This window comes from Ovis canadensis, chromosome 16 (assembly GCF_042477335.2).
Source record: "Ovis canadensis isolate MfBH-ARS-UI-01 breed Bighorn chromosome 16, ARS-UI_OviCan_v2, whole genome shotgun sequence".
NCBI classification, from domain to species: domain Eukaryota; kingdom Metazoa; phylum Chordata; class Mammalia; order Artiodactyla; family Bovidae; genus Ovis; species Ovis canadensis.
Genome location: NC_091260.1, coordinates 24,360,120 through 24,504,298, shown reverse-complemented (window position 1 = coordinate 24,504,298; position 144,179 = coordinate 24,360,120). Strand labels below are relative to the sequence as shown.

General features: G+C 42.1%; 1 protein-coding gene across 6 annotated transcripts; it reads left to right on the top strand.

The window, feature by feature from the left end:
- Positions 1-38,919: 38,919 nt before the first annotated feature.
- PIK3R1 (phosphoinositide-3-kinase regulatory subunit 1) lies at positions 38,920-136,918 on the top strand. 6 transcript variants are annotated; one of them, XM_069556225.1, is made up of 17 exons: positions 48,946-50,620; positions 51,704-51,839; positions 51,933-52,644; positions 108,518-108,610; positions 109,049-109,123; positions 115,259-115,390; positions 116,152-116,353; positions 116,583-116,662; positions 128,184-128,286; positions 128,815-128,913; positions 129,032-129,212; positions 129,482-129,607; positions 130,325-130,467; positions 130,674-130,850; positions 130,949-131,017; positions 131,718-131,888; positions 132,761-136,918. In XM_069556225.1, the coding sequence occupies exons 3-17, from the start codon at positions 52,311-52,313 to the stop codon at positions 132,948-132,950; spliced, it is 2,175 nt and encodes a 724-aa protein (XP_069412326.1). In that variant the 5' UTR covers positions 48,946-50,620; positions 51,704-51,839; positions 51,933-52,310; the 3' UTR covers positions 132,951-136,918. The 6 variants fall into 6 exon arrangements, with proteins under 6 accessions (XP_069412324.1, XP_069412326.1, XP_069412328.1 ...); XM_069556226.1 differs by lacking the exon at positions 51,704-51,839 and having other exon boundaries at positions 49,355-50,350; positions 50,454-50,620; XM_069556223.1 differs by lacking the exons at positions 48,946-50,620; positions 51,704-51,839 and adding an exon at positions 38,920-39,845.
- The last annotated feature ends 7,261 nt before the right edge of the window (positions 136,919-144,179 follow it).

Genomic DNA, 144,179 nt, shown 5'->3' with positions numbered 1-144,179 from the left:
CTTCATTATGTATTCCAAGGCCAAATTTGCCTGTTACTTCAAGTATTTCTTGTCTTTCTACTTTTGCATTCCAGTCGCCTATAATGAAAATGACATCTTTTTTTGGGTGTTAGTTCTAAAAGGTCTTGTAGGTCTTCATAGAACCATTCAACTTCAGCTTCTTCAGTGTTACTGGTTGGGGCACAGACTTGGATTATTGTGATATTGAATGGTTTGCCTTGAAAACAAACAGATCATTCTGTCCTTTTTGAGATTGCATCCAAGTACTGCATTTCAGACTCTTTTGTTGACTATGATGGCTACTCCTTTTCTTCTAAGGGATTCCTGCCCACAGTAGTAGGTATAATGGTCATCTGAGTTAAATTCACCCACTCCAATCCATGTTAGTTCACTGATTCCTAAAATGTCAATGCTCACTCTTGCTGTCTCCTGTTTGACCACTTCCAATTTGCCTTGATTCATGGATCTAACATTCCAGGTTCCTATGCAACATTGCTCTTTATATCATTGGACTTTACTTCCATCACCAGTCCTATCCACAGTTGGGTGTTGTTGCTTTGGCTCCATCTCTTCAACCAAAATGGGGAGATCATCTTTCAACGTCCTATTTGCCTTTTCATACTGTCCATGGGTTTCTCAAGGCAAGAATACTGAAGTGGTTTGCCATTCTCTTTTCCAGTGGACCGCATTTTGCAGAACTCTCCACCATGACCCATCTGTCTTGGGTGGCCCTACACAGCCTGGCTCATAGTTTCATTGAGTTGGAGAAGACTGTGGTCCATATGATCAAATTGATTAGTTTTCTGTGATTGTGGTTTTCATTCTGTCTGCCCTCTGATGGAGAAGGATAAGAGGCTTACAGGAGCTTCCTGATGGGAGAGACTGACTGAGGGGGAAACTGGGTCTTGTTCCCCAGTCTAATGTAAGTTCTGGCAGCTCTGTTTTGAGGTTAATGGTGACCTCCTCCAAGAGGGCTTATGCCACACCCACGTCTGCTGCACCCAGAGCCCCTGCCCCTGCGACAGGCCCCTGCTGACCCATACCTCCGCAGGAGACACTCAAAGACAGGTCTGGCTCAGTCTCTTCGGGGTCTCCTGGTATGCACATGGTTTTGTTTCATCCCTTGGAACATCTCTGGTGGGTACGGGGTTTAATTCTAAATGCAATTTCGCCCCTCCTACCATCTTGCTGGACGGGGGGTATTTTTTTCCAGTGGGATCCAACATTCTCCTGTCAACGGTTGTTCAGTACTGAGTTGTAATTTTGGAGTTCTCGCAGGAGAAGACGAGCACAAGTCCTTCTACCCGGCCATTTTGTCCTTGTTAATTGATATTAAATAGTTAAAAAATATTATTAAGTATCATAATGGTCTCATGGATTTATAAAAAGAATCTTTATATTTTAGGAATATATATATAGAGACATATTTACTAATAAAATCATACAGTATCTTGAAAAAATAAAGATAGTAAAATTTGATTTTCTGAAAAGTTTTAAGATATTTGGAAATAGTCATGTGTGTACACATAAATGTGTACATATAGAAAACTATACGACTGATTTTTAGTAACTGACTTCGAGTAACTTCTGTGTTTTTCTCTTTTGCTTATCCTACTCTTTTATATTAGGGATGTTCAAGTACTTATTAATTAAAGGGATTTCAGTTTTAAGCAGCAGAATCTAACTCTACTTAATTCAGGGGAGTTAAAAGGGGAAGCTAGAAGCCTGGTTATCCAGTAGCAGTAGCTAGTCACTAAAGGTAGCCCCCGATGAACTACACTTCCCAGACTCTGCAGCCTTACATAGGTCCACACTGAATTTCAGTTGGCACTTTCACTCTTCCATTGTGGTTTCTTTGTATTCTTTTGTCCAGTTTTATTGAGATTTAGTTGACATTTAACATTGTATGTTTAAGATGTACAAAATAATGATGTATGTATTTGTGCAAATGATTACTACAATAAGATTAGTTAAAAGCCCATAACCTTACGTAGTTACAAATTTTTTCCTTGTGATGTAAACTTTTCAGATCTATTCTTTTATCAACTTTCAACTATATAATACAGTATTGTTAAACATACTCACCAGGCTGTACCTTACATCCCCAGAATGTATTTATTCCATACCTGGAAATTTGTACATTTTTACTACCTTCAACTAATGTCCCCAATACCCTCAACCCTTTCTCTGGCAAGCAGCAACCTGTTCTCTGTTTCTATGAGTTTTGTTTTTGTTAAAATCCACATATAAATGAAATCATATAGCATTTATCTTTCTCTGTCAAACATATTTCACTTAGCATAATGCTGTCAAGTTTTATCTATACTGTTGAAAATGACAAGATGTCCTTCCTTTTATGGCTGAATATTATTTCATTTTTTCCTATGTAAAAAAATTTGAGATATAATTGACATCTAACATTACATGGGTTTAGCATTTATAAATGTAAAGATTTGGTATATGTTTATATCATAATATGATCGCCACAATAAGTCTAGTTAATATCCATCAACACACACAATTACACTTTTTTCTTGTGATGAAAACTTTAAAGATCAGCTCTCTTTGCAACTTTCAGATATGCAATATAGTACTATTAATTACAGTCATCATGATCCATGTTACATGCCCAGGGCTTATTTCCTTTATGATTGGAAGTTTATACCTTTTGGCTACCTTCACACATTCTGCCCACCCTAGTCCCTTGTTTCTGGCAACCATCAATCTGTTTTGTATCTGTGATTTGGGGTTTTGCTTGTTTGTTTGTTTGCTTGTTTTTAGATTCCAGGTATAAGTGGAATCGATCACATGCCATTTGTCTCTTTCCATCTGACTTATTTCACTTAACATATGCCCTCAGTGTCTACCCATGTTGTCACAAATAACAAGATTTCCTTTTCTTGTGGCTGAAATATATACATATCACATTTTCATTATTCATTCATTCTTCAATGGACACAAGTCGCTTCTATATCTTAGCTATTGTTAATAATGCTGCAATGAACGTGGGGGTACATATACTTTTGGAGTTAATATTTTCATTCCTTTTGGTAATATTTATTCCCAGAAGTGAAATTGCTATATTAAATGGTGTTTCAATATTTAATTTTTTGAAGAACTTCCAGACAGTTTTCCATAGTGGCTACACCAAGTTACATTCTCACCGAAAGTAGTGTGGGAATGTGTTTCCTTTGCTCCACATTCTTCCCAACATTTGTTAATTCTTGTCATTTTTCTAATAGCCATCCTAACAGGTGTGGCTTTTGATTTACATTTCCCTGATGATTATTGATATTCAGCATCTTTTCAGGTACCTGTTGGCCATCTGCATGTCATCTCTGGAGAAACGCCTATTTAGCTCCTCTACCCATTTTTAAATCAAATTTCTTGTGTTTTTTTTTCTCAGTTGACTTGCATGAATTTTTATGTATTTTGAATACTAACCCCTCATCAGATATATGATTTACAACTATTTTTTCCCATTCTGTTTTCATTTTGTTGATAGTTTCCTTTGCTGTGCAGAAACTGTTTAGTTTGGTATCGTCATATTTGTTTATTTTTGCTTTTATTGCCTTTGCTTTTAGTCAAATCCAAAAAAAATCATTGCCAAAAGCAATGTTATGGAACCTGTTTTCTTTTAGGAATTTTATGATTTCAGGTCTCATGTTTAAGCCATTGATCCTTTTTGAGTTGAGTTTTAAGTATGGTGTTGAATAGTGTCCACTTTTAGCCTTTTGCATGTGGCTGTGCAGCTTTACCAGCACCATTTGTTGAAGGGACTGTCTTTCCCAGTTATGTGTTCTTGACTCCCTTGTTGTAAACTAACTGACTCTATACTCTTCATTTCTGGACTCTCTTTTCTGTTCCATTTATCTATGGGTCTGTTTTTTATGTCAGTACTATACTGGTTTGATTACTGTAGTTTTGAAACATAGTTTGAAATCAAGAAATGTGTTGCCTCCTGCTTTGTCCTTTTTTCTCAAGATTGTTTTGGCTATTTAGAGTCTTTTCTGATTCCATACAGATTTTAGGATTGTTTGTTCTCTTTCTATGAAAATGTCCTTTCAATTTAGATAGGGATTGTATTAACTCTGTAGATTGATTAGGGTAGTATGGACATTTTAAAATATTAACTTTGCTAACCATGAGCATAGACGATCTTCATCTACTGTGCCTTCTTCAGTTTCTTTCATCAATATCTTATGGTTTTAAATATACAGGTCTCTTATGTCCTTGGTTAAATTTACCCCTAAGTATTCTGTTCCTTTTTATGCAATTGTAAATAGGATTATTTTCTTAATTTCTCTTTCTGATACTTAGTTATTAGCTGTAGAAATGCAACTGATTTTTTTATTGATTTTATATATTCAAATTTAACTGAATTTTTTATTAGTTCCAATAGTTTTTTGGTGGAGTCTTTAGGGCATTCAATACATGATAGGATGCCATCTGCTAATAGTAACAGTTTACTTCTTTCTGATTTGGATGCCTTTTATTTCTTTTTCTTGCCTAGTTGCTCTGGCTTGGATTTCCAATACTATATGAAATAAAAGTAGCAAGAGTGGAAACCCTTGTCTTGTTTCTTACCTTAGAGGAAAAGCTTTCACCTTTCCACTGTTAATAATGATGTAATTTTGGAGCTTGTCACATATGAGCATTATTATGATAAGATATGTTCCCTCTGTATCTATGTTGTTGAGAGTTCTCATAACAAATGAGCTGAATTTTACCAAAAGCTTTTTCTACATCTCTTGAGATGATTGTGTGACTTTTATCTTTCAATTTGTTAATATGACATATTACATTGATTGATTTGCAATGTTGAATCATCCTTACATTGTTGGAATAAATCCTAATTGATCATGGTGTATGATCCCTTTAATATGCTGTTGGATGTAGTTTACTAATAATCAGTTAAAGATTCTTTGTGTCTATATTTATCAGGAATATTGACATGTAATTTTCTTTTCTGTGATGTCTTTTTCTGGTTTTAGTGTTAGGATAATACTAGCTTTTTAAAATAAGGTTGGAAGTGTTCCCTTTTCTTTTTTCTGGAAGAGTTTGAGAAAAATTGATGTTAGTTCTTCTTTAAAAGATTGGTAGAATTCACCAATGAAACCATCGGGTCGTAAAGTTTTGTTTGTTGGGAGGTTTTTTATTACTGATTTGATCTCCTTACTAGTAATCAGCCTATTCAGATTTTCTATTTCTTCATGATCGTCTTGGTAGGCTATGTGTTTCCACGAATTTATACGCTCTTCCAGTTTGTACAGTTTTTTAGTGTTCATCAGTTCAATTCAGTTCAGTCACTCAGTCGTGTCCGACTCTTTGCAACCCCATGAATCGCAGCACACCAGGCCTCCGTGTCCATCACCAACTCCCAGAGTTCACTCAGACTCACATCCATCGAGTCAGTGATGCCATCCAGCCATCTCATCCTCTGTCGTCCCCTTCTCCTCCTGCCCCCAATCCCTCCCAGCATCAAAGTCTTTTCCAATGAGTCAACTTTTTGCATGAGGTGGCCAAAGTACTGGAGTTTCAGCTTTAGCATCATTCCTTCTAAAGAAATCCCAGGGCTGATCTCCTTCAGAATGGACTGGTTGGATCTCCTTGCAGTCCAAGGGACCCTCAAGGGTCTTCTCCAACACCACAGTTCCAAAGCATCAATTCAAGACAACCTTCTGAATGGGAGAAAATAATAGCAAATGAAGCAACTGACAAACAACTAATCTCAAAAATATACAAGCAACTTATGCAGCTCAATTCCAGAAAAATAAACGACCCAATCAAAAAATGGGCCAAAGAACTAAACAGACATTTCTCCAAAGAAAACATATGGATGGCTAACAAACACATGAAAAGATGTTCAACATCACTCATTATCAGAGAAACACGAATCAAGACCACAATGAGGTACCATTTCACACCAGTCAGAATGGCTGCGATCCAGAAGTCTGCAAGCAATAAATTCTGGAGAGGGTGTGGAGAAAAGGGAACCCTCTTACACTGTTGAAGGGAATGCAAACTAGTACAGCCACTATGGAGAACAGTGTGGAGATTCCTTAAAAAACTGTAAATAGAACTGCCTTATGACCCAGCAATCCCACTGCTGGGCATACACACCGAGGAAACCAGAATTGAAAGAGACACATGTACCCCAATGTTCATGGCAGCACTGTTTATAATAGCCAGGACATGGAGGCAATCTAGATGTCCATCAGCAGATGAATGCATAAGAAAGCTGTGGTACATATACACAATGGAGTGTTACTCAGCCATTAAAAAGAATACATTTGAATCAGTTCTAATGAGGTGGATGAAACTGGAGCCGATTATACAGATTGAAGTAAGCCAGAAAGAAAAACACCAATACAATATACTAACACATATATACGGAATTTAGAAAGATGGTAATGATAACCCTGTATGTGAGACAGCAAAAGAGACACAGATGTATAGAATGGACTTTTGGACTGTGAGGGAGAGGGAGTGGGTGGGATGATTTGGGAGAATGGCATTGAAACATATACTATCATGTAAGAAATGAATCACCAGTCTATGTTCGATATAGGATACAGGATGCTTGGGGCTGGTGCACGGGGATGATCCAGAGAGATGATATGGGGTGGGAGGTGGGAGGGGGTTTCAGGATTGGGAACTCATGTACACCCGTGGTGGATTCATGTCAATGTATGGCAAAAACAATACAGTATTGTAAAGTAAAATAAAGTAAAAATAAAATTTTTTTTAAAAAGCATCAATTCTTCGGTGCTTAGCCTCCTTCAGAGTCCAACTCTCACATCCATACACGACCAATGGAAAAACCATAACCTTGACTAGATGGACCTTTGTTGGCAATGTCTCTGCTTTTGAATATGCTATCTAGGTTGGTCATAACTTTTCTTCCAAGGAGTAAGCATCTTTTAATTTCATGGCTGCAGCCACCATCTGCAGTGATTTTGGAGCCCCCAAAAATAAAGTCTGACACTGTTTCCACTGTTTCCCCATCTATTTCCATGAAGTGATGGGACTGGATGCCATGATCTTTGTTTTCTGAATGTTGAGCTTTAAGCCAACTTTTTCACTCTCCTCTTTCACTTTCATCAAGAGGCTTTTTAGTTGCTCTTCACTTTCTGCCATAAGGGTGGTGTCATCTGCATATCTGAGGTTATTGTGATTTCTCCCGGCAATCTTGATTCCAGCTTGTGTTTCATAGTGTTCAAAGGTGTCTCTGATTATCCTTTGTACTACTCTGGTACCAGTTGTAATGTCTCCTCTTTCATTTATGATTTTGCATCCTCTATTTTTTTTTCTCGGTGAATCTAGCTAAAAGTTTATCTATTTTGTGTGCTCAGTCGCTTCAATCATCTCTGACTTTTTGCGACCTAATCGACTCTAGCCCTCCAGACTCCTCTGTCCACAGGATTCTCCAGGCAGAAATATGGGACTGCATTGCCATTTCCTTCTCAGAGTATCTTTCCAACCCAGGGTTCCATCTCCTGCATTGCAGGCAGATTCTTCACTGGTTGAGCCATTAAGGAAGCCCTATCTATTTATTTTATTTAAAAAAAGAAAACAGCTCTTGGCTTCATTGATCTTTCTGTTGTCTTTTTAGTCTCTATTTCACTTATTTTCATTCTGATCTTTGTTGTTTCCTTCCTTCTACTAACTTTGGACTTGGTTGTTTGTTTGGTTTGCTTTTTGTTGTTGTTCTTGTTTCTATTTATTGAGGTGTAAAGCTAGATGGTTTATTTGAGATCTTTTTTGTTTCTTAGTAAGCATCTATCATTATGAACTTTCCTCTTAGAAAGTTCTCTGCTCTCTTGCTACAAACCACAAGTTTTAGTATGTTGTATTTCCATTTTCATTTGCTTCAAGATACTTTCTGATTTCTTTGTTGACCCAATGATTGTTTAGTTGCAGGCTGTTTAAACACCACATATTTGTGAATTTTCCAATTTTCCTTGAATTGATTTCCAGTGTCAAATCATCACAGTTAGAAAAGATGCATGCTATGATTTTAATCTCATTAACTTTATTAAGATTTGTTTTGTGGCCTAACATTTGATCTATCCTGGAGTAAGTTTTGTGTGAGCTTAAGAAGAGTGTATTTTCTGTTGTTTGGTCATGGAATGTTCTGTATATGTCTGTGCATGTATGCGCTCAGTCACTCAGTTGTATCCAACTCTTTGTGACCAGTCTTCTCTGTCCCTGAGATTTTTCAGGCAAGAATACTGGAGTGGGTTGCCATTTCCTACTCCAAGGGATCTTCCCCACCAAGGAACTGAACCTGAGTCTCCTGTGCCTTCTGCATTGCCATGCAGATTCTTTACTGCTGCATCACCTGTTAAGTCCACCCAATTTAATAAGTGATTTAAGGCTAATTTTCCTTATTGAATTTCTGACTGGATGATGTTAATATTGACAGGTATTAAAGTCCCCTACTATTACTGGATTTCTATCTATTTCTTCCTTCAGGTCTTTTCATATTTGCTTTACACATTTTGGTATTCTTATGTTGGGTGGACAGATATTTACAATTATTATATACCCTTGATGGATTGACCCCTTTATAATGACTTCTGTGTCTCTTATTACAGCTTTTGTTTTAAAGGCTGTTTTGTCTGATATAAGTATAGCTACTTCACTTTACTTTCGGTTCCCATTTGTGTGAAGTTATCTCTTGCATTCCTTTATTTTCAGTCTGTGTGTATTCTTACATCTGAAGCAAGTCTCTTTTAGGCAGCATATAGATGGGTCGTGTTTTTTTTTTAATCCATTCAGCACCTTGTTGTCTTCTGATAGACAAATTTTGTCTTTTTACATTAAAGTAACTATGAAAGGTATGGACTTGTTGCCATTTTGTTAATTATTTTCTGGCAGATCTGTAATGCCTTTTTTCTTTATTCTTCTTTTGCTCTCTTCCTTTGTGATTCATTGATTTTCTATAGATTTTTTTTTTCTGTGACTGTTTTCAATTAACAGAATGAAACAGACGTGATGTTGTAACAGCATGGGCTCTAAATCTTAAGAAGGTATTTTCATTCACGGAGTCCTGACCACCACGTACTCACGTGCTGTCAGAGCCTCACCTGAAGCTTACATCCTGTTGGACCAAATGGACTTAACATACATATATATAATAGGTAGCAAATTTCTTTTATACTTAAACCTTTATATTTTGTATTTTCTATTAGTTATATCTGAAATGATCTTTGTATAAGGGCCATTACCAAACAAGAGAGAGGTTTTATAAGCTAGGCAAATACCTCAGGGGAGGGGTTTGGGGAAGAAGATACATGGATATGTATGGCTGAGTCCCTTCGCTGTTCACCTGAAACTACCACAACGCTGTTAATCGGCTATACCCCAATACAAAATACAAAGTTTAAAATTCAAAGGGAAAAGGGAATGTAACTCATTTTCATTTAGATCAAGAGCTATCTTGTAAGCACAGAAATCTGGGACAATAGAGGAGGATATGAGGTCAGATGGCTTCCTATTGCCATTACAACTGTTCATGTCATCTGTTGCGAAAGGAGAATGATGGGAAAGTAATTGAAACCTACTGAGCCCCTACTATGTGCTAGGCACTGGCCTTGGGTCTTTATGTATCTTACTGAATCTTCACAAAACCCTTTTGAGTAGGTACTGTTAACACTGCAGATGTAGAAGCTGCAGCTTTGAGAGGGTAGCTGGTGAACATTGTGTTCTGTCAGGCAGGTCTTCCATCTGGCTGCACAGCTCCTTCTCTTCTCCTCTCTCCTTTGGTCAATCCGAGAAGCACCCTTTTATATCAGTTCTGTTACCTCCACCATTAAGCATAATTAAACAATGCCCAGTTGTGGATGTGACTGGTGATAGAAGCAAGGTCCGATGATGTAAAGAGCAATATTGCATACGAACCTGGAATGTTAGGTCCATGTTCAGTTCAGTTCAATCGCTCAGTTGTGTCCGACTCTTTGTGACCCCATGAATCGCAGCAAGCCAGGCCTCCCTGTCCATCACCAACTTCCGGAGTTAACTCAAACTCACGTCCATCAAGTCAGTGATGCCATCCAGCCATCTTATCCTCTGTTGTCCCCTTCTCCTCCTGCCCCCAATCCCTCCCAGCATCAAAGTCTTTTCCAATGAGTCAGCTCTTCACATGAGGTGGCCAAAGCACTGGAGTTTCAGCTTTAGCATCATTCCTTCCAAAGAAATCCCAGGGCTGATCTCCTTCAGAATGGACTGGTTGGATCTCCTTGCAGTCCAAGGGACTCTCAAGAGTCTTCTCCAACACCACAGTTCAAAAGCATCAATTCTTTGGTGCTCAGCCTTCTTCACAGTCCAACTCTCACATCCATACATGCCCACTGGAAAAACGATAACCTTGACTAGATGGACCTTTGTTGGCAATGTCTCTGCTTTTGAATATGCTATCTAGGTTGGTCATAACTTTCCTTCAAACAAGTAAGCGTCTTTTAATTTCATGGCTGCAATCACCATCTGCAGTGATTTTGGAGCCCCCAAACAAGAAAGTCTGACACTGTTTCCACTGTTTTCCCACCTATTTCCCATGAAGTGATGGGACCAGATGCCGTGATCTTCGTTTTCTGAATGTTGAGCTTTAAGCCAGCTTTTTCACTCTCCTCTTTCACTTTCATCAGGAGGCTCTTTATTCCTCTTCACTTACTGCCATAAGGGTGGTGTCATCTGCATATCTGAGGTGATTGATAATTCTCCCGGCAATCTTGATTCCAGCTTGTGCTTCTTCCAGCCCAGTGTTTCTCATGATGTACTCTGCATATAAGTTAAATAAACAGGGTGACAATATACAGCCTTGACATACTCCTTTCTCTATTTGGAACCAGTCTGTTGTTCCATGTCCAGTTCTAAACTGTTGCTTCCTGACCCGCATATAGGTTTCTCAAGAGGCAGGTCAGATGGTCTGGTATTCCCATCTCTTTCAGGATTTTCCACAGATTACTGTGATCCACACAGTCAAAGGCTTTGGCATAGTCAATAAAGTAGAAATAGATGTTTTTCTGGAACTTTCTTGCTTTTTCCATGATTCAGCAGATGTTGGCAGTTTGATCTCTGGTTCCTCTGCCTTTTCTAAAACCAGCTTGAACATCAGGGAGTTCACGGTTCACGTATTGCTGAAGCCTGGCTTGGAGAATTTTGACCATGACTTTACTATCATGTGAGATGAGTGCAATTGTGTGGTAGTTTGAGCATTCTTTGGCATTGCCTTTCTTTGGGATTGGAATGAAAACTGACCTTTTCCAGTCCTGTGGCCACTGCTGAGTTTTCCAAATTTGCTGGCATATTGAGTGTAGCACTTTCACAGCATCATCTTTCAGGATTTGAAATAGCTCAACTGGCATTCCATTACCTCCACTAGCTTTGTTCATAGTGATGCTTTCTAAGACCCACTTGACTTCACATTCCAGGATGTCTGGCTCTAGATGAGTGATCATACCATCGTGATTATCCAGGTCGTGAAGATCTTTTTTGTATAGTATAGTGTTATTTCGGAGTTCCAATTTTGGAAACACACTACCTGGGTTCAGTGCTCAGCCCTATCATTTCCTGAGTGGGTTAGGCAAGTAATTTCCCCACCTGTTAAGTGGAGAAAATAACATCACCTCTCTCTTGGATGTAAAGCACACAAAACGGTATCTAGAACACAGTGAGAGCTGTGTCTCTTACCACTGACCAGCTTACAACTCATGGTCTCAGTGACGTTGATACTTCTCCGTTCTGGCCCTGTCTTGAGCACCGCCCAGGAATTTTGTTATACTCTGGTAACCTTCAGTGTGAACTGAATTACAGTCTTTCTGCATCTGCCTATATCTGCTCTAAAAAAGAATTTTTGATCCATGTGCTATGAAGTAAGGGAGACAATAAGACAAGACTCCTAATTTGGGTCCTAATATCTCTAACCTTTAGTTTTCCCTTTTTGCTTTTCCCACCTGTTGGTGGCAATAGAAGGAGCGGGGCTCAGAGTTTTCCTCATCCCACCCTCTCAATTTTGAAAGCTGCCACTAGGAAAGGATCTGATAAGCTAATTCTTGGGTAATTTATTGATACTGCCTAACCAACAACCTCTCCTTTTAGGGACATTTTGAAGTTTTACAACAGGTTAAAGCCTAAACCAAAAGATCGCTAATGTTAGGGTTTTGGTATGAGTTAGGAGAAGGATTGGAGAAGGCAATGGCCACCCACTCCAGGACTCTTGCCTGGAAAATCCCATGGACGGAGGAGCCTGGTAGGCTGCAGTCCATGGGGTCGCACAGAGTTGGACACAACTCAAGTGACTTAGCAGCTTAGCGGTAGCAGCAGGAGAAGAATAGGTTTGCATTTTGGTTTTGTGTTGCTGCTATGGGACTGCAGAGAAGGAAAGGGAGGAACCCATGTCTTTCCAATGAACCCAGTTTCTATCCTCCAGGCTGGGAGTGAGCTAACCATTTGGGCAGTTGGGGAGAAGTACTGGATTTTTTCCCAGAATTTCTTGAGGCAACTCAACTAGGACAGAAAATCAGAATTTCTTTCAGGGGAACCAAAGAGTGGGGTTAGACGGCGACTCCACCAAAAAATAGAATGTTTACTGAGAACAAAAACATATCTAAGCCAGAATAGGATAGAGTGACCCACAAGTAATGCCAGGAATGAGTCTGAGCCCTGACCTTACACTCTTTTTTAATTTGAGCTGGCTTTGTGTGCTATGAGGCAGTGACAGGTTCAAGGTCCCAAAACATGTTCACTTGTTGCTGCCCTTTCTTGCTGTTCTCAGGGCTGGTACACCTTTTAAAGAGCTGTGGATGGAGAGAGCCATTGACTATTGTGACCAAGAGTTACTTGGACTTCTGGAAAAGCGAAATTCCAGCCAGGCCCATCCATCAGCCCACACAGAGTTCCCTCTGCACTTCTTTCAAATAAAGTTCTTTGGAAATGTGAGGAGGAAATGGATCTACAGAAACTAGAAGCCCAGATGTAGCAGTTCATCTGCTAGAGGAGAAGAGCTAGATCAGGAGCCTAGCGATGGGCATGGGAGTAGGGTGGGCAGCAGCAGCAGCAGCAGAAATGCATGCTTTCCTGATTGTGGGTCATTACAGGCCTTTATGCAGCAAACACTAGCTACAGACTTCATAGATATGTTTTCACACATTAGATAACATGTTTTCACATATGTATGTCACTGGTTTTTCAAACACATTTGGAAGCTATAGTGTAGTAACATGGTTAATGCTGCTGCTGCTAAGTCACTTCAGTCATGTCTGACTCTGTGTGATCCCAAAGACGGCAGCCCACTAGGCTCCACTGTCCCTGGGATTCTCCAGGCAAGAATACTGGAGTGGGTTGCCAGTTCCTTCTCCAACATGATTAATATCATCTCTAATTTATATTTCATTGTCAATGAATGCATAGTAAAATTCAATGACCCTTATACAGGGTTCCACGAACTAACTTTGACTTGCAAGAGAGAGTCTTGCTCTTGTAAAGGTTAGAAACACTGGGCTATATATATGTCTTTTTATTTCCACTGCCAGGTACTCTGTGACAACCTAGAGGGGTGGGATGGGTTGCCAGACATGAAGGGGATTCAGGAGGCAGCAGACATATGTATACCTATGGCTGATTCATACTGATGTACAAAAGAGGCCAACTCAGTATTGATGTTCTTGATCACTGCCTCCTGCACAACATCACAAACATAGTTCTTCAGACACTCTGTCTATCAGATCTAATCTGTTTGTCACTTCCACTGTATAATCGTAAGGGATTTGCTTTAGGTCATACCTATGTTAGCAGACAGATTCTTAACCGCTAGACTACCAGGGAAGTCCTATTTTATTTTCTTTTATTAAAACTCAACAGTTAATTCTTTTATTAAAACTCATCCAAACCAATGCTTATGTATATAACATTGAAGAAGTGATGCTTCTTCAAATTTATATCCTCCTTCATCACCTTTGTACTTCTCCTCATCAGCATCAAAGAATCAGCTACCGTTTGTGTTTTGTTGGGAAACCCATGTTCACAGTATCTGTTCGCACATTTAGTAAGTAGACTGTTTCCTTGAGTTGAGACACCACCTCGGTGACCTGACATTTATTTTAGGAGCCAGAATGACGCTGGTCCCTACAATAAATCTCAGGACACTCAACAAATTTCTGAATATCCTATGATGATTGCGGGGCTTCCCTGGTGGCTCAGTGGTAAACACCTGCCTGCCAATACAGGAGACACAAGTTCAATCCCTGGGTCAGGAAGATCCCCTGGAGAAGGAAATGGCAACCCAGTTCAGTATTCTTGCCTGGAAAATCACTTGGACAAAGGAACCTGTTGAGTAATAATCCAGTCCATGGGGTCGCAAGAATCAGTCACAACTTAGTGACTACACCACCACTACCATGATGATTGCTTCCTTGCTTTCAGGGAATATTAAATATGAAATTCTTTCAAAACATGTATATATTTCTGCTTCCTCTATCAGATAACTCAATCATAAAAGGGCTAATATACTTTATACTCTCTGAACTCTGAAGGTCTCTGATTTGAGAGCAGTAATTTGGAGAGTAGGAGCAGAGATGTAGAGATTCATTAACAAGTGGTATCAAATCAGGCTAAACAAGAAGTCACTTTGTGTGATGGAGGAAAATTAATAAAACAATTTTTAAAAGTCAATGAGCACCCCACTTAAGTGTGGGCTATGCATAGCGAGTTTGGAGGAACGTAGTATGGGAGGTGGGGGTGGGGAGAGGTAACCTTCCAGTGGGGAAATCTGATAAAGATTACCTCAGCCATGTGATCAAGGTCAACATCAACAGTCACAGGTCATGTTGATAGTACATACTGTTGATATGGTGTGATGAAAATGGCACCTTACATCTGAGGTCCTCTGCCAAAACCCGTTACCTTAGTCTAAGCGCAAGAAAAGCCTGAGACTTGTCCCCAGAGGGGCACATTCCCTTACCTCTTACAAAATCACTGCTGCTGCTGCTGCTAAGTTGCTTCAGCCGTGTCTGACTCTGTGCGACCCCATAGACGGCAGCCCACCAGGCTCCCCATCCCTGGGATTCTCCAGGCAGGAACACTGGAGTGGGTTGCCATTTCTTTCTCCAATGCAGGAAAGTGAAAAGTGAAAGTGAAGTCGCTCAGTCGTGTCCGACCCTCAGCGACCCCATGGACTGCAGCCCACCAGGCTCCTCCATCCATGGGATTTTCCAGGCAAGAGTACTGGAGTGGGGTGCCATTGCCTTCTCTACTAGTATACCTCAAAACTGGCAAGGTCATCAAAAGCACTGAAAGCTTGAGAAACTCTCACAGCCAAGAGGAGCCTAAGAAGATACAGCAACTAAATGCAATGTGGTGTCCTAGATGGAATCCTGACATCGGAAAAGGACACTGGGTAAACACCAAGGAAATCTGAATAAACGATGGACTTTAGTTAATACTATTTTGATATTAGTTCATTGATTATAACAAAGGTGCATCAGTAGATGTTAATAATAGTGGAAACTGGGTCTAGGGTATAGAGAACTCTGTACTATTCAGTTTCTTCCACAAATGTTAATTGTTCTAAAAACTAACAGCTATTTTTTAATTTAAAAATTTAGGAACAGTTATTTAAAATAAGAACAATGACAATTTTTTTTAACAAGCTCACTGAGCCCATACTTGGGGCGGGTGGGTAAAAGCTCTTATTATTAAGAAGGGACCTTTCTGCCTAATGATTCGACTTCATCTGACTTTTCCTGGAATTCTCTGTAATGAAAAGAATATATAAACTATTGATTTACTCTGTACTCCCATGGCCAACTCACATTTTCTAGGCCACAGCCACCTGGAAACTTCAAGTTAAAATTTATAAGCATAAGCTATGTTTTTCCCCAGAAAGAGTAGAAGTTATTTTATAGTCGTACCAGGATTGGATTTCTGGCTGTACCATTTATAAGCTGTGTAACAATATTGAACATATCACTTAACCTTTCTGAAACTCAGTTTTCTCCTTTCTTTAAAAAAAATAAAAGAAAGAAAAACAAAAGACATTGCCAGATTATGACAAGCAAGAAAACATGCAGCCCTTGAGTCAGTATCCAGCACATTAAAGTTCCCAGTAAGTGATAGTTAATAATAAACAGGGTCGTCAATCCACAACAAAATGAGATCATCGCTTGGGTTGCACCAAAATATAACTTAGAGCTCTTCCCTTCCAGTCCTCTTTCCCACTCCAGCAGGTCACACAGCATCAAGCATCTAGAAGGCTTTCTGCCAAAACGGTACTGGTTTGTTATCTAAGTGAGTCTTGTTCATTTAGCAAAGTCAGGGGCTTTGTTATTGTTTTCATCACCACTAGCTGAGCAGAGAAAGACCAAGCCACAGGGTACATCTCTGCCTGCCAAAGTCCTGTGTGTTCCTGAAACAAAACTGCAATAAAAATGGCAGTTCATGGCAGACACTGAGCCCAGGCTTGGGAGCCCGTGGGGAGGGGCTGCTCCTCTCCTCTTCCTCAGCACCTGTCACTGAGACGGGGTGGCCCAGCCCGGGGGCAGCTCCAGCCCCGGGGCTCCCAGCAACGCCGCCCAGCCCACTCAGCGACTAGAAAGCGCCCATTGAGGGCTTGCAGCTGCCGGGGCCGCTTGCCCAAATACTGCATAAAGCCTCAACTTCAGCTCCAGTGAAGAAGTCACTACTGTGTTCTTCCTGAGCCCCAGTCACGGCTATCAAACATTCAAAGCAAACTGGCGATGGTTAAACACTGCATGTGTTTACACCCCGAATCTTGAATCACAATGGGGAGGCTTGAGCTGCCAAGGCCCGGCTTTATTCTGGACACTGAAGTCTGTTCTCTGACCCACCGGACAGGAGTAGCGTTGAGTAAATACCAGATCGCTTTGCTTTTCATAGATGTTTGCTCTCAGGGACTTCAGTGGGGTTCGTCTCCAGGCGGGGCTTGAAGGGCACACACTTGCAGAGTCAAGATGCTCTCTCCCGTGAGTGGGCGTTCAGAAGCTTTAAGGCTTTGGAAGCCATCGCTAAAGAGAAAACCCAACAGTATAAAATAAAATATATCCAAGCAGATGAAAGGATAACTGGGATCCTTAAAAAAAAAAAAAAAAAACTGCTATGAAAAAAAGTGAGGAGGAAAAAGAAGAAAGGCAGTGTGGTTAGTGGGGAGAGCTGAGGGCTGGATGTTTAGGGCCTCCTAACACTGTTCTCCACCCTTGAGAATTTAAACACGATTCATTTTTAAAAATACTATAATAAGAAAGACCCTTTGCCTCGCCCCTTTATCTAGGATAAAGTACAAAACCTAGATTTTCTTTTAAATGTCCCAGTCTGTTCTATGCTGCTAACTCTTTCAGGGTTTTTATCCTTTACATTGCATGTCAGGATTTTGTTTTTTTTTTCTGACTATAGAAAAGTACATCATCATTGTGACAAATTGAGAAATGCGGGAAAGAAACATAAAGAAGAAACTGTAAGTACTATATCTTCGAATTAGAGCTTGTGTTTTTACACACTTCCTTGCCCCCTTTGTACACAGAGAGAAAGAAAGAGAAAAAAGTTATTTTAAACATACTTAAATAGAATCCAATTTTGTTCAGCTTTATACTATGTGTTGTTTTTCTTTTTTTTTTTTTTTTTAACTTCTCATGACCATTCCCCATACCACTAGATATTCCTAAAAGAATGACTCATAATGGCTTTGGAATATTTTCACCCCATGTTTTTCAATGCCAAAAAGGTTCAAAACAGAGTTTTACTTATACCATGCCATACTTTTAAAAAATAGAACAAGCTTTTTCTAGCTAGAGAGTATAAGGAAATTTATTTTGCACTAGATATATACCACTTTCTCCAGAATAATTTAAGAATTGCAGCTGGATTCAGCATAGTATTTGGCAAGTACAAATATAGTAGTAAGATGAAGTTTTCTTACCTTCAGATGTGCTCCAAAAGGGAAATGAGACAAAGGAATGGAAATTGAGCACAAGGGTGGGTTGTAGATGTGAGGAGCGAAGCCAGAAATGGGAGATGGTGACTCAGTTCTCACACACAATCACACACACACACACACACACACACACACTCACTCACACCCCGACTTCTGCAGTCTGTGCACCAGCTGACAGGACCTCTCTCTTTCAAGAACTTTGAAATCAAAACTCAAAAGGATCCAGTGAAAATCATAAAGATTAAGAGGAAAAGACATACTACATATTAGACATGCAGGATAATTGAAGGGATGACAGGCAGATTGAGGGACAAGCCCTCCAGCATTGTCTGGGCACTTGCCTCACCTACAGCCATACATCGGATATGAAGGCGAAAGAATAAGCTACAGTGTTTGGCCCTGAGGAGCTCCCAGACTAATGGAGAAGACAGGATGTAAGCAAGTCATTTCAGCTCAACATGAGACTTGAGAATGGAAGGCAGCCCTTAGCCAGCCTGGGAGCGGAAGGATGAGGATTCATGTGGCATCAGAAGGTCTCAGAGAGGATGTAGCCTAGGAGCCAAGCTGAGAAGAATGAGACTTCACAAACATAGGAGGAAAGGGAAAATCACGAGGGGAACACTGAGTTAGCAAAGAAAGAGAAACAACTAACTCTATTTTAAAACATCTTTTTATCATGGGCTTGAGACCCAATGTTATTTGATATAGACTTGTCCTTTTTTCCTGTAATTTACATACAGAATATATAATATTCTGAAGCACCCCTGAAAACTTTGATAATTTTAAGCATATTCCAAATAAACGAAGGGACAGTCATTTAAAGAAACCCTATTTAATTTGTTGGGATTCCCTGGTGATTAGATAGTAAAGAATCTGCCTGCAATGCAGGAGACCAGGGTTGGATCCCTGGGTCAGGAAGATTCCCCTGGAGAAAGGTAATTTGTTTATCTAGATAATCCCTTATTCCATTATTTTTTTAAAATAAAAGGATTATACATAACTGCAGTTAGTGCAATGGTGAAAATAGATGTCTCCCTACTTGTTGCATTTGTTAGTTCAAAACCCAGAAGGACATTGAATGAATTTTATGTTTATTTTCTGATGCCCTGTCTCTCACTCACACATACCCACTTACTTAGTCAACTTATATAGTGAATATTAAAATTCAGATGGCAAAGGCAGGCAACAGTACAGACAGATGTGGCCAGTTGTTGTTCAGTCCCTAAGTCCAGTCTGACTCTGTGATCTCCAAAGACTGCAGCACACCAGACTTCCCTGTCCTTCACTATCTCCTGGAGTTTGCTCAAACTCATGTCCACTGAGTCGGTGATGCTATATGACCATCTCATCATCTGTCATCCCCTTCTCGTCCTGCCCTGTCTTTCCCAGCAGCAGGGTCTTTTCCAATGAGTCAGCTCTTCATATTAGGTGGCCAAAGTATTGGAGCTCCAGCTTAAGCATCAGTCCTTCCAAAGAATATTCAGGATTAATTACCTTTAGGATTGACTGGTTTGATTTCCTTGCAGTCTAAGGGACTCTCAAGAGTCTTCTTTAGCACCACAATTTGAAGGCATTGATTCTTCAGCATTCAGCCTTCTTTATGGTCCAACTCTCACATCTGTACCTGACTATTGAAAAAAACCAGAGCTTTGACTATACGAATCTTTGCCAGCAGAGATGTCTCTGCTTTTTAATATGCTGTCTAGGTTTGCCATAGCCTTCCTTCCAAGTAGCATCTTTTAATTTCATGGCTGCAGTCACCATCTGCAGTGATTTTGGAGCCCAAGAAAATAAAATCTGTCACTGTTTCTACTTTTTCCCCTTGTCTGTGGACCATTAAAAATATGGCAAGTATGAATGCAAATTTTACAGATTAATCTCTTTTTTAAAAAAGCAAGTTGAGTTGATTTTGAAAACTATCACATTTGCAAAGCTGACTTGGCATTTATAATTCTCAGGATTTTTTTTCAGTCAGTTTGCAGGCTCCCGCAACCTACACAGTGACAGTTAAGGTAGGTCAGGACTATAATTACCACTTAGCAAACAGAGAAACCAAAATGAAAAGGCAAGGTTGGCTTTTAGGGGCTCTCCCAGGTAGACCTTTAGATTGTCAGCTGTAAATAGAGAGGTTTTCTGAAGTGACTAGAGGCTGCATCTCAGATGAGTTCTAGGTCCACTGAGTTACAACACAGCCTTTTTCAGGAGGTGAATCATGCCCTCTACTTCAATTTAATTAGAACTCTCAAATCTTGATGATATTGAAAGTATCTATGAATCTGTGGTGGGATGGTCAAGTGCCCCATAAATTAGCTGAAGGGACAGGAGGCAGGAGATTATTCTTATCTCCCTATATTATTGCTTTGATCCCCAGGCCAGAATGTGTTTCACTGTAGTTAGAGTAAATACAGACTGAGAATGACTTTTTTTTTTCAAACAGAACAAATTTCATTTTTCATTTGTCCAAAAGAGCAGTGATAACACACAAGAAGACAAGTGTAGTTGTTATTTAATGAGTCATCTTGGTTTCATTTCTCTTGAATTTTTATTATTCAGAATGTAATGTTCCATGGATATGTTTCTAGTTTGAAGGAACTTAAATTACTTCACAAGGTTATACTTAAAAAAAAAATAAGATAGTGTAGAACATGGCATGATTGTTTATATGGGTTTTAGGTCACTTATACCACTGTTATCTTTCTCTCCTAGAGTGTGGACTAGATACTTACTGGAAAATTTTCTTGAAATAGAAATATCTCTGTGTTAACTTTGATTCTGGAATAATCAAGGATCATTTCAGTGCCCATGTTGTTCTGGTAACTATTGTTGCGTTACACCTTACCCTGAAATCAGTAGCGTAAAACTGACCATTTTATTTTGGTCACAGTTTGTGGGCTGGGAATTCAGGAAGAGCTCAGCCTGGGCAGGTCTTGCTGGGGATTTTTCAGGCTGTTGCCATCAGTTGTTGGCTGGGGCTCCTACCATCAAAGGCTCCACTGTGTTCTCTCCTGAGTGTGTGGTTGAGGAATTGCTATGGGAGCTTGGCATGGTTAGTTAACAGAGCACCTACACCAGCATGGAGGTCTTGGGGTGCTCAGACTTCCCAGATGCCACATGACTTCACCCAAGCCATCAGTCCCAAGAGCAGCAGGCAGTAGCCTTTGCCAACCTAACCTCCAACATCACACAGCATCACTGTCACAGACTCAACGGGTTACAAACGAGTCACTAAGATTGACCCCCCTCTTATAGGGAGAAATATCAAAGACACATTTTTAATCTGCCAGATATGTCTGTGTTTGTGTGTTAAGTAACAACTTAGAGTGTATTATCTTAAACGAGCAACCTGGATCCTGCACAAGTCTGTGAGTTCATTTTGTACTTACAGTACCTAGCATAGGCACTGTGTTGTATCGAATGATCCAGGGCGTCCCTGGTGGCTCAGACTATAAAGAGTCTGCCTTCAATGCAGGAGACCTGGGTTCGATCACTGGGTCAGAAAGATACCCTGAAGAAAGGAATGGCTACCCACTCCAGTATTCTTGCCTGGAGAATCCCATGTACAGAGAACCCTGGTGGGCTGCAGTCCATGGGGTCGCAAAGAATCAGACTCGACTGAGCAACTGAAACACACACATGTTAAACTAAGCAGAGATCTGACAAGCTAAGGACACTGCAATCCAAATGAAGAAGGGACTTTGTGACTGCCGAATGTTTACCTTTTGTGAGCTGGAAGGATGATTGTGCTGATAAAACCACTCTATATAGTAACAACAGAAAAGCTTGGGGTTTAAAGGTAAAAGGAATCTCAGAAATCCTGTGGCCCTACCATTCCTTACAGCCTTCCTCGTTGTAGCCCAAGGGCCTCGCTGGTGGCTCAGAGGGTAAAGTGTCTGTCTGCAATTGTGGAAGACCCGGGTTCGATCCCTGGGTTTGGAAGATCCCCTGGAGAAGGAAATGGCAACCCGTTCCAGTACTGTTGCCTGGAAAATCCCATGGAAGGAGGAGCCTGGTAGGCTGCAGTCCATGGGGTTGCAAAGAGTTGAACACGACTGAGCGACTTCACTTTCACTTTCATTGCACCTTAGTTTTTCCAGCTGAAGCCCAGAGAAAGTAAGTGACATAACTAAGTGACAAAGATCAAGTCTCCAGTCATAAATTCCAGTCACTGCTTTTGGTACATTATAAAACTTTTTGTCAGCCACTGTTTGAGGTTATGACTTGATCAAATTGCAGGGGCTTCCCTGGTAGCTCAGACGGTAAAGCATCTGCCTGCAGTGTGGGAGACCTGAGTTCAATCCCCGGGTCGGGAAGATCCCCTGGAGAAAGGAGATAGCAACCCACTCCAGCACTCAGGCCTGGAAAATTCCATGGATGGAGGAGCCTAGTAGGCTGTAGTCCATGGGATCACAAAGAGCTGGACACAACTGAGCAACTTCACTGTGTTCACTGGTTCACTGTGGTTTAGATCTTTTTCATATATAAGGGTGAATGAGGTTGAGACTCTGCCAACCTGTTGACTCAGCATGAGTCCTTTTATTACTGGACTTTTCTATCCATTCCATCAGGCAGATAAAAGTCCTAGAAATGTCTCACTGGGAGGCCCCAGGAGTGGCTCTCTTCCGTCTCGGGGCAGAAAACCTAACTTCCTAACACTTTCCTCCTGTCTTGCAAAACAATCTTGTAGCTTCTACGACTGGGCAGTGTGGAATCTGGAAGGCTTCCTGCAATTTACAAAAAGCAGTTAGGTAATGAAGGTATCCCTAAGAGGGCCTAAAACCTGTCACAAGGATCCACTGTATTTCTAGGTAGTGACCACCCAGCCTACTATGACAACGTGAGAGGCTGTCCTAGCTGTTTGGAGTCTTGGAAGCAGAAAGATAGCTCAGTCCCCTATTTTGCACTACACTGATGCAGTTTTGTCTGGAAGAATAGGATTTTTAAAGTGACCACCCAGTTAATTACTATAAGGAAAGAAGTCACACCTTCTCCTTTGAAGTTTCTGTAGCTCCCTTTAGTAAGGGAAGGCTCCTGCCATAGCCTGTGTCAGGGCCATGTTTGAGGCTTGTTCCATTTAGTAAATTGCATAGTTTTGCAGAAAGACAAGTGATAGAACTGGTGCCTCGGACTTGTTCTTAAACTAATGTCTTAGCTCTGTAAATATGCCTTTAATTCATTAAATTGATGTTTGTGAAAGTGACTGGCTCATAGCATGAACTCAGTACACATCAGCTCCCCTTTTCCAGCCCCTCAGAACTATATAATGAGCAACTCATGTCCACAATGCTAGTGTTTCTCTGAAATCTTCTGACTCTTCGTTAGCAATGAAATGTTGTTAATATTTTCTTTCCTGACCTTATTAAGGCAGAAAAATCTTCTGGAGCTCTTTGTATTAGGGTTCCCCAGAAACCTAATAGAAAAAAAAAAAATATATATATATATGTATAGAAAGTGAAAGCAGCTCAGTCGTGTCTGACTCTTTGTGACCCTATGGACTGTAGCCTGCCAGGCTCCTCTGTCCATGGAATTCTCCAGGCCAGAATACTGGAGTGGGTGGCTGTTCCCTTCTCCAGGGGATCTTTCCAACCCAGGGATCGAACCCAGGTCTCCCACATTGCAGGTGGATTCTTTATCGTCTGAGCCAGCAGGGAATCCCAGCATTCCAGAGCATGTGAATAAATGTGATGTTCCCCTATCTTTGTCCCTGGGAATGCATTTGCAAGGATAAGGCAGGGCCAGAGGCAGGAGGATGTCCTATGTAGAAGGTTGCCTAGGTCACTGTCCTAGGAAGGGGTGCTGGTGCAAGCCCTCCATCCTCCCTTCAGAAGGTGAAGGACTTGCCTTCAGAGGTATCACAAGACATAGAGAGTATAGTACACTTCACAGATGTTTACAGGCAGCAATGGCATTTTAGTGCCCGTAGTCAGAAGGTAAATCATCTGCACAATCATGATTGATCCAAAATTCAGAAATTGTAAATGGGCTGCACTTTGGTCTTATTTAGAAACCAAATATTGCTTCTCATACAGTAGCAACAATATTCTTGCCTGGGAAATCCCATGGACAGAGAAGCCTGGCAGGCTACAGTCCATGGGGTTGCAAGAGTTGGATGCAACTTAGCGACTAAACCACGACAGCAGCAGGTTTGCACCTTAGCAGTTGGGGGTGTCGACTGCAGTGGTTCAGAGCATGCAACTATTAGGGCTGCTACTGCTGCCAACACAGAAGCGAAAATGGGGAATCTTGTAGAGTTTCAGAGTAGGAAAAAAGGTTATAAAAACAATGGCTGAAGAAGCCTTGTGTTAGCTAGAATTTGTGCTTGTGTTAGCTAGAATCCATTATCTTTATAATGAATCGCTGAAGAGATTGTATCTATATAATGTCGTACACCCATTGCGCTGTTATCTTGCTCATGATACAGTCTGAAAACAGAAACAGAACATAACGAACTTGTCCTCAGTTCACGCAGCAAGTAAGTACCAGAGCTCCCTGCAGGGGTTTGAAAAGAGAGTCTGGCTCCATGTCTAGTCACCAAACTAGATGCCCCATCTAGAGAAGTGGGCCCTTTCTCTGCAACTCAAACAAAACCACAGTCTCCCCCAGGAACCCCATAGGGTTGCTGCCTTGTCCTGCCAAGGCCCAGGGGGATTACTGAGCAAAGGTTCTCCTTTTGTGTTTTCAAGCCGTGCTACTGAAGCCATAGGTAGACGTTTATGGGGGTGAAATGAAGACCAGCCTTGGTGGAGTCAGAGCCTCTCCTCTGGACCCTTCACCTAACTTGAGCTGAACTTGCTCCATCCACCATCAACTACAAGCCCCTTAAAGTTTTTTATTGCCCATTCCACTCAAGACTTGAATTTCCCTTTGAAGTTTTTGTTAGTTTTATAACAAATATCTTGGCACTGAATTTTAATTTCCATAGCAGTAGGGCTGCCCTCGGGAAATATTTCCGTCTCCTCCCTTGGTCCTCATCACAAAGAAAGAGGGCTGCCTCTTCTTCCTTTGTGAGGAAAGCTGCGGACTGGAGATGCAGCGATGAACAAAGCAAACAGGGCCCCTGCTCACAGAGTGTATAGTTTAATGGGGAACACAAACATGATTCAGAGACTTACACATAAATATAAAGCTTACTGTGGCAAGTGCTATAAGGGAAAGGTGCAGAGTTCAGTGGGCCAGAATGGGAGTTGACCTACTGAGGAAGGTCCAGGAAGCCTTCCCTAAGGAGGTGACACAGAGTGAAGATCTGGAGAGAAAGAGTGTGTCACAGGAAAAAGCTGCTCAGAGGCCGTGGACCCAGGCAGGAAGGAGTATGGGGATTTTGAGGAACCAAGAGAAGACCAGCGTAGCTGGAGAACAGTGGATGGGGATGTGGCAGATAATGAGGGAAGAGAAGGAAGCAGAGGCAAGACCATATCCAGCCCGCATGAAGCGGGGCTTATATACCTAGAGCAGTTCTTGCAACTTTAACTTTTCATCAGAATCACCTAGGGAGTGCTTTAGAAATACTGGTCAGAAGATCCCACTCCGGAACAATTCAATCCAGGCTTCTGGAAGTAAGACCCAGGCCTGAGTTTCGTTTGTGTGTTTGCTTGTTGTAAGGCCTCCAGATGACTTTATTGTGAAGTTTGGAATGAGAATCATTGCCCTGCAGCAAAAAGGAAACAGTATAACATTTAAAAGATGTTTATTGTATGTGTTTGGGGGGAGATGGATGTCATCATCAGATTTACACTTCAAAAAGCATCCTTTAGCTTGAACCGTGGAGTAAGAAATGCTAGGAATTAAAGGTTTCAGAAAGGAGACCAACCGAGTGACAAGTAAATGGTGCAACAATTTTGGATTAGGGTAGCAGCAATGGAGGGCTTCCCGGGTGGTGCTAGTGGTAAAGAATCCAGTGAAAATGAAAAGAAATGGGTAAAGATGAGAGACTTCTCTTTGAACAGCTGGGACTGGTGGAATGGTGAAATGATGGACTTGGTACAGGAGAAAAGAGAGATGATGACTACTGGGGTTCTGCTTATACAGCAGACTAGATAATTGCCCTCTTTATTGAGACAGGGACAGAAGCTAGCCGCAGACATGGTTAGAGGGTCTAACCATGTGGGTCTTCAGTTTTGGCCTGTGGTGTATGGTTTCATTGCGTGCTTTACTTCTCTTTTCTCCAGGTGATCAGTATGTCACTCACCAGTCCTTGCTATTTATTGTCCATTAAAACAAACAACAGCTACAACAACAAGATTATTGATCACTTACTAAGTTCAAGTCACTTGCCTTATTAATCTGCTTTCAATTTACTCGAAGAAGCTTACTTATGAGTGGATAAGCTTTCTTAGTAAATATACCTATTTCCCTAGCACAGTTCTATTTCATCTTCTCCTTAAGAATTTTTAATACTGTGTATTTATTAAGACATTGAATACCAAGTGACAGAAGCCCCACTCCAATAAACTTAAACAGAAAAAACATTTTGTTGTAATGATATAAAAGTATCTCATGGATACAAATTTGAATCTGTAGGAAAAGCTGAAATCAGGAACTCAGGACTCCATGGTAGCTCTCCTCAGTTCCTCCTCTCTGCAAAGGTGCTTTGTTCTTCTTTCTCCTCACAAACCAGCTTCCATGACATTTCATGTCAGCATGAAAGAAAATAGGGTAACAGACAGTTTGGGACCTTTAAATGTTAGAGCTCAGACTGACTGACTCATCACAAAATCCAAAATCCTGAGAAAGGAACTCATTGGCTCAGTCGAGCCACATGTCCTCCTTTGGACCAATCAGCTGTGGCCAGGAAGTATGAGCTGAGGAAAAGGGGATGGTCCTCTCACACTGATTCAGAAATCCCACTGCACTCTGGCTGAAATGGATGCTCCTATGATAACCCCTGGGTATTGCATCAGTACCAGGCTTGCAAATCCTGGAGAAGCAGAGGTTAGGCAAATAGTGCAAGTTTTCCAATTCATCCCAACTGAGTAAATTCACATATGTGAGCCATCAGCTCCATCTGAGAAGAGTTTCAAAAAGGTTGATAATTTACAAAATATTTTATCTCTCTGTACTAGTGCTATCATGACATCTGAAGTTTCCAAAATTTCTAGAATGTCATATTAGATAGTGATTACACCAGTATGTTTGTATTTGAATGTATATGATTTGGACTGGGCTTCTCTGGTGGCTCAGATGATAAAGAATCTGCCTACAATGCAGGAGACCTGGGTTCAATCCCTGAGTCAGGAAGATCCCCTGTATAGGGAATGGCTACCCATTCCGGTATTCTTGCCTGAGAACTCCATAGACCAGGGTAGCTTGGCAGGCTAAAGTCCATGGGGTTGCAAAGAGTCGGACATGACTGATCAACTCACACTTTTCATGATCTAGACTACAAGGTTTTGAATGGATTCAACAAAGCAATGGGAATGCACTAAGTGTAAAATTATGCTGATTTGAAATATCATTTGCATTTCTGTAGATGGAAAATTATATAACAATTTCTAGCTCTTTTGATTCTCATTAATATTTGATTAACACTGACTCCCCAAAGCCCTAAAAGAAGGAGCAGGGGTTGCAATTTCAATTGCATTTGGGAAAATATGTGCTTTGTTCCCTTGGAAATGAAGGAGAACATGTTAAATGACAAGTCACGAAGAAGCTGGTTTTGACTGTTTTCTTTTGAAGCTCTAAGATAAAATGAGGACTTTGCATATGATGGGTGATGAAAATGATCAGAAATAAAGATTTTGGCTGGGCTTTTCTTATGGATGGGCCTTGAAAAACATTAGGAAATGATCAGGTCGATATTTACATTCTAACTTCTCAGGGTGGGGCCCTCTTTGCAGACCATAGTCATGTATTCGTGACCTTTGGAATGTCCCTCAAGGCATTTACCATCCGGTTAGAATTAAATGGATGCGTGGCTAATAACATTTGTAAAACTTCTACTTCTGAGAGTCCAGTAGACAGTCTACATTAGTTTTAGAGAGAAGTCAAGGGATGGGAATCCAGGCAGGCATGAGCGGCCTTGCGCTGCTGGCCTGACAAAACTGTGAAATAACTGCCTCCAGACACTTTCATCGGGCTTCCCTGGTGGCTCAATTGGTAAAGAATCCACCTGCAATGAGGGAGACCTGGGTCCGATCCCTGGGTTGGGAAGATCCCCTGGAGAAGGGAAAGGCTAGTGACTCCAGTATTCTGGCCTAGAGAATTCCATGAACTATACTCATGGGGTCACACATTTATCAGCACAGACTGGGTTTTCTCCCTGTTGGCCTCTCTTTACTTACCTTTAACTTCCTTCTCCATCTTCTGGAGGGCCTCTCTGATTCATTTCAGTCTTGCTCTCAACTCATCTTTAACTCTTTCCTGCTAAGGCGCTAACTGAAAACTGAGGTGTTGTCTCAAACACAGCAGGGCAGCGGATTGAGGGTTTAGATTCTGGATTTGTGTCTGCTGTTATCAGTGTCTTCTGGGGGTCAGTTTCTCTCCTGTCCCGAGACCTCAGTTTCCTCACCTTTAAGACAAATGGGAAAGAAGTAGATACTAAACTCTCTCCCCGGTATTGCATGTTAGTCTATGTAATAATAGCTTTCAGATGAGTTTGTATTCTAAAAGATATGAGGAGGACAGTCCCTCTCCCTCCCCAGTATAATTCAGAGGAAGGGTCAGCAAACTCTTTCTGTAAAGAGCTAGTAACAATTTTAGGCTTTGTGAGGCATACAGTCCCTGTTGCAACTATAAACTCTGCCAGGCGAGCATAAAAGCTGCAGAGAAAAGGGGAGTTATTTATGAAAATAGGTGGTAGGCTGGAGTTAACCTGCAAGATAGAGTTTATAAACCCCTGGTTTAGAAGATGCTGTATGAGACCAAGTTGCTTGAGTTGAATTTAAAACTCAGCTCTACCAGTTCCCTGATCTTTTTGTGCCAGTTTCTTTATCTGCAAAGTGGGAGAGATGGCACAGTGGATAAATTAATTCTTATGTGTAGACCAGTGCTTGATTCATAGGAAGTGTGGTTAGCGGTTATTCTCCTCCCTCTTTTCAAATTCATGTTATGTTTCTGCACACTGTCTTTCTGTTGATGAGCTTAGCCCAACAAGCTATTCTGCAGGGAGGTGTTACTAAGGCAAGGGCCACTGGCCTGCCAGGTGAAGAAAGACCTATCCCTGGACAGAAACTCATCTCTTTTGAGTTTTCTACTGGTGGACAGTCACAGCTCTCTCCAAAGCTTCTTACTAGAGCAAAAGCATATGAGCTTGGCCTGCCTCAGATGAATGGCTCTTATGCCCTCTTGTAGGATATCACCTGAATCTAAGACAAATGGTCTTCTCCCTTCTGCAGGGTAGCCTTATTGTTAAGCCAAGAAGTTTCTGAATCCCTCGCTAAGAGAGGATGAATAAGGAAAAGCTTGACAAAGCCACCTCTGTCAAAGTACTGAGCCTCCCTTGGTGGTCCAGCAGTTTAGACTCTGTGTGTCCAATGCAGGGGTTGCAGGTTTGATCCCTGGTCTGGGAAATGAGATCCCATGTGCCATGAACTATGGCCAGTAAAAAAAGGTACTGAGTCTCATGATGTGTAGAATAATAGATTTCTGGTATTATACCAAGGATTGGTGAGGGAATGCCTCCTGCATGAGGGGAATGTCAAGACACAGTTTTAATGTGGTCCAACATGGTCTGCCGAAGGGACACGGTGGTGTTGCTGGGTGTAGAGAGGGTATGTGCCATCATTTTTGGCCAAGTAAATGGTTTGGGAAATGGGTACATATTCTTTTTTTCCTTTTGAATTGAGTGACTGAAAATACAGCAGGAATTGCCATCTCTTTGCCACAGAATTGTGTGGTAGAGTCTTTTATAGCATTTCACATTTAAAGAAGCTTTGTCCTTAGATTGCATCATCAGCCTGCATGGTTCCTCCTATTTTTTCCTGTGGCTCCGTGCCTGAATTATGTACAAGATTATTAACCTTTTACAAGGCCGTTGTTGACAGACCTGTAGTCATGTATACAAGTCATAAATCTTGTCTTCCATAAGTCAACAGTGCCTGTTACATTTGGCAAGTGCTTGCCAGGCACCAGCTAAACCAGAATCATACCGGTGAGGCCATGGGCCAGACCAGTAAGGCCCACACCTGGTTTAGGAGATGTAGGTTCTTGTCATGATTCTGTCACTAATTGGCTGTGTGACTTGGAGCATCACCTAACTCAGTATCATGGAGACAGTTATCTACCCTCTCTGAGACTCAGTTTCCTTCTCTGAAATATAAGAGAGTTAAACTATTAGGTTGGTACAAAAGTAATTGTGGTTTTGAATTGTTGAAGTTTGTTGTTTGACATTGGAATACATTCTTAAATGTGGTTATGTTATATATCATTTTAATGTGCATTTCTCGCTTTATGTTTTTTGGTAATGACTTATTAAGTGAAAGTGAAGTTGCTCAGTCGTGTCTGACTCTTTGCGACCCCATGAACTGTAACCTACCAGGCTCCTCCATCCATGGGATTCTCCAGGCAAGAATACTGGAGTGGGTTGCCATTTCCTTCTCCAGGGGATCTTCCCGACCCAGGGATTGAACCCGGGTCTTCCACCTTGCAGGTAGACGCTTTAACCTCTGAGCCACCAGGGAAGTCCCAATGACTTATTACTTGCTGTTTCTATTTATTTTAGACTAGGAAAATGATGTTAGACAAAAAGCAAATTCAAGTGATTTTTTTAAATTGAGTTCAAAATGGGTTGGAAAGCAGCAGAGACAACTCACAACATCAACAACCCATTTGGCCCAGGAACTGCTAACGAACATACAGTGCAGTGGTGGTTCAAGAAGTTTTGCAAAGGGGACAAGAGCTTTGAAGATGAGGAGCATCATGGCCAGCCATTGGAAGTTGACAGTGATCAACTGAGAGCATCATCGAAGTTGATCCTTTTACAGCTAAACGAGAAGTTACCCAAGAATTCAACGTTGACTATTCTATGGTCATTTGGCATTTGGAGCAAACTGGAAAGGTGAAAAAGCTCAACGAGTGGGTGCCTTGTGAGCCGATTGGAAATTTTAAAAAAAAAATCATTGTTTTGAAGTGTTATCTTCTTATTGTATGCAACAACAAACCATTTCTCAGGTTGTAACGTGCAAGGGTGAAAACTGGATTTTAAATGACAACCGGTGATGACCAGCTCAGTGGTTGGACCAAGAAGAAGCTCTCAAGCACTGCCCAAAGCTAAACTTGCACCAAAAGAGGTCACGGTCACTGTTTGGTGGTCTGCTGCCCATCTGATCCACCTGATCCACTAAAGCTTTTTCAATCCTGGCAAAACCATTATATCTGAGCAGTATGCTCAGCAAATCGATGAGATACACCAAAAACTGCAGCAGGCATTGGTCAAAAGAATGGGCCAAATTCTTCTCCACGACAACGCCTGACCACACGTCACACAACGAACATTTCAAAAGTTGAACAAATTGGGCTACAGAGTTTCGCCTTACCTGCCATATGCGCCTGACTTCTTAGCAGCCCAACCACCACTTCTTCAAGCATCTTGACAACATTTTGCCAAGAAAGTTCTTCCACAACCAGCAGAATGCAGAAAATGCTTTCCAAGAGTTTGTCAAATCCTGAAACATGGATTTTTACAATATAGGCTTAAACAAGTTTATTTCTTATTGGCAAAAATGTGTTGATTGTAATGGTTCCTATTTTGGTTAATAAAGATGTGTTTGACATAGTTATAATGATTTAAAATTCACAGTCCAAAACCACAATTATGTTTGCACCAACCTAATAGATGCAGCAGGTACTTGCCAACTCTGTGATTCAGGATTACCCAAGGAGGGAGATAAGGTGTTCCCAGAGGTGTGAAGCTCTCTGATCAGCCTAGATCCTGAGGGAACTTCCCTGGTGGTCCCGTGGTTTAAACTTTGCCTTTCAAGGCTGTGAGTTCAATCCCTTGTCAGGGAGCTAAGATCCCTCAAGCCTCATGGCTAAAAGACATAAAACAGAAGCAAAATTTCTCCTGGATTTGTAGTGATGATAGATCAGCTGATAATTGCAATGGTTAGATTGAAAGTTGCCTAGAAGTGACTTAGCACAGATTGAGGATAAGGAGCACATTAACCGAAAGGGAGGCATCACTGAACAGCAAGGCAGCCCATGCTGCAGTCCTAGAGTTAAAAAGCCCCAGCGGAGATTTTATTCTGCTGCTCTCCATCTGTGAGACCTGGGTCAAATCACACAGCCTTCCCAAGTTGTCTTCTTCATCTGTAAAATGGAAATCATGATGCATGCTCTGCCTACAATGTAAAGCAGATGCATCAATTGAAAGAATTCATGACCAAGCCCTCTTGAATCGTTACAATCCAATGCAAAAGCTGTCATAAGCATGGCTCCCTTTTACAACAGAAAGCATAAGATGTTTTTTTCAAACATATCCATGCTTAAAGAAGCTCGTGTCCCCCCAAACCATCCTAAATGAGGAGTCGTCATTCCTTCACAATGCATTTTGCTTAAAACTGTTAACATTGTGATACAGTCACCCAACAAAAGATTTTAACTTCTTGTAGAAAATTGGTACTGTCGGAATATAGCCTTACCTGATCGAAAGCGTTTTCTTTGCACACCCAGCTTGGCAAGACCTAGAGGAAAGGCAGTGGGGTGGAGACTAGACTGGAGAGGCTGATGGTAATGGGTTTCCTTTATTCTGTGAGGCTGTCTGAATCCTTGGGGCTCGCACTGACAGTTCTGGATCCCCTCCAGTGGAGGGAACAAAGGCTGGGATTTCTTTTGAAAAATTCTTTCTGAGCACTGAGATTGTCCAGCACAGTTTCCTTGATAAAGGGCTCATTATCTATCAGTGTGACTTTGCCCTTAATTTTTATGCTGGCAGTGCCAACATGAGCATATTTAAGCCAATCCTTTTACCCAGACAGCTGTAACAGCACCCTAACAATTTGTGCCAGTGCTCAAAGCTTGGGTGTAGAATATAATCAACTATGGGTGAAATTTCCAATTAGTTGAATCACCAAGAAATACAATTTATCAGCTTGCTTTTCCTCGTATTTACACTTCTTGTCATTTTCCAAATGCAAGCCCATTTTAAATTTAAAAAACATAGAACATTTCAGAATTGCTTCCTTAGCTCAACCGACTCATGTTTATAATCTAAAGAGGTTGCTTTTGTTGGAGAAAGGTGGCTCCAAACTTCGGAAAAGGGGACCCTCTGAAAAAGAAATCCATATTAACAATGAACATATGAGCAACCAGCCCGAGAGGGAGAGTCTGTTGATGGTGATGGAGAAAATCTTATATATCACCAAGTCTAAACAAGGTGACTGCATTTTAGTCTCTAAAACTGGAAGGACTGGAATATGATGTTAGCTCAGAAAGCTGAAAGCTAACTGAGCATACTGTAAGCTTTGTAAACGATTTTTAATCAAAATGACAAAGCTTCAAGGAGCCTACACAAAAGGGAATCAAAGAGTACAAGTGAAATAGTACCAAGGGAAGGCGTGCGAGGTGGGGTATATAAACAACACTGCTCACTGATTGGGGAGGGGTGCTCCCCATCAGGTGCCTGGGACACTTTGGTAAGGTTTTCCAAAGGCAGGATGAAACATCCCTCAAGCTTCCCCACCCCGTGTAGTATGGATGTTTTCAGGGTTTAACCCACGTTGTAGCATGCGTCAGAACTTCATTCCCTTTTTTGCAGCCAAATGATGTTCCATTGCACATCAGTATACTTTGTTTAGCCTTTCATCTGTTCATGAACATTTGCGTAGTTTTCAGCTTTTGGTTATTATGAACAGCACTGTTATCAACACTGCATACAAGTTATCTATTTGAATCCCTTCTTATTGTTGTTTTTATTTGCATTTCCCCAATAACTAAAGATGCTGAGCTTCTGTACACTTTATTCTTGGGTAAAGTGTTCAAATCTTTTGTCCATTTTTAAAAACGTTTTGTTTACTTAAAAAAAAAATGTGATTGTGTTGTGAGAGTTCCTGACCTATTCTAAACACAAGTCCTATGTCGGATATATGTTTTGACAATATCTTCTCCAAGATGTGGCTCTTTAGTTTCATGAATGGTTTTTGAGAAACAAATGTTTGTGATGAAACCCAATTTATTGATTTTCTTCTCTTGATAGTTCATGCTTTTTGTGTCCTAATACTTAAGAACTCTTTCCTAAACCTTTGTTCTCTTTTAAAAGTTCCATTTTTAAGTGTAGATCTATGATCCATTTTCACTCAATACCCCATATTCAGTGGGGTACTAACATCAAGGTTCATTTTTCCTTGCATGTAGCTTTCCAGTTGCTCCAGGCCTGGTGATGTTTTAGCACCACTCCAACAAAGGTCCGTCTAGTCGAGGCTATGGTTTTTCCAGTGGTCATGTATGGATGTGAGAGTTGGACTGTGAAGAAGGCTGAGCGCCAAAGAATTGATGCTTTTGAACTGTGGTGTTGGAGAAGACTCTTGAGCGTCCCTTGGACTGCAAGGAGATCCAACCAGTCCATTCTGAAGGAGATCAGTCCTGAGTGTTCATTGGAAGGACTGATGCTGAAGCTGAAACTCCAATATTTTGGCCACCTCATGCAAAGAGTTGACTCATTGGAAAAGACCCTAATGCTGGGAGGGATTGGGGGCAGGAGGAGAAGAGGACGACAGAGGATGAGATGGCTGGATGGCATCACCGACTAGAAGGAAATGAGTTTGAGTGAACTCCGGGAGTTGGTGATGGACGGGGAGGCCTGGCGTGCCGCGATTCATGGGGTTGCAAAGAGTCGGACATGACTGAGCGACTGAACTGAACTGAACTGAACTGACAAGTAGCATTAATGGCCCTGTTGCTCTGTCCTCATATCTGGTTCTGACTTACTCAGACCTTCAGAGATTCTGTCTGAACAACCTTTGCATTCTATTGCTTTAACAGTAACACATATTAAGAATTTCCAGTTCATTTAAACTTCCAGACCTTTCTCCGTTACTGAATGTCCACAGTGTACCGGGAAGTCTATTATTTGCTAGAGTCATACAAAAATACAAGTGGTTCCTGGCATTCAAAAAAATAGCTACAAAATTTTGTTTGCATGTTTCATATTTTATCAACTCAAATTAGATTATTGCATTACTTTTTTTTAATCCAGCTTCTTATTACAGGGGATTTTGAGAGCAGATACAGAATAGAATTAACTGAAAGTTATTACTAAGGTGGCTCATTTACTTCCATTGCATACTGGTTGATTTATTTCGTTTCCTTCCCAAAGTGTGAGGACTAAAGAGCTGAAAGAGACAAGAAATGCCCAGACCACAGATTATGACCAAAGAAGTTTGAGTACAGATGATAATGATCTGACATGTTCACTGAGGGTAGTCAGGAAGTTGCCTCTCCTTCTGATCCTTCAACATGGTTATCAGCATGTACAAGCTCAGAAACAGCAGAATGAGAATTCTCAATCTGTTGGCCTTCTGAATTCTCCCTCTGTTAGAAAGTACTATTCCAGCCAATAATTTTTTATGCGCCTCATAATAATATGTGTTTAACCTGGGTAGCTCACAAAGAGTGGAAAATTTTAAGCTAAATAATACAAAGATTGATTTTTCTCCCATTTTAGTTATCGGGGCAGAAGATAGGGCAAATAAAAATATTGGGCAAAATGTCAGAGTATTTTGCCCCAAGGTTGCTAGCACTGGTATCTCACCCATTACCGATTCTCAGCCATTGAATTCCTGCAAATGTTTGGTGTTGTAGAGAACAGAAGTTTCGAAATACATGAGCCTTGAGATTAACAGTTTGACCTCAAGTTCATTATCTTCTTGGGCGTCCTTTCTTTTTTTATTCTTTTTTTAGGCCCACTTAATTTTATGTCATAGAGCATCATAAAACTATAAACTGGTGGTCATAATTCTTATGTGGCCTAAACCCAGGGTTCAAAAAATGTTGAATGAATTGCCAGCATTTAATAATTGGGAAATCGCCCATAAAAAAAAAAATCTGGATTTCCAACTTCTCTCTGAAAGGCCTGGCAAATCTGGGCTCACATTCCTGCGTGGCCACAGTCAGCTAAACTCTAGTACCAGCTGCTTCCTTTAAGACCAGCCATTTAGGCTCCAGTTTCTCCCCAGTTGGCTTTCCTATGGCACTTGTCCCACCTGGGTCCTTTAAGACAGTGGTTCTTAAACCTGGCTTCAAATACTGGAATCATATGAAGAACTTTAAAAGATATTGATGACTCTGTTCCAACCCCCAAAGATTTTGATATAATCAGTTGTGTAATCCAGGCATTGGGATTTTTATAAGCTCCCCAGGCAATTCCAAAATTGAGGATCTGTCTAAAAGCATCTCAGAGTTGAACTTGCAAAACACCTGGGGACCTTGTTAAAATGCAGGTTGTGATTCAGCAGGTCTTGGATTCTGCATATCTAGCAAGTGCCTACATAGTGCCCGAGCTGCCGGCTATAAGACAAAGGCTTGAAGGCATTTGTTCTTGTTTAATTTTGATTTTGACCCTGAATGACAGACTTAGGTTTCAAGTCTAAAGGAAGTTTATTCTTTTTGTTTGAAGTTGTTTATTTATTTATTTCTGGCTCTTTGCTGCTGCGTGTGAGCTTTCTCTAGTTCAGCGAGTGGGGGCTACTCTCTAGCTGCGGTGCACGTGCTTCTCGTTGCACTGGCTTCTCTTGTTGCCGAGTATAAGCCCAGTAGTTGTGAGGCCCAGGCTTACATGTGCAATCTTCCTGCACCAGGGATTGACTCAGGGCCCCCTGTATTGGCAGGAAGACTCTCAGCCACTGAACCACCAGGGAAGTCCTAACAGAAGCTTGTTCTAGCACTCCTGTCATTGAAGTAGCTGCAGTGATGGTGACAAATGAGAATATCCTACTGGTCCTCTTTGAGGAGGGTACTTCTCAGCTTGCTGTGGGCTCTGAAAGCCTTTCAGTGTTGGGGGTCCTTGACCCCTGTAGGTCTGCCTTCTGAGCCACCTTCGCTGTCACCAACCATAATATCATGTCACCACACGATAAATCCTCTCTCCCTTTGGAGAACTGTACCTCCTTTGACATTTTGAGCTCTTTGATGGTGGCACTGCTGCCAGCCACCAGTTCGGCTGTTACTGATTGAACAGTAGTGTTTGTGCATTTATTTGAGCATTTTATTGCAGTGGTTTCAGTTTGCGTCTCCAGATGCCTTAGGCCTGGAGCAATGGTTCTCACACCCTAGCATGCCACTTGGAAGGCATATTAAAACAGATTCACAGGCTCTACCCCCAGTATGTCTATTTCACTGAGGAGGGAATTTGTATTTCCAACAAATTCCCAAGATGTAATGCCATGGCAGATCCAAAGACCTAGAGATGCTCCTGGTCTCACCACATGGCTTCTCATAACAGTTACATTTTGGGAGTCCAGATAAGATTAGATTAAAGGCAAAAGTTATTTTTTAAAAATCTGAATACTGCTGTTCTGGTGACTTTCGCTTTTATTATTCAAGTTAGTAGAAAATGAATAAATATTTGAATATTGGTGAAATGGTGAAGAGGTATCAATTTAATAGAGATGAAACAAAGACTGCTGCTGCTGCTGCTGCTGCTGCTAAGTCGCTTCAGTCGTGTCCGACTCTGTGTGACCCCACAGACGGCAGCCCACCAGGCTCCCCGTCCCTGGGATTCTCCAGGCAAGAACACTGGAGCGGGTTGCCATTTCCTTCTCCATTGCATGAAAGTGAAAAGTGAAAGTGAAGTCGCTCAGTAAGTGTCCGACTCTTCGTGACCCCATGGACTGCAGCCTACCAGGCTCCTCTGTCTATGGGATTTTCCAGGCAAGAGAACTGGAGTGGGTTGCCATTGCCTTCTCTGGAAACAAAGACTAAAATTATTCAATTTATGGAAAGAGAGACATATTGTCCTTCCAGGCAACACTCTATGGACTTACGTTGTGTGTTCAAATATGATAGAAAAATATATATATACTGGAAATAAGTGGCTGAAGTCTAGAAAAAGCAGCTTGATCAAGGAGTTCATGCTATTTTTAGTTTAGGGAGAATAGAACCCCACTAGAGCAGTATGTAAGTGTCTTTCCAGGAACTCATTATGTAGGAAAGGAGACAGCTGGTAAGGTTTCTTCAGGCCCATGCCTAACAGAAATATAGCAAATGTCATACCAGTTATATCTCAGTTTATTGGACTGGATAAAGTTATTCTGTCACAGGGTGAGGCCCCTCCTTTCATTTATAAAGCTCAATATATGAGGTCCTTCATTTCACAGGATGCATGGGAATGATGTAGCTTGGTAAACTTCATATTTACTTTTAGATGAAGTGGATTCTTACGTAAGTAGGTAGCTGTCTGCTTTTGTATCCCCAGCTCAAGAAGTACGTTGGAATAACAAAAATGCCAGGCCTGAAAAACCTAGAGTAGAACTAAGCTGTCCATCAGAATGTGAATCACCTTTAGGGATGACTGTCTTTCCTAAGGACAGTCAATAAATTTCAGGATATTCTTCCTCTACTTCCATTGTCCATTAAAAATAAAGAAAAAAAACAACGGAATTTAAAAAAAAAACCTGAAAAAAACCCCCCACCAAACTCAAACTTTGACAAAAGTAAATTATTGGTTAAAAAAAAAATAATATTCTTGCAAGGAAATTGGGAACAGGGCTTTAGGGCAAGTCGACTGGGCGGGTGCAGGTCTCGAAACCGCAGAAAGAGGAATCTGGGAAGAGGTTTTAAAAAGGCGTACTATTACGTGTTTTCATGGGCGAAAGAGGAACAGAGGGGGTGGTGGCATCCCATCATACCGTCAGAGGAAGGTTTGTATCAACAGCAGATTTTTCCTGAGCAACTAAAATAATGAGGACTAGCTGAAAAATGTGCATTAAAAAATTAAGAAATTTAAGAAATTCACAGTTCCCGTGAGCTTCCTCCCACCGAGCCACGAGCAACTGCGGTCTGCCTGAGCGACCTACATTTGCTCCGTCATCTCAGGACTGGGAGAGATCAGTCAGCGTGCGCCCTCCTCATGAAACTCTGCCCTTCTGGCGGGCCCTCCTGGTTCCCGGGGACGGCAGTGCCAGCCAGGCTCCTGGAGTTCGAGGCAGGCTGCGGACGCCTGTCCCTCCGGTTCACCCTTTCACCCCTCCTTCACCCCGAGGCGCCACGCGGGGTGGCGCGGCTTTTCCGCCCACCTCCGCGGCCGCACTGGCCAAGCAGAGAACTGCAGAGCCTCCGCCTTTGGCTAGCCTGGAATCCGAGTCCTCCTCGCCCCAGCCCCTGCGCTGGTGGGACGCTGGGGGCTCGAAAGATGCTGGGGTGTGTTTCAAGACACCGCGATTAGAGACGCAGCTTCTAAGTCTGAACTCGTCCTCGGTCTCTCCCAGACCCGCCGCCTCCAGTCTCGAAGACGCCCGGCAGCCGGCTCAGCCCCAGGCGGAGAGCAACCTGGCCGGCCCGGCGGGCGAAAACCCAGAGCACTCGGCGGGGTCGCCCAGGGCATCCCCGCGGCTGGGGGCGGAAAGGCAGCCGGGCCGCAGGAAGGGTCGGCAGGATCCGAGCTCCGCCCAGCTGGCCGCCCGGCTCGCTGGCCGCGCGGTGAATGGCAGCGGCGGAGGGCGCGGTGCCAGCGGAGAGGGGCGGAGCCGCGGGCGCTGGTTGGCGAGGGCTCGGGGGCGGGGCGCGCGGGGCGGGGCCGGAGGCGGGGCCGCTGCCGGGCGCTGGAGCTGCTGGCGCACGGAAAGGAGTCGCGAGCAGCTGGAGCGGAGTTGGAGGAAGCGGCGGCCACGGCTGGCAGCATTTTGGAGACGGCGAGCTCGGGTCGGGAACGGCTGGCGGATCTGAGCTGGGTCAGGGGCTCATCGGAGCCGTGCGCGCCAGAGGCTGCCGGTGTAGCCTGGGCTCAGCAGAGGAAGGAAGCCGGCCGGTGGGGGAGGTAGGCGGCGGCAGCGGGTCCGGGTGTGTGCTCGGGAGGGGGAGGCGGTGCGTGCGCGCGCGGCCACAGCCGCTCTCTTCCTGTCACCAGCAGCCGCTTCTGCTTCTGCAGAACCGAGCCGGGGGAAGCGAGCCGGCCGCCGTCCTCCCTGCCGCTGGCATCTGCCGCCCTCCGGGCCCCCGCGGGTCCCCTTCTTGGCCAGCGTCCCCGCGTGCTCCCGGCTCCCTCGCGGCTCCCGTTTCCCTGGTCCTCTTCCGAGCGGGGTGTGCGCGCCGCCGGGAGCATTCTTCCCGGGAGTTGCAGGCGAACTCGGGCTTCCGCCACCTCTCCGTCACCGTACACTTTCCTGAGGGTTCCCCCAGTCGCCCGGCTGCAGTTTTCCGGAGCCCTTCGGCGAAGGAGAGCGCCCTGACCGCCGCCTTCGCGTTAGCGGGCCGGATCTCTGCTTTCCCCCGCGCTCTCCGGCTGCACCTGGGTCGCTGCCCGGGGCGGGCGGGGGTCCCAGGAGCTCGCCCGCCGCCCCCGCCCTTCGAAGTTTGCCTCCCTCCTCTTCCGGGGTGGGGGAAGTGTGCCTCGGGGCGGCCGGTCGCTGGGGCCCTAGCTCGGCGTTTGGTGCCGGCCGGGCCTGTGGCAGGTTGTTGGAGGCAGATTTAATGGGGTCTTCGGATAGCCCAGAAATCTAGCTTTTTGTAACGTGGGGCGAGAGCGGAGGGACCGGCCCCGCAATATGGAGCCGGCTAGAGGGAGCGAGAGAGCGTGCAAGCCCGAGCTGAAAGATCGTGCGGAATTGTCTGGAATCCGCAGCTCTCACGCTCACTTCCCAAGGGCAGAAACTGCCCGGCAGATCACAAGACAAAGAGAACAGGAAAGCTCAGGCCAACCGCTTGAGTGCAGAAATGTACTTTGGTAACCAGATTCGATCGTGTAATGAAAGGGTGTGAGCGAAATGGCTGTTACATGTTGAAAGCAGAATGTGTGTGAACTGGATTTGGGGAAATTCTGCTTCTCTGGACGTAGTTTAATATCAGAAAGCTCTCACGTTTACCGTTAATCTCTGGTGTGGCTGCAGCACTGCTGGTATACAAGTGTGAGTTTACTGGGTTTGGGGGTTTGATGACTTTCGAAGCGATAGGGGGTTTTCCGGCCTTTTTTGCCCCCCTCTCCAGTTCTTTCCTCTTTGTCAGTCTGTGCGAAGTACGAATTGATAAAACAGTTCCGGGTTTTGAACGCAGCATTAGATTGTCATTTCAGTTTGATGGGGCTGAAGTTTTAGTTGTTAGGCAGGACATTCACAGTGTAAGTGACCCAGGCATTATGTGAAGTGGGTTCTTTTGCTTTTTTTTTTTTCATTAGCTTGTGTTGCCTTTTGGCAACTTTAAAGATGGTTAGGTGTTAGAAAAGGTCAGAATAGGAAGACAGGTTTATCAGTCATCATCAGGAATTTGGTGACTTTGCACAGAAGGGCACAAACATTGAAATCGTTGAAACACACAAATCATTGAAAGAGAGGGAAAAAAAGCACTCCTAGCCATAATTTCTTGATAGAGTACACTCTCTTGAAATAAATAGTTTTTTTAAAAGCAGTAGATGATAGTTTTCTTAGGAACAAGAGTTACTTAAGCTTTGGGAAGCAAGTGTTTTGGTCATTCCAGAGAAAATACCCAGAGTTATTATTATTATTATTATTTTTTTGAGGGATCCCTCTTCAATTTGGAAAGATATGTTTGGTTGAGGATCAGGTTTAAACTGGAAAGGCCTGTGGAGGAGGCTCTCTGCCTTGCAGAAATGCTAGGTTATGTCAACTACTGGCTTTTTTAGCTTTTATATGCCAATTGCAACTAGAGAGTTGTACTTTTTTTTCCATAGAAGTATATAAATTTTTGTGATTGGAAGAAAGTTTTGTATATCTGATACTGGCTTTCAAAGTGGGTTAGGATGTAGCTTTTTAACTTTCATCTTGATCTGGGACCTGTTGTTGTCAGTTGCATAACAGATATTTGCATTGTACACATTACTATCTGCTGTTTTATCTCCTTTTCTAAAATGATGGTATCACTGTGTCTTTTCACCTCTGATGCTGAGAGCCGACATGAAAAAGGCATTTCATTTTCCATTGATTAATTGTATTGTCTTTCTCTAGCTGTGTCTTTAAATTTATTAAGAACGGTAAACCCCTAAAGTATTAAGTTGATTTGGGAAATAGAAGTGGTACAATAAGTCATAGGTGATATGTATTTTGCTTACTGGCAGTGATGGTGGTAGTGCAAATTTATCTGCTGGAAATGTTAAATGCACCTTGGCTGGTTATAGAGGGTTTTGTATTTTCATGCAAGCCTGCTCCACTTACTCAGATTTTGTGTTCTTAAAAGTTTTGTTCATATCTTTAAGTAAAATTTCATGAATGCCATATAATTCTTAGGCTAGTATGTTGGTCAAAATCTTTCTTAGGTATGTTAAGGGAGTATTCTAAAAAGACATCTAATCTGAAAGGTTGTCCACTTGCTCATTAAAACAGGAACAATTCTAGTTCAGCTCGCATTGTGTTTGCATTTTGTCATATGCAAAGTCAATTTTAGTGAATAAAGAGATGGTCAATGAGCAGATTTAAAAAAAAATATTTCATGGTCAGGTAGAATATTGAAAGCTAAGATCCTGTTTGCATTTGGTGTTTTGCTTTTAATTCTCCCACAACTGAGGCATACACAATGCAGAAGAAAAGGGGAAGTGCCTTTTTTTAGTATATTATACATTTAGACAGGCTCCCCACAGCTCTTCTGTATTTTGGAGGACACAGGAATTTGCCAGTGAAGCCAAGAGAATAGAGTGTCCTAGTGAAGCCCTCAGAAGCCCTTACTTATCAATGGAAGGAAGGGGATATCACCTTAGAAGGCAAGGCATAATATCAATTATATGACAGCTTTTAATAAAAAACTTAGCCTGTAATTCATTCTTGAGATATTCATCCTATTCTTTTTTCCACCCGCCCCTCTGTATCCCGGTCTCCTCCACCTACACCCTAATGTGATTACCTGCCATGATTCTCCCAGCGCTCTTATTGGAATTACTTGCTTAAGAAAGTGGCAGTTAGAGGCAATTTCACATGCATGATGCCAAAGCAGCTGAAAATAGATTGTAATTACTGCTAACCATGTCTGTTTGGGTGATGTTAGGGTTTTTGTGTATTTATTTGAAAGGATAGAGTGAGTGTAATATACCTTTTGCTTAAAAAAAAAAAATCCTAGTATAAAAACATCTTGGAGATTTTATCCTTCCAGCATTGTTTTCCTTGAAGTATATCTATACATATGTGATCCCCACCCCCACTGCCCCCCCACCTCCTACACCTGTAGTCAAAACGGTGTTCATGTTAATAATCACCCCAGAGAGTATTGCAGTCATAGAAGTCTGGCAGAAGGGAGGAGAGAGTGAAGAAAGGGAGGTGCCAGGCTGGACCCCTCTCCCTCACTGGACTTCAGTGGTCCAGCCCTGAGCTCAGCCTTAGGAGCTAGGGCTATAACAGGAGCAGCCATTGCTTTCAGTCCCTGGAGAAGTGTGTGAGTGGGATCACCTGTTTTCCTTTGAAGGCAGCTAGGAAGCAGCCACCACAGCTTCCTGGAGAGGAGTTTTGTCCCCTAACTCCACCCCCTGCCTCTTACCACCCTCTCGCACAGCCCTGGCCTCTCCCAGGTCTCCTCAGCCCTGACCTCTATAGAGCCACCCTCTGCCCCAGGACTAGATGGACAAAGTCCACAAGCAACCCTTATCTGTCTATCTATTTACTCTGAAAAGGAGTTAAAGAAACAGAGTTTTATTTTGGCTAGCTTCAGGAATCTTTCTGTACAGTTTGCAGAGTTTAGAAACAGTGCCAAAGAAAAATTCTTGGCAAATGTTTCTAGTTTTAAATAGAAATTGTATAAGTGGCAATCAATGCTAATAATAATGATAGGATATACAATACTGCTGCTACAGTTGTGATTTACTAGCTGTCTGACCTGAGGCACATTATTTAACTTCTCTGTGCTGATTCTCCTATCTGTAAAATGGAGATGATAAACCATACCCAGAATGCAAGGATTAAATGAGTTGATGTATACAAAACTAGAAGGACAGTGCCTGGCCCCTAGTACGCACTGTGTCGGTGTTAATTCTATTAAGCTCTGATTATCAAGACCAGAGCTCAGTCTGTGTATAAATAATTTCCTTTCATCTTCATAATAAACAGTGGCACAGAGAGGTTTAAGAGACTTGGTCAAGTTGGAAAATCTAGGACCCAGTGGGGACAAGCATCTTTGAGTGTGAAGTCCAGTGCTTACACTCACCTGCTTGCTTGAGAATTTTCCACAGTAACATCCTATTTTCGCAAGAGGAGAGACGCTAGAGTGTCTTTTTCCGCCCTGCCATTCCAGGGCAGCCTCCTCTCAGGGCTTCCTTGCCCTGGGTGATGCAGAGAACTGGAATGGTCCACCCCAGGGCCTTTTCTGGGTTCTAGGATGTTTCTCAGACTCTGGAAGCTGCAGCCTCCCTGTGATGACCGTTGAGCCTGAGAAATGCGTCCAGCTGGGGCTGTGTTTCTGCGCCTCCAGCAGTGCTGGCGCCATCCCATCGCTTTGGTTTCTGGAGAGCCCCATGTCCTTGTTGTTTGACCAGGGCTTGTCCAGTCCCCACACACCCAGCCCCCAGAGGGCCTGTGGGCAGGAGGCGTGGCTCACATGCCCAGCTCCCCCCGAGCATGGCAGCCTGGTGCTCATTCTGGTTGGTTTGAAAAATGAATGGAGATACTTGAGGTCACTCATTTGGGGCTTCATCCCAGCCCTTCATTTTATTTTAATTGAGATGAAATTCTCACCCCATAAAATTTTACCCTGAGCCCAGCACTTTAGGTTGAAATTCATTATTTTTAGTAGGAAAATTTGATTTTCATGATTTCCAGGATACCATATTTGAAAGGGGAAAAGATTTTTAGATGATGATTAGATGATTAATTCTGTTTTTTAAAAGAGCGATGTGAGTTTAGGTAGGGAGCTTGCCCTACTGAAGATGAAAGGATGAATTATAGGGCTGGGGGCCCAAGAATTGATCCGTAGCTTTGCAGCTGGATTGAAGGTCTGTCTTGTTCTGAGAACCAGGACCAAACAGCTGATTTCATGGCAAGGTAGAATCACACGATCAGGATATATTCTTGGTTTATTTTAAGTGATTTGAAAATATTCTTTATTCCTGCCTCCCCACCAAGATTGCTAAACCTCTGTCCTTTGTAAATGGGAATGAGTAAGTCAACAAAGTCAGAGGACTTTTCAAAGAGTTGTGTTTGGTTCTTTGCCCAAATGCCTGTGGGTTAGAGGGTTAAATTGAAAATTTACTTTCAAGCAGTTGTACGTTAAGAAGTCATGGATAGCTACTTGTGGGGCATCAGAAACAACTTTATTCTGAGGAACAGAATGAGAATTGGTCAGTATTTTAGCAGAGAAAAAATCTGCCTTCATTGCAGGCAGTCTATAAAAGGCTTCAAAGAGAGGAGCAAAATAATTCCTGTGAGGGAACTTTTGAACTGTTTCATATGATGTTCTAATAAGAGTAACTTAATTTGTTATTTGTTCCTAGGTTTTCTTTATAGCTTTTGTTACAGTAACTCAGGTTATGCACTGGCTTAGAGCCTATGTCATAAAACTGCCTCAGTTATTTGAAAACAGTAATTATGAATAGTGGATACTGTTGTTTAATTGCTAAGTCATGTCTGACTCTTTTTGCGACCCCATGGACTGTAGCCTGTCAGGCTTCTCTGTCCATGGAATTTACCAGGCAAGAATACTGGAGTCGGTTGCCCTTTCCTTCTCTAGGGGATCTTCCCAACTCAGGGATCGAACCTGCATCTCCTGCAATGCAGGCGGATTCTTTACCATCTGGGCTGCAAGGGAAGCCCCATGGTGGATATTATCTGCATATAAAAACCTAAACTATGGAAATAATTCCAATGGAACTGAGTGGAAATAGTTCAATGGACAAGTGCACGTAGCCAAAGAGGTTAAAGATACAAGCTTGTGAATCTGGGGAATGTATAGTTTGGGCTCCACACTGACCACAGGCGAGTAATCTAGGCACTACCAGTGTCCGAGGTTGCAGAGATTTCTGCTGTGCTGGGGCAAACCTGCAGGTGAAAGAAAGAGAACTTGCCAGTCCTCTAAACATGATCTCCCCTGTGACTGTGGATGATGATTTACATCTCTATCCCCCACCACCCAGCAGGGACTGAGTTGTCAGAAGTTGTGCAGTGACAGGACTGGGGTAGCAGCAGGAAGCATTTAGGTGACAGAAGCCGAAGCTTGTAGAGCAGAAATGGACAGGATTCCAGAAGAGGGCAGCCTTGCCATTGCCTTCTCCATTCTAGAAGTTGGGTGCCCAATATTTGTTTCACCCCTTTATGAACTTGTTTGGCAAGGATGCGTCTCAGTGAAGTCTCTTTGGGAGAAAATGTGCATGGTCCAGGATGCTGAGTCTCAGACTTGAGGGCACTCCTGCTGAGTTATAAAGGCTTCTCTGTGTGCAGGTGGTTTTTTTTTGTGAAAGAGCCACAGATACTGCCAGTAAGGCCACTATCACAGAGAGTAAAAAGCAGACTGTCAAGATGAGTTTGAGAGGTTTGAGTATGCAGGCAGGGGGTCTACGTGGATGACCTTATTGACGTATCTGGCCATCCATGGGCATCCAGGGAAACTGTGTTTGAGCAGCAGGTTTTAGAATGTTAAAAGTGATGACTCTGGAGCCAGACTGCCTGGATCTGAACTCTAGTTTTACCTGTCACTTGCTGAGCATTGTCATGGCCAAGATATCACAGCCAAGACACAAAGTCTCTGCACCTCATTTCCTCTTGCGTAAAGTGAGAATGTTCGTAGTACCCACCTCATGGTTACTGACTCATGTTAATACACATATCAGTCAGTCAGTTCAGTCACTCAGTCGGGTCCAACTCTTGGCTACCCCATGTATGGCAGCACACCAGGTCTGCCTGTCCATCACCAACTCCCGGAGTTCACTCAGACTCAGGTCCATCGAGTCCGTGATGCCATCCAGCCATCTCATCCTCTGTCATCCCCTTCTCCTCCTGCCCCCAATCCCTTCCAGCATCAGTTGACTCTTTGCCAGAGAGTCAACTTTTCGCATGAGGTGACCAAAGTATTGGAGTTTCAGCTTTAGCGTCATTCCTTCCAATGAACACCCAGGACTGATCTCCTTTAGGATGGACTGGTTAGATTTCCTTGCAGTCCAAGGGGCTCTCAAGAGTCTTCTCCAACACCACAGTTTTCAAAAGCATCAATTCTTTGGTGCTCACCTTTCTTCACAGTCCAACTCTCACATCCATACATCACCACTGGAAAAACCATAGCCTTGACTAGACGGACCTTTGTTGGCAAAGTAGTCTCTGCTTTTCAATATGCTATCTAGGTTGGTCATAACCCTCCTTCCAAGGAGTAAGTGTCTTTTAATTTCATGGCTGCTGTCACCATCTGCAGGGATTTTAGAGCCCCCCCCCAAGAAAGTCTGACACTGTTTCCACTGTTTCCCCATCTGTTTCCCATGAAGTGATGGGACCAGATGCTATGATCTTCGTTTTCTGAATGTTGAGCTTTAAGCCAACTTTTTCACTCTCCTCTTTCACTTTCATCAAGAGGCTTTTTAGTTCCTCTTCACTTTCTGCCATAAGGGTGGTGTCATCTGCATATCTGAGGTTATTGATATTTCTCCCAGCAATCTTGATTCCAGCTTGTGTTTCTTCCAGCCCAGCATTTCTCATGATGTACTCCGCATATAAGTTAAATAAGCAGGGTGACAGTATACAGCCTTGACGTACTCCTTTTCCTACTTGGAACCAGTCTGTCGTTCCATGTCCAATTCTAACTGTTGCTTCCTGACCCGCATATAGGTTTCTCAAGAGGCAGGTCAGGTGGTCTGGTATTCCCATCTCTTTCAGAATTTTCCACAGTTTATTGTGATCCACACAGTCTAGCTCCCAATAAATATTTGATGGTGATGGCTGAATGGGTTAATACATCTGTAGCTCCCAGTATTAGATGACGACCATGACGGCAATGAAATGGCAGTCCACTCCAGTGCTCTTGCCTGGAAAAGCCCATAGACAGAGGAGCCTGGTAGGCTACAGTCCATGGGGTCGCAAAGAGTCGGACAAGACTGAGCGACTTCCCTTTCACATTCATGACGACAGTGACATCGTTTAAATGGGCGTGGCCATCAGGAGAAAGTGTAAGGTGTGCAGCAGAGAAGCCACGTGCTTCCTCCCTCTAGCCAAGGCCTCTCTGTACCTCTCCGTAGGATGCCCTTCACGTGCCCCCCAGATGGCTAGGCAGGTCTCCCTCTTAATTGCTCTCCACTCACTTAATTGCCACTGAATCATGGCTGGCCTTGGATTGTTTTCATTGGTCTTTCTGGCCTTGATGGTGGAGTCCCAGAAGATAAGGGTAGTGTGTGTTACTTGCAGCCCTAGAGTCATAGAAGATCTGGGGATTTTTTTTTTTTTGGTTGAGGGCCCAGAATTCTGCACAAGATTCTGACACACAAAATAAGGTGGTTCTTACAAATGGTGAGGATGGGGGGCTTTGTAGAGACAAGTCTCCGGCATGTAAGGCGAGGATTGTTATTGCTGCTCTAGAGTCTAGTAGTTGCTAGAGTCTTAGGGTTCCCTGGTGGATCAGAGGTTAAAGTGTCTGCCTGCAATGCAGGAGACCTGGGTTCGATCCCTGGGTTGGGAAGATCCCCTGGAGAAGGCAATGGCACCGCACTCCAGTATTCTTGCCTGGAGAATCCCATGGGCGGAGGAACCTGGTGGGCTACAGTCCACGAGGTCCCAAAGAGTTGGACACGACTGAGCGACTTCACTTCACTTTTACTTCACCAGGGTTCCTCAGGGTTCTTTATCTCTTTGCAGGGATTTAGCTTCAGGCTAGTGTTAACATAGTTTTTAGGTTTATACAACCTTGAGCAGACTTAGAGGCTTTTCGTACTATAGTGTCCCCTGGTGCAGGACATGCATAGCTGCAGAGATATGTCATGAGCAAGGCTTGGCGATTTACTGAGGCTTTTTAGAGGGGAGAGGAGGAGTTGCAGGGGGCAGGGAAGAAGAGAGAGAGGGATCATTATACTGCTCATTCTGTTAAGAATCTCACCAAACTGGCCTTCTGGGTTGTTGAAACAGGAAGCCATAGGCAGCAGCTGGCGGAAAGATCTACCCAGCCTTCTAGTTGAGGATTTTCCTCCCCCCAAAAAGACATAAATTGCCAGGAAAAGCTAAGAAAAATTTCAAGGCAAATTTGGAGGAATTAAATTATTCTTAGGCATATTGCCTGGTTTCCAGGCATTTAGGGATATGTAAATTTCCATGTTCTTTAGAGTTCTGTGTCTCATTTGTAACAGAGTACATTAGTACTAAAAATGGGATTTGCTAGTTCTACATTTTCGTGTGAATTTATGCAGTGAATATTTAATTTGATTCTGGATCTGGCAAAAGGAGAGGCTGTCTTCAAACATAACATAGTTTATTTTTCTCATATGCTCTGCTGGCTGTTTTAATTTTTTTTTCCTCTGCTGACTGAAATACAAAGTAGAATACTACCCCAAATTAATATTCTTGCTACACAAAGATCTCCAGTGTTTGTTTTTGCTTCTTTTAATATGTAACTCTCCTAAGAGTGTTATTGTATTACAGCTAAGAGGCTTTAGCCATGTAAAGTTGAATGCTTTACACTTCTGAATGCCAGCATAACAATTAATCTGTGATTAGATTTTGCTTCTTAAGATGCCTGCACCGCAGAGTGCCTATGATATTAAACTTCCGAGGGGTTCTACTCTTGAAAACTTACAAAAGCTCTCTTTGACATAGCACACCGACATTGTGAGGCTATTGTTTTTATTGCTTTATTGTTCAGCCAGCTTAACTGAAACCTTGAGTTTGCTTTTCCTCTTTATGACCAAGATAACCTGGAGAAATGACCGTGGGGCGCGTAGTGTGTCCGAGTGCACGCTGTTCTCTGTTGTTCTAGTGGCAATCCAAGCTGCTTACTGCCTCTCTTAAGAGAGTCTCTTGACTCTCCAAGCCCTCTGCCTCCACTAGTTAAAAAAAGAAGAAACTTGCATTTCCTCCTCCACTGAACTGTCTTCATAGAGTGATCTGCAGCAGCTATCTGCTTTCTCTTTATTCCTTAACTCCTTAAAGGCGTGCTGCAAAGTCCACAGGGTTGCAGAGTCGACACAATTTAGCAACTGAACAGCAACAGATCCTCTATACCATTAGACTAGAGTGGCTTGCTCTGCTTTTCTGCCATGCGTCCATCGGACGCAGCCCTGGGGTGACCTCGCCCTGTCTATTTTACACTCCCAGAGGCCTCTGCAGGATTTAGTCTTAGAGATCACCCTTTTCTACCTGAACCCTCTTACCCCTTATTTCCAGGACATGACCTTGTCTCCAGACCTTGACTTTCCCATTTCAGCAGCATTCAGTGAGCCTCAATGTTTTGACCTTGGATTTTTTTTTTAACTTTTAATTTTTTTTTTTTCCTGAGTTCCTTCATTCCATTGAGTTTGCCCATGTCTTATTTGCAGCTGGTTACCAAACTTCAGGTGTGTTCCCTGTCCTGAATCACAGACCAGGTTTTCAGCTACTCACATGTGGGTTTGGATGCTCAGCATCACTTCTAGCCCACCAAGGCCTCCTGGCTTCCCTTTGCCTGATACTGGTATCTACGGTCTTCTCATGAACTCAGGGTCAGGTACCCTTTTTGCTTTCTCTTTTTTTAAAAAATAATGTATCACTTTTATTGCTTTTTAATATCAGACAGTAATAACCTTTGGGATAAAGGAGAAAGTGGGAAGGAGAGAGCATTTTTCCTTTTTATTTTGTACTTTTCTGTATAGTTTATGCTTTCTACTTTGCTTTTTTTTCCTTGGAAGGTACCAGCAAAATGACCTATGTTCTGGTATTATATACTAAATTTTTGTGTCTTTTTTATTTCTTTGTATTACCACATGCTAATATGTTGCTAAACAGACACACAAGTAAATATTTCTTGATTATCTGACTTCATGTAGAAATGAGTTCTAAAATAGTGGATGGAGTAGCTGATCTCTAGGCCCCAGTAGTCGACAGTGCCTTGAACTTTCGCTCAGCTCTCGAGGCTGGGAAGAGCCCTTCCTCTTGGCTTCTCTACTGTCCTGTTCCTCATCTTGCTGTGGTCTCTCTGTCTCCCCCACTGGGATGCAGTATCCCAGTCTTGCGTGCTTCTCTCTCTCCATCCCTTTTTCAGTGCTGCCATGCCCCCCCCACCTCTTTGTCCCTTTTCAGTTCCCACCTCTCCATGCCTTCTCCTGCCGCTTTGGTTCATGCCCTCATGCCCACTTGCCCAGACGGCTGCAGAACGCCTTGCCTGGCTCTCTTCTTCTGTCTCTGTGACAGCCCCTCTCATGCATCAAGATTCGATTGAAATTCTTCACGTGTAACCCTGATCCTGTCCGTCCCCTTTCTCCAAGCCTTTTCCTGGCTCCCCATTGCAGATAGCATGACTCATGAACTCGCCACAGGCATGCGTGGCGTCATACCACCCCTGCTTATCTTTCTAACTCGGATCCGATGCCTCCTCTTGGGCTTCACACATACTGGACTGCCTGTTCTGGCTCTTCCCAGAAGGTGACGCGTGCCCCCTCACAGCTTCACCTAAGTTCTTGCCACATGTTCTGTCTTCAGATGCCTGCAGTGAGATGGGGCTCGCCCCTGCTTGAACTCTCTAGCATTCAGTCTCTGCTCTCTTAGGACACATACCTCATGTCATGCTTCCTTGTGTCCCTCCTTGTCTCAGAGATGCTGCCACGTGCCAGCACCCCTCTCAGCCTACCGAGCATTCTTAGAAAGCAGGGACCGCCTGCCTCCCTCGTCTTTGTTGTGTATACCGAGGGAAGTGCGAGCACGCCGGCCCGCGTCCTTCTGCCCGATTGGTTAAGTACTTGTTGAATGGCAGTCCAAGCCCAGACTCACGCAGATGGCCCAAGCGTGCTGCTCATTCATAAGCCTTGCTTTCCCTCTGCTAGGTGCAGCTCGCATGTGGTGTGCCACCGTCAACGACAGATGGGCCGCGTGACAAGAGTGTCAGAAAGGATCGGGCCTCGCCGGGGGAGTCAGCCGGGAGTCGGCGTGTTGACGAGTCGCTGAAGAGGAGGCTGGTGGGGGCACCGTGGCCACAGAGGAGGAGAGCCTTGACTTCAGTCACACCCTTCATGGAGGACAGATGGACGGCCGGATGGCCAATCACCTCTCCTCCTAAACCTTTGGAGATTGATGCTTTGTCCCCTGCTGGAGGTGTATCAGGAGCCTTGGCACACACTCTGAATTCACTTCCTGGAGAAACGTCAGGGTAGACTGCAGTGTGCAGCCAGCCTCAGCCATTGCATGGTCTCAGGTGTGCAGCCATGAGTGCCGAGGGGTACCAGTACCGGGCGCTGTACGACTATAAAAAGGAGCGGGAAGAAGACATTGACTTGCACCTGGGGGACATATTGACTGTGAACAAAGGGTCCTTACTCGCTCTTGGATTCAGTGATGGACAGGAAGCCAAGCCTGAAGAAATTGGCTGGTTAAATGGCTATAACGAGACGACAGGGGAGAGGGGAGACTTTCCGGGAACTTACGTAGAATATATTGGAAGGAAAAAGATCTCGCCTCCCACACCAAAGCCCCGGCCACCTCGACCCCTTCCTGTTGCCCCAGGTCCTTCAAAAACTGAAGCCGACAGTGAGCAACAAGGTCAGTATTGATGAGTGATTGCTTCAAGACTCCTTTTTTTTTTTTTTTAAAGGAAAAGTCTCAGATTGGTTGGGCTGGGCTAAAATGCTCTGGGCAGAAATTGTCTTAGCAGCTTTACTTGAATTTACAAACGGTGCATAAAAGTTGGTTAGTTATTACATGGCTAGAAATCTGTGTTCGTGGGGTGGAGGGTTGTTATAAAAAATAGGACATGATGTCTGAGAACCTGTTTAGTGAATGTTTCTAAACACGATTATTAGAGTCACTGTGGAATCAAACACCTATTGCATTCTTATTCATGTAATTGGTACTGTATATCCAAATAATCATTAGGGGAAAGTAGAGGGTAAGGTTAATGTAAGTATATTTAATGGAAAATGATCTTCATGGAAAATGGAGAGAGTAATAAAATGACCACAGCACTCGGCAGAGAAGAAACCATTGTTTTTATAACCTGGTGTCTGCCTCTTGGTTTCTTCTCCAGGAGTACTGGCTGAAGCTGAAACTCGATCCTGTAGTTAGTATAGATGCACAGGGAACCTCTTGCCGCCTGGGTCATGTCGTCTGTTCATGAGAAAAAAAGAAGCACTGAATGTTTTTCTCAAGTGGAAACCACCTTGATCCAAACCCACTCATGGTTTTTTTTTTTTCCTTTATGTAATTTCATTTATTTATTTTTGGCTGTACTGGGTCTTCCTTTTCCCTAGTTGTGGCCAAAGGGGGCTACTCCTTAGGTGCATTGCTCGGGCTTCTCGTTGTGGTGGCTTCTCATGTTGCAGAGCACAGGCTCTAGGGGCTTTAATAACTGTGGTTCCCCAGTCTCTAGAATGCGGGCTCAATACTTGAGGCACATGGACTTAGTTGCTCCGAGGTGTGTGGGATCTTCCCAAACCAGGGATCGAACTCGTGTCTCCTGCATTGGCAGCCGGGTTCTTTACAACTGAGCCACCAGGGAAACCCCAAAACCTGCTCATTGTTGATGGGAGATGGTCCCCACTTCAGCTTCGAGCACAGCTATTCCTTAGGTGTTTCACAGGGACAAGCCTTTTGCTGCTTTGCTGTTAACAGCATTGTCAAATCATTTCTTCACTAGTAAATCTCAAGTGTTATTCCCCCTGTATAATCTTTTGCCCATAGACAGAGAAAGGTATGGAAAGATGTGTTTCTAATGGGTGGACTCAACTGCAGTAGTTATTTGTCAAGTAAAACTGACTCTGTATTTCTGGATAAGCTCCTGGTACTCTTGTGTCTTCTTTAACATTGACTTATTCTAGCTCAAATGAATGACGTACCAAGAGTGAAGAAGCAGAATACAGGGGTAAATAGAATTGGGACTATTTCATAAAAGTCAAGGAACTCCCTAAAGGTAGTGGAAGAGAAGAGCTTTTCTCTTCCATCCCAACCCAACAAGGATACTTGTTTTATAAACATTATACCATTTGTTAGAAGTAATGCCCAAATGATACATTTAACTCGACAGTTCAAAGCAATAGTTTTTCTTTCTAGATGACTCAAAAAAGCTTGACACATCTGCATGTAATTTTGTCAACCATTGTGTTTCTTGCATAGTTTCACTTAGCTGGCTGGGCTGGGGTGGGGAGGCGTGGAGGGAGGTAGGTGATAATTGTTTCTTTTTTTCTACCAACTACATATTCTTCATTTGACTTTTGATATTTTAAGTTAGAGACACTTCCTTATATGGAGACTAATTCAAAAGGGAAAAAAATTAAATTTCTCTCAGCATATGAAAGATTCAGTCAGTTCAGTCGCTTAGTCCTGTCTGACTCTTTGCAACCCCATGGACTGCAGCACGCCAGGCCTCCCTTGTCCATCACCAACTCCCAGAGCTTACTCAAACTCGCATCTATCTAGTCAGTGATGCCATCCAATCATCTTATCCTCTGTCATCCCCTTCTCCTGCCCTCAGTCTTTCCCAGCATCAGAGTCTTTTCAAATGAATCAGATCTTCGCATTAGGTGGCCAAAGTATTGGAGCTTCAGCTTCAGTATCAGTCCTTCCAATGAATATTCAGGACTGATTTCCTTTAGGATTAACTGGTTGGATCTCCTTGCAGTCCAAGGGACTCTCAAGAGTCTTTTTCAACACCACAGTTAAGAAGCATCAATTCTTTGGCCCTCAGCTTTCTTTATAGTCCAGCTCTCACCATCCATACATCTCTACTGGAAAAACCATAGCTTTGAATAGCTGGACCTTTGTTGGCAAAGTAATGTCTCTGCTTTTTAATATGTTTTCTAGGTTTAATATGTATGTCTAGGTTATAGTTTTTCTTCCAAGGAACAAGCATCTTTTAATTTCATGGCTACAGTCACCATCTGCAGTGATTTTGGAGCCCAAGAAAATAATGTCGGTCACTGTTTCCATCGTTGGCCCCATCTATTTGCCGTGAAGTGATGGAATTGGATGCCATGATCTTAATTTTTTGAATGTTGAGTTTTAAGCCAGCTTTTTCACTTTCCTCTTTCACTTTCATCAAGAGGCGCTTTAGTTCCTCTTCACTTTCTGCCATAAGGGTAGTATCATCTGCATATCTGAGGTTATTGATATTTTTCCTGGCAGTCTTGATTCCAGCTTGTGTTTCATCCAGCCTGGCATTTCTCATGATGTGCTCTGCATATAAGTTAAAGAAACAGGGTGACAGTATATAGCCTTTTTTTTTTTTTTTGGCCAACACTTATATTTTCCTGTTTTTTTATTTAATATAAATTTATTTATTTTAATTGGAGGCTAATTACTTTACAATATTGTATTAGTTTTGCCATACATTGACATGAATCCACCACAGGTGTACATGTGTTCCCCATCCTGAACGCCCCCTCCCACCTCCCTCCCCATCCCCTCCCTCTGGGTCATCCCAGTGCACCAGCCCCAAGCATCCTGTATCATGCATCAAACCTGGACTGGCGATCTGTTTCACATATGATAATATACATGTTTCAGTGCCATTCTCACAAATCATCCCACCCTCCAAAGACCCATCCAAAAGACTGTTCTATGCATCTGTGTCTCTTTTGCTGTCTCGCATACAGGGTTATTGTTACCATTTTTCTAAATTCCATATATATGCATTATTATACTGTATTGGTATTTTTCTTTCTGGCTTACTACAATCTGTATAATAGGCTCCAGTTTCATCCACCTCATTAGAACTGATTCAAATGTATTCTTTTTAATGGCTGAGTAATACTCCATTGTGTATATGTACCACAGCTTTCTTATCCATTCATCTGCTGATGGACATCTAGGTTGCTTCCATGTCCTGGCTATTATAAACAGTGCTGCAGTGAACACTGGGGTACACGTGTCTCTTTCGATTCTGGTTTCCTTGGTGTGTATGCCCAGCAGTGGGATTGCTCGGTCATAAGGCAGTTCTATTTCCAGTTTTTTAAGGAATCTCCACACTGTTCTCCATAGTGGCTGTACTAGTTTGCATTCCCATCAACAGTGTAAGAGGGTTCCCTTTTCTCCACACCCTCTCCAGCATTTATTCCTTGTAGGCTTTCGGATAGCAGCCATTCTGACTGGTGTGAAATGGTACCTCATTGTGTTTTTGATTTGCATTTCTCTGATAATGAGTGATGTTGAGCATCTTTTCATGTGTTTGTTAGCCATCCATATGTCTTCCTTGGAGAAATGTCTGTTTAGTTCTTTGGCCCATTTTTTGATTGGGTTGTTTATTTTTCTGGAATTGAGCTGCAGGAGTTGCTTGTATATTTTTGAGATTAATTCTTTGTCAGTTGCTTTGTTTGCTATTATTTTCTCCCATTCTGAAGGCTATCTTTTCACCTTGCTTAGAGTTTCCTTTGTTGTGCAGAAGCTTTTAATTTTAATTAGGTCCCATTTGTTTATTTTTGCTTTTACTTCCAATATTCTGGGAGGTGGGTCATAGAGGATCCTGCTGTGATTTATGTTGGAGAGTGTTATACCCATTCCTCTAGGAGTCTTACAGTTTCTGGTCTTAGGTTTAGATCTTTAATCCATTTTGGGTTTATTTTTGTGTATGGTGTTAGAAAGTGTTCTTGTTTCATTCTTTTACAAGTGGTTGACCAGTTTTCCCAGCACCACTTACTAAAGAGATTGTCTTTTCTCCATTGTGTATTCTTGCCTCCTTTGTCAAAGATAAGGTGTCCATAGGTGCTGGATTTATCTCTGGGCTTTCTGTTTTGTTCCATTGATCTTTATTTCTGTCTATGTGCCAGTACCATACTGTCTTGATGACTGTGGCTTTGTAGTAGAGCCTGAAGTCAGGCAGGTTGATTTCTCCAGTTCCATTCTTCTTTCTCAAGATTGCTTTGGCTATTCGAGGTTTTTTGTATTTCCATACAAATTGTGAAATTAGTTGTTCTAGCTCTGTGAAAAATACCGTTGGTAGCTTGATAGGGATTGCATTGAATCTATAGATTGCTTTGGGTAGTATACTCATTTTCACTATATTGATCCTTCCAATCCATGAACACAGTATATTTCTCCATCTATTTGTGTCCTCTTTGATTTCTTTTATAGTTTTATAGTTTCCTGTATATAGGTCTTTGTTTCTTCAGGTAGATATATTCCTAAGTATTTTATTCTCTTTGTTGGAATTGTTTCCTTAATTTCTCTATTTTCTCATTATTAGTGTATAGGAATGCAAGGGATTTCTGTGTGTTGATTTTATATCCTGCAACTTTACTATATTCATTGATTAGCTCTAGTAATTTTCTGGTGGAGTCTTTAGGGTTTTCTATGTAGAGGATCATGTCATCTGCAAATAGTGAGAGTTTTACTTCTTCTTTTCCAATCTGGATTCCTTTTATTTCTCTTTCTGCTCTGATTGCTGTGACCAAAACTTCCAAAACTATGTTGAATAGTAGTGGTGAGAGTGGGCACCCATGTCTTGTTCCTGACTTTAGGGGAAATGCTTTCAATTTTTCACCATTGAGGATAATGTTTGCTGAGGGTTTGTCATATATAGCTTTTATTATGTTGATTTATGTTCCTTCTCTTCCTGCTTTCTGGAGGGTTTTTATCGTAAATGGATATTGAGTTTTGTCAAAGGCTTTCTCTGCATCTATTGAGATAATCATGGTTTTTATTTTTCAGTTTGTTAATGTGGTGTATTACATTGATTTATTTGGGGATATTGAAGAACCCTTGCATCCCTGTGATAAAGCACACTTGGTCATGATGTATGATCTTTTTCATATGTTTTTGGATTCTGTTTGCTTAAATTTTGTTAAGGATTTTTGCATCTGTGTTCATCAATGATATTGGCTTATAGTTTTCTTTGTTTTGTGGCATCTTTGTCAGGTTTTGGTATTAGGGTGATGGTGGCCTCATAGAATGAGTTTGGAAGTTTACCTTCCTCTGCAATTTTCTGGAAGAGTTTGAGTAGAATAGGTGTTAGCTCTTCTCTAAATTTTTGGTAGAATTCAACTGTGAAGCCATCTGGTCCTGGGCTTTTGTTTGCTGGAAGATTTCTGATTTTGGTTTCAATTTCTGTGCTTGTGATGGATCTGTTAAGATTTTCTGTTTCTTCCTGGTTCAGTTTTGGAAAGTTGTATTCACATCAGATAAAATAGACTTTAAAACAAAGGCTGTGAAAAGAGACAAAAAAGGACACTACATAATGATCAAAGGATCAATCCAGGTATAACAATTATATATGCACCCAACATAGGAGCACCACAATATGTAAGGCAAATGCTAACAAGTATGAAAGGGGAAATTAACAATAACACAATAATAGTGGGAGACTTTGATACCCTCCTCACACCTATGGATAGATCAACTAAACAGAAAATTAGCAAGGAAACACAAACTTTATATGATACAATGGACCAGTTAGACCTAATTGATATCTACAGGACATTTAATCCCAAAACAATGAATTTCACCTTTTTCTCAAGTGCTCACGGAAGCTTCTCCAGGATAGATCACATCCTGGGCCATAAATCTAGCCTTGGTAAATTTTAAAAAATTGAAATCATTCCAAGCATCTTTTCTGACCACAATGCAGTGAGATTAGATCTCAATTACAGGAGAAAAACTATTAAAAATTCCAACATATAGAGGCTGAACAACATGCTGCTGAATAACCAACAAATCACAGAGGAAATTTAAAAAAAAATCAAAATATGCATAGAAATGAGTGAAAGTGAAAACACAACAACTCAAAACCTGTGGGACACTGTAAAAGCAGTGCTAAGGGGAAGGTTCATAGCAATACAGACATAACTCAAGAAACAAGAAGAAAGTCAAATAAATAACCTAATTCTACAACTAAAGCAACTAGAAAAGGAAGAAATGAAGAACCCCAGGGTTAGTAGAAGGAAAGAAATCTTAAAAATTAGGGCAGAAATAAATGCAAAAGAAACAAAAGAGACCATAGCAAAAATCAAAGCCAAAAGCTGGTTCTTTGAGAAGATAAATAAAATTGACAAACCATTAGCCAGACTCATCAAGAAACAAAGGGAGAAAAATCAAATCAACAAAATTAGAAATGAAAATGGAGAGATCACAACAGACAACACAGAAATACAAAGGATCATAAGAGACTACTATCAGCAACTACATGCCAAGAAAATGGACAACTTGAAAGAAATGGACAAATTCTTAGACAGTATACAGCTTTGACATACTCCTTTACCGATTTGGAACCAATCTGTTGTTCCGTGTCCAGTTCTAACTATTGCTTCTTGATGTGCATACAGATTTCTCAGAAGGCAGGTAAGGTGGTTTGGTATTCCCATCTCTTTAAGAATTTTCCGCAGTTCATTGTGATCCACACTGTTAAAGGCTCTGGTGTAGTCAATATAGCAGAAGTATATGGTTTTCTGGAACTCCTTGCTTTTTCTGTGATCCATCGGTTGTTGGCAATTTGTGTTGGCTCACATGGTAAAGAAACTGCCTCCAGTGCTGAAGATCCCATTTCGATCCCTGGGTCAGGAAGATCCCCTGGAGATGGGAATGGCTGCCCACTGAAGTATTCTTGCCTAGAGAATTCCATGGACGGAATTCTATGGGCTATAGTCCATGGAGTCACAGAGTCAGACACAACTGAGCGACTTTCACTTCATTTTCATTTGTCGCAGTTTGAGACTTCCCTGATGGCTCAGATGGTCAAGAATCTGCAATGCAAGAGACCCAGGTTCAATCCCTGGGTTGGGAAGCTCCTTTGGAGAGGAGAATGGCTACCCACTCCAGTATTCATGCCTGGAGAGTTCTGTGGACAGAGGAGCCTGGTGGGCTACAGTCCGTAGGGTCGCAGAGAGTCAAACACGAGAGCATGCACACAGTACGAAAGATTACAAAATCATAAAACTATCTGAGTTGGAGTAGAAAAGATTATTTAAAAGGTGGAAAGGGGTGCCTTGCCAAGATTAGGGACAAAAATTTTGTAAAAATAAGTGTTAAGCAAAAATTGCATTTGATATCTGCTGTAAGGTGTAACTTCATTTGATTACAGTATGCGGAAAAGCCAGTTTTTCCTTAAAAATAATTTTCTCTTTGTAAAATATAAAATATTTTATAATGCTTTCTTTCTCATGTACTATGGTAACAAGATTTTTAACAGCTTTTTCTTTTTTTTAATGCATAGAAAGAGTAAAATGAAAAATTTTAGCAGAGTTAAATAAGAAAGAGATTCATAATGTGCACTAAAGTAAAGAGCAGGCCTGAATATAAATGAGAAATTAGGAGCCATTGAAGGGTTGAAAAGGTAATATGGGGAGGTTGGGTAGGGAATTGAGAAGCTAACTGTTAGATTTTCTAGAAATGTTAGTCTTGTCTTCTGAAGAGGATTCAGCAGCTCATGGTAGTTGCATGTCAGATTGATAGAGAAAACAGTCGTAAGGACAGATTTGTTGGAACCTGTGGGACTCTAATTTCGTTTGCCTAAGAGTGTGTTTATTTGAAAAGTGTTTGCAGGGACAAATTATGTGAAGGTGAGAAAGGATGGTTCTTTTCTTACTGTAATTGACTTCGTTGGCCTTTTTTCTGTTTTTACTCCTTCACCTGACTTAGCCTGTTTTTCAGGTTTGACTGTTTTTATTTTATTGAGGAGTTACCCCCATGACATGCAGGTCTCTTGTGGAAGGAGTGTCCTGGGGGTGGTGGGCACGGCACCCCTGCCCCCATGAGCTTGGAATGAAAGGAGGCTGCTGGGACGCGCCTTTAAGACTCCTCATTGCCTACCCTGTTTGTAAAAGGAAGTTGTCCTTAAACTCTGCCCCCCAAGTAGAATCTCTGTGAGAAGTTCCCTCTTAGATAACAACATGCTTTCCTCACTTTTCTGGTATGTTCCTAGAAGTAAAGCTGTCATGTTTCACTTTGGGGAGGAAAAGAAGGTCACAAACCTATTTGAAGATCTGGCACCCAATTCCTCTTGGGACAGTGTGCCATCCACCTATCTGGTTTGCATGCACTTTCCTTAGGAAACGCTGGCCTGTTGTTTGGATTGAGTTTGTTTATTGGATAACCTTGTGTTTATTGGAGTTTAAATGATCTGAGTGCCTAATTGTGCTAGAAAGCAGGGATGAAAGATGAAGTCAGGACCTAAGAGAGATGGTGTGCCCTCTGATGCACTTTGCAGCCCCCCTCAAGCCCCTTTCCCACCTTGTGCTCTGCTTGGACACTCTCTCGGCTGACCTGCTCTCCACTCTTTGCTTAAAGCTTTCTTCTCAAGGAGACTGGCTCTGCCCACCTCAGTCTCACGTGGCAGCCTGCCTCTCTGCTTTGGCAAAGCATTTATCATCTAACTTACTACGGAATTTACTTGCTGTGTCCTTTGTTTATTTTCTGCTCCCTCAGGTAGACTGTAAGCCCCGTGAGGGCAGGGCACGCTCCATTGTCCCAACAGTGCTGTGGGTGCTCAGCAGGGGGACAGATGCTTGCTGTTGAAATGCATCATCTAACTGATTCACAGCCCACGTGACTGTGGAAATGAGCCATATGCTTTGTTTGTCAAGTCTGTCGCAGCCCATTTCTGTTTTTAGACATCACGGTTTATTGTTCATGCACATCATTCACATCTGAGGAATCTTGCAGCCTTGGCCTTGACTGTTGCCTGGTTTTCTCTGAAACTGTTATTTTTTTATCCCATTTCCTTGGACTGGTAGTTCTGCTGGCAGGAAAGTTTGTGGAGCTGAGAGTGGGCTCCGTCAGCCACTTAAGCAAAGTGAATAGAACTTGTGTCAAGATCAGCAAGTGTCCTTGGGAACAGATTTTATGCCCTCAATCCCCGTCTTTTATCTCCTCTTTGCATGGAAACTAAAATCCCAGCTATGAGCAGCACATTTCGTTTCCGCAAACCCAGTCGAACCCTGTTTTACCCTCTGGAGAGAACCTCTTCCCAGCCTGGTGCAGGTAACGGGTGTGCACAGTGGACGGGACGTGTGAGCTCTTGAAAAGCCGTCCTTCCACCCTCTCTGCATCAGGCTGCTTGCGCGGGACATGGCATTCCCGTAAACACAGCCCTCTTTAACCACGCTGCCATATTTCCCCTGACACAAGGAAATGAGTTGATGGAAGTGAGGATTTAGGGATAAGAAAATCAAAATGTGTTTCTTTCAGATAGCATCCACTGGGGCTATTTCTTGAGACAGTCTTCTGCAGTCCTTTAATTAAAATCACGCTAATGTGGAATATTTAGACTAGCGAGATTCCATGACCACGTCAGTTTGTATAGGATGTTGAAATCCGCTAGCCTGAGAGATCACTTAGGAATCTGAGTTCATCTCCACCTCCATCCCCCATCCACGCACTCCTCCCCCCAGCTCCTACTTTGGACTCTGACAGTGGGTCCCAGCTGGTCCCACATATAAAACATAAAGCACACATTTGGTGTGGCTTATTTTAAACTTTGATCAAAATTCTTTCTAAACAGAAAAGGAGAAAAGCCTGCAGCTTGTGTTTGCTTTCACGGTCTCCCCAGGCACGTGCTTTTTCCATTTTTCACACTCAGCATTTGTGTGTCCCTTCACGGTTATCGTTCCCTGTCTGGGAAGCCAGCTGTAATAAATCACAGAAATCAGCCAGACTCTACAGAGGTCACAGAGGATGGCGACCTGATCCCAAATTATACACCTCTGCCGAGCCCCAGGGTAGAGCGTACTGCTGTTACCCACAGAAATGGTACCCGTGAAAATAGTTGGCTTCGCCTCACGAATTCCTGCCTTATGAATTCTGTTTTAGTTCAGAATCTGCTTTGTCACAACTTTGCTCACCTTTTCTCCTGCTTAAGTGAGACTTTGCTGCGACGCGGGAGGACTGTGCTTAGCCACCCCCAGTGACGGGGTGAGACCTTTGACTTTGGTGTTGGCTCCCTGCCAGTCACTCGTGGGGAGCAAGCAGGCCTGGTTATAGGATATTTGAAGATCAGGACCTTGGTGTCCTGTCTTTAACTTCTGACCATTCAGAAAAAAGTCAGAACAATAGAAATTTTTACCCAGATATTAATATATAAGTGGTTTTTTTTTTGTGGGGCGGGCAGGAGCGTGGAGATCTTAGTTCCCCGACCAGAGATTGAACCGTGGGCCCCAGCAGTGGAAACACCCAGTCCTAACCACTGGACTGCCAGGGAATTCCCAATATATGTGTTTGCTCTTTGTGTTTTAGTAAGAAAAGTGCTGCTGAAAGATGTCAATGTAATTGATTAAAGAGCAGGTGGGGGGGGGGCGGGGAATGTGATAATCATTTTTGATAAAATCAGGTGAGCCTAACCACTTTTCTCATGATAGAATATATCACTCAGGCATTTAGTTACATATTAGAACACAATTCTCTCTCTCAGAAGCACCAATGTTTCTATTCTTCTTACTGAATTCTCTAATTTTAAGATGTTGTCCCTGTTAATTTTAAATTTATTTATTTAGTTTCCCCAGAGGAAGTAACCTTAATTAACAATTTCCATATCCACAGTTATTTGAAAAGGAAATTGACGAGAAGAGAAAGGATTCTCACCTTTGCTGCTTTTTAGCAGGAAGGTTCCACCCGGATCTGACCCAGCCACATTAGAAACTTGCAGGCCACCCCGAGGTGAGACGGAGCCGGAAGCTCCTCTCTCCCAGGTGGGAATGAGCTGGACGCTCTCCTCTTCGGCTAGAGTTTAGAACTCCTCCCTCCTTCTTCTAGTCTGTTATTAGAAGAGAAGGTCTTGATACTCTTTCCTGGAGCTTCCGTGACAGCTAAGTTCAGGGTTACAGATAAGACATTATTCGAGGAAAAGCTTTCCTACCAGGATTCCATGGCCTGTGTCATTTAGAATCTCAGCTGTAGTATGAAAATTATTATTACATTTTACTTAAGTGAGTTATATTTCAGAGGCTTTTGTTAAGGCTACTGGCTCAACAGGTTTCATTCTGTGTTCTTTTTTCCAAAATGGGTAAAGGGTCCAATGTCTATATCTGTGCAGCCTAGCAAAGCCCTCCCAGTTCTGATTCAAACAGGAGCTGTATAAGTGGAGGGATCCTGTTTTGTTTACTAGCAACCTAGCTAATGTTAATGTTCTGATACAGTTTTCTTTGTCATGAGAACGCTGTATGTTAAAAGTGTTTCTGTTTTAACTTTTTAGCTTAGTTGTCAATAGATCCTGTGATAACTTCGATGTCAGTCTTTTCTGGTTTCTAAGTGAACATATCTTTGTCTAAAACAGGCAAAATGGTGAATTCTGATTAATAAGCACTTTTCAGTAAGTCAGAGTTTGAGAAAATAAACATTCAAAATTCTGAAATTCAGCAACACATGGCACCTTATATGCTAAGTGGCTTCCCAAAAGGAGAGAGTATGGTACCTCTGGCAAATAAGAATACCAAGTATTAGATGCTATTTACATATCCATGTTTTTCTTAGTAAAACAAAACAGATGTTAGCAGTACAGCTGGCTGTTGCATATTTGTGTATTTTTGTTGCTAACAAATTTCCATGAGGAAGGACATAAAATTGGTTTGAAGGCTAAAATGGGAGAAAATAAGTTGATATTTTAACTAGAAATGAGAGGCATAATTATATGATGGATTGTATCTTAATTTTTGAGGTCTTGATTGAATTTATAGCATTCAATATCAAAACAGTGTTTTCAGCTTTCAATGAAACTAATCTAAATAGAGGAGGTCAGAGTGAACTAGAAATTGGCTTTATTTGAATTACTCGGTACAGCTCCCTAAAATGTCAAGTTTAATGGAATGTTAGAATACTTTGCATGGCCTTCCCTGGGGGCTCAGACGGTAAAGCGGCTAAAGTATAAAATACTTTATATAGTAAATGTGTTATTCCTAGTTACTAATTTATATAAAAGACTGTGATTTGCATCTGCTATGATAATTGCATGCAGTATGCATTTTTAAAATGTTCTGATAAGACGTAACTTTGCAGTTAAAAACAAAACAGGCAAGCAGAAGATCTTTGTGTTTAATTTTTACATGCAGAACTTTGTCCCGCTGACTCTATGCCACCTAAAGTTTGGCTGTCGTTTTCCTGAATACCTTCTCTACTCTGTTTCTTGCTTGGGGGTGTTAGCACTCAGCTATTTTGTCTGTTCTTGGTTGGCTGCTTGTATCATGCAGCACCTATAGATTCTTCTGTCCTGTCACAGTCTGATGCATACTAAACTTAGCACTGTGAGTTCGTTACACTCTATTATAGGAGACTATTTGTAATTTGATGATCAAATCTGATACCCAAGATGGTGAAGATGTAGGCATATGTGAAATAGAAATCCCTGTGATGTATCATTTGAATCAAAAATTCCACTCAGCTTTGCTTTCTGTAAATTATGTAATCCATCTTATTTATCTTAGTGGTCTCTACTTGTAAAATAAGAAGTAGATGCTGGATCTTTTGAGTTCTGGCTATATTTTTTTTTAACCTCTCACTCCAGTGTTCTTGCTTGGAGAATCCCAGGGACGAGGGAGCCTGGTGGACTGCCGTCTCTGGGCACAGAGTCGGACATGACTGAAGCGACTTAGCAGCAGCAGCAGCAGCAGTGACACTTGACCAGTAAAAGTTTCTCCATTCCTGTTTATAAGAATTGTTGGGCAACCAAAACCCAGAAAATGTAAGTTCTCACTAGTAGTGTTTCCTCAGTAATGCAAACCAGGACTTCCCTGGTCCTCCAGTGGTTAAGGCGCCATCACTTCCTGTGCATGGGGCACAGGTTCAGTCCTTGGTCAGGGAACTGGGATCCCACATGCTGAAGGGCGCAGCCAAAAAATGTATGTGTGTCTATGTTAGTTGCTCAGTCGTGTCTGACTCTTTGCAGCCCCGTGGACTGTAGCCTGCCAGTTTCCTCTGTCCATGGAATTCTCCAGGCAAGAATACTAGAATGGATTGCCATCCCCTTCTCCAGGGAATCTTCGCGAACCATGGATCAAATCCGAGTCTTTCCTGCATTGGAGGCAGATTCTTTACCGTCTGAGCCAGCAGGGAAGCCCCTGCCAAAAATAAAAATAACAATAGTGTAACTCAGAAGCTAGAAGAGAAAATAAGGAAGGAACTCAGAGAAATGAACAAGGACAGGTGAGCAGATGTGCTCACGTGACCTCACGCAAGCCCTGATTGCAGGTCTGATTGGGATGATGTGGGACTGTTGCTAATGAAGGTGCCAAATTGGTACCAAGTTTTTTCAGATCTGTGTACTGTGTGATTTTAAGATCTGTTTCACCAGTGTGAGAATTTATGCTCTACCTTTATTGCTGGCGTCAAAATTGGTTTGGGAGTCTTCCCATTTTACACATCGCAGCTCATCAGCGAGTTAAAAGACACTGATGGAATGCCTCCCTTGGCCTGTGTCTGTGTGGCATAACTGAATTTGTTGACGTGATATGTGATCAGAGCTCCTAGGGATTTTTCTAGTGGGTTTTTTGTTAAATTTTCCAAGGCAGGAGGTGATGTTTATAACATTTGCCTATTCAAGTTTTAAAGACTTATTTAGACTTCTTCCAATTTATGAGATAGACATATTAAAATATCTACCCAGGAGAATAATACTCTTGCATAAGTGTTAGGTGAGTGTGCATTGTAAAACTGGAGGGGCTACTGTGTGGTCAGTGTTATCTCCCAGACTTTACCTTAAGAAGGAAAACGGCACGGTGCCCTCAGACTCAGCACGTGGGACCACCGCCACAGCAAGAGAAAGGCAGCATTGGTTCCCACTGGCTACTGTGTTTTGGAACATGCAGTTTTCAAAATGACCTGAGGTTGTTCATAGAATAATCTATTGTGAATCTGCACTCTTTTTATTTTTATTCTTTATTTTTTATTCTTTTGAATAAAAGAATTATTTTATTTTTATTCTTTTGAAAATTTTTCTAATGTTTAAGAATATTGCTTCTTTTATCAGTAAATAATTCATTTGAAATTTCTTTCTATTCCTGTGTCTTAACTATGGAAATGTCATTGAATACTTGTATCATTGTTAATTTATAATTTCAGAGTATTTTACAGCATGGTTAACTTAGGTCTTGCCATGCTTCTTCCAGGAGCAAAAAGTAAATTTTCCATTTTCAAAGGAGAGAGGTTCAAAGAAGTTAGAGCAAGATGTGATTTTATTGGTAAATAATTGCTCAGTGATTATCTACAGAATTTAGTTATCAAAGTATACATTAGAGTCATTGTCCCATGTTTCGCCATGTATTTATTTAAATGCTGAAAATGGCTTTTTCAAAATACACCCTAAAAATCTGCTGACTTAACAGCTTCCTCAGCATTCTGCTAGGCATTTTAAAGACATTTTTCCTTTGATCCTTATAGCCACTCTGCAAACATGGCATTATTATAACCATTTCCCAGATTAAGGAACTGAAGCTCAAATGATTGTATAAATATTTGAAAGGGGAGCAGGGGGCTCCCTAAAAGAGCATTCAGAGGTTCAAGAACACCCCAGCAGGCAGTTGGGTGGGTCTCGTGAAGCAGTCTGTTGTGGAGTTACCAGTAACTGAAGAGGTCAACTATTTTCTGCTTTTTGGGTGGTCTGTAATTATGTGTATTTAATCTGTTACGTTTAATTGGCTGTTACATTCATACAGTCACACAAATTATCTTATTTTACCTACAACTTGTAGAGTTTTCTTATGTTGCTAAAAATATGAAAGAGTTGAGTCACAAAGAGACTGATATTGGATTAGGCCGTGAACCTGAAACCAAGTTTGGGGTTACATGTGTGTATGTGCAGTTTTTCTCGGATACCTAAAAGCTGTGTACCATTGATAAGTGGTTAGTTTTGAAGAAGTTAAAAGTCTGTCTCAAATGTTTCCCTGAGCTCCACATTTTCTGACTTCTGATTCAAAATTGAGTCATTTTGGCTAAAATTGAGCACAGGCTGGTTATTACCTGCTTCTTAAAAGCCCAAACCTGAGGATATTCAGCATAAAAATTATGTGTTTTGGCATGTGGATAGCAGCTGCTTAAAATTCCTAATTTTAAGAAATCTCAAATGAAATCACGTGAATATGAAGTCTTGTACCTGAGTTCTGTCAAAATTAGCGATAAATGCCATTTTTAGAGTTTGGCTAAATGACTAACTTCCTTTGAATGTCAAACTTTATTTCTCAAGAATGTTAGTCACTGCCAAGTTTATAACATAAACATCGTGTTTTTGTTACCTGAATTCTGACAACAAGAGGGTAGATGAGGGCAAGTGAAAGGCTCAGGTGAATTTTATTTCTAGGTGTTTAATTTAAAAGGACACTGTGACATTACACAGAGAAAGTCTCTCTAGGGATGTGAGTGCCAGTAAAAATTCTTGGATGCTTTTATTTTTGATTATTATTAATTTTTTCAATTAAAAAAGAAACTTATTAAAAGTTTTCTGATTTAAAAAGGTGTCTGCCTGGTAGTCCTGACATGCTTCTTGCTGGAGTCTCTAAGAAGGTAGAGAAAAGCCCTTACATTCTAAACAGTTATAAAAACTAGAACTAGCTGGAGAAGTGTCTACTGTAAACCAAACGGAACTGGGTTTAAAAATACGGGCAGAATAAGTTTTGACACCTAAAAATAGGTAGGCAGAGCCATGTCCTTGCTGACTCTGCCTGTAATTCAGAAAGAGCCTCCTAGCAGCTGTCCCCAGAATGCTCTTCCCTTCCTCTTTCTAATCTCCTCCAACAGTGCCTTTTTATTCAGTGGAAGGTCATAACTCAGAAAATAACCAGGCAGAGCTGGGGGTGGGGTGGGTAGGGGCTGTATTACTGTTACATCCTGAGAATCTTACTCCGTAAAAGTCAAGTGCTGGAGGTCGGGTAGAGTTAGAGCTGTGTTTCCTGAGGGTTTGAGTATTGTTTGAGTCCACCATCATTTAGAGCTTCAGAAAGCCTTGGCAGTAAAGGTTGGAGAAGGTTTGCTTTCAGCAAAACTATATTGCAATGAAAATCACATTGGAAATTGGCCTGGGAACTATTCAGCTCATCTTGCCCACCAGCTCTTGGTCTGAAGCCAGCACCCATGTGGATCAGCAGTAGCTCAGAGCAAACACCAGGGCTAGGCAGATATCTCCCTGTATAGTGACCAATAAATAGGAGGGGGGAAATAGCTGAAAAACATTGCTTTGTAAAGGAAAGGAGAGATCATAGCGAGATTTGAAGGAAGAGCAGACCGCCAAACAATGGCCCAAATGAAAGAGGAGCAGAAAGCAGTTAGATGATAACGAGCTAAAAAGAATTAGATGGGATGAAATGAGAGTGAAACCATTAAGAAAAAAATGTAAAGAAATTAAGAATGCTGTATAGCGCATTAAAATCCATAGGAGATGGCAATGAAGAATAGAATTAACACTGCTGCTGCTGCTGCTAAGTCACTTCAGTCGTGTTCAACTCTGTGTGACCCCATAGACGGCAGCCCACCGGGCTCCCCTGTCCCTGGGGTTCTCTAGGCAAGAACACTGGAGTGGGTTGCCATTTCCTTCTCCAGTGCATGAAAGTGAAAAGTGAAAGTGAAGTTGCTCAGTTGTGTCCGACTCTTCATGACCACATGGACTGCAGCCCACCAGGCTCCTCTGTCCATGGGATTTTCCAGGCAAGAGTGCTGGAGTGGGTTGCCATTGCCTTCTCCTGAAAGTAAAATTAATGTTGTGAAGGAGAAACTCAAAGCTCTTCTAGAGTCCAAAGAGAGAATAAAAATAAAAGAAGATTGTAGATGCATTGTGAAAAGATACAACCTGGGGATTTTAAGTGTTGACAAATGAGAAAGAACTAAGTCATATCAAATGAAAAAAAAAAATATATATATATATAAGAATAAGCCTGTGTGTATTTTGTGCTGATTTGAAAGTGTTACTCACGTTGTTCAGAGAAGATCAATGAAAGGCCACCTCTAGATGTGTTTTGACAATTAAAAAATTTTTGTTTAAGAATACTATCAAACATCTTGCCAAAATATCTGCTTAACTATCACAAACCCAAGTTCAGGCTTCCTTCTCTTTTGTAGCAGTGAAGCCAAGGTGGTGGATGGAGTTTTGAGGAAGAAAAATGGTGACGTAAGACCTCAGTGTGTTGCTTCCTTACATATCATGTGGAGGGAATTGAGAGGCGTTCTCTGATAATCAAGAGCTCAGGGAGATACGCTCAACTTCTCTTGTCAGGAGGGTGAACTTCAAAATTGCCGTTTCATTAAGTTTTATAATTAGAAAAGCATAGATTGAAAAGAAATTCATTTTGATTATCTTAAAAATAATTAGCAGAAGAATAAAACTGTAAGATATATTTTTTTCCAAATACCTAGGCATATTTATTAAAAAAAAAACAACTAGACAACAAAGGGCAAAACTATTATTGACATGGAGAAAATGTTTACTGTGTATGAAAATTTAAAGAAATACATATATCAACATATATATACATGCAGAAATATAAAATTCAATTTGTTACCTACCTATATTTGTGTGTTCAACAAATCCTTGCTTTGTGTCAGATGCTATTCTAACATTTTGCTACATTGACATGTTACTTTTCATTAGGTTTCATGACATTGGCCTTAATGTTTTACCTGTTCTAAAGATAAAGAAATTAAAGCTTAGCTAAAGGCCCATAGTCACATAGCTTATGCAGGAGTTAGGGTTTGACCCCAGCCGTGTGACTTTTGACCCAGCCTTCTTTCTTTCTTTATATCTGGCTGTACTGGCTCTTCGTTGCTGCGTGCAGCCTTCTCTAGTTGCTGTGAGTGGGGTCTCCTTGCCGTGGCTTCTCTTGTCGCGGAGTACAAGCTCTACGGTGTGCGGGCCTCGGTATTTGGAGCACACAGGCTCAGTAGTTGGGGCTTGAGGGCTCCAGAGTGTGGGCTCAATGGTTATCACTCACCAGCTTAGTTGCTGCGCAGCATATGGAATCTTCCTAGACCAGGGATTGAACCCGAGTCCCCTGCATTGACAGGCAGATGAACGCGGAACCACCAGGCAAGTCCTGACCCAGCCTTCCTAAGTGACGGTGTGATGCGGTGGAAGCACGCTTGGGCAGTGTTGTTTGTGCTGTGTGACACTGCTGTGTTTCTGGCCACAGTCTCCTAGCCAGGAGGACAGATCATCTCCTGGTTTGCCAGTGACCTATGCTGTGGTCTGATATCGGGGGAAAAAAACAGTTAACCAGGTTTTTCCATTCTCAGGCAATAGACCCAAGAAAATCTAAAGAGAATGAAACAAATGCACGAATTACTCTTGGGTTCAGTAAAAGAACCTCATCGGAACAGACTGGGAAGAGGTGATGAGTTTTAAGGGACAGTTCCTTCCCTTGGCAGTTGGAAGCTGTGCGGCTTATTAAATGGTTAAAATATTAACCTTTGCGTCACCCCTCACTTGGCTAGGGTTTCTCAAAATGTTTTATATATCTATATCCATAGATATATTACATATATACATAGATATATAAAACACAAACAAAACATAAACTTATAAAATGGTATAACTAATATATAATCATGTATGTATGTTACACACATGATTATATATTACATACATTATTATATAAAGTTATATAATTTATGTATTTAATAACATTTATATAGACAATGTTTATGTAAACATCTATCTGCTAGAGCAGTGTATAAGGCAATATAGGAAAGTCATTGTTGGGTTGATTATGCAAATATAACTGATCTGTTTCGCTAAAACAGGCTTGAAAGGATTGAAAGCTAGCTCTAACTCGCTGCTTTCCTGACGATCACTGTCCGCAGTTACATGCACAGTTATAATGTAACTGTCATTTGTGGTCTAATCTTTCCCTCAAGGGAAGCTTGAGAAACCTAGTCAGCTTTAACATTTAGAGGAAGTTTAAACATACTGGAACATAAAATGTACAGTTGTTTAGGTTAAAACTCCGTTTCTTGTCAGATCACATCTATCCAGCTCTTCTGTGATTAGAGTCATCTGACTTTGACCTGAATTAAGAAAGAGCCTCGCTAGACACACAAAATGTTTGTTCTTGTTTGCTTTGCCAGCTTCCGGAGACTGTGCAGTGGGCTGAGACCTCTGCTTATCTGAAGGCAGTGTGGCTGCATAAACCAGTTGTCACTGGTTAACTGTTTTCATCCCCTGAGCTGCTTTGGGTGAATTTCAGCCTAGTAACTACATCTCTTTAATATTTTCAGTAATTTATGTTCTTTAAGAGTGAAGATATTTGTGGGATTTTTTTTTGAGGGGGAGGGGTTAGTTATAGTATAGCTATGAGGCTGGTTCCTTTCATATACTCCAGAAGAGAAGGAAAGGGTCAATTTCACAATGATCTTTTTCCAGAATGCAAAACCACTGTCCTTCTCATCTCTTGGGCAACCCCTGCTCAGTCCATTTTCTAGAAGAATTTAAAATGCAGCCAAGGCTTTGGCTTCAGAGTCTCCGGGTCCCTAAAGGACCATCTTTTGGCTGTGTCATATGTTGTGTTTAGTTTGCATTTTGAAATGTTCCAAATTTTATATGCTAGTAAATATAGTTAATAGTCTTCAGGTTATGTTGTCTCACATTTGTGTATAATTTCCTAAGAAAGGGAAATGGAGAGGGTGGGGGTGAATAGAGTAATTAAACCTTCTTAAAAGGAAGGGAGGGAAGTCTCTTGTTTATACATGTTGAATAGACCACTACTGATTGATGTTACTTTTCCTGGAAATCCATCTCACAGAGTTGATACTCAGTGTTTTAGGCAGAGGTGGTATAGGCTCTGATAATTTTGTTACCTTATTCTAGACCTTTCATTTATGGTCATTTAGTTGAGAAGGCAATGGCAACCTACTCTAGTACTCTTGCCTGGAAAATCCCATGGATAGAGGAGCCTGGTACGCTGCAGTCCATGGGGTCGCGAAGTCAGACACGACTGAGTGACTTCACTCTCACTTTTCATTTTCATGCATTGGAGAAGGAAATGGCAACCCACTCCAGTGTTCTTGCCCGGAGAATCCCAGGGACGGGGGAGCCTGGTGGGGTCGCACAGGGTCGGACACGACTGATGCAACTTAGTAGTAGTAGTAGTAGTTGAATGATGAGGGCTCCCTTGTGGGCTCAGTAGTGAAGAATCCGCCTGCCAATGCAGGAGACCCAGGTTTGATCCCTGGGTTGGGAAGATCCCCTGGAGGAGGGCATGGCAACCCACTCCAGAATTCCATGGACAGCGGAGGCTGATGGGCTACAGTCCATGGGGTCGCAAAAGAGTTAGACATGACTTAGTGACTGAACAGCAAGTTGAATGATTACATGAGTTTTTAATTTGCTAAAAATATGCAATTTTTAAAATTTTACTTTTTAGTTCACTGAATCTGAATGCTGCCTCTTTCCTTTCTTAAATATGTGTCAGATGAAATGTTTTACCTCTGAGATGAAAAGTTCCAAGTTTATTCTTTATTGATACGTTTGCTAGCATGTGTGAGCATTTGCTCTGTGCTTTATCTCCATAATTTTATTTATCTAGTGCTATTTATAGGTGGTGGCTTAGAAAAAACAACCTAGTAGATGACATTAGACGTCTGATGTAGTAGATGGTAGACAGCTGAGACTTGGCATGCAGGCTCTGACCTGAGGATGTGTGCTTTCCAACCTGTATCGTCCTCCAAGGGAAATGGGGAAGGAAGGAACCTCTAGTAGAGGTAACTTCTCCAGAAATCATGTCATTAAAGCAATCACAGGTTCTGAGAGCAAATACTAAAAGGCAGACATTTTCAACAGTCTCACATCTTTGTAATCTTTCCTCTATAATCAGGTTACCCTCAAATTAATTGAAAAATGTTAAAGACGGATACTAAAAATGCTTGATTGGCTGATATTTTGTCTCTGTCAAGATCATGTGCTTGAACCATATGTCAAACCAGAAACTTTTTTGAGACAATTTGTATGAAAAGGTCAACTTCTCTAACAGTTTTCTTGCAGTAAAAAGGGAAGAATATGAACTCTGTAAGTTAAAACAGTGACCTCATTCCATTCATGCAAAAGTGCTGAGCTATCAGAACAGTATCAATGTTTAAATCTGGAGTTGAACTCCTTGATAGCAGTGCCAGTCTAGAAGAGTATGTGTGTTTTAATGTGTCATTTAAATAAAAGGTTAATTGTTACTTGGAAAAGAGAGCAGCTCTGTCTGAGAACAGTTGAAGCTAGAACATGAATCAGGGGACTGACTGAATGTCCCCATGTGGCCTCTGGTTGGGTCTTCCTCAGGGAACGCAGCAGCCAAACTTCAGTCCATGTCAGTCATGATGTCAGAAGCCAGAGAAAAAGTCCTAGGTGCTAGGTGGTTTTGTTAAGTCATCAAGATGGATTTAATGTTTTTACTTGAAGCATTACTTCCAGTGAACCACAGCTTGGGGGCTCAGAGAGTTCTTCCAAGGATAGACAGGCCCTCAAATGCTTTTCCAGTGTCCGTTACTGCAATCTATTTTAACTCTAAGGCAGAAAACTCTTCCCCTCTTAGAAGTTAGGGTATCCTCTGTAGCTGGGATAGGGGAAGCTTCACTCCCATTAAATGGGAGTTATGAGGGCTTGACCAGTTAGCCCAAAGCTCAGCCATAGACAAGGATTTCTCAAATTCACAGGGCCTCTTTCTTAAGCTTGTCTTCCTTCAGACTTAACGCTCAGTTTCTGGGTAAGTTGCTGAATATCTATAGGGAAAGCCCCTGGTTTGAGTTTAGTCAAGCTTGCCAGAGAATACTGGATCTAAGTGGGAATAAAATTTACTGACCCCTGTTCTCAGAGGTTAACATTTTCATTTATGTTTTACATGACTCATTTTAAATTACAGTGCTCTACAGATATAGAAAGAAGCCTTCCTCTTCCCACCCTCCCCCAGACACCACATAATGGAAAAAGCAAGAATTTTCTGCATAAGCAAGACTTTTTTCTTTTTTAAACAAAAAGCCAGTCTCTGATGGGACTTTTTTTCCTGCCAGAATTCCCACTGGTCCACTGTTGCAATATTTACAAAAGGCCACGAAGAAAGAGGAAGGCCCATTTTTGAGCACTTTGCCTCTGTGTTATGTGAAAGTAACTTGTATTTCTGTTCTTGGTGTCAGAAGAGTTGTTCTTTTTTCACTTCTCTGATAGATTTATAAACCTACTAGGCCCTCTGAACTCTTAAGGTATCATTTTAAGAGAAGATTTGTTCCTCTGCTCTAACTAGACACGTAAAACTTTGAAGGGTTTTGATGTTCTATTTCCTGTTTAAAAAAAAGGTGTCCTCTCTTGCGAACTCCAACTAGATGAGAGGATTTTCCTCAGAGAAAATTCAGCTCTGGGAAGAACCATCCATGGAGGTCGTAACCTAGAACATTTTTGAAGGGAAGTTTCAGTGAATTAAAAGAGGGCAGGGTAAGGAAACAACATTCTGTCCTACCATAGCTACAGCTAAATAAACCATTTCACTCTAGAGCCTGGGCAGTATCATAATTTGTAGCCAATTGTCCACAGAGGTCACTGATTACAGTTCATTGTGGAGGGGAGAGGAGGCCTGGACCCCTCTAAGAATTTATATTAATAGTTGTGTCTTTCCCAGAATGTTATCTGGAGAGCATTCTGTCAACCGCTGATCCTCAGTGATCTTTTATTTCTACGTCAGTTCAGTTCAGTCGCTCAGTTCACGTCCGCCTCTTTGTGACCCCATGGACTGCAGCACGCCAGGCTTCCCTGTCCATCACCAACTCCCGGAGCTTGCTCAAACTCTTGTCCATCAAGTCGGTGATGCCTTCCAACCATCTTATCCTCTGTTTCTACATAAAAACCTTTTAAAATGGAAATAATTTGACTTGATTTTTCTTTTTCTTTTTTTTAGTTAGGTAAAAGGAAAGTGAATCTGCTCAAAGCACGCTTAAAAGAAGTGTATTTGCTTGGGTGCGGGTCTGAGAGATGGAAAACTGTTCTTTCCTCAATGGGACAGTGTAAGCAACTGCAGTAAACACTATAGCCCCTTGTGTAGCCTTCTGCTTTAGAGACAGTCTGATATGGTGACCAAAAAGAAGCTACATCATGGCAAGCTTCCATCCCAGGCCTTCAGCAGAAAGCAAGTGCTCAGTTCACTTTGGGGGCTCAGGAGGAAGAAGCAAGTTAGCTTTGGGATCCAGATTCTGAAGAGTCTGCTGTAGAACAACCACATGGACCCGGGTGACAAGAGGCTGTTTAATTGAAGCTTCATAAAATGGTTCCTTAAGTTTCATGGACAATTAAGGAACTTCAGTTTCCTCTCTCTACTCTTGTTTACTTCCTGTTCTTCTAGAATCAAGCATTAGGTACTCTAGTCTCTTACAATGAGAAGATTAGACAGATGTAGTTTAAATTAAAGCATTAATTTGGAGTGTTCTGTAGCTGCGTTAATTATATCTTTCCTAAGATTACATTCCTGTGGATTCAACAGAGGCATATGAGCAGCAGTATGACTTATCTGGGGCAAACCCAGATTCTGTTAACCATTGAGCCTTGGTGATCTTTTATTTATACATAAAAACCTTTTAACAATGAAATAATGCACCTTGATTTTTTTTTTTTTTTAATACTAGTTAGGTAGAAAAACAACAGAACTGGCCTGGTGCAGAGTTGTGAAGAGTGTTTGCATGGATGTAGGCCTGAAGTATGTATGAAAAAGTCTGTTCCTCAGTGAGGATTAGCAGGAAGCATATGTTGAAAGTTTCTCAGCTAAACAGGTCATAATTACAGACTTTAGGATTTATTTCTTTTAATTAGAACATGAGGCTCACTTAGTGGTCCTTCTGAAAACTTTCCTTCCAACTGCACATTTTATGTCGAATAGTAAGTTAAATTTCTCAGGCAGAAAGAAGAGTTTTTTGTTGTAACTGTGATTGTAGCTCGTGCCGAATATATCCATGCTGCTTTTCCCTAAGTAGCTGACTAGTCAGCTTTTAAGTTTTCTTCCTTTGTTTTCTAAGATTAGCCTTAAGTCCGTGTATGTTTTTAGAAAAATGTACTTGTTTGGAATGTCTCAGATCTACCATGACCATCAGTGGCAGTAGAGGTGAGAAATTACAGCTTTTAACTGAGCATCGTCTAGAATTCTGTAATATTCCATTGCGTGACACATCCCATGTTTTTTACAGTTTCTAAGAAATTCAACATTGTGTGCAGTTTTATCAACCTCCCGGCATCCCTGGAGCACAGGGAATTATTTTTGTTATTGAGGGGACGAAACAGGGGTGAAGTGACTCACAGTTAATTGCCGGATTAAATCGGGCATCTAAGCCTCTCTGCTTTGGGTGGATTCTCAGACTCAGCTGCTATCTTCAAAAGGAAGAAATACATTGCCGCATCCGAAAAGAGCATGGTGTGCAGTATGTGATGGGTTTTGTTAACTATCCCTTGTTTTCTAATCAAAATAGCCTCTGGGCTGGAGGAAAGTTTTGAACTTCTTTAGTAAATTAGCACATCTCTTATTATGTTTCACCATTATTTATAGCATTGTGAATGAATATATTTAACAGTGGCAGGTTATGGTAAGTTGAGGAATTCTAATTTTTTTTTCTTTTAATTTTAGGATGGTTGAGTTCTACATAGGCTAAGTTTTGATCTCTGTGGGCATGTAAAGATGCATCAGAGAATGCGTTCGTTACTGATGTTACAGGAGCACCCAAGCAACCATCACACTTTTGTTCAGCGTCCTTTTTCATTGTTCTTGCTTTTACGGAGCCCTGTGCACCGGCCGAGCATCTCAGGGCTTTGAATAATGCCCTTTGCCAACCGTTAGTCCTAATTGCTGTAACTAATTTGCTGTGTGACCTAAAGACAGTAACATCCTTAACTTTGGTTTTCTCATCTGTAAAATAGAATTAATGACACTCTACAAGCCAGGGATTTCAGGGAGGCGGCGTCATCACAATACTAATTAGAGTATTAAAAACGAAATATCTGGTGAAAGCCAGATATACTCATTGATGCCAGTCAAAACCATGAAAAACACATTTGCCACAGACAGATAAAAATATTTCATAGACTTAGACCTGAAGGAAATGAAAGGAATCGAGTTGTTGAACTATAGGAAATAAAGATCTGGGGCCGATTTAAACAGTTGAAAATTATTTGAAGAAGTGTTTTGTCTCCATAGTAATGAATTCTTTTTTAGCTTCTTTTGAGGCTATCCAAAGAAGAAGTGAGATTCAATTACAGCAGAATTACATAAGTTAGACAACAACAGTAGTGATACCAGTTCTTTGTAAGATGCAAACTTGAGTACCTCAGTTTCAACAAAAAGGTCACTGAATTTGCCAGAGTTGTGTATGTGTTGCCTCAAAATAAAATAATAAAAAAAAAAAAACACAAGAACACTGGGTTAGTGCTCTGAAGATGTTTTCTAGTTAACCCCCGTGTTCTTTTTCTATTTGTATGGCTTCATTACCTGTACAATTTCACTGACAGACGTTCCAGAATCTTTATTATGCTATCCGGGTATACTGTGTACTTTTTCTTTGCTGTATTTGGAGATAATACTGTCAAAACCATGCTGGGTCCTCCCCCACCCCCTGAAAAATATCTCCTGTTGTTGGTGTTTATTTTTGAGGAGATTTCCAGGTTGTCTTTTTCTCTTCCAAGCCAAAATTACAGTGACTTAGTAAATTACAACTCTTTCATTTTTTTACCATTACCAATCATTTGTCAAATAGCTCATTTGTGTAAAAAAAAAAAAATTCTGAGCCTTGACAGGAGGGAGGGAAAAAACAGTCTTACCCAGCTGAATCTTTTGCCTGAATATTCTTGGCAATAAAGATTGCCACCTATTGGTTAAAGAAAAGAACTAAAACTAAAAAAAGGTTTGCCAGTCCCAAGTACTAAGTGTGATCAAAACAGGATTATTTCAGTGGTGCTCTGGGTGGAGGTATTTGAAAATGTGTGATCTGATGAGAATCTTTATTCTGTGCTTTGAACTTCACACAGCCAGTATCATTAAAGTACAGCAGATATTTAAGGAGAGGATCCCTTAAATATCTGTTCTCAGGATCCCTTTTAAACATGTATTTTTGAGACTGTCAGAATTCCATTTTAATGGAATCCTAAGTGGGTAAGTACATTTTTAATTGGACAAATGTTGGAAGCTTGATTTTGAAAACATTTTTCTAACTCTGTAATTTGGGCTTCCCTTCAGACTTTGAAATCCAGCATTTGCTGTCCAGCCAAAATGGGATGGGGTTGGTGACATTGGCTTTTCGTGCCCCGTGGTGCCAGGATGTGTTTTTTCCAGATTGCAAACACTACATAGAACACAGCCCTGGGCTACATCCTCTCTCCAGCATCACCAAGTGTCCTTTTAAGGTGCATTTGATAATCAAAAAAAAAGGTTCCTATTTTGAAAAGTCCCAAATGGTTGCATACTGGGAAAATGTTCTTTTTAATTATTTTTTCCTAATATTATATATGTATTTATACATATATATAAATTCAGTTATTAGGAATACTTCTACTTGATATAAAACACCAGTATACCAATTCTTTGTTAATACTGTACCATCTTAAGTCTGCCTCCCTCTGTGTTTCCTCAGTATTTAAACACCCTTTACATCTACAGATAATTAAAGTTTACAGTGTGTTTTATCAGTGATTGTATGTTACATATGTTTATGTAGGTATATATCCTAATAAACTTAGGATTAAGGCCATCACTGTTCCTGTGTTGTTTATTTTTTGCTCATATGTGTTTGTATTTAAAATGTTAGGCATTTTCATCTTAGGTACTTCCCAAATAATTCAATGCCCTTTGTTGGCGGCATCTATTTGGTTAGTAAATTTGACCAAGCCTGTTGATCATCCTTCCTGGCTAGGGAACCAGGTACTCTTAACAGCTACAGAAGAGGTGGTACAAGGGAAATTAGGAGAAGAGCCATATGTTATTTGACTTAATTTGTACATAGCACACCTATATGTGTGTTAAAAATATACATAAACTGTTATAAAGCAACATATTGATGAATTTAAATTAGTAGGTACAATTAAAAACAAAAGTCAAGCAGAAGAGCAGTTGGAGTGAGGCCATAATACATCAAGGAATGTTTTTCAGCAGATTCCAATCTATGTCAGGAGTAGGGTTATACCTGCTATATACTTTGAAAAGCTGAGATAGAGAAGAAAAGGTAGCTTTGTCAACATTGTCGAAGAATGTTAAGACCTGAGCATTTTTATGTAGGAAAGTTGGAATGCATTGTTACAATCAGTCTGTGTAATTTCCTCCTGTAAAGGCCTGCCCATTTACCAGTAATGATACCTTCTTTCTCTTCTATTTTTGTCCCTTCCTTTAGGAAAAGGAATATATGCTTACTCATTATTTAAAATTCAGAGTCATTTTCCTGTTCCAGTTGGTGGGGTTCCTACCATTACAGAAGAGTGGAATTAGGTGCATGTGAAATTTCAGCCCTCCTTAACTTGTACTCTTTCCAGCTACCCAGCTTTGTATACCTTTTAGAATTCCACTCTTCCAAACATCAAGTCTGTATAGTGGTTATCTCACCTTGGTCTTTTTGTGGTTTGTTTTCTTCAAAGCAGATGTACTGGGCTTTTTCAGTTGCTGAAATGATCTGCCTTTGGCACTAAGAGGTGCTGTCACAGAATCCAGTGCTTAAACATACAGGATTGACCTGTTTACGTTCAAACTCACTTATAAAGAATACTGTATAGGGCAGTTGAAGGTCTTAGCTAAACAGTTTCTTTTCCCCAAAGGACATGTTAGTCCAACAGGCCATTCTAGGACTAATACTAGCCCAGTAGCTCCTGTTACGGTGCTACTACAATAATGATTTAATCTCCCATAAAGCTGCATTTTAATAGGTGTTTATAGGCATCACTTACCAAGCGTTTTAAGTACTCTTTGGATGGAAACTGCTGGGGAAAAATGTTAACACAGGTACTTTCTCAGTCAGGCCACCATTTGAACATTTTACATAGAAAGCAGTTGGTAGATGATTTTGTGAGTAAATGAATATAGTCGTTTACATTCAGATGGGATTTGTTTACCAGTTAATAATATTTATTATTCAGATGGGTAAATGAATACCCAGCTCAGGCCAGTGACCTTCAGTTGTTCCTGTAGGGATGTGGAGGTGATTCCCTGGGTACCTCTGTTCACATTTATTATGCGCTTATTTTATGCCCCATGCTGAGCTGGATGCTGGGGTCACCATAATGAATAAAGCATCTTCATTGCCTGCCGGGAAGCTCCAAAAGTGCAGGCAAACAAAGAGCATGAGCAAAGTGCCACCCCTGCTGTGTGTACGGTGAACCTTGGAAACAGAAGGCGGTGCTTGCTTTCACCCGTGCACCAAGCCTCTCTCCTGCATCACTGCCCTTCTCCCTGATGTGGGTTGCCGGGGCTACAATGCCCCCTCCTCTGCTCATCCAAGCAGGAGGAGGGTGGGGGTAGCCTCTCACAGGGCCTGGAGTGTCAGTGACAGTCCTCAGCTGGATAGAACCCACATGTTGCTTCCTAGCATTGCTAGGTCTCTTCTAACTCTTGCTTCCCACCCCTTGAATTTCCCCCCTGCTCCGTCATTGCTTGTGCCTCTGATGTCACTGGGAAAGGGAGGGAGGTCTGGATTATTCCTATCGGTCTTGAAATTCTTACATAGAGAAATTCGTTCAAGTGATTTCCGTGTTTATTTACTATAAATTCTGTTACCCATGGTGCCATGAAATACACTAATTTGCAGTCATCACCCATGCAGTTACTGAAAATAGCTTGTGAAATAGACTTTGGTGGTCTAATCTGGGGAAGCTAACCACCTTTTGTAATGTTTCTAGGGAAAATGTGTTCCAAGTTTTGCACAACCAACTTACAAATGAGCTTGGAAAACACAGTTCATATGTAAGTCAGAGACTTCCTGTATTGACATTCAGCCACACTGGGAGAGCCTCATTTTGCTAGTGCTGGTGTGTCCCCAGCCTTCTGCTCCCAAAAGTAATCTGAAAGCAATGCTGCTGGGGATTTCAAATTGATTCTGGGATTCTTAGCTAAATGAAACCTAATTCATATCTGAAATGGTCCTTTCAGATCAGGAGTGTGTGTTTTTACCTTTTATGCACATACTGAAATTAACCTGGTGCTCCCAACAACTTTGTTGCCTTGGGATGCTCTGAGGCATTAGGGAAGGGAGTGAAATGATTAATTTCCTGACAAAGTAATCACCTCTTGGATATTAAAGATTTATCTTCAAAACCTTTCAGCATACAATAGGTTACCTTTGGATAAGGATCCCATTTAAACTGCCTTAGAGTTTGTATGGAGAAGGCAATGGCACCCCCACTCCAGTACTCTTGCCTGGAAAATCCCATGGACGGAGGAGCCTGGTAGGCTGCAGTCCATGGGGTCGCTGGGAGTCAGACACGACTGAGCGACTTCACTTTCACTTTTCACTTTCATGCATTGGAGAAGGACATGGCAACCCACTCCAGTGTTCTTGCCTGCGGAATCCCAGGGACGGGGGAGCCTGGTGGGCTGCCGTCTATGGCGTCGCGAAGAGCGACACGACTAAAGTGGCTTAGCAGCAGCAGCAGCAGGGTTTGTATTGTTTGTTTGGTTGAGGTTTGTTTTTTTTAGGCCAGGAAGATTCTTATAAAGTAGTTGATTCTTAGTTAAAATTCCTGAATTCTAGATTTGATTTTAAAATAGCTATTTGATAATGTGTGATGTATTCTTGATAAAAACCTTTCCAGGACATCTCTGGTGGCCCTGCTGTCCGTGAGATGATCCAGAGTTTCTTGGTTCAGCAGATGCAGGGTGTACAGTGTTTCTGAGTTGGTTTTTCAATGAACCCTATGTTTTTTAAAAAAACTTTATAATGAATATATCTTTTTTTGAGCCTTACTGGTCCTTGACGTTTTTACTTATTTGAACTAGGCAGGCTGAATGTTCCTGAGCCGTTCACTAATACAGGAAGTGCATCAAAGTCAGTCTAGGTTAGAGCTGGGGTGAGTGGATTGACGGGTTCCTGGAGCGCTGGATTCATCAGGCACCTATTCTGGATGGTAGACCCAGCTGCAGAAAGTAGGAGGCCTCCCTTAGGGGCTAGAACAACTCCTGTTCTTTCTTTCAAAACTTCTAGACTTTTCATTTTTCAGATTTTGCAGGTTTGAAAATCGAGTCTTTTTCTATCCAGAGGAAGGCACAAAATTGACACTACTGAGAGAGAGAGATTGGAGGGGACTCATATCCTCTAAGGAGGGCCTCAGATCTGGAGGTCTGCATGTCCCCCACCCTGCTGGGGGTGGGGGGTGTTGGTGGAGCCTTGGCTGTGTGTGGAAGGAATGGCTGACCTGGGAGATGTTCCGGCTGAATCATGCATTTGGGCTCGGAAAGCCCTGCCTCAAGTTCACTGGCAAGAATGAGGCAGAATTCACGATGTGGTGTCTTAAGATCCTGACGTTTGCCAAGGATTTGAGCAATCCTTGACATCTCCTGTGGAAGAGAAGAGCTGTGCCTTATCCCGCAGTAAGTCCAGCAGAGATGGAAAAAGTCAGTCCCTTGCATCTCTCTTGTGCTGTTGAGACTAAGACCTCGGCCTTGCTGGCCCACTCTTGGCACACGTTCCCGAACCTGAGGACCAGCAGAATTACAGGCCCAATTTCAGGCCGACTTGAGTTGGTGTCTGATGACGGACAAGTACCTACATGTGTCTTTCATTATTCTGTTGCCTTAGGAGATGCTGTTTAAGTTGGCAGATAGACTTATTGAAAGCAAAGCTTGTCACTGGTGAGATTACTGATTTCACCAAAAAAAAAAAAAAGGCTCAAATGCCAAGGGAGAAGGAGGGGTATGTGTAGCATTTAAAAGTGTGGTGAAGCCATCAAGTTAACAAGAAAAAATAGAATAAAATGTGGTTTCAATTTGTTGTACTGGGCTTGGGATGATAATGTTTCAATAGTAAACTGTAGGGAGAGAGTTTTCTGAATTTCAAAGTTCTGGAAGTTATTTAGGAGGTTTAAATTTGCTTCAGTTCCCAATTCTAGACTATAGTAAATAAAGATTTCTTTTGCAGGACTTGCTGATGATAACAGGTTGGCTATTCTAGGCTGGAGGTCCTCAGCCTCGTTATGAAGAGGAGCTGCTTTTTATCTCCTGAAGCCTTGGGTTGTGGGGCAGAGTGTGTTGGGGATGTTGAACAACCCATCCTAAATCTTCACACTTCTTACCCACGTGACGCCCAGCTGCCGTCCAGTGGCAGCTGCTGGACAGCACGGGAGCTGTCAGATCTACCTCGTTTTGTTCTCCTTTCCTGAGCGTCCGCTTCTCTGCTGCTTCTAGTTTGGGCGTGTTTTCCGTGGATAATACCTGACCCAGTCTTGGATGGGAAGAATTGACTATATGTCTAGTTTCAGTCTTTCGGGGTAAATGTGCATTTCTTTACCTCGCCCCTTCTTCCTAGTGGTACTAATTATTGTCTGTATTGATATTTTTCCTCCTCCAATTAGTGATAATGTGCATACTTTTTCCTTCAATGTTCTTGTTTCGTTGGCTAAAGAGTTAGTGCCTGATGGTATTTCCCCGTTACAGTTTTAATTCAAATGAGTCTTCACTTATATCTTCGTGTTTATGCTTTGAGCTGTGATTTCCCAGCTCCCAAGTATGTTTCATGATACTTACCCTACATTTCAGACAAGGATTTGTGTGTCCCATAGGATTCAAGCTGGATTTGGAGAAAGCGCCAACTAGCAAATGGAATTATTCTGTCTTGTGAAAGGTTCCAGCCCTTTTAAAACTCGACTCAGCAAGATAGAAAACAAATATTCTTGGGAAGAGACTGGGTTTGTTAGTACTTGGCGAGAAACTTTCAGAAAGGAAAGAACATTTCCCCTGGCCTCAGGAGCACATTCAATGTGAAATATGACTGTTTTTAAAAGAGTTAAACTTAAATTTATCTTTGGGTCATTTATTTGACTTGAAAATGAATGAATCTAGTCCTTACTTTAAAAAGAAAAGATTCAGAATCCTATTTTAAATAAGATGATAGTTCAGTACATTAGGCAAGATACTCCCAACATCAACTCTTCACTGAAAACAGCTGGGATTCCAGAGGTGTTTGCAGAAATCCTTATGAGCTGGGGGATGGGGGAAATGTGGCATAAGTTAGTTCCAGCTGCACACATTTGCCTCGTCTGAGCTCCTTATGGTAAATGAAGCACACGCTTCAGACTTACTGTGGTGGAGTCAGATTCTCTCAGCAGCGGACTGAGCAGGTGGAAAGTTTATTTAGTCAGAGGAATGAGAACAGTGAGCTATAAATCCATCAATAGCCATTCCAAGAAAGAGCTGTTAAATGTCTTCCTTTTATTTTCCCACAAATCCCATTTTGGGGGTTTGTTTTCATATTTTTATAACCTTTCCAGAATCTTGAGTGATTTTGAAACGCTTGCCATTTGGTCATAAATGTGACAAGTGAATAGGAGCCTGTGCACTTGGATATGATTTAATGCAGTTGACCCACCAGTGCTGGGCATAACTTCTGAAGATGGCTCCGTGAACACCCTTTCTCCTGGCACCAACAGCAAACAGGAAGTGGGCCAGGAGAGCTTTGTGCTTGACAAAAGAGTGATCTGCATCCCAGCTCTAAACTCACACTGTTTAGATGTTGCTGTGTTTGGTGTGGTCCGTTCCCTCCTCTTGTCCTCTCCAGGGTGGAAAATGGAAAGTTCACTGAACAGAATTTTGAGTGGAATTTTAGATTGGAAAAGGACCATAGAGATCATCTAGTCCCAATCGAAAGGAAAAAAAAAAAAATAGTCCAAAGAGAATGAATGATGTCGTGTTGGGATACTGGAATCGCTTCATAAAGCAAGAATCATCTTAAGGTGTCTTCATCTGAGACCTCTATCCAAAATGGTAGCTTTACAAAGACTACTTTAGTGAAGTCTTCAGTTTTAAAAAAGTGGCTCTTTGTCAGGCATTCTAAGGACAGGATAATGGGTATGTTGCCTCAAACAGTAAAGAATCTGACTGCCTTGCAGGAGAGCCGGGTTCAATCTCTGGGTCCAGAAGATGCCCTGGAGAAGGGAATGGCAACCCACTCCAGTATTCTTGTCTAGAGAATTGCATGGACAGAGGAGTCTGGAGAGCTAGAGACCATGGGGTTTGCAAAGAGTCGGACAGGACCGACAATTAACACTTTCACTTCCAACATTTCCTGAACACTGGTTTAGTATTGAAGTCATTCTTACCTTGGTGCTGGTCTGAATAGCCTGGTAATTGAGTTAGTCACCATCTGTAACTTACTTTGTACAATTCTGGTGTGATTTAAGGGAAGACACCCTTGGAAGTGCTTAGCTATGATTCATGCCCATAATCGATCAATCATATTTCTTCTCGGTCTTAAAACTTTATATAATACAGGGAAGTGGATTGAACAAGGACATTCTTTTTTTTTTTCTATTAATGAAGCAGTGTCTTAAATTGAATCAGGGTTTCCTGAGGATCTGGAATCTTATTCCTAAATTTTCCCCTGGGTAGCCTCCAAATCCTTCTCTCGCCTTTGTCCCTAGTTGACACGAGTCCGGTCACGATTTACACTGTTAATGGAAACGATGCTGCTCTGAGGCGATACTTGTTGGCAGGGAAAGATTACTTCAAGGGAAGTCAATCTAGACTGGAACGTGTGTTGCTGGATGGCTCCAGAAGCATCTCATTAGAGCTTAACTTCTGAGATTTTTCAGTAAGGGGAATGAAATTTTAACAGTATGTAATTTTCTAAAATTACTGAAAGAAAATGGTTTCAGCCCCTGATTTGCAAAGTACTCACATTATAGTACTCTTGAAATTTTTGTTGGATAAAGATTTTTCCATGCCACGGATGTGGAGGGAATGGGCCACTCTTGCTGATAAAGGGAAGCTAGTGTTGGACAGGAACAAACGGTGAATTCAGGACTTTTCCGGAGTCTTTGGAGGTATTCATTCTTGACCAAGCTATATGCGAATAGCATCTTTATCTGGGTCTGCCTCTGATTCAGCCTCACCATCTCCTTCAGCAATAGATTAAACAAATGTCACTTGTTAGCTACTTCTTCCTGACCCTAATGGACCAAGCATTAATTTGAAGCCATGTTCTATGGAATACTCCTTGGGGAAATGGGTCAGTGATTTTATAACGATAATGGGGGTTGGAGAAAATGCTTAAGCTTGCTCATAATGATTGTATGCATCTTCATTTTGATTCTCAGCTTCACTGCTTTCATAGCATTCTTTTAGGATCCCAGCCTGACTTCATCCACCCTGCACTGCTTCTTTTAACTCAGAAATTGAGGGCCACAGAGAAACATGCTGGCCGTCAGGGTGAAGCAGCTTTTTAGCATTGGTGTCTGTGGTCTTCTATCACTCTTGCAATGGAGAGATTATAATATATACATTCATCCGTGTTCTTAGGTTGGCTGGAATATTATTTATGCTTTGCAAAATTCCCAAGAGTGGTGCTTGGAACTTTGGTCTGCAAGCCATTTCGCATTAAAATGCAGATAACATCTTTAAAAACCACGAAGTCATGGGCTTTGCAGGCTTGGTAACTGAGTGCCTCTGTGGTGTGGTTTTACTCTTTTTTTCTGAAGTACTTGGTTGCAAGTAGTGGGACACAACTCATAGGGGCGTATACACTGAAACCTTTAAAAATAGTATCTATTTATTCCACTTAGCACATCTTTCAAAACAACTTTGATGACCCCAACTAGATGTTTTTCTGGTCTTAAATGATAACATCCTGAACTTATTTATTAACCTGGTCTTTCTCGCCCTTGACCACTCCCCTCTGCTTTTTTTCTTTATCTAGTTTCTCTCTCGAGGATCTCAAAAACAAACACATATGCCCTCATTTTGTAATCTTTTAAAGGGTCTGGATATGGAAGGCATTACTGTTATCCTTCTTTCTTTTACTGTTGTGGTGTGAAGTGGATTGTTGCTGAAGCACTGACCGCGAGGATGGTTGGGTGTCTTCAGTGATCATCCAGTCTCAGCTTTGCACACCCACCGAGATCCTGAGCATTTTAGTGACCTTAATTAGACGTGTTCTGATGATTCATTCATAGCAAAGTACTAAAGGACCATATAAGTGGGTGTATGTTTTCAGAGAAGATCATGCTTGGAATTTCTGTAGAAGAATTTTGCCGCAGACCCTATTAAAATCATCCCTGTCCCTCTGATATGACACAGAAAGCTTTGTTAACTTCCATTTCAGTGTGATTGTTTATCAGACCTTTCCTAAGAGACTGGTTTCTGAGTGGGGGTGGCGGGTGATGCGAGAGACCGTGGGGCCCTGAGTGGTCTCAGGGCTGAGGGAGGAGGGTTAGCAAGAAAGCGAGATGATGGAGGAAGAAACGTTTGCCAAGCAGGACACAGGTTTAGGAGGAGAAGATGGAGGTGCTCAGGACAGGCGCCTGGTTTTCCGTTGTTTTAGGCCTTGCCCTGTTGAGGAAGGCCAGTGCGTCCACCTGGCCGGCTCGGGGTTACATGAGTGCTTGTCCTCTGCAGGGCGTGGCCACAGAGGCGGACGTGCTTTATGGTGCATCCCGGTCACTTCTGTGGTGGGTACCGCAGGGACGTGGGCCACTGCATGGTCTATAGTCCGAGGTGGGGACCCCAAAGAGGGAGTTGCTCAGGACCCAGCCAGGCCCCACTCACCTCCACACCCTGTCGTTTCTCTCCTCGTCAGTATTCTGAATTACAGGAGCAAGCATAGGGGCTCGTAACTCAAAGAGATGTGATAGACTCACAGGGGAAGCTGCGTCTTCATCGGGAGAAGTCACAAAGTCCCTCTACCCACAAGTTTCACCCCCTGTCATCTACCAAGTAGCCTGCTGAAGTGCAGACTTTACCATGAGCAACCAACCCATTAATACAGGCCTGGCCTTTATTAATTTTAAGTTGGTCCTAATGCCTTTGGCCTATTATCTGTGGAAGATCCTAAAAGGGAGTGATAGAGTATGGTAGTCGGTAGGATAGGGAAAGGGGCTTTCACTACTCTGAAGTTATGATACTTTGCATCTTGCAGAGCAGTATTCTCCTTCCTTTGTTAGACAATTTTTGCAAAACACATTAATTGACATTTTCAAACATTTACTGTATATGGTGTTACTTAGAGTTTTGTTTTGTTGTTTTTTTTCCTAACACCATAATATCATTTTATTGTTCATCAGTAATCTCTGAGTTCTTCATATACCATCTTCAAGTGCTGTGTAAGGAAAGATCTATTACTTATGGTTGTTAAAATTTTGGTGATATGTTACATAGGTATTTTAATGTATTGTTGACAGAAATACACAACACAGTTGCTCAGTTATTTTCAAACAGCTAGTTCAGTTCTCAACCATTGTTCAGAGAGCGCTTGAAAAGATCTTAGAAATAATCCACTCCTTATAGTTTTATGTCTAAGAAAACTGAGATCCGGAAAGAGTCAACTTAGAGGAGTCCAACATTCCTTCATCAAAAGGCTTTTATGTATCAGGCACTTCACAAAGTGCAGGGTCCAGTGATTATCATCATTGCTCCAGTTCCCTGCCCTAGAGACACCACCCGGTGGAAGAGAGGCAGAGGTGTCATTTGAACCTGGGTCAAACTAATTCTAAAGTGATTGCTCTTTCATTAAGTACCTAAGGTTTCTTAATTGAGCACCTCAGATAGATTGTAATCTGTCCAGAGTCTTATCTTCCAATGGTCCTTGTAGAACAAGATTTCTTAAATATTTGAGGTACAGGGACCCCTTTATAAATGCATTCAGTCAGCTGATCATATCCTCTGTGTCCTTGTACACTGAGTTTAGGGCACATTCCAGGAGTGATTTCCCTAACCTATATTCTCGTCATGATCTTGAGCCCCTTTTTGGAAATACGAGTTTGCAGCTGAAGTGAATCTCCTGGCTCTTGAGTGTAGGTGTTGTGGACCTAGTTTTACAGACCATACTCTTCAGCCAGTTTTCCTGGGTATTGCCACCATAAAGCACATTATACGAGGGTTTCACCTGCAGAGTCAAAACCGGAAACCATTCACACTGACACCTCAAAAGCCATGCTACCTTGAAGAACTCTGGGTCAGCTGCCTTTCAAGGAGCCAGCTCATGCAGACTTTTGCTTAGAAGTTCAGGCAGTTCGAAAATTCGTGCTGCCTTCAGCCCCGTAGACCTTATGCCAGAAAGAGCCCAGAGGGCTCAGGAGGGCACACTCACTGGAGATTTCTATTCTTTTCTCATTGCCTTTCCTGCATGAGGAATCTTGATTCGGTGCCTTTGAGCTCTTTCTCATGTTATCATATCATCTGAATTGGAGCTGCTTGCCACTTCCAGCCTCTGCCACCCGTGAAACATTTCACATTTGGAGAAAACAATAGCAGCTTGACTTTCTAAAGGAAACAGCTTCTCTTCTGGGGTCAAACTGGAAGCAGATATTTGAGCTGTGAAACTTTTTTTTAAGTGTCAGGAGCTGAATTGAAGCATCATGTTCCATGTACTGGGACAAAGTCAAGTTGAGGGCTAGAAGCAGGCGGCGTGGACACCTGCTGCAGAAGAGACCGCCTCGGACAGTTCAGTCTGTCCCTTAAGTGTCTCCACCCTTGTCCACAGCCCCAGGTTTTAGCCAAAGTTTGAAGCCCAGAAGGAATTTACTGTTGTAACCCATAGGGCTTAGTCTCCAAGGTTTTATAAGAATGGATACATTAAATTATTCCTTCTGAAGAGAGTCAATGTATTAAGAGACTGAATATAAAGATGCCAGGTAACACACTGGGCCAGCTTATCAGAAGAAATTCTCTCTAAGGTGCCTGTCTCTGCCCATCAGAGGAGGTAGACATTTCTACCTCCATCCTTTTGTTTTGACTTTTGCTTATTTATCCTGCAGCAAATATCAGACATGTTAACGAATCCTAATTTTATAAATGAAATTATTGCAGCTCACGCTGTCAAGATGTGAACCTAACCAGACCTCAGGTTTTCTGACTTAATAGCTGGACTGTAGCAGCCTTTCCCAGATAATGGAAGCTTCTGTCAGCTGCAGTCAGCCACCTGTTTCTAACAGGAGGCACCCAGACACACAGAATGCAAATTCTAAGGGTAGCCAGTGGCAGATGGAGAGCCATCAGATGAAGCAATTTCACTAATCATGGGCATTTCTGAAGAACCGACTTACAGGCCTGGCCTCATGTCCTGACCCCAGGCCAGGCACTGTGACGGACACCAGGCATCTGCTGTCTCATGTTCCAAAAGGTTCTTAGTGTATAATGAACTCTGCAGGTGCCCTAGCCTCCCAGTCAACCTGGACTCAGTGCCTTCACAGTAGGGTTAAAGCTGGTTGTACTCATTACACACAGTAATGAGTAAAGAAGAGCAGAAAACTCAGAACTCTTGTTTGGTCTTTGGGGATCTAAGGAATATCTTTCTTTTTTGTCTGTTTTTTTTTAGTTTTGCTCCCACAGCTAACATCATTTGCAGATCACCAAATTCACATGAAGACAAGCTGAAAGCTGTCCTTCTTGGGCTGTACTTCCCAGTACAGGGTCCACCAGTCACATGTTTCACAGTCACCCTGAGCCATGGAAATGTGGCCATGAGGATGAAAAGAGAAATGAAAATTGTCAAATAGCTCATTAATAACTTTTATACCGATCATATGTTGAAATACTACTATTTTGGATATATAGTACTAAATAGAAGATTAAACTTTCACCTGTTTCTTTTTGCTAGTAACATGGCTAGTAGAAAATTTTAACCAACATGGCTTACATTTGGACCCCACCATTCATGGGAAATAGATGGGGAAACAGTGGAAACAGTGTCAGACTTTATTTTGGGGGGCTCCAAAATCACTGCAGATGGTGATTGCAGCCATGAAATTAAAAGACTCTTACTCCTTGGAAGAAAAGTTATGACCAACCTAGACAGTCTGTTGAAAAGCAGAGACATTACTTTGCCGACTAAGGTCCGTCTAGTCAAGGCTATGGTTTTTCTTGTGGTCATGTATGGATGTGAGAGTTGGACTGTGAAGAAGGCTGAGCGCTGAAGAATTGATGCTTTTGAACTGTGGTGTTGGAGAAGACTCTTGAGAGTCCCATGGACTGCAAGGAGATCTAACCAGTCCATTCTGAAGGAGATCAGCCCTGGGATTTCTTTGGAAGGAATGATGCTAAAGCTGAAACTCCAGTACTTTGGCCACCTCATGTGAAGAGTTGACTCACTGGAAAAGACTCTGATGCTGGGAGGGATTGGGGGCAGGAGGAGAAGGGGATGACCGAGGATGAGATGGCTGGATGGCATCACTGACTCGATGGACGTGAGTCTGAGTGAACCCCGGGAGATGGTGATGGACAGGGAGGCCTGGCGTGCTGCGATTCATGGGGTTGCAAAGAGTCGGACACGACTGAGCGACTGGAAAAAAAAAAAAATTTCAAGGTACATGGGGTAGGAAATGGCAACCCACTCCAGTATTCTTGCCTGAAAAATTCTGTGGACAGAGGAGTTGGATGGGCTACATACAGTCTCTGGGGTCACAAGGAGTTGGACATGACTGAGGAACTAAGCGCATTAAATGTACTGAAAGCCTCTTCTTTCTCTGAGTTTCTATAAACTCAATGACTATTTTGCATATTCTGTTGGATTCCATTTCATGTATGCATATCTGTGTCTTTTTTTCCAAAATGAATCATCACTTACTCAAAGACAGGACCTTGGAAATACTGTCTCATGCCATGAATTTCAGCAGTGGAGAGGACTGGTGGTCCCCATTCCTGGAGAGGGTTTCTCTACTTTGTGAGTACAGAGCACCCCTGCCTGGAAAATCCCATGGACGGAAGAGCCTGGAAGGCTGTAGTCCATGGGGTCACTGAGGGTTGGACACGACTGAACGACTTCACTTTCACTTTTCACTTTCATGCATTGGAGAAGGAAATGGCAACCCACTCCAGCGTTCTTGCCTGGAGAATCCCAGGGACGAGGGAGCCTGGTGGGCTGCCGCCTATGGGGTCACACAGAGTCGGACACGACTGAAGTGACTTAGCAGCAGCAGCATGCTCAACATCCTAAAGAATGTCATAGAATTCAAAACACATGGGTACCAGGGACATGGGCCAGCAGGGGGCGCTATTCCCGAGCACCTATTCTCTGCTTTCCTGGTCTGTCCTTGGGAGAACTCTAGACAGCTTTGTGTTTTTGTTTTTTTCCTTTGTGGTTCTGACTCTTGGCTGTACCAGTTTCTAGAGTAGACAAGAAAAGGTACAGTCTTTAAAGAAGCCATGTGCCCTGTGTCCTCAGGGGGAATGACAGTACAGAAGAACCCTTGCAAGGGAACTGCTGGTTGGTTCTCCAAACCAGATAACCCCTCTCAATTAAGTCCTGGCTCTGACTGGTACAGCTGTGTGAGCCTGGGCAAAGCTCTTAACCTCTCTGAGCCTCCGTTTTCTTCTGTGTAAAATGAGAATACTGATAGAACATTCCTCATAATCAGATAATTTCAGTAAAATAACAGCGCAGTATCTGGCACATCATAAGTGTTACCCATTGTTATTATTACTATCGTGGTAATGAGAGCCTCAGCTACTAAGCAATCTTGAATGGTTTTTTCCTGATCTAGTGTGATTTGGGATTATTCCTACTGCCACATTTTTGAAAATGTATCATTTTTCAAATGACTGAATGGCAAGCCCCAAGTCCAGAGGGGACTGGGTAAACTGACCAAGATCTAGGATTTGGGGAACAGGGCAGTTTCCTCTGAGCATCTAATTCTGTCCCTTTACCTGTTTTATCACTGACGTTTGCATTCACTGAGTGCGCAGCGTAGATCACAAGCTGATTTTGCATGGAGTCCCGTTTACTGGAGCGCACTGTGCTTTGGTCAGAAATCTCAAGATGTTGAAAGGAAACTGGGTTTACAAGCAACGTAATTCAGAAACTCAGAATAGGGTGTGTGTGTGTGTGTGTGTGTGTGTGTGTGCGTGCGTGCGTGCGTGTGCGTGTATGCGCACGCATGCGCTTAGTTACTCAGTCATGTCCTCTGTCTGTGGGATATTTCCAGGCAAGAATACTGGAGTGGGTTGCCATTTCCTTCGCCAGGGGATCTTCCAGACCCAGGGATCAAACCCGGGTCTCCTGCACTGTAGGCAGATTCATTACTGGCTGGGCCACCAGGGAGACCCCAGAAAAGGGTGAATAGGAGAAAACTCCCTGGAGGAAAATCACAGGTGAAGTAGAATGAGCAGGGCCCTTGGATTCAGACAGACATGGGTTGTAGGATCTGCTCTGCCAAACATCAGTCAGTTGATCTTGCTCTAGCCATCTAACCTGTGTCTTTCCCACATACACAGTGAGACGGATGTACTTTGCAAGGCTGGTACCATGACTAGGAAGTGACCTAGATGACTAGAACAGTCTAAGCCAGTGACTGCTCACTCCTCCCCTCCCTTCCTCACTTGGCCTGACCCTCAGTCTTAATTTCACGATCTTTCCTCCCCACTTCTGCTCCCTTAAATCGTGGTGTATAGTAGGGGTCCACAGCCTCTGCAATCTGATGCCTGATGATCTGAGGTGGAGCGGATGTGATAATAATAGAACTAAAATGCGCTTGAATCATCCCACACACCCCCATCGCCTGTCCATGGAAAAATTGTCTTCCACAAAACCAGCCTCTGGTGCCACAAAGGTTGGAGACTGCTGGATAGAAACCAGTTAGTGTTAGATTCCCTGACTTGCAGCAGCAGTGACTTGCAGTACACTTAAGAACATGTGGTTAGCAGTCTTCCATTAGACCTACTTACTGAAACGGGAGAGAGATTTTAGTTCTTCTTGAATTTACTATTCATCCTGGAAAAGTGGAAGTTTCTATCTCACTTAAAAACTTACAAAAAAGTTTCCCCTCCTCTGTTAGAAATGATGGGTTAAAGTGTAAGAATGAAATACAACTAAATGTTGCCGTTTTCCTACTTACTTTATTTAATTTACCCCCCACTCGGTTATTTGAAGTAAGTTTTTGCTTGGGGCCAACACCAGCCATCTCCCAGGTACCTGTGATTTTTGTCAGATTAATAGCAACATGGTGGCTAACTGGAATATAGAGTTACTTTTACAGTAATTTATGATTAAGTGCAATTTAGTATTTTATATTGGGCATATGATCTCCTTAACTTTTATCTTCAAATCATGGAATTATAAGGACTAGTAGTTACTTTAGAACTTATCTAATCCTTACCACTTCATTGATACAGAAGTGAAGACCCAGAGGTATTAAATATCTTTCCCAAAGTTCCCAATATGTTATTGACAGATCTAGAACTCGTCCTTGCCTGTTGTCTTTTTTTTTTCCTGACTATGACACAGTGGCTTCTGGGTTGTTTTTCATATGATACAGCAACAATCTTACATAGGTATGGCATTTTAATAGTGTGTGTGTGTGTGTGTGTGTGTGTGTGTGTGTGTTTTTAACAGAAGTCAAAGAAAGTCTGGCAATGTATTTTAGGACCCTAATTTTCAGTGTCTTTAACAGATTACATTCAAGTAATACCCAGAAAGTATTTTACAGGCTGAAAGGAAAGACTTTAGTCTTTAAAAGACTAATGCAACAAGCGACCAACAGGGGGAGCCCTTCTACAGCCTTTTGGATTAATTCGCTTAGGTTTAGCCCCTTTTAAAAGCTCCTGTTGAAGTCAGCAAAAAACGTCTGTTGACTTATTTATAGCCGCAATTTCTAAGAAGCATATTCTATAGCAGATGAAGAAGTAGTTGACAGCTCATAATTCATAGAGTTACTGAGGCCTAATCTAATAGAACAAAATGTACACAGCTGGTTCCTGTGGTTCAGGCCGTCACTCCCCTTGCAGCTGCGGACAGAATGCTAAGGGGGGGTGCAGGTGGTTCTGGTGGTTAAGACAGGCGGCTGGGTCCTTTTTCATGACAACGTCACAGGTCTTTCAGTTGTAGGAGACCAGCGTTTTTCTGACCAATCTCACACGGTGATATCCACAAATTGTTACCTGTGTATTTTCTGTTAATCTAAGATGTTGATAAGAATGACTGATTGAATACTTCTGTATCTGGGTTAAGCTTAACTTGTTACTTCACTCCTTTTCTTTGACCACGTATTGTATTATAATATTTGACAAAGCCACGTTGTCCTTGCTGACTTTTAAGCAATTGCTAAAAATATACCTTAAAAAATCTACATTTTGTAGCTCACTTCTGGTCTTTTTTGGGAACGTAGTCACATTTCTTTCTATAATTAATTCATTTTATATTTTGCTTCTGTTCTATCTGTAGGACCAACCCAGTTGGTTTTTTTGTTTCTCGTTTTTCTGGGGTTTTTTTTAGTCACAGTTTGGGGGGAAGAAAATGGTAGATTGGTCTGGCACAATTAAGTCTCTGTAGCATAGTACTATTTATTACCCTGTGCTTTTTTGAGAATTTAATGATAGGATCCAACTGCTGCCAATACTGACCCATCTAAAATTGTTATCCTTAAAAAGAAAATTATATCCAGAACAAGTCCATGGACTTTAGCTGAGGGGTGAATAGCCTTGTGTTCATTTCACAAATGATTGTTGTACATTGTGAAAATGGAGAATTTATTAACCCACCAGAATTACTCACATTTGTCTGAGGTGGTAAAAGCATCACTCTATTTTTTAAAAACTCGATTCCTCACACAGTTGTTAATGGTTGTGTTTGCTTTTATCTCACAGTTGCTATCCCTTATTGTATATATGAATTGCTTAGTTTTCTGTGATTAAAAAAAAACATTTAATCAAAAAGCATGATGAAGTTATCTCTTGCTTGCTTAGTTTTCTCTGTTAGCTGACAGGGTATTTCTATTCAGTTATTTTCAGGTCCTTTGTCTTTCTCACCTTTTTCTTTCTAATCCTGTGGACACATCATCTTTTTCCTTTTCTCTGCCTCTTTGATCATGAGCATTTTAACTCCCTTGTCCTCATTAAGCAGACATACCACATTAATATTTCATTTTGGACTCTTTGAAATATAAGTTACTATGTAAATCTTTAATTTTTTTTTTTTTTTTTGTAAATTATTTGCGGGGCCCTTTCCCTATCTGATGATTAACCAAAAAAAAAAAGTCCATCTGTACCTTGCAGAAAGTCATAAGTTAGTCAGCTATATTTAGCTAAATAAAACCCCATTACATCCTTGGGGAAGAATGTGCTTAGTTTAGCCTTATGAGAAAACATTGAATAAATGCTGTCCTGAAAATATTTAGCCTGGCTGGGTAGACTGGCGAGGGTTCAGTCCTGATAAAGCTGAGGTGATGGTGAGAAGCTGGCCCTCTAGTCCAAGCTCAGGCTGAGCAGTCGCACCTCTTGTCAGTAAGGGGGTAGCCGTGGGTGCCTCCGGTTGCCACGTGCTGTACCATTCGCTTCCTGCAAGGACTTTCCACCCGCTTCTCGTGGCTCGCAACCTCCAGAAGGGCGTATGCGGCGTGTCTGCGTAAGGAGGAAATGAGGTTCATGGAGTGGTTTTACGGCCAGCATGCTGAACGTGGCCTGTGTCCTCCTCTGTAAAATGGGGACAATCATAATAGCACACAAAGTTCTGCACACTAAATGAGGGGAAGCACACCAAGTGCTGAGCAGTTTCCAACACTAATTGTTCAGTACATAGAAACCACTGGTTGTAGTAGGAGTAGCTTGTCAGGTCAGCTTTCCTAACGTTTCCTTACCTTCCTCCCTCCCACCCACCCTGCAGTTTAACAAACTGAGTCCTCTGAATGTGGCAAGGTAGGAGAAGCTCTTGTGTGGGCATCAGGACTGGGTTCTAGCCCTTGGCCTGAACTTCTGTGGGACCTTGGGCACATGGTGACTTACGTGATCTCTTCCCACACAATGGTACACAGAGGCACAGAGCAACAGTAATAAGATCACACCTTGGTCTCCATTCTGCTGGTGACCCTTAGCCTTGGAAGAGAAGAAAAATGCTCATCTCTCTCTTCTGATATCTAATTGGGTATGATAGAAAGTGAAAGTGAAGTCGCTCAGTCATGTCTGACTCTTTGTGACCCCGTGGAATGTAGCCCACCAGGCTCCTCAGTCCATGGGATTCTCCAGGCAAGAATACTGGAGTGGGTTGCCATTTCCTTCTCCAGGGGATCTTCCCAACCCAGGGATTGAACCCAGGTGTCTCTCATTGCAGGCAGACGCTTTAACCGCTGAACCACCAGGGAAGCCCCTAATTGGCTATGATAGCAGATCTAATTAGAATTGAGAGCCAGACCCATCACCTGCCTGACACATATTTGGATATTGGGCTGTGAGATCTGGTGTAACATCAGCCTGTGAAGCCCAGGGCAATTTAAGTGACAAGTTATCAGTGTGTGAAGGTTAATTGTTGAGAGTTTGTCTCCCACAGTGATCTGGATTTTCTCTCTCCAATTGGTGGGCCCAATCCTTGCTATTCAGAGTGGTCTGAGGACCAGCAGCTGGGTATCAATTGGGAGCTTGCTGGAAATGCAGAATCCCGAACCTCACCCTGATCTACTGAATCAGGTTATTAATACACATTAAAGTTCAGGAAGCACTGCCCCAAGTGGCTGCCATGGGGAATATTCTATCTGACAAAGAGGACGTTTACTAAATACCTATAGAGTTGGTATTTGACATTGATTCCCACCCCCGCCCCCACCCCCGCCTAGATTTATAGCTTCTTTCCTCTCTTTGGGTGTAATGTGTTGATGTGTTAGGTTTGTCATGACAAAATACCATATCAAAGTGGCTTAAATAGCAACAACAAAAAGTAGTTTCTCAGTTCAGGTCGTGTGGCTGAAAGTCTGAGATCAGGTGCCAGTGTGGTTGAGTTCTAGTGGGGGCCCTTTCCTGGACAGTGTACAGTAGCTTGTTTTGTGTTCTCACATATTGAGGGGCACTAGTGGTAAAAAGAACCCAGCTGCCAATGCAGGAGACGTTAAGAGACGTGAGTTCGATCCCTGGGTCAGAAAGATCCCCTGGGGAAGGAAATAGCCACCCACTCCAGTATTCTTGCCTGGAGAATCCCACAGACAGAGGAGCCTGGAGGGCTGCAGTCCATGGAGTCGCAAAGAGTTGGACATTACTGGAGTGACTTCAGCACATATTGCGGCTCTCTGGTATCTCTTAATAAGGGCACTAATCCCATCGTGATGGCCCTCACCCTTATGATTTTATCTCAGTTTAATTACCTCCCAAAGGTTACATCTCCGAATATCACGTTGGGAGTAAGGCTTCAACAGATTAATTTGGAGGGATGTGGTTTAGTCCATGGCAACTGATTTCTGCAACTTATTTTGAGATTCATCCAAAAAAGTAAAACAGGCAGATGGAAAGATATGTAATTAAATATAGTAAAATGTTAATAATAAAATCTAGGATATCCACATTCACTGTACAGTTCTTTCTGCCATATTCAAAATTGTCAGAAAAAAAGCCTTGCTCTCTTTAGTTACTGGAGTGAATCTAGTGGTTCTTTCCTCTGATTTCCATCCAGGCTTTCTTAAAACGGCCTCACTGGACAGCTTTGCCACTTTGGCAGGAGACCCCTTTGCATGCCCTCCTTGGTCAGGTAATGTCCTGTTAGTTATAAGGTTCCAGCCTCCACTGAGATGCTTCATTCTGGCCTCTGGCTTCCCCAGTAGTATCTTTCTGTTTGGTTTCTCTTAGCCCTCTCCTGATAAGAGGACCCTTCGATTCTTATAAGGTTGGTGCCTCTCAAGTTTCATTGAAAGAGCCTACATAAAGCATTTCTTACTTTTTCTGCACTTGACCGTGAAATCTATTACCAGATGAAAGTGGGAGAGAAGGGTGTGCTTCCGTGGTCCACCCTGCCCCTGAGAGAGAGAGCGTGACTCACCTGGAGCCCCCACCTCACTCATGTTATTAAGGGGGCTCCCATTGTTTTCTTTTTAGGACCATCCGGATCTGAAGTTCAGGGTATTTTCTAGTGAGGGGCAACGTACTGGCTTATTTACTTGGTCAGTTCAGTTCAGTCGCTCACTCATGTTCAACTCTTTGTTACCCCATGGACTGCAGCACGCCAGGTCTCCCTGTCCATCACCAACTCCTGGAGCTTGCTCAAACTCATGTCCTTTGAGTCAGTATGCCATCGAACCATCTCATCCTCTGTCGTCCCCTTCTCCTCCTGCCTTCAGTCTTTCCCAGCATCAGGGTCTTGTCCAATGAGTCAGTTCTTTGTGTCAAGGTGGCCAAAGTATTGGAGCTTCAGCATCAGTCCTTCCAGTGAACATTCGGGACTGATTTCCTTTATGGATTGATTGACTGGTTGACTGGTTGTATCTCCTTGCAGTCCAAGGGATTCTCAAGAGTCTTCTCCAGCACCACAGTTCAAAAGCATCCATTCTTTGGCGCTCAGCTTTCTTTATAGTCCCCCTCTCACATCCATACATGACAATGGGAAAAACCATAACTTTGACTACACAGACCTTTGTTGTGTAGTGGTAATGTCCCTGCTTTTTAACCTGCTGTCAGGGTTGGTCTTAGCTTATCTTCCAAGGAGCAAGAGTCTTTTAATTTCATGGCTGCAGTCACCATCTGCAGTGATTTGGGAGCCCAAAAAAAAGTCTCTCACCGTTTCCATTGTTTCCCCATCTATTTCCCATGAAGTGATGGGACCGGATGCCATGATCTTAGTTTTCTGAATGTTGAGTTTTAAGCCAAGTTTTTTGCTCTCCTCTTTCACTTTTATCAAGAGGCTCTTTAGTTCTTCACTTTCTGCCATAAGGGTGGTGTCATCTGCATATCTGAGGTTATTGATATTTCTCCCGGCAATCATGATTCCAGCTTGTGCTTCATCCAGCCCAGCATTTCACACGATGTACTCTGCATATAAGTTACATAAACAGGGTGACAATATATAGCCTTGACATACTCCTTTCCCAATTTGGAACCAGTCTGTTGTTCCATATCCAGTTCTAACTTTTGCTTGTTGACCTGCATACAGATTTCTCAGAAGGCAGGTCAGGTGGTCTGGTATTCCCATCTCTTTCAGAATTTTCCACAGTTTGTGGTGATCCACACAGTTAAAGGCTTTGGCATAGTCAAAAAATCAGAAGTAGATGTTTTCCTGGACCTCTTTTGCTTTTTTGATGATCCAATGGATGTTGGCAATTTGATCTCTGGTTCTTCTGCCTTTTTTAAATCCAATTTGAACACCTGGAAGTTCACGGTTCATGTACTATTGAAGCCTGGCTTGGAGAATTTTAAGCATTACTCTGCTAGAGTGTGAGATGAGTGCAATCGCGTGGTAGCTTGAACATCCTTTGTTTATTTGGTGGGGAGTGCAAAAACTGGTATTATTAGAGTCATTTTACTTGAAGACACCAGAAAGTATCAATACTATAGCTGCCCACTTGGGGAGCATCCACTGTGTGACATGTGAGTCCCTTGCTACAGTTACCCTTAAACTAGGGAGCCTTGGTGGAAAATTTGGGGAAACTTATCACAGGTTTCTGTCTTTGAAAAGAAGAAATAAGATCCTGGTGGAGAGAAACAGGTCCAAGCTGAACTCAGGGACACTATTCAGGAGGTTTGTGATTAAATGACTTCATTTCTCTCAGTCTCCTTGCCTTTAAATTGAGGGTGGTAAGGAACTGCTGTGAAAAATAAGTGAAAGCCTGTCTGTAAAACGCTTAGTGTGGAGGTGTGATTCCTGACTGATGTTCCGTAATAGTCATTCACTCAATAAATGGTCAAGCGCCTGTTGGGTTTGAGTCACAGGATTCTTCCTCTCTTTCCTTTCCTTTTGGGGCCTCTCAGCACACTTTGTATGAAATCTTTCTAAGCCGACCAACCAAAGGATCCCACCTTTTCTTATAAACCAGTAGGCTCCCAGATCCTAGGGACTCAACTACGAATTATTTTCTGCGTGGGGAGAGGGAGAAGTCTTTTTCTCTTCCCCGTTTATCTCTTGCTCAGCATCTTAATTTGCTATGTGCTATAAATGGTAATCTTTAAATCAGACTCCAATTTAGGTGATAAGAATCACAATTAATTAGGCTAGCCTGTCAAAGATTAAGTGTAATCTTGCATTTCAATTATCTCAATGCCTAGACTTCAGCCAAGGCCATCAGAAGTGAAACTAATGTCTGCTTATGTTTAATAAAGTCTTTGCCTGCTGTTTGTTTCCTGGACTAGTCTCTTGTCTGGAAATAAATTAGATGGGCAGAGGATCTCAGATCCCTTTTTTCAGCTGTGGAGCAGAAGAGATAAATGGGAGAAGATAAAACTTAAAGGTATTAAAGACTAATTAGGGGATCTGAAAAGATTTGCAAACTTCTTGTTTAAATCTGTTGACAACTCTAATTCCCTCCAACTAGTTATGCCTAAAATAGTGTAGTTATGGCTGAAGATTTCCTTTGATATTTACTTTCTATTCCCATTTTCAGTTGCTCGTGTTTTTTTTCTTCCTGCTACTCCAAAAGAAAAATCCTAGTTCCTACCAAGTTCAGTATCATTCCAACCACATCTTTCCTTTACGTTCAGAAAACTGAGGCATAGTATCTCAAATAGATAGTCCTTACAGGGAAAAAGTGCACTGTAGTGAAAATCATGTGATGATTTAAATATGATTTCTAAAAAGATATTTTTTTTTATATATAGAAAGGCAAAATGCAGATATCTACTCTAATTAAATGTTTCCTGTTTGCCACCTTAAAAAAAAACTGTTGATAATTCTGTCTTAATTAATAATTTCTGGTGTTAAAACTTACCATTGCTTTTGGGTATTTTAAAAATCTATGAATAATAATAAAAAAGATTAAATGGATAATTCAAAATTAATAATAACTACTCATTAGCTTGTGCTTGCTACATTCTAGGCACTGTGCTTACCCATGTTGGTTTATATATTATTCATTAATCCTTGCTGCACTTAAAATTATTCCCATTTTACAGGTGAAGAAACTGGGGTTCAAGTTAAATTAACATACCCAAGATTATACTCAGTAAGTGGCAAAACCAAGGTTAAAACCCAGGTCTCTTTGGCTTTAAAGTTGTGCTTTTAGTAATTTCTCTGCTGCTCATTAAACAGTTACAAAGTTAAGGAACTCATGATTATTTTATTTTTGTGGGATTTGTTTGTTTGTTTAGCTTTTTTCTGCATTGCCTTAGCCAGCATTTGTTATGGCTTCGCCCATAGAACTTGAGAAGTTTAAACGTTCAGAGTACTAACCATTATAAGCATAAAGTATGAATGTGCTTATAAGGTTTATTTAAGAAAAGTATTATTGGGATTTGTTATATTTTAGCCTACCAGCATGTCCATTTTTCATTTGAAAGAATGAGAGAGATTGTTCCAGGTGGAAAAAAGTTTTGATTGAGCAACAGTTAATAGGCAAGCATCTTGATTTAATATTGATCCATGCTTTGCATATACTTTCTTTTCTGTTTATTTGTACTACATGTTAAAAAGTAAGTGGCAGCTTTTTATGTACTTCCAAGCTGCTTCCATCAGTAATGAAATACTTGGCTTGGGCTGTTTCTGGAGTCCCAGAATTTCAGCTTAAATTTTCCATTCGTCCCTGCCAGGCCCTAATTCTGAAATATCTTTTTTTATGGAGAAGGCCTCCAAAAGGTGCAGCTGTGTGCTGGTTTCATCTTGCACTTTGTAGCAGCGTTGGCACCGTTGAACATGAGGAATGCCACTGTCTCCCACACACCACTGGCGCCCAAGGACTGTTCAGGCCTGTCCATGTTAGTGATTTGGGAAGGGCCTCCGTCGGGAGGGAAGGCTCTCTTCTGTTGCATGCGATTGGCTGTCGCCAGGGCAAAGGGGGGGAAATAGAATGAGTGGGAAATCCAGCATCTGATGAGTTTGAGCAAGCGCTGGGAGTTGGTGATGGACAGGGAAGCCTGGTGTGCTGAAGGCCATGGGGTTGCAAAGAGTCGGACGCGACTGAGTGAGCGAACTGACGGACTGATGTGTCCTCAAGAATTCTTTTCTACAACCCGGGACACCTAGCTCGTTAGCTGGTTGTTGTTCAGTCGCTCAGTGGCATCTGACTCTGCAATCCCATGGAACTGCAGCATGCCAGGCTTCCCTGTCCTTCACTGTCTCCTGGAGTTTGCTCACTCATGTCCATTGAGTCGGTGATGCCGTCCAACCATCTCCTCCTTTTGTCGCCCCCTTTTCCTGCCCTCAGTCTTTCCAATGAGCGGGCTCTTAAACAGTATGACTGGTTCATTGGTGTTCCTGTAAAAGTCTGATTCCTCTTTTTTTTTAAACAAGATGCATCTTGGCTTCACCATCACTTTTAGAGCCTTCTGCTGTTCTTTCTTGTCTTCTTTCTCTTTAAGTAATACTGATTTCTCTTGATGAAAAGTGATTCAGCTAAGTGAAAAACTGGTGTTGGCTTATAGTGGAGGAATCTGAAATTCACCCAGCTTTAAGAGTAGACTTGGCTTTCCACACGTTTACACTGATTACACCAGCATTCAAAAACCAAAAAACATTCCTCATTCAGGTATACAAATCTGTAAGGTGAAATCAAATGAGAATTTATATGTAAACTTGATGAGGATGACGCTCTGCTAATTTGTATTTCGTTTAATGGTCACCATATATGACCTCCATATTGTGTGTGTGTGTATATGAGTTCCACTATGTTTTAGTTTATTGACCTGTGTGATGTACTTTATCAAGGACTTTTCAAAGAACAACTTGCCAAATTTGGTACTTCTTAGCAGTTGTCATTTGCTGAAATTCTCTAAAATGGGATCTAACAGAAGTGTAAATATTAACCTTGAGTATTTAATAAAACTAAAGGAATAGTTGATCTTAGTTGAAATAATTAATACTTTGCTTTAAAATGCTTTTTAGACTTTCACTGTTAATTGATCCTAATACTCAAAGTAGAAAATGTGAACTTCATAAGTTTCTTGGGTAAAGCTTTCACATCCCCTGTTTTTAAATATTTTTAAGGGAAATGGACTGAATCATAGATATTGTACTACAGAATAGGAAATCCTTGCACTGTTATTTTTAAAAACGTTGTGTCTTTGTAAAATTTACTTTTTAAAGGATTGCAAAACTTCAATCAGTTGTAATGATTTATACATTTGAGTAATTAGCTTTTTTCAATATTAGAAAAAGATGCAGTGATAAATTCACTCGATGTGTTACAAAGGAGTACCTGTACTTCCTACTGCATACGTCTAATATTTTTCTTTTTAAAATATTCTGGGGTGTACTTTGAGAAGGGTGTTATTATAGATACCTGATAGCAGTGCTTTTTATTTTTATTTATTATTTTTTATTTTTTTTAGCAGTGCTTTTTAGAAACTTCATGTTGCCCTTGTATGAGTGAAAGAGATGATACTTTGCATCTCAGGATATGGAAAGCAAACTACCATGTTTTGCCAAAGAAACATTGAAAGGACTTAGGAAAGATTTTTTTTTCCCTCCTTCAAACTGAAATGAAGAAATAAGAGTTTCATATGTAGTATTTGCCAGCCCAGTAATATAACAACTGTTGGGTGCACATTTCAATCACAGCTAGGTGAAATCTTTAATTATCACTTAATTTAACTTTCATATTTGCTTGCAGAAATGATCATGTTGATAAGATTCTGGGAGAAGATAAACTTTTATTAAGCAATTCCATCTTTGGTTGCCAACTTTTTTTTTTTAATTAAAAAAAATGCCTGTGTAATTTATGAGGGAAGAGAAAGAAGAACTAGACATGTTAGTTGGATGAATGTTGTGCGGATATGTGGGTTCATGTATTTACTATTTAATCTTTAGCTTTTTGCACTTTGGTGTATGCTGAGATCTTTAAAGTTGAGAAGGTTAAGAGATGCTCCAGTGGGTTCTAATTAATAATATTTCTCTACATCTGATCTCTACCTTTGTGTTTTTCTCCTGTTACATGTGCTGATAGGAAATTTCATTTTGCTCAGTGTAGAAGTCATCTGTAGGGGAGGATATTTTTTGTGAGCTGACAATCTAAGGCGAAAGGAAGTAGTTTATAATTTACCAGAGGAAATGAGATGCTGTGCTCTTTTATAGTATTTTTTTTTTAATTTACAGTGCTTTTAATTAAAAAGACTAGTTAAAAAGAAACTTTCAGGGTATTTGCATTTTTTACTGAAGAATAGTTGATTTACAGTATCATGTTAATTTCAGGTGTACATCATAGCAAGCAATTCAGTTTCATATATACATATATATTGTCTTCTTCAGATTTTCTTCTGTATAGGTTACTGCAAAATACTGAGTAGAGTTCCCTGTGCTATGCAGCAGGCCCTTGATTATCTATTTTATATACAGTAGTGTGTATATGTTAATCCAACTCTCCTGATGTATCCCTCCCCCCACCCCAAGATACTTCTGTTTTAAGGACTTTTCAGGTTTACTCATATTTTAACAGATGTGGGCAGTGTCATTGCTGGGTTTTTTTTCAGGCCGTGGCTAGGGGTCACTTGCATGGATTTGCTTCTCATAATAGCATGTCCTCAAACTTATTATTAACCCCAAACAGATGACTAGCTTCATTCTTGGGTGTTCTGATTCTGGGGGTTTGCAGTTGTACCAGCAGTCTGTCTGCGTACCAAGTTCTCCAGGTGATCCATAGGCTCAGGTTGGTGGCGGAAACGCAGGTGAGATGAAGTTCCCACTCAGCTTTCTGCATCGTGACTGTCTGGCGAGTCAGTAGCGTGCCTGCCCTGCTTTTATGAAGTGTGAAGTATGTTCAACTGCTATTGCAGTAAGACAAAGTGGCCCAGGAAACTCAGTGATAAACCTCATGTGCCCTGTGTTCAGACGTTGTTGAGTCCCATGTCCCGATGCTGGGTGCTCAGGGCTGGCTTTATAGTGGGGTCTTTGTAGTACAAAATCAACTCAGGAATCTTGCATGTGCTTTTGACGAAACTTGCCCTTGTTCAGGCTATGGAACTGTGCTCTTCAGGACTGTGGTCAGTAGTCGTTTACAGCTATTTCACTTTAAATCAACAGACATTGAAAATTCTCTTTCTCCGTTGCAGGAGTTACCTTCCAGGTGCTCAGGGCACTTGCTGGGTAGCACAGCTAATAGCGCATTTCCACTACCACAGCAAGTTCTTCTGGCGAGGGCTGCTATAGGATTCTCTTTTCCTTTCATCCTCGGTAGTTGGTATGGCTAATAGAGTTAGGGGGCAAAATCATGTTACTGTCTCAGGGGATAGAAGGGTCTTATACTACAGGCTCTGGGTTTCCAAAATCACATAAACAATACTTAATTTTCTGAGGTCAGAGTGTAACATAATCTTGCTTGACGGTTGTTGTCTTGTGAGCCTGTTGTTTTTCTGTGCTGTCTCACTATTAGAAAGATGGGCTGCATTAGAAATTTGCTTAACATGATATATGGCTTTAAAAGTCACACCACTGAAATCTCATTGAAACAAACTTGTCAATATTTAGTCTTAGATTATATAAACTATGTGAGAGTACATACACAGCCATGAACCTCAAGTGTCTAAAAGTGATTTATGAGTTGCTGATAAATAGACTGCACAGCTAGGTATTTTCATAAAGACTGTCATTTATCTATATTTTGCATTTTGAGACATTTGAGGTACGTATGTTTAGCTCCCTCTTCTGGTATCTTATGAGAAAGGTATTTATATTTATATAATTTTTTGGAGTGAAAAATACAGTTATCAAATGTTGAAGGACATTATATGTGTCACCCAATTAGATTTTTTTTCTTCTGTTATCATTTGGTAAAACATGTAAATAAAAGCATGGAAAGAACAGTTTGTGACAGTATCACATGTGTTAAGATATTAACTGACCAAAACATGTGTAAGCCAATAAAGGCATTTCAATAGCAGGTCCATGGGGACTTGTACGTGCTTTGTATTTGATAGTACACCCAGCTTGGCATTTGTGGATCCTGGGGCAAAACACAAAGGAGGCCCAAGCAACTTGCATCTGAATATTTGAAAGTTAAAATCACATTAACAGACAGTTTGATAAAAGTGGTTCCATCTTCCTACGTTGACAGCTATATCTTCACAATGACCAGGAAGCTGGATTTGAATTTTGATTTCTTGGGTTCCGAGTTCTGCCTGAAAGCGTGGTGACATGTGGAGAGCTGGTCCACACCTGGCTTGGCTCCGTGCTGCCGGAACCTTGCGCATCCAGCCTCCATTCCATCCTGAGCCCACTTCCCTCCGCCCCAGCCCATGCCTTGGGCCAGCTGGGCACGTGGGAGCTAGGTCTGCGCTCAGAAGGATGGGCCTGAGGCAGGGGGTCTGGGCTTCTGGGGAGCCTTCTGATTGTGTCCTAGGAGAGGAGCAGCAGGTGTGTCCCCCAGGCAGCTCACCCTGTGGGAAGCGGCAGCGCTGGAGGGTGGTGTCCTAAGAGGAGCCTTCTAAACACAGGGCCCTGCTCAGGCACTCTCTTTCATCCTGGCCTGAGTTTGCTGCTGTCCTGATTGCAGTCCGTGACGCCGTGTTGGGATCGTTTCCACTGCTGCTGTCTGCATTGGATTACCCTCAATCAGACGTAACCACAGCATTGTTTTTGTTTGCAGCTGCCACTCTCCCGGACCTTGCAGAGCAGTTCGCACCCCCTGATGCTGCTCCACCACTTCTTATCAAGCTCGTGGAAGCCATTGAAAAGAAAGGTAATCCAGCTGGTCAGGGAAATCAGCTCACAGGTTATAGCCTGATCTCGTGGGTGTCATCGTTTGTATCTGTTGCGTGGACGTTCATTGAATCCACTTCCTCCCACCTGCGCTGGATACATAAGCTGTTTGTGGCTGTGACCTGGGGAGATAGTCTTGTTTGACTTCTCACTCCATACTAACGTGTAGTTACTATATGGGAACTTTCAAATTCTCCCTGTCTTAATAAACAGAATTAACTTGTTCCTCCGTGGCCAGATGATTTTGCCAAAAGTATTGATATGCCAAATACGATGAATAGTGGGAGTTGACTTCCAAGAATGCTCGGTACACATCTTGAATAGACACTGGCTGAAAACTGGAATGTCTCTCTGGCCGCAGGCTTGCAGGTTCCCCAGAGAGCTGTGTTGTGCATACTCAGTCTCTTTTGTGTCCTAGGTCTGGAATGTTCAACTCTATACAGAACACAGAGCTCCAGCAACCCAGCCGAGTTACGACAGCTTCTTGATTGTGGTGAGTGTCAGAGAGCTGGAAATACACAGAGGGAAAGACGGTTCTTACCTTTGCGTTTCAGGTAAAGCACAAAACCCTTGAGCTTAAGCGTGCAGCGTCCTCGGTTTGGAGGGAGCTCAGAAATCAGGCACACTTCCCTCTGTGCTCTTCCTGTAAGAGGGCAGGCCTTTGATGTTTGTCTCCTGAGCAGGGGTGTCTGTGCCCGTCTGCCAGCAGGCACATTGGTTGGCATCACAGCCGTGAGCCTCTTGGGCCTACAGAAATTGCACAGGAGAGAAACATCTTGGGATTTCTCTGATTCTGCTCACCTGTCATTTTCCTCCGCCCAGTTCATCTGGACTAGTTGAAAAAGTACTTATGAACCTGTCATTTAACAAAGGTCTCTTCTGACCTTTTCCCTTCTTTTCCGTCTTCATTCCTTTCTTGCTTACTTCCCTTTTCATGCCATATTTTTATCAAGTAAAGTGAAAGTGAAAGTCGTCTCAGTCATGTCCGACTCTTTGTGACCCTATGGACTATATAGTCCATGGAATTCTCCAGGCCAGAATACTGGAGTGGGTCGATGTTCCCTTCTCCAGGGGATCTTCCCAACCCAGGCATTGAACCCCGGTCTCCCGCATTGCAGGTGGATTCTTTACCAGCTGAGCCACATAACCACACTGTAAAGAATCTGCCGGGTTTAATCCCTGGGTTGGGAAGATCCCCTGGAGAAGGAAATGGCAACCCACTCCAGTATTCTTACCTGGAGAATTCCATGGACAGTATAGTCCATGGGGTAGCAGAGAGTCGGACACAACTGAGTGACTAACAATTTCAACATCATGATATTATTATATTTAGTAGTGTGCTGGTAAACCAATTCATTCGCAATGTTACCAATGTGTTACCACTTGGGAAGAATTGAGCCAATTCAAGTCAACTCTTAGCACACCATAAATGGCATCCATTAATTTAACCAAATGGTACCTTAACTATTAGTTCCTTCTCTCGTTGCCATACAGAATACAACTATAAAATATAAATTTACTTGCCATCATTCCAGCAAATCATCTTCTACATCAGCTTTAGGAATCTTAGATCCTTTATTCCCTCACAATTCTTTTCTTTTTACTGATAATTTTTTTTTTGCCTTGCACTGTTTTAACTGAATTTGGGTGCTTGAACCAAAAGAATTAAAATCTAGTTTTAGAAGAAGCATTTTCAGATGTACAGTTATGCAAAGAATACCCACGTGATATTTAATAAATGAAAAAAATTTGAAGTGTGAGGCAGCTTCAAAACGAGGCAGCTTATGAAAATTTCTAGAAAAGATGTTTCTGGGAAAAGAAGGAGATTAGATCTTCATCAGTCGATAGTTTGACTTGAAACACACCACCCAAATGTTTGAAGTTTGAAAAAAGATTTTTTTTAACTTTCATTTTTCCTTTGTACATGGAAATCAGTCTTACACACAACACAGGGTACATCCTCCTACACATCCAGAGTAGGTCATTAGAAGTTGACTGGCAGAAAAAGCAAGGTGAAAAGCCGTGTTTTTTTTTTTTTTTCTTCTTCTTCTTCTAACAGCTTTACCAGGGTGTTAAGGAAACATTGAATTTTTTCCTAGCCAGTTGAACTAGAGATACATGTTTTGGTCAGAAAACTCGTCAAATTGAGCATGTTAAAAGTCACAGGAAATGTTTAGACTTCAGAGACTGATGAAATGAGGATTATTTGAAAAAGAGTAGTAATGTTTTCAAATGTGACCAAAAACAAAATGATCCAGTTGAGCTTTTAAAAAAACTCTTCACACCACCTGTAAGAGGGAATAAATAACCCAAGTTCAAGTCAACAAGCTGTTTTGATAGACAGCTTTCCTCCTCATTTGAGACCAAGACACACACAGAAAACTGGTTTTCCTTGGATTCTGTGCTATAAAAGTGAATTTTGTGGCGAAACAAAAAGAGTAAACTTTATCTCAGTTTAGGAGTGAGGATCCTCTAGGACTATTTCTAGCTTGAGTATTTGTCTATTTAAAAAAAAATGTGATTTCCAGAGATTAAAGACTTATCTCTGGAGGAAGCTCAGAGATAAGTCACTTAAAAACAAAAAGCATGGCTTTTAAGTAACCCCACAAATCACCAATGTCAGACAAGGGTGGATGTGGGTGGAGGACCACAGCCCACTTTTATTATCACCCACTAAGTTACTTTATTTCATCCACACATCAGTCTTGTGTATAAAAGTTACTGCTGCTTATAAAGCCATGACTTGCATGCAGATTGTTCTGACCCTAAAAGTCCTTATTCTCCCCACCACCACCCCGTATTGCCCTAAAATACATTGTCTTTTTAAAAATTTTAGTGGTGTGGATTATTCTCCTTCTCCCCACCTTTTTGGTTTCTCTTAACCTGATTCAGGTTTTTTCTTTAAAAGTTATCACAAGCAGAAAATTTCTATGTGTGACTCTGTGTGGATATCAACCAGACTTACTGTGGTGAGGCTTTAACAATGGTATATACAAATAAGAAATCATTATGTGGTAATCATATGTCAAGATAGCTCAGTTTTAAAATTCAAACTTTTTCAGCCTCAGTGCATGGACATTTTAGGATGGATAATTCTTTGTTGTCAAGGAGCTGTTCTTGGCATTGTAGGATTTCAGCAGCATTCTTGGCCTCTGCCCACTAGATGCCAGTGAGATTGTACCCCTCTTGTGACAGTCAGAACTGTCTGCAGGTACTGGCTGATGTCTCCTATAGTCAGGAGTAGGGCAGCAAAATTGAGGACCCCAGTTGACAACCCTTGACTCAGCTAGAGATCAGTCAGGTAGGGGACTCCATTCCAGTGGGAGAAGGGCCGAAATGTAGGAGAGGTTACTGGTTACCTGTCAGGCGCAGACTCATTGAAAAGCAGGGTGGAAGAGAGTGTAAATGCCCCCAACCCAGACCCGAAGACTCAGCCAACTTCCCCAGTCCTCACATGACAGCTGTGTCCAGCTCTTGGAAAAGCGTGTTAGGATAGCTTTAATACAGAAAAGAAGACTTTAGAACAGAAGTCAGAAAGTCCAAGGAGCTTTAGAAGTTATCTGTAAATAAATAGAACATACTACATCAGCTCTGGTGGAATTTGACATAAGGTGAGGTACCTAAAGACTCAGAGTAAGGTTATTTCATCCAAAAGCTATAAAGTCTCTTTGGAATAATACCTCATGTGTTGGAGAAGGGCTTCGGTTAGTTAACATCACTTTCAGGAAAGTCCTGAGCCCACAGAGTAGCTCAGCCCACAAACATTTAACAAGCACATTCTGTGTTGAGCCCTGAGGGATGTGAGAATAGCCAGTGAGAGCCACGGTCTGTGCCCTTGAGGGATGTCAGCCTAGTAGTGCCCGTCAGTCTCCGAGAGAGACTCGTAATTACCATAGTGGAAAGTGTCCCAGTAGAGGGATGGCTTATCAGCCCTGCTCCTGCACAGAGAAGGCAGCAGATAGCCTGCCTGAGGGAAGGACCTGGGGAATATTTAGCATCTTAAAGTTTATACCTCATTGCGAAAATGGTTTATTACTCTTTTTAGGATGAGCAAATTAAGAAAGATGAATTTTCTGGGCAAAGTAATATTAAATGGAGTATACAGGTGATTTGATTGCGGGGGGCGGGGGGGCAGTGGCCAGCAGCTATGGAATGCTCCAGCAGGGATGCACACACAATTTTGACAGTCACACTAGTTGTATTACTTTCCACATGGATCCTTTATGCAGAGACCTAGTCTTGCCCTTCCCCACACTTAACTAAAGATGTGATATGTACCTGGTTTCTTCTTTGTGGGACATTTAAGTGGTTTAACCCCTTGCTTCTCCACCTTTTCGTTCTTTTCCTATCCGTATTCGCTACCAGATGGATATCTCTGAGCTTTAAGATATTATATGATTATCTTTCATAAGATCTACCTAGCTGGTGAGACAGGTTTGGCTTATGATGACAGTGTGTTCAAGGAACTCTGGTAGCTTCCAGCTCCACTTGAGTGCTTTATACAGTATCACACCTGGTTCATGAGCATCCAGGACGCTGCTTCTCCTTCTCAAGCTGAACGTCTCCGAGTGAACTTCGCTTCTCTCTTCTCCTCTCCTAGGCCACCACCCCGTCCCATCAGTCTCCTAGTTAGGTTACTTCTCCTAGTTAGTTTCTAACTGTCTTGGAATCCAGGTTACCAAAAGCGGTATCCGCACTTCAGCAGTGCTCCTTTCTGACTGACTGGAATGCCCAGTTAATAAAGCTGTTTAACAAATATTGTGTGTTAATGAAAATATACGGAATCTAGAAAAATGGTACTGATGAACCTGTTTGCAGGGCAGGAATAGAGACGCGGACGTAGAGAACTGACTTGTGGACACGTGGCAGCGGGGGAAGGAGCAGGTGGACAGAGAGTAGGGCTGACGTACATAAACTGCCATGTGTAAAGCAGTCAGCGGGAAGCTGCTATATGGCCCGGGAGCTCAGTTGGTCCTCTGTGATGACCTAGAAGGGTAGGATGGGGGTGGGAGGGAGGCGATAAATGTATGAAAGTGAAAGTCGCTCAGTCGTGTCCGACTCTTTGCAACCCCATGGAATATACAGTCCATGGAATTCGCCAGGCCAGAATACTGGAGTCGGTAGCCTATCCCTCCTCCAGGGGATCTTCCCAATCCAGGAATTGAACCAGGGTCTCCTGCGGATTCTTCACCAACTGAGCTATCATCATGTATGCTTAATAGCTGATTCACGTTGCTGTAAGCAGAAACTGACACAACAGTGTAGAGCAGTTACCCTCTAAACAAATTTTTTTTCAATGAAAAAAAGCTGTTTAAAGATGTAGCATTTTGCTCCTCAGCTTCCCTGTTCTCCACTGAGTACACGAGTCCCCAGATAATTGCTCTTGAGTCGTCTTTCCCATCACTAGTGTGCGTCCTTCAGCAGTGACTGTGGTTCTTCCAGCCCCCAGCAGCACTTCTTCCCACTGGGCTGTATGCCTCATTATACCCCAGGTACTCACAGAGCAGCTGTGATTCACATCAGCCCAGGGTTGAATTGCCTGACCTCTTTTCCAGATGAAGGATTTACTGGACAGATTGCACATCTTATATTTCTTTCGAGATAGTTCGGTGCCCACAGGTTTAATTCATAATACCTTTATCAGAATACTCTGTCAGTACTAGGGAGAAACATTCTAAGGATGTTCACATTTTTTTATGGCTATTCTTGAGATTACTAAAATTCTGTAATCGCTTGCTGTTAAATCAATCAGTCTGTACTCTCTTGGGTTAAATTGATACTGACATTGAACAACTCAGATTTTAGGAAATCTGGGGACAGGATTGCATTTCATGTTTCCTCATTGGGATTTCAGGAAGGTTTTACTATGTGATTCAGCATCCTTAGAACCCTCCACCAGGGCAGCAGAACCCCCATCTCCAGAACGTATTTGCAAATGATGTTATGGGCTGCAGTAATTTGCCAGGGCTGCCATAGCAAAATTCCATAGACTGGATGGTTTAAAACACAGAAGTCTATTTTCTCACCGTCCTGGAGGCTCGAAGTCGCAGCCTGGCGGGTGTGGCTGCTTCCTGGCTTCCAGGCGGCCGCTTCCTTGCTGTGTCCTCGTGGGGCGTGTCCTCTGCGTGCCCCTTTGCTGTGTCTCTGTCTAAATTCTCTCCTTTTATAATGCCAGTCCAGTTGACTAGGGCTCACTCCAATGGCCCCTTTTATTTTAAACACCTCTTCAAAGGCCCTGTCTCCAAATACATTTGTATGTGGGGGTGCTGGGAGTCGGGGCTTTGACATAGGAGTTGCAGGGGACTCAATTCAGCCCACAGCAGAGGCTCTGTCTTCTGTTGCCCTGAAGTCTGGGAATGTGTTCTGGCACCACGGGCAGGGGCAGGGGCCTTCATGCTGAATGCTTACAGTGTGGGCGACAGACCTGCACGAGGAGAAATGCTCCGTTCGAAATGCCATGCACAGCCCCTGAGAGAAACACTGCCAATAAATGCTCAGGCGTCTTCCGTTTGTCTTCATCCTGCTTCCTTTCACACGTCACATTTAAGTTGCATGTTGAGAAAATCGCCCCAAACAGTGCATAACAGGTCTGATTTTTGTTGTTGTTGTTGCACATGTCTATCAACAGATGCCGCCTCCTTGGACCTGGAGATGTTCGATGTGCACGTTTTAGCTGACGCCTTCAAACGCTATCTCCTGGACTTACCGAATCCTGTCATTCCGGTGGCCGTTTCCAGTGAACTGATTTCTTTAGCCCCAGGTATGTTGTCTCTTCTGAGAGCCTCCTTGAACATATGTTGAGATGTGGATGGACTTGTAAACTCAAGTGCTGCATATAAAGAGAGATTGCTTAGAAAATGTTAGTGAGACTCTTTCCTCGCCCACCCCACCCCCGTCCCATCAGCACAAACTCTCTCCCTTCCAGGGTATCCAGTAGAAGACTCACGTTCTCATTTGCATCCCCATGCTGAATTTGGCTAATCGTGAACCCTTTGTCGGTATTTTAAGGCTCACTACATCAGAGAATGCCTCACAGTGCCAAGCATCATCACTGGACTCAGGGAACTGGGCTAGGACTGAGGGGCTGGGGATGTTCCCATTACCTTCCTCCAGTAGAACATGAGTTCAGGGAAGAAGACTCTGTTTCAGGAGCTAATGCTCAGTCAAAGTGCTCTGGGGACAGGAAATTGTGGTTCGTAACCTTCACAGTTAAAACCTGCGATATTTATCTGCTGCTCCTCCAAGTTAGCCAATCACACTTGAAGTTGGCCCACAGAAGGCAGCACACCCAGAACCTCCTGGGTTCTGCACACCAAGAGTTTCTTGTGTTTCCATTTGACGTGAGATTTCGACTTTCTCATAATGCCTTTTCTAATGAGAAGAGCAAACATACTCTGCTGATTCTGGTGCCTTCGTTTTAAACGACTTCTCTGTAGCTAGAACGGATATCTAGGCGTTTAGTCACTGATAGCTACCAACAGTCTCTTAGTCTTTTCCTTGCTTTTTTGTTTTTACTCACAGAAGTGCGGAGTTCTGAAGAATACATCCAGCTATTGAAGAAGCTCATTAGGTCGCCCAGCATACCTCATCAGTACTGGCTCACGCTACAGTATTTGCTAAAACATTTCTTCAAGCTCTCTCAAACGTCCAGCAAAAATCTTTTGAATGCAAGAGTACTTTCTGAACTCTTCAGCCCTCTGCTTTTCAGATTCCCAGCAGCAAGGTGAGTGATAGAAGAGAAACCTGGATTTGGGGGTGATGAGGGTAGTCCTAAGGTGGTGGGTCATTAGGCTTTTAAAGATATTAGTTCACAAATGCATTTGCACACTTCCATCAGACAGAGTCACCTGGATGTGCAGAAATGAAAATGAGTTTGTTGTTTAGGCAACAAGCTTTCTAACAGACCTCTCTCTCTCTCTCTCTCTCTCTCTCTTTTTTTTTTTTTTTTGTAGTTCTGAGAATACTGAACACCTCATAAAAATTATAGAAATCTTAATCTCCACTGAATGGAATGAACGCCAGCCTGCACCAGGTAATGCCTTCTGAACTTTTAAAATTTCCTCACTGTTCAATTTTTAGAGCCTGATAAATGGTGGCTTTCAACCTCCTTTGAAGTAGCATAAGTTTCTCTTGAAATTGAGATTCATAATAACATGTTACTTTATGATTTAAAGAAAAAAATATCTGGGTGCTACATATATAATCAGTATTATGTGGCTTTTGAATTTGTGGATTTTCCATGATCTTGGTTTTAGATGAGGGTTGTTGGGAATGCTCCCCCAACCCCTTCAACTTGATGCTTCTGGTTGTTGCATAAATTATGGCGTTCATTTTACTTGTTGACATTTCTGTTTTTCTTTCTAATGCGTATAAAGTAGGGAGTTTATAATTACTATGTAATTTAAAGTATTTTGGAATGTGTTTTTTGGAAATAGGTAGGCTAAGAAATGTCTTGTCAAAATAAACATTTTTAGTAATGCAAGCAGTATGAAAATAGGGGTCGACTGCAACAAGTTAGAGCAAGCCATACACTTCTGTGAAAGCAGCTTGGCATTCAATTAGCCTTTTAACAAAGTGGGAAATGCAGATGGAACTAGCAGTGGATTTTATCTAAACTGATGTATTTTTCTTCTACTGTGGAAAGTCTAAACAACCTTGTTTTGCTGTGTACTGATTAAAAGTGAACTGGTCATTTAGAAATGGTGATGAGGGCCCTAGAAGTGAGGTGAGAGGTTTCAGGACCAGTAATATCGCTTGTAGTCTGAGTTTATGTCTTGAATTTAATTAAAACATCATGAATTTATTGCTTATTACAAGTAACTCATGCGGATTACCAAACTCATCTCTGTATGAGCAAGCAATGGGAACCCAGTTATCAGCCATACATTGGTACACTATGTTGTGCGTGTGTGTGTGCATACATTTTTTTAAGGATGTTACATAGCCAGGCTTAGTTGTATCTGAGCTGGGTGGACAGAAAGGGGAAGGCCTCAACTTAAAACCCACCTAAAGGATGGGATAGGTAACCATTCATGACGCAGGTATTGGGCAGGACTTCTATGGACAGACCCAAAATATGGGATCCACAGGTGAAAGCTGTAGCAGAAACAGTCCATAAGGCAAGCCTGGTCCATTCCGAATGTTCCAGATCCCAGCAAGGAGGATATATAACAGGGATATCCTGGATTGTAGGTCCACTGCATCAGAGAATGTTAACAGGTATGGCCCAGGTGTGTAGTCCTGGCCTGTAGTCCTGGGGCTGCAGGCCCCAACTTTGGGGTCGGCCGAAAAGTTTCATCTGTGTGACTGCTCAGATCACTCGAAAATGGTTAGGAAGCTCTGAGCTGGTGTTCAGAGGCTGCCTTTGGGCTCAGTAGGAAATGATGCAGTGACAGGTTAGAAGTGCTCTGAGGGGCGGGGGTGGGCTGGTGTGACCATGGCACTAGCGCTGTTTATAGCCCACCCCCTCTAGGCTGATCACAGGGTGGAGAGGAAGAGGACCAGCAGGAACAGGACAGGACCCTGGGTCAAAGCATCGAGCTGCCATCTTTCATTTCCTCCTGATTCTTGTGGAGGTCCATCTCAGAGACAGGGAGAGCTGCGCCCAGCTTGCAAGGAAAGCGGGGGTTCCTAGTCCTCTCAGCGCCCCACCCTGCTCCAGAGAAGAGGGGAAAACATGGAAGTGAAAAGCCAGACCCGGCTTGACGGAGACCCACAAACGATTTCATTCCATGAGAGTTTTCAAGCATTTGTACTGCACGGGGTATACTAGAATCAGTGGTGGAGTTTGATGCTTCTGCTTCTGATGTAAACCGGCTAAATGTCTTTCTTAGTTTCAGCCTAATTCCACCCAAGAAAAGCTTGCTCTGTAACTGTTTTTCATCATGCATGCTCAAGACTGCTTGCTGTGTCATGGACCCTACCTACATCTTTCTGCTAAGAATTTAGTGTGCCAATTTCAAGGGTGGATTTGTTCTATCAGCTGTGTTGAAAATGATCGATAGCTTTGAACATTTCCTCGACTATCCCAGAACTCATGCAGCCTCTCCCCCCCAAATTGCATCCAATTAATTTTTAAACCCAAGTTGGAGGCATTTCCCCATTTGTGTGATATCTCTCATGTGATTCTGGAAATCATATGGAACCTTTGGAATTAACTTGTTGCTTCATTGCCTCTCACTGGTGAAAATAGCCCACCCACCCCAGGAGAGTATCTCATCATCCACACCTTTGTATTCAGGAATGGCTCCAGTGTAGATGATTAGCAGGGCACCCCGGGTTAGAGAACTGACTTCCTTGGCTTGGTAGGAACGTGATGTTTTCCTGGAGTCTCTCATCATTACCCTGACACGTGCTCGTCCCATGGGGCTGGGAAGAACAACACTGGCGCACCTCCAGGGAACAGTCATAAATCATTCATTTGCAGTAACTTTATTATCGTGAATAGAAATGAATGCCTGAATGATATTTGGGGGGTGGAGGACAAGCAAGACTATTATGGGGCAAACAGATACCTTTTCTAGTTGTTACCAGTTAGAGCTGGAAATGAAAGACAGAACTAATGATGTGTGAGGCACCGTGTCAATTCAAATAAGACCCATCAGCACATAGCATCTCATTAAATTCTAGGTGGGAGGGAGTGTACTGGAAGTATAAAAAGAATTTGAGAGATGTGATTGGTGACTTTTTAGGGTAATTGAATAGACAGAAAAAAACTCTTAGGGAAAAACACAGAACTTGAAACGGGCTTTGAAGAATAGGTACAACTTGAAAGGGAGAAGAAGAAATAGCATTTCATTGAAAGAGTTTCAAAGATTTATTCAAAATAAATTGTAAAGGATAAAAATAACAGCTCGATATTTTTACCAGGTTTGAAAAAGCAGTAAATACTTTTAAGTGACAGCATCATCCAAAGCGTTGCTTTAGAGCTGAAAGTATTGTCCAGCTCTTCGCTTGTACCTGAAGGCCATAGAGCTTGATGGTTTCACCTGGGGCCACCCCAACCAGTGTGAGCCAGGGCTGGGTCTGCAGCAGGGGACCTGGCTCAGGACACCAGCCTGCGGCTCTGTCTGCCGCCTGGACTTTGGGAATCTTCACTGGCAACAGGGCTGCTGTTAGTGTCCAGTCAAAAAGTCCTCTGAAGTTTCCAGCAAGTAATACATTAAAAATAGGTGACGTTTGTGCCCATGGATCACATATAGGGAACAGCCACAGTGCAACTGTTACAGCTTTTGAGATCAGGCTCCAGGTTGCTCCGTCGTGCTTCATACATCGTGCAATGGAGAGAAGAGGATGAGTCAGATAGATCCGGGTGTTTGAATTCCAATTCTTGCTGCTTCCTTGCTTGCTTCATGGCCAAGACCTTCATTCAGCCTTTGCTAACTGTTTTCCAGTCTGTGAAATGGGAATAATGCCTCTCTCCTGGGATGGTTATGAGAATTAAAGGTGAGGCAGACTGAAGCTCGTGACAATATAGTGTGTCTTTAATGTCCTCCTGTCAGCTCTAGTGTTTGAGACCCTGCCAGAGCTGGCCTCGTGCTCAGCTCCGTCTCCTCAAGCCGGCTTCCTGGTTAATGCTGTCCAAATCCTAGCAGGCGGTTCTCCCCACCGGAAAGCTGGAGGGGATATGAAAAGGACACTCTCTGGGCAGTTGCTGCCCCGTGGGCACACTGCTTGGAGGGCTGATGCCCTCAGCTCTGTGTGCAGCCGCGTGAGTAGAGGTGCCTGGATCTCAGGACCAGCCCTCCTCCGCCACCTTGCCCTGGTGCCCTTAAGTCACTGTGCACAATGTATCAGTGCCCAGCAGCCGCTGACAGTGCCATCCTCTTCTTTGGCACCCAGGGAGCTTCTCCCCTGCTGGATGTGCAGGGTTTTGACCCATTCAGTACATTTATGTCCTCAGGTCCCTCGTCCTGTTTTATATTTAGCTGTTCAGTAGTGTTCTGTTCATTTCATCTGCTCAGCTACATTTCTCAAGGACAAAGCCTTCTTTTCGGCTCTTTCTAGCATAGAACTGGGCATAGCATAGTAATCCGCCAAGTAAAATTTTTAAAAATTCTTTGATAAAGTTCCCTACTGTCGGAGAACTCCTACACACCAACCCATTTAATGCAACCAGCACACCTGTGAAGTAAGGCTTCTCCCCTGTAGGGAGGGAAACTAAGGTTTGAAAGAGTAGGCACCTAGTATGTTCTTAGAACTTGGTTTGACAGTTTGCTCTTCTCTTTGTTACTAAAAGTCAAAAATGGTTAAAGCAGAGCAGCAGGTTTTCTTGAATCACTTTGTGTTATGTTTACCCTACTTGATCCTTAGGTTGCTAAAGCAGATTTCTATAGGGCAGCTAAGGTAAAACAAGGGCTATTTAACACAGGGTGCCTTTGAATGAAACCCATTATAAGTGTATTGACATATTTCAGATTTCACGGATATATTCAGGAATATTAATGTAGCATAATTGAAGTCTAATATTGCACCCTCAAGCCCAGAGGGAAAATAAATGACTTTCTTTCTCCCCCTTGCCCTTCTACACCTGTCAGAGTTAATTTTTAACCACTGGTGCATTGCAAAACATTTATCCTGAAGAGCCTGATTCATAAATCTTGTTTTAAATGCTCTGGGCTTGGTTTGCAACCAAGACTAAAGCAAGCACTAAGCCAGAGGGAAATGACTTTCAAAGAGTTTTACTTTTCTCTGATTTATTTTTTATTGGGTTTAAAATGTGGTCTGACATTAGAGGCTTGTTTCGAAGGTGAGAAATGAAACCTTGAAAAAACTGTGTGTTTAATAGATGGGTAGGAGTAAACAGGCCAGGCGTGCTCGGTTTTGACAAAAAATAGGAAGTTTATTTGTGCTCTGAACAGCAGGAGCATGTCTTGGAGGCTGTGGCTCACGTTTACTTTTGTTTTCACAGTGCAGCCTTCTTTGTCTCAAGGGGCAGCTGAGAGGGAAATTGTGAAGGGGCTCTTTTTTTTTTTTTTTCTGCTAAGCAGTGGGCACACCTTTTCCGATACTCTATAGAACGTATAACTTTGGTGCATCTGTAAACCTGAGTTTATATATAAACTCAAATGGACATTTTTCTTAGTGTAGGGTCATGAAGAGCCCTGGCTGTGGACTGGAGAACTGGTATCACCCTGAAAGGCCCTTCTACTCTAAATTGTCTTAAGTTGAAATTAAGAAAAGAAGCATTAGTTGAACCCTTAAAAGAAGATTTGGGTTCATTTATTTTTTTTCTCACTGCCCTTTTTTGTTTCTCAAATGGGCTTTTGTTCATAAATTGTGGCCCACAAAACCATTTAGGAAGCTGTGCAGGTTGAAAGCTGCCTGTGGAGCACTGGCAACTCAGTGGTGATTGGCACGTATGAGATTCAGCGTTCAGTGTGGAACTTTCACACTATGTTAACAATTAAGAAACCTTTTCCTGACTAGCTCACACCTGCTGAGAAGTGCCACATGGCCTATTCTGCCTCTGAAATGAGTTTTACAAAACTTTGAGGAAGGGGAAAGTCTTAAGACTTAGAGTTTTGAAGAATCTGGAAGGTAAAGTTAGTTTTCAATTGAGTAAGTTTTCTATTGTGGAAACCCAGATTTCTGAAATCTCTGGGTTTCAGAAATTATAAGTTTTCTTACAAGAGTTTAGCAGGCATGTGTGAAATATTTCCAAGGTTGTTATGACATCTGTGCATTTATTAGTTTTTTTCTTAGTGAGTCATATAGATTAAAAGACAGTCGGGCAGTTATTTTTTTGTGTGTGAACTTTTTAACACAGTGGGAGATGAGTGAAATACACAGCAAGTTTTCTCTGGAGCCAAAGTTACTGATTCTGTTCTACCAGCAGAGGGCTCCCTTTTTAAACTAATAAACAGCATGTGTTTTGCAGATTCCTAAGTTGACTAAAATTGAATGGGGAGAGACTCTTCTCATACTTTGAGTAATTAATAGAACCTCTGTGGTAGATGGTTGTACATACTGTGAGAAATGTGAAGCAAAGTTTTCAAATCTTTTTAAAGATCTTCTATAAGTAGTGTGCTATTTCCCCATGGATAATTTTCTTCTGACACGGGAAACAGACTGTTGGACTAGAGAACATTTTAATCTTAAAAGGTTTTGACATGACACATCCTGTGAATCCAGACAGATATGCCCAAGTTACTGATGTTTCCAAGATTCCCAAGCTTTAGAAAGACTTTTTTTTTTTTTTTTTTTTTTAGGTAGGGCAAGATTATGCAACTCAGGATGCAAGGGTATTCTCTGAACTAACCGTATGTCTGTAATCAGTTGGCAGGAGCTAGGAAATTCACGTATAGACCAATTTTTCCCCCATTGGAAAAGTAGGTGCTTCATATTCTATCAATTGCACCAAAGAAGAGCTTGTAAAATCACTCTCGTTGTGAGTTTGGCAGCATTTCCCAGATATTGCAATAATTCTGAAGCTGGTTCCTCCCTTTTGGACTCTGGGTCAGCACTTAGATCTTCCTTTATCATTGCATATGACCTTTGACATTGCATGTCACCTTCTCGTATAGAGTCTAAGAGTATCACAGAATGCATGTTTCTTTGAAGATAAGTAGAAGGCAGCTTTTTTAAAAAATTAAAAATAGGAAACAAAAAAAAAGTCAGTTTTGTTCTAGGTGTGAGGTTTTTTGCATGTGGCTTGAAAGAAATTAACTTCAGTTTCACTTGTTAATTTTTACTTTCTCTGGCAGAGGGAAGTAAAGAGCAGGGCCAGTGGGTGGAGAAAAAGGAGTTTAGGACCAAAAAAGAGTTTAGGACTAGTGCTATAATCTTATGCAAACCACTTCACTCTGGGTCAGAAGAGTGTGTGTGTGTTGTACGAGGGAATTGCTTGAAGTGATCTCTAAACTTTGTTCTGGTTTTCAAGCGAGTGTTCTGGTTTCCAGGCGTGTTCTGGTTTCCAGGCGTGTGTGTGTGTGTGTGGTAGGAGGGAATTGCTTGAAGTGATCTCTAAATTTTGTTTTCACCTTCTAGCAAGTGTTCTGGTTTTCAAACGTGTGTGTGTTATAGTAGGAGGGAATTCCTTAAAGTGATCTCTGAATTTTGCTCTGGTTTTCAAGCTAGTGATTCTATGATTTTACATTGGGTTAAGGTTCTTGAGATAACAGTAAAGCCATCTGTGCTGACGTGAGTGAAAATTTTCTTTGGCCGAATTTTAGGTTTGTTTTTTTAATAGAAGCCAAGGGTCCTAAGTTTGGTTCCTTGCAACTTTTATCAAGTAAAGAGAAAAGAATCCTCTAGCATGGGGTGCCACCTCCTTGCCCTCCTACTCTTTGCTCCCTGTAGAGTATGCATTTTTATGGCCATTTTAACTGGAGTTGAAATTGACTCCATACAAATAGCTGCAGAGTACAGTTTTTATCTGAGTGTATCTTTAATACTATGGCACTTACTGTGGGCATGCAGTCACTCTTCCCTAGGAGCCTCCTCCTGTGGACCAGTTTGTAACCCTGTTCCCTGCTGGGGGGCTCCCCTGGGGGCTCCCCGTGACACCTGCAGGGTTGTCTGTGCTGGTGCGTGGGAGGAGGTGGACGCGAGCGAGGCACGGTGTTCTGGGCCCTTCTGAGAGAGGTTCAGGCCTTTACAAGCAAGGCTTTGATTCTATTTTTTGCTGAACTAGCTCAGCCACTTCCTGTGTTTGGCAGCGCCTAGTGCCTCGCTGCGCTGTGGCCACTTGAGCCCCGCGAGCCTGCGAGCCTGCGAGCCGCACTGCCGCCGCAGCCTGTGGAGAACCTATTTTAGGCCCCCTGACAATGGCCTTCTCACTTCCTCGGCGAGGAGGAAAAGGAGGAGGAGGAGGAGGAGGACCCGGGCTGGCACTGGCCACTTGTTAGCCGATGATGACAACTTGGACTTGGGCTCCCCTCCCCCACCCGAAATCCCTAGCTCAGCAAATATTTGAACCTGCCCGAGTTAATCATGAAGCCGCGATCTTTATCTGAGAGGGACGTGCAAGCGCCCCGGCTCCTTCTCTCGCCGGCGGAGCCCCGACCCCGGGCGGCCGGCTTCTGCGCGGGCTGCAGGCGCTGAGCGGCGCTGCCGCGGGCGGACGAGTCCCGGGGTCCTGCGCCGCCTGGCTGGAGGAATCGGTTTGGGGATTTTTTTTTTTTTTCCATTGCCGGATACAAGCATTTCCAAGGGAAACCGTTGAAATGCATAACCTGCAAAGTAAGTTGCCTTTCATTTGTGCACTGTTCTGTCCCTTGGCTTTTGCACAGTTTTGGGGGGACTCTTTTGGAAGGTTCATTTCTACAGTTTGTGTGTGTGTGTGTGTGTGTCCCAGGGAGAGAGGGAGCGACAGTAAGCACTGCATGAGGAGGACAGATGAGAGATTAGGGGAACCACTCCCCCATGTCCTTGGGACAGTGTGAGGGAAAGATGGGGTTCCGGTTGGAAATGGGGAGGGACGGTAGTTACCAAGTGCTGGTCTGGAAGTTGGGGTCTGGCCAGGCCTGGGAGAGACGTGAAAAGTCACCTGTCTCCCTGCCCTCCTCCCGGGTCTGTTTGCACATGGGCTCCGGCGGCAGGACAGGCTTGCACCAAGTGCGTCCAAAGGCATGGGGTGGGGGAAGCCCTTGGGGCTGTCGCGCTGTCCGTAGCTGCTGGGAGGACTTGGGTCAACATTTTTATTAAACTCAAAAAAAATTTTTTTTCCTGAATCTTTTCTGAGGGCTTATCCCCCCCACCCCCACCATCACTTTTACCATTTCTTTGCATTTCGGGTTACTAAAGCTTTAAGCAAAGAGAGCATGTGAGTGAGAGAGGGTGGGAGGGTGTAGGATGCATCTGCCTTCCTCCTTAGTGGGAAAATGAAATAAGCTGGAAGAGGGACACGTGAGCAGTGCTCAGAGACTGCCTTGCCTTTTCTATTTCTATATATTTTATGATTCCAAATTTGACAGAACTTCTAAGAATAAATTTCAAGGGCTTCTGTGTTCTTTAAATTGTGACAGAAATATGTGACAGGCACACGTACGCAGATCACACAGCCCACTGTAGTTTTTTAAATTAGCTACATTTACCATGGGTGAGGGAAACCTTTTCTTCCTTCTTCCCTGCTCATTATAGAAGAACTAGCATTTAGATTTATAGGGGAGTTGATTTCTTTATATTAAATACTGCTAAGAAGGAATAATAATATTTCTCTCCAAAGTGAGGCATTTGAGATGGAAGGGGAGAAAAAAAGTACCCACCCCCCAAGTGATTACATCACCCACCCCCTCAAGCAGTATTTAGCACAGTAAATCTGAAGATGGGCTCATCAGTGAGAAATACTTTGCAAAGATAACTCTGCCTGTACTCTGCATTCTGATATATGGCCTGTTTTTTTTGGGGGGGGTGCATTCCATATTCTATAAAGTCTAGTTTCAGCTGCTGTGTTTAATAGAGATTTTTGCCTCTACATTTTCTTTTAATTGTGCTTTCTAATGTAGTACATTTGTGCCAGTGTGTAAGTTCTGAATGCATGAAATATCCAGAGAGTTTTTGATCCTTCTTGCTCTTAATATATATCGGAGGCATTTTAGGACTGTAAAACATATCTTAAGTATACCATTTGGATGCCTTTGTAAGATTTTTAAACCAAGACATGATCAGGCTATCTATAAACCCAGATGCACTAGGGGGAGGCGGCAGAGAGGGGAGCTACGTGCGGCTGCATATCAGCTTTTGTCAGCCTGCCAACAGTGGAGCATACCATGCTGCAAGGAGCAATAAAAAAGGAATTAGAAAACTCACGGCTCAAGAAGAACAGTCAGATTAAACACCTTTTTGAAACGAAGAGCGTTTACACATTGCAGCTCTGTCAAATGTAGGATCTTCATGAGGTCGGGGCTGTGTTAAGGCTGGTAGGGAAGAGAAATGATGAAGCAGGAGTGGTCTGGTGACATTTTTGTGACTTGATTGGCTGGGGTGTGTGATGTCATAGGTTACAGTGCAGCCCCTTATAGGTTTTAAAATGAATTCCAAGACACCATTACAAAGAAAGCCGGACTCTTTTCTTATAACTGAGCTCAGCCAAGGAAACTCTCGCACAAATGTACAACACTGTTTGGAATATGGAAGACCTGGATTTAGAATATGCTAAGACAGATATAAATTGTGGCACAGACTTGATGTTTTATATAGAAATGGATCCACCAGGTAATACTGCAGTATTCTTTAGAGAACTGGTTAATGTTGTGGCATTTAATTTTTTTGACAACTGCTATTAACAGCTCCTCTTTGGATGTCCGTTTTTATTAATTTGTTCTAATTTAATGAGTTTGCTCACAGTGTGAAAATGAAACAAATGGTTTGACTGCCTGTGGAAGCAAGCAGGTCAGGCTGTGTTGGGTAAATGCTTATTCTTAGTTGAATGGATATAAATTGGATTCCAGTTTTTCACCTGTATCTTTTGTCACTCGAGCTCATTTGCTATTTGGGTTATATTGTTGTGTATTGTTCCTTTAATTAAAAGGCTGCATCCTTGGTGCTTCTTTTCTGACAGTGGTTGAGAACAGTGTGGTACTTTGCAGTGATAACACTCGGTACTTTAGAAAGCATGTCAAATGTAGCAGTGATTGCAACTCAGTTCTTGGTGCCTTGAAACTATTCTGAATCAAATGTTGAGACTTTGTCTGTTCTCTCTTTTAAGATACTGCAGTGAGAGAAGTTGGCTTTCCATTATTGAGTCTCAGGCATTATAAGATATACCTGCTAGACTACTGAAATAATTTTTGCTTAAAATGTAACTGTGGTGCTTTAAAACTTGTGACTTAGAATTTAGCAAGATATCCTAGACTTATTTTACTTTCTCAATTATTTCAGCCTTCCTCCCAATTAAGAAATTCAGAAATACTGCAGTCTTTTTTTTGTCACCAGTTGGTATATGAATACTGATTTGACATTGAGGAAGAGGGGATATGGTTTTTAATCAGTCTTGGCATAATATAGAGCATAGTTATCCAATAGAATATTAACATGAATACTAAAGAGATTGAGGTCACAGAGGAGTCTCTTCAAGTGGCATTTGGCAGAACAGTGCCTGAAATACTAAGATTAGAGAAACCCAATTCCTCCTCTTAAAACATATTGCTGTGTAGATGAGCTTTTTTATTACCGCAACGGCATTTGTGGAGGACAGAAAGGAAATTTGTCTTTTATAATTAAATAAGAGGAGGAAATTAAAACCAAGCCATGTGATTGCTCCTGCTACTCTGTTCGTGGTTTCTTACTTTAGCTAGATTTGACCAGATATGAAACTTTAATACAACTCAAACCTAACAGTAGATGTTGTGACTCTGGATTTACTTTGAAATTCATTTACATGGCCAGCCCATTTTATTTGCTAGTCTCTAAGCTCTTCTTTAAAATTTTAATCTGTAGTCAAAAATTTCTGATTTAAAAAAAAAGTTTCATGGACTTGTACATTACTGCTGTGTTTCATAGCTAATCTTTTCTACATGAAAATGTTATTTATCTAAGGGAACTTGGGTAGAATTTTAAATGTTTATTTACAGTTGGGATTGCAAAACTTTTTCTTTCTCCTCCATCTACAGCACTGCCTCCCAAACCACCAAAACCCACTACTGTAGCCAACAACGGTATGAATAACAATATGTCTTTACAAGATGCTGAATGGTACTGGGGAGATATCTCGAGGTAAGGCTATAGAGACTCTGAGTTTTTCAGCAGAGCTGGGGAGTTTAGAGGAAGAGAAAGAAAAGCAAAAGCACCAGCTTGCTAAATTCCATTTTTAGGATATCATCCAACATAAGCATGAAGCATAGTTGGTTCCCTTCCAGAGACGACCATAGAGGTCACTGAGCTCTGGGGAGCTGTGGGTGCTGGATGCCGCAGGAAATTAAATACCCGAGAAGGTTCATTATTGACAGAGATGTCAGGGAGGCAGGAGGGTGAAGTGGCAGTGCCTCAAGGCAGAGTGTAAAGTCACTCTCTTTATTAGACAAAAACTCTCAGAATTAACGTTAAACATAATGAAGTGGCATTTTTAGTTTAAGCATTTTTTTTTTTTGAGGGAAATAAAGAAACCTTTTGGGGATCATGATTTTCTCTGCTGATTTGTTCAGAGTGACTGGGGTGTTAATTCTGAAAATGCCTTTAAAAAACATAATTCACGAACCATCAAATCTTCGAGGTGAGCATTGTCTCATGTTCTTTTCACTTCAGGGAAGAAGTGAATGAAAAACTTCGAGATACAGCTGACGGGACCTTTTTGGTACGAGACGCATCTACTAAAATGCATGGGGATTACACTCTTACACTAAGGTGAGTTAGGGCACGTGGCTAAAATTGGCATATTCAAGGTGATAGTAGAACATACTGGGGTTTGTTTGTTTGTTTTTAAGAGAATTCTAATGCCATTATTTTTATATTGCCTTTTCAGGAAAGGAGGAAATAACAAATTAATCAAAATATTTCACCGAGATGGGAAATATGGCTTCTCTGACCCATTAACCTTCAACTCTGTGGTTGAACTAATAAACCACTACCGGAATGAATCTCTAGCTCAGTATAATCCCAAACTGGATGTGAAATTACTTTATCCAGTATCCAAATACCAACAGGTAATCACATACCCATGTTATTATAATATTTGTAAAGGATTCTTTTATTGCTTAGAAAATATTTTGAGGCAGATGATTTCCATGTCATTAAACTCAAAAAACTTTCAAACTGTAATTTTGTGATCACAAGTATATAAAATACTTTAACAATAAAGTACTGTAACAAAATTTCTGATGTGGAAAAATCCTCCCAACAATGGTCATTTAAAAGTACCTTATCAACTGAATTTATTTTTCCCTTTTTCTTCCAATCTCTATAATCCTTCCAGGATCAAGTTGTCAAAGAAGATAATATTGAAGCTGTAGGGAAAAAATTACATGAATATAACACTCAATTTCAAGAAAAAAGTCGGGAATATGATAGATTATATGAAGACTATACCCGAACTTCCCAGGTGAGTTTTCTGTGAAAATCACATTAAAACTATAGAGTTCTTAATTATTAGAATCAAGTGCATGGTATAGTCAGCTTCCAAAAAAGACTGTAAAATATTCTTTTCTGGCAATAGAGGAGAGAGATCATTTATTTGTGAATCATTGTTGATTATTCTAGTACTTAACTTACTATATCTCTAAACCTTTTAAAGAAAGCCTGTAAGTATCAGAATAATAAATTGATTTGACATAATTGCTGATTGCAGAATTCTCTTTAGAGTAAAAGCTAATAATAACTGGAAGTTCTATAGACTTGTCTAATCTCTGAAATGGGGATTTAACCGTGATAGGTAGGTCCTGCCGCAAGGAAAGGTTGAGGCTGCGTTTACTGCCTTGTTTTCCGAGAGGCTTAATCTCCTCTAGGCCATCACATATCTGGGACGGCCAGAGGATGCCGGGAACTGCTGATAAAAGCGGAATGGTTTTTAAAAAAAGAGGAAAAGTGTAGCAAAGTGTCAAGCAATCATCTTCCATAGACTGGGAAGATTCTCCAAAGGAAACGTGTGCTTCTCTGATACTATTTTAAGGAGCTTTATGAATTAGAGTCCTCCCTTGCTAACACAGGACTTACGTGTCAGATAGTAGTGCCAATCAGTTGTCTCTAGTCGTGTCTTGCTGTAAGAAATTGTCTGTTTTGTGAAAGGAATGACCTTGTCTTATTAAAATTTGTGTTGCAGGAAATCCAAATGAAAAGAACAGCTATTGAAGCATTTAATGAAACCATAAAAATATTTGAAGAACAGTGCCAAACCCAGGAGCGGTACAGCAAAGAATACATAGAAAAGTTCAAACGTGAAGGCAATGAGACGGAAATCCAAAGGTTGGTGACCTGGGAGGGCTTCATTGCCCTTGTGCTTGAGCTCACCACGATTCTCTTACGCTGTCTAAAGGTGACCTCTGTTTCTGAAATGACAGGGAGAGAAAGCATTCTTTACCTGAGGCAACCTGCTGGGAATCAATACCGACACCTTGGGGGAACTTTCATGATTCTCCAGGTAATTACAGATGCATTTCTCTTGCCTGCAGGATTATGCATAATTACGAAAAGTTGAAGTCTCGAATCAGTGAAATTGTCGACAGCAGAAGGAGATTGGAAGAGGACTTGAAGAAGCAGGCGGCTGAGTATCGTGAGATTGACAAACGCATGAACAGCATCAAACCAGACCTCATTCAGCTAAGAAAAACGAGAGACCAATACTTGATGTACGTGCTGGAAGTGGAGTCCTGCCCGTGCATGACAGGTGATTGCGAAAATAAAGCATAGGTTCTTCATGCATTTTCTTTTTAAAACTCTTTTCCAGGTGGTTGACTCAGAAAGGTGTCCGGCAGAAGAAATTGAATGAGTGGCTGGGCAATGAAAACACTGAAGAGTAAGTATTTAAGTACAGATGGGAGGGGGCATGGCTGTTTTTTTCTTTTGAGGAAAATGCACGACTTGCTTTGTCTGCAGAGCAAGTTGAGGAATGGACTATCTTGTAGGAGAAAATACATCAGTCTCATTACCCAGAATTTTCAAAAAGGAAAATTTAGCAAAAGAGAATGTAGATTTATCTGCACCACTTCCCTACCCCCACCATAGGCTGGGGAATAAGTGACACTGTGTCCATAATGAAGCCCCAGAACCATCTGGAAAATCCCGACATATTTTGGGAACAGTCAGAGGGGAGTTGGGAGGGAGACAACTGCTGTTTAGTATATTTTTAAAGCTTATGTATACCTTTTGTTTCAATTATTTAAAAATTGGCGTTCCTCCTAGTCAGTCAATTTCCTGATCTAAACTGGACAAACAGGATTGTTTAATACCGTCCTCTCTGCCCAGGTAGCTGAGCGTAGTTGCCGACTTGAAAACAGGAAGAGTCTCACTTAGTGCTGCTAACTTTGTTCAGGGGGTTGAAGGCTAAACTCGATGAGGAAGCTCAGGCCCAAGGAGCTGGTTGAGTCAGCCCCGCGACCGTCAGCCTGAGTCGCTCAGAGCAGAGGCAGGAAGTAAGTCAAGGCGATAGGCAGGCGAGGGGCAGCGAGTGGCCGCCACGTGCACTTCACTCAGAAACCTCCTCTTCCACTTTTCAGCCAATATTCACTGGTAGAAGATGATGAGGATTTGCCCCACCATGACGAGAAGACTTGGAATGTTGGAAGCAGCAACCGAAACAAAGCTGAAAACCTGTTGCGAGGGAAGCGAGACGGCACTTTTCTTGTCCGGGAAAGCAGTAAACAGGGCTGCTACGCCTGCTCTGTGGTGTATGTATCGCCAGCCAATTATCTGTCTTGGGAAACGCCTCAAGGAAGTATTCCAGCCAGCCAACCTTGGGGGCAAGGATTTGAAAAAGTTCTAATTGTCAAGCATTACGATAGTGTAGAAGAGGAAATAAAGCCTAATATTTGAACATCTAAGTAGGAGTATCTGTTCAGAGGGCCAGTAGAAAGAAAGCTGCTCTTCTGGTGGAAAACTGGGGCTCTGGGCGGCAGTTCAGCAACTGTCTCATCAAGAGAAGTCTTTTGGTTTTCATCTTTAAAATGGGAACAGCCATACTTGCTGTTTGGGGGCTTCCGGATAGTTAAAATCTAAGGAGATTCATGTGGAAGTACCACCACCAGGTAAAGTCCCCATCAGGGACAGGTTAAAACGGTAAGAGAAAGGGCTCTGCTCACTGTCCCTGCCATCAGTACACCCAAGAGAAGACACTTCCCTCCTAGGGCCGGTCCTCCTTTGTTTATTGTCATAGTCTGGGGAGTACCATGAAGGGGGAGAGGTTGGGTCACTAACATTAGTGGCCTGCTGGAGGGAAAGGCTCTCAGGTATTTTCCAGCCTATCATGTCCCTCCATGTAAGCAGAGGACCACTGCCACAGGGAGGAGGGGAAAAGATCTTGAATGAGGACGAGGCAATAGGAGAATTTAGAGTAGATAGAGAGGTATGCGGACAATTGCAGACCCGTCTCAAAATGACCATCCAGCAGCTCAGTGAAGCTGGTTACCTCCTCAAATCACTCAGCCACTAAGGAGCCTGGGGACAGCGCCGCCAGTCCAGAGCTCAGGCAGCATCGGGTGTACCTCTGCACAACGCTCTTCCCTTAGCTCACGCAGGCCCGTGTGCTCTCTCCCCTATGCAGGGTGGACGGTGAGGTCAAGCACTGCGTCATCAACAAGACGGCCACGGGCTACGGCTTCGCCGAGCCCTACAACCTGTACAGCTCCCTCAAGGAGCTCGTGCTCCACTACCAGCACACGTCCCTCGTGCAGCACAACGACTCCCTGAACGTCACACTAGCCTACCCGGTGTACGCGCAGCAGAGGCGATGAAGGGCCACCCTCCAGCCTGCTCCTCACCCTCGACTCCCCGAGGCCTCTGGCGAGCACAGGGCTCCCCTGCAGCCTGACCTGGGAACTGAGCTGCGGACACCCAGCCGCCTGTCTTCAGATGGGACTCGAGCCTTCGACCCCACGGCAGGAAGGGAAGACGCACCGCAGGGCCACGCACCGGACAGCCGCCGTTCCTCGTCTGGAGTGCTTCGTCAGCCTTCCTCTCTTCCCTCTTTCTGTTTTGGGTTTTTTTTTTTTTCTGGTTTAATTTAAAGCCACAACCACACACAAAGAGAAAAAGAAATGCAAAAATCTCTGCGTGCAGGGACAAAGAGGCCTTTAACCATGGTGCTTGTTCGTGCTTTCAGAAGCTTTACCAGCTCAAGAGTTGGGACCTTGGAGACCGGAGCGGGGACGGGCTGATGAGCCCGAGCCTGGGGTCGCTCGGTCCAGCCTGGGTGTTGCCCTGCACGGTGGCCCCCAGACACACTGCACTGTGGATTATTTTCTAACGAAATGAACCGATATGTAGCAGAAAGGCACTTCAGCTCGCAGGGAACACTTGAGGGAACGTCTGCTCCGTGCGTTCATAGGAAATTCTGTTGTAGCAGAGTGCCAGAAAGTGTTTTGTTGAAATTCTCAAACCAAGAAGACCCGCCAACAGAGAAATGGAGCTTTGAAAACAGGACTTCAAAATGACATTTAGTATATAAAATCTGTACATACTATTGGATGACTAACTATCAAATAGATGGATTTGTATCAATACCAAATAGCTTCTGTTTTGTTGTGCTGAAGGCTAAATTCACAGTGCTATGCAATTCTTAATTTTCACTGTTGTTATCTGTTTTAAATGTACCTTCAGAATAAGCTTCCCCTGCCCCAGTTTTTGTTGCTTGAAAATACTGTCCCTGATTTTTTTGTTAATATTCATTTTGTTACTCATTTCCTTTTTTTTTTTTAAAGAAATGTACAGGATGCCAGTTTAAAAAAAAAATGGCTTCAGAATTAAAACTATGAAATATTTTACAGTCTTTCTTGTACAGAGTACTTGGCTGTTAGCCCAAGGTTAAAAAGTTCATAACAGATTTTTTTTGGACTAAATGTTTTGTTGGGCAGTGCCTGATAAGCTTCAAAGCTGCTTTATTCAATAAAAAAAAAAAAGATATATGAATATGACAGAGTATCGCTGAGTTCAACAATGTTGTTTCAAGACTTAAGATACGGTACCTGGCAACGTTTGTTTCGTAAAGAATTGTGAACTTCTTGAATCTGGGGAGGGGGATGTAGCAAAGGGTTGTACAAGTGGGGTGGGGGAGGGTTGGCGAGGTGGCATGCACTTTCTCTTTCTTGTGATTACGGAGAAGCGGATCACTGCAAAGTGAAGTCTCTTCCCACTTTGATCTGCTACTTACTATGCCCTCATGACAATTACAAACCTACTGGAACGCTAGTTCTTAGGAAGGCAGGCAGGGTCTTTGAGCAGTGTTCATCCTTGTTGGAAACACTGATTTCAAAATATCATTGCTGCATTTAGAAAACCTGTCTCTCTTTAACATTAGACGACCCATTAACCACCAGCCAACATCCATTTTAAGAAAAAGCATGACCTGAAAAAGATATTTTTATCCGGGTATCTGCTATTTTCCTAGCTTTCCATTCAACTTAGATCAGGAAGCCTCACATGGTCATCATCATTGCTGCCCCGATTGTGGGGAGCTTGTTGAAGTCATGGCCATTGTAGGCATCATAGTAACAGTCCTCATTCACCCAAATAATTGTGTGTGTTATACTTCACTGTGGGGAAGAGGGAGGAATTGTTAGAGTATTCTTTCCAACTTACCGCAAGAGCAAGAGGTCTCTGCCCCCAACTTATGTGTGTAAAAGCCTTTCAGTTTAGTGGGAACTGTACCTGCACTGGAAGGAATAAAGGGGAGATTAAAATGGAATCTTACAACTTCAGTACTTCTTGCTCAATATTAGATTCTCCACAGCTTTGTTTCTCTTTCCTTCCAACTACTGGGGTAAGGGGTTTTGTTTTGTTTTTAATGTTGTTCCTTTGAAAGGATCAGTCCAGCAGCTGACTTAACTAGAATGTATTTTTTTTTTCCTTTTTACATGAAGCTACTCATATCAAGAGCAATAGTCAGTCTTACAGCCAGACTGTCAGTCCTCAAACTTGACTGTACTGACCTGACCATCTCCCTTTCATCTCCAGACAATTGATGATTCCCCTAGTTTTAGTCTAGGAGTGTCTGCTTTACAACTATCCTTCCATGTCATACAGAAGCCCAGCCATTAGTTAACAGTAGTTTATCAACTAGGTTTATTGCTTTTTTGATAGCACATCCATGTATATTATTAAGTAACTTTCATTTAATTTTTAAAATATCTGAGATGGATTATTTCGTGGAAAAGCTACCATTCTGTTCACATTTTTTGCTTCAACACTTTGCGAGATGGCATGGTATTAGGCACTTGCCTCATTTTTACATCTCATGAGCATAAATTTTCTTTGAACAGCAAAGGCAGAATTCATGATTTCCTATCACAGTGAGTCTCACACCTTGCCTAGGATGCTATGCCTCTGGCCCGACGCCTTATTGATAGTGTATAGCATGCCGTCACATCTGTCTTTGTAGATGTTTGACCAGCAGGGTTCTTTGAGTCCAACCGTTCATCCGACAACACTGAGTGGCTTATGAGTATAAATGGATACAGCAGAGGCATTCCTGATACATGCTTACATGTATTAGGTGTTGATTTTCCCCACCTGGTGTAGCATCCTAAAGGTAAAAGCCAGAAGCTAAGCTGCAGAGAGGCTGTGATGGGGCTGTAGAAGTGGGAGCGCTGCGACCTGAAATTACAAGGGAAAAATCACAACCATGTGGAAAAGGCAGAAAACTTGTTTTTGCAACTTCTGACGACTTCACGGCCCTTGATATATGTATATATGTATATGTGCATGGACTGTTTCCAGTACACCTTTCAGCCAAAACAGATCCACAGTCGTTGAGTTCAAGTACATAACGAGACAATGTCTAGTACAATTCTTGTATATGTGTATGGGTTTTTTTTCTTTGAAGTTGTTTTGTTTTGTCTTAACAAAGGTGAAAATTGTTTGCAAGTGGAGTGAGAAGTTCATAATTCTTTGGCTTTTTTTCTGTTGTTTAAAAGTTACTCCTTTTGGGTAGCTGGTCTACATGGCTCACTGAACTTGGAAATCCTCCTTTTCAGTGTGTCGAGTCAAATGTGTTAATGTGAGCTGTCACTGTGCGGAACCAATTGCTTTGTCATATAGCTGGTTATGAACTAGTAACGTGTTTGGGAAGTCCTACTGATGTTCCTTTTTGGGAGAAAAATTCTGCTGGTTCTAACAACTGTGCTTCTGCTATGCATGGTATCCAAGTCAGTTGGAAAGCAGACCCTGAAATTTGAGTTTAGGGTCATTTAAGAAAGGGGCAGTTTATAGCACAATGCCTCACATGAGACAAAGTTCTGAAATGCCAAATTCTTATTTTTCAGAAATCTAAATTACTAGTGTAAATGACTAGTATGAACAGAATTGGGTTCATTGGAAACACTAACCAACTTAACATTGAGCTTGTCACCATGAGAGCATTAGCTGCCCAGGATGCTGCTATTAAAAAAAAAAAAAAAAAAAAGGCAAAACAAAAATAGCTCATTTATATGTGTGTATTTTTTAAAGCTATGATCTGTTTGATGTTTTTACAAATCTGTTTCTATGACATTGTTACAATAAAGGTGGTCTTTTGACGAGAGGGAGGTTGGCATGGTCAGCTGTAATTTTGCCTTTACAAGGCACCTGGGGCGGGGGGCGGGGGGACTGTGCCTCCTTGACATTGGTTCAAGCTATAGGTTCAATGGAGCTATGTCTTGTTGTTTTAAGTTGCTTTAATGCATTGTATTAGGTCTTCAAACAGAATAAAGGTTGTTTTGAAACTGAAGTCATAGTTTGAAATTTCAGCAATCACCAAAGAACTTTTTAAACGCTCTTCCTCTTTCTGTTAATGATGCTGCATCTCCTTCTATAGTCTCCCACCCACCCCACACTGTCATTATCTCGTTTTTGTCCAGTGAGAAAAACAGGAGTGGTCACGTGAATGATGGGTCAGTGTCATTTACATCATTTCACTATATCCTTAATGGTGGAAAGACATAGCTCTAGGTAACATCATTTCAAGGCACTGCTCTTGCTCTAAGAAAACGTAATCACTGTCAATCTCTCCCATTCACCATCCATCTCCAAAGCTGCAGAATCGTTCTTAAAAACTGGTTGGTGAAAGTAACCTCTTTGTCCCTCTGTTCTCCGGGCTGCATATGTGGGCCAGCCACAGCACAGGGGTCCTGTGAGGCACTGCGGCATGGAAAGGTGACATGGAGCTCCAGACAGGAAACAAAGATGCACTCTAGATTCTGCTTTCACATTATAGCATCTAGTCAATATATGTAAACCATTCTTAATCTAAAATAACTTTCCCACTTGTTTTGATTGCTGACTGAATTTATAATGAGGTCACTTTGCATGCACCTGGCACTTAACACCTAAGCACAGTGAGGGTCCCAGACATGAAGGCATGGTCTGGTGATGGTGATGAGATGGGCACACAGTAATTACAGTCATGGCAGCAATGACTAATACACCAAGTATGGCAGTAACTCTCGGATTCATTTCCTGCTCTTTCCCTGCTCTGTTCTGTATTACAGAGAACTCTACACTCAGAATCTCCTGACCTCTGGCTTCTAGGTAGTGAATCTCCCTTGTTTCACCACCTCGGTAGTGATTCTAGGTAGTGAATCTCCCAGCTCCTGCCAGAAAGACTCTTGGGGATCTGAGCAGCCTTTCTTTGCTCCTCTCTCCCTCTCTGTTCCTCTGGCAATAGTGTGTCTTCCCATTTTTACTCTAACCCAAGGTGTAGTTGCGGCTTTCTGTTGTTGTTAAACTTCTGGTTTCTCTCAGAACTCCCAGTTTGGTTTCTGAGCCAAACCTAGTCTGTTTTCTGTCACCTAAGTAGCCAACCCTCTTTATTCAGGCCTTTCTTTAAGACTAGTACATTTCTTTTTTCCTGACTGCTCTTTGATAGACCAAGTGATTACTATCCCTTTAAACTATGTATGTGTTATCTGATTTAATAATTCTTTCACAATTATGAGTTCGAAGACAATATCTCAGGTGGGGAAACAAGTATTGAATCTAGGTGACATCCAAGGTCATGCAGCCCTATGACCACAGAGTACCCAGGTGCTCTGACTCAAGCTACAGCTCTTCACTACTAAGTGCTGGAAAAGGCACTAGGAAGTTCAGAGAAAAGTTCACTGGTTGGTCTTCCTGCTGGAGAGTGTACAAGTGGCACATAATGAATGGCAGGAAATGGCATGGGTTTGCTTTAGACCAGTGGTTCCTGCAGTGTGATCCCCAGACCAACAGCATTAGCATCAGGACCACTTGGAAACCTGTTAGAAGTGCCTCTTCAAGGGCCCCACCCCTGACCTACTAACTCAGAGTGAGGCCCAGAAATCTGTTTCAGGAAGTTCTCTGGGTGGTTTTAATGTATACTAAAATTTGAGAATCACTACTTAAGATCACCAGATAGTTGAAATAGTGCTTCTTATATTTTAATTAAAAGTCACTACCATTAATGAGTGATACGTAGTTTTACTTTATCATTTGTGTTCATAGCACAGACTATATAGGGAAGAGAATAGATCCATTTACAGCTTAGGAGGTCTTAGCTAGGTCAGCTCTTTCTTTAACCCAGCTGTGGGGATTTATCAACTCCATTTACTTGTAGACCTCCAATTCTACACCTGTGAAGTAAGGTTATGAGAAAGTCCAGAAAGTCTTCAGGACTCCTAGGGCACATGTTGTATACTGAATGAAACAACTCAGTTGCCCAGTTCTCCACTTACAATTTGGCCAGAATTATAACCCACAACATGACTGTGGCTGTAGACCACTAAGATTGTAGTATGGCCCTTTATCTGTAGCAATGGCTGAGAAGCATTAGCAAAATTAGAATCCTCTTATCTCATTCATGTCTTAAAGCTACACTTCAGATGAGTCAAAATGGGAAGCCAAGTTCTTGATAATATGATGAAGAATACAGTTGAAGATGGCACTTTGTCCCATCTATCTAAACCACAAGACCCTGAGTCAGAGAATTGGGCCTACCAAATCTTTGGAGTTAGGTAAGTATAGTAAGACTTGATACTGTGTCAACTCAAAAAAATATTTCCCCCCTGGACTTGCCCCTTAAAAATGAAAAAGTATTTGTCTAAAAATAAGAATCCTATAAAGACTTAAATGTACAAGACCTGAAACCATGAAACTCCTAGAAGAAAACAGGGAAAAAGCCCCTTGGTACGGGTCTTGGTTATGATTTTGGATGGGACACAAAGCCCAAACGACAAAATCAAAAATAAACAAGACAGACTGCATCAAATTAAACAGCTTTTGCACAGCAAAAGAAATAATCTACCTAATGAAAATACAATGAACAGAACAGGAAAAATATTTGCAAACCACATATTTTATGAGGTAAATATCCGAAATATATAAAAAATTCATACAACTCAATAGCAGAAAGCCCCACAAATAATCCAAATGAGCAAGAGACTTTTTAAGGCATTCAAAAGGCCAAAAAGCACATGGAAAAAAAATGTTCAAATCACTAGTCATTGGGAAATGCAAGTGAAAACCACAAGTTGTCCTCAGAATGGCTATTATTGATAAGTGATGTCACCCAAATGGTGACATAAGTGACTCCTGATTTGACTTCCCTTCACACAAGGAACAATGCACAGCTATTCATGGACAAGCTGCAACTGCAAATCCTAGAACAAGGGAGTAAGGGAAGCATGCCCCTGCTTCAGTAGTTGTCCCAGTCAGCAGCTTTGCCCACCTGTAGAACCAAGTCAGCGGCCCAGTCTGGCTAAGGATACTGGTCTATCTAAGGATACTGATTCAAGTCCCTAGTGGAAGTGTTTCGATGGCCCTGGAGCCTGATCTGCTCACACCCAGGCAGGAAAGCTGAGTCACAGGCCTACCAGCTGCAGAACATGGCTCCCATCCTCATATGACAGAAAGGGCTGGTGAGAACATCTGGAAGCTGTGAAACCCAGCAACACTCAAGCTGAGAGGCAGGTGGACAGAGCTGATCACCCTCAGGGTGAAGCTAGTGGATCTGTTCAGCCAAGAAACTTGGGGCCCATGTCTCTGTGAGTCAAGACCACAAACAAAGAGCTTTTGTGGTTTTGGAGCTACTTTTCTCAACGTGCTCAGGCATGGAAACAAATTCATAGCCCTGTTCATTGCTGAAGACAGCCTTCAGCCTGTCTGACCAGGGAAGCTAACCAGAGCACCTAGGAAGCTGCATAGCCCACCCAATAATCCTGCTTACATGGGAACTTCAACAGAGAGCATACCCCATGCTTTCTCTGTCTCCAGAGCAAAACTGGTGACCAAAATATTCAGTTCACATTGTTGCCTGATTCAGGTCCCCATATAATTAGTTGTGCAGGCTATAAGTCCTATCCTGCTGTCCTGCCAGGGAAGGGAAGCTAATTCATAGGCTCATTTACTCCTGAGTACATTACTCAGTCCCTGCCATCTAGTAAACATGACCAGAGAATCCATGCAACTGTGGAGCCCATCCTAAAGCATCATGTGGGCAGGTAACCAAGCTAGCAGTCTCATCCAGCTGTTCTTAGCCAGTGGCACATGACCCCACTCCTGACCTCGAAGCTCAAATTGCTGCCTCACCCCATAATAGACCCTAATAGCAGGCTCAGCCTGCCCAAGGTCATTACCAGGATACCTGTCCAGAAACCCAACCTGAACTAACTGGTGAAGAATTATCTCTACCAAAATGTACATGCAATGTCTGGAAAAGGAGGCTACATACTCAAATGCACAGATATCAGTGTAAGAAATCAAGGTTCACAAAAACTCAGGTAAATATCATACCACCAAAGGAAACTAAGAGAGCCCTAATAGCTAACCCTAAAGAAATGGAACTCTGAATAGTCAAAATTTTCAGAATAATTCTCCTAAAGAAGTTTAGTGAACTAAAAGAACACAAACTAAATGAAATTAGGAAAGCCACATGACCAAAACATGAACTTCAACAAAGAAACAAACCACTAAAAAAGACATCCTAGAACTGTCAAAACTGAGGATTCAATAGAGAGCTTCAAAAATGACTCAATCCCATAGAAGAATCAGTGACTTGGAAGACAATATACTTGAAATTAACTAGTCAGAAGAGCAACAAGACAAAAGAAAAGAAAGAGAGTGAAAAATGCCTACATGACTTATGGGGCGCAATAAAAAAGTAAAAATAGTCATATTATGGGAATTCCAGAAGAAGGAGAGAAAGAGAAAAGGACAAAGTCTAACTAAAGCAATAATGACTGAGAAGTTCCAAAACAGAAATAGATGTTCAGATCCAAAAGGCCCAGAAGTACCTCAAATAGGTTAAACCAGCACAGAGCTGCACAGAGACACAATATAATTGAATTATCAAAAGACAAAGAGCAGCAAGAGAAAGGAATTACATATAAGGGAATCCCTATAAGACAATCAACCATGTTCTCAACAGAAACTTTTCAGGCTGAGAAAAATGGGATGACATAGTCTACATGGAGAAGGCAATAGCAAGCCACTCCAGTACTCTTGGCCTAGAAAATCCCATGGACGGAGGAGCCTGGTAGGCTGCAGTCCATGGGGTTGCTATAAGTTGGACACGACTGAGCGACTTCACTTTCACTTTTCACTTTCATGCATTGGAGAAGGAAATGGCAACCCACTCCAGTGTTCTTGCCTGGAGAATCCCAGGGACAGGGGAGCCTGGTGGGCTGCTTTCTATGGGGTCACACAGAGTCAGACATGACTGAAGCGACTTAGCAGCAGCAGTAGCAGCAGCAGGAGCAGCAGCAGTCTACATGAGAATGAAAGTGAAAGTTGCTCAGTCATGTCCAACTCTTCGCAATCCCATGGAATTCTCTTTGCAATTCTCTTTGTCCAACAACTCTCTTTGTCCAACAACTCTCTTTGTCCAACTCTTTGCAATCCATGGAATTCTCCAGGATACATACATACATTGTATATATTACCAGGATACATACATACATCCAGGATACATACATACATTGCAATACATGGAATTCTCCAGTAGCAGCAGCAGTCTACACGAGAATGAAAGTGAAAGTTGCTTAGTCATGTCCAACTCTTTGCAATCCCATGGAACTCTCTTTGCAATTCTCTTTGTCCAACAATTCTCTTTGTCCAACTCTTTGCAATCCATGGAATTCTCCAGGCCAGAACACTGGAGTGGGTAGCCGTTCCCTTCTCCAGGGGATCTTCCCAACCCAGGGATTGAACCCAGGTCTCCCACATTGCAGGCAGATTCTCTACCAGCTGAGCCACCAGGGAAGCCCAATATGTAGACTATCTTTCAATAGTCTACATATGGAAAGATAAAAACATTTGACCAAGAATTCTACACCTGGTGAAGCCATCCTTTCGAAAAAAAGGAGTAATACAGACTCCCAAACAAACAAAAGCTGAGGGAGTTCATTACTACCACAACTGCCTTCCAAGATATGCTAAAGGGAGCTCTTTGAGTGGGTTGAAAAATGCTAATTAACATCATAAAAACAAGATTGGGAGAGAAAATGACCAAGTAGAAGGACATGAGCTCACCTGCTCTCACATAAACACCAAAATCACAAATAACTGTTGAACAATCATTGATTAAAAAACACTGGAACCTATCAAAAGAGATATCCTACAACCAAAGACAAAGGCAACTACAATGAGATGGTACAAGAGGCACAGTCATTGATAAAAAACAAATCCCATAATCACCAAGTGGGCACCCTCAAACTGGGAAATAGTTATATCACAGAGGCTCTCTGACAGAAGTCAAAATTCTGAACCCCACATCAGGTTCCCCAGCCTGGGAGTCTGGCAGTGAGAGGAGACGCCCTCAGAGCATGTGGCCTTGAAGGTTAGCAGGGTTTGATCATAAGAATTCCACCAGACTGGGGGAAACAGAAACTCTACTCTTGGAGGGCACACACAAGATCTCATGCACACCAAGACTAGGGGAAAAAGCAGTGACCTCATAGGAGTCTGGGTCATACCTACCTGCTGGTATTGGAAGGTCTTCTGTGGAGGCTGGTGGCATCTGTGGCTCACTATGGAAACAAAGACATCGGTGGCTCTAGTTCTGGGGAGTACTCGTTGGCATGAGCCCTCTCAAGGCCACCATTTTCTCACCAAAACATCGTCCCACCCAAAAGCCTGCAGGCTCCAGTGCTGGGATGCCTCAGGCAAACAGGGCAGAAATATAGCACCACTCACCAGCGGACAGGCTGGCTAAATTCTCCATGAATCCACAGCTGTCTGCTAAACACACTCCTTGACATAGCCCTGCCCACCAAAGAAACAACACCCATCTCCATTCACGAATGGGCCAGGAGCAAGCCCCACCCACCAAGAAGGCTGCCCAAACCTCTTAGACCAGCCTCATCCATCAAGGGGCAGAGAACAGAAGAAAGAATTATTACATTGCAGCTTACAGAATAAACCACAATCATAGAAAGTTAGGCAAAATGAGATGGCAAAGGATTAGGTTCCAGACAAAGGAACAAGATATAACCCTAGAAGAACAATTACATGAAATGGAGATAGGCAATCTACCCAAAAAATAATTCAGAATAATGATAGTAAAGATAATCCAAGATCTCAGGGGCAAAATGGAGGCACAGACCAAGAAGATATAAGAAATGTTTGACAAAGAAAAGATCTAAAGAACAGAGATAACAAAACAATAACTGAAATGAAAAATAACACTAGAAGGAATCAATAGCAGAGTAAGTGAGGAAGAAGAACAGAGAAGTGAGCTGGATGGTGAAGACAGAATGGTGGAAATCACCGCTTTGGAACAGAATAAAGGAAAAAGAATGAAAAGAAGTGAGGACAGTATAAGAGACTTCTGGGACAATATAAAATGCACCAACATTTGCATTATAGGGATCCCCACAAGGAAAAGGCAAAGAGAAAGGACCAGAGAAAATATTTGAAGTGATAACAGCTGAAAACATCCCTAACACGGTAAAGGAAACAGTCACCCAACTCCAGGGAGCACAGGTCCCAGGCAGGATAAACCTGAGGAGGAACATGCCTAGACACATAGCAATCAA

Coding starts and splice junctions, on each gene's coding strand:
- PIK3R1 (XM_069556223.1), top strand. CDS start 52,311: ATGAGTGCCGAGGGGTACCAGTACCGGGCGCTGTACGACTATAAAAAG. Junction 108,611..109,048: donor GGAAGCCATTGAAAAGAAAG/GTAATCCAGCTG, acceptor TTTGTGTCCTAG/GTCTGGAATGTTCAACTCTA. Junction 115,391..116,151: donor ACTGATTTCTTTAGCCCCAG/GTATGTTGTCTC, acceptor TTTTACTCACAG/AAGTGCGGAGTTCTGAAGAA.